This window comes from Choloepus didactylus, chromosome 7, assembly GCF_015220235.1.
Source record: "Choloepus didactylus isolate mChoDid1 chromosome 7, mChoDid1.pri, whole genome shotgun sequence".
Lineage (NCBI taxonomy): Eukaryota > Metazoa > Chordata > Mammalia > Pilosa > Megalonychidae > Choloepus > Choloepus didactylus.
The window spans coordinates 70,123,769-70,267,947 of record NC_051313.1 but is presented as its reverse complement, the minus strand read 5'-3'; positions in this window follow the sequence as shown (position 1 = coordinate 70,267,947).

Sequence of the window (144,179 nt, the reverse complement as noted above, 5' to 3'; positions counted from 1 at the left end):
TGCTCGTGTTCTTGTGGACATTGGGGACTGATGGCTTGGTGTGCTGAGCCCTCTGTTTTGGGGCTGCCCCCTATGAAGCTTGGTGCTGCAAGGAGAGGCTAAACCTGCTTATAATTGTGCCTAAGAGTCTCCCCTGCATGCCTCTTTGTTGCTCAGATGTGACCCTCTCTCTCTACCTAAGCCACTTTGGCAGGTGATCTCGCTGCCCTCCCCCCTACGTGGGACCTGACTCCCAGGGGTGTAAATCTCCCTGGCAATGCAGGATATGACTCCCAGGGATGAATCTGGACCTGGCATCTTGAGATTAAGGGCATCTTCTTGACTAAAGGGAGGATGAGAAGTGAGGTGAAGTAGAGCTTCAGTGACTGAGAGATTTCAAATGGAGTCAATAGGTCACTCTGGTGGGCATTCTTACACACTGTATAGATAACACTTTTTAGGTTTTGATATACTGGAATGGCTAGAAGTAAATACCTGAAACTACCAAACTCCAACCCAGTAGTCTTGGCTCTTGGGGACGATTGTATAACAATGTAACTTGCAAGAGGTGACAGTGTGATTGTGGAGACCCTGTGGATCGCATTCCCTTTGTCCAGTGTCTGGATGGATGGGTAGAAAAATGGGGACAAAGCCTAGATGAAAAATAGGGTGTGATGGGGGGGGTGATTTGGGTGTTCTTTTTAATTTTTATTTTTTTATTCTGATTCTGATTCTTTCTGGTGTAAGGAAAATGTTCAAGGGTAGATTGGGGTGATGAATGCACAACTAAAAAAAAAAAAAAAGAAGGTGGGGAAGTTGCAAACCAAGACAGTCATAACACTGTGGTGACTAATGAATACCTGATGAGGTCAAGTGTGGATCACAAGTTACAGAGAGCACAAGAAGAACAAGGACTGAGAAAAGGCCATCTGTAAGGAGGCTCTACACCCCTTACAGAGGTCAGACTGGAGGAGGGAAGGAAGGGAAGCTAGATTGCTGGGGCAAATGAAAGAGGAGATGAAAGTAGGAAGCATCTCGGCTGGGAAGCCTGGCAGGGAAAGGAGGATGGGTGGTTGGCAGTAGGGCCAAGCAGAAGTGTTTGTCCAAGATGGAGTGGGTATAAACACAATAAGAGAAGAAGACTCTAAGAGGCCATGGAAAGGAGTAGCTTGTGAGCTCAGAGCTTTAGAAGCACTGAGTAAATAGAATCAACTCACAAGTAAAGTTCTGAGAGGCTCCAAATGATGATGTACCTAGAGCAAATCCCAGTACTACAGTCTTGGAAAGTTACTTAACCTTTCTGGGCTTCACTTTCCTCATCTTCTAACTAGGTGTAATAATCCCTACCTTGGTACTGAGTCACTTGAATAAGATCACATTTTTAAACTGTAAAATGCCATGAAAATCTAAGGAATTTTATTACCATCACAATGATCTCCATCTTCTCAGATACCCAGTCTCCCAGCTGGTCATCTTCTCTGACTCCACCTGCACACCCATCAGTCGACATGACCCTATCCATGTCAGCTCCTTAACACACCTGCATGGCTCTCTTCTTTAGCATCCAACAGCTCCGAGGGTCAAGCCCTCCTTCCTTTTATTGGAATACTAAAATATCTTCCTGACTGGATTCTCAGGGCATTTTGTGATGCTATCTCAACTGATTCAAGGGTAGATTAGTTTTGATTCACATTAATTTGATAAAACAGATATTTAACTAAGATGAATTCATTTTTAAAAAAAGAAAAACATTGTCAATCCCCAGCATTTTGGAGGAATGGAGTCAAGATGGAGGGGAGAATCCTCTCACAGAAGGCTTTACTGCTTTTCAGATCCCAACAGTTTTCCCCATTCTCTCATTTGAACAGGTCTTGTAAAACATCACTTGAGGAAAAGGAATAATTCTGACACTGTATAACAATGGATTGGGCCACTTCATGAAATAGAGTTCCCAGTCAGTGGAGAAATATAAACATAGGCTGAAAAACACACTCACTCAACTTTTTGATCATTTTTTGTTATTTTAAACACTTTCTGTTCATGTTTAATACTTAAACTTGTTTTGAGTTTGTTATATCTGAATATGGTACAAAATTTAAAAGGCATGAAAGGGTACATGGTGAAAATTATCCCCCAACTCAAATACACTTTTGTTCCTGAGCCAAAAAAAAAAAAAAAAAAAATTAGTATCTTTAATTCTGCTATATATTTAATCAAGCCACAATACCAGAGATGATCCTTAATCAGCAAAGTTCTTATGCAGAGATATTCATGGCTACATGAGTTAGGGTAGGGTAACTGGTGAAACAAATAAACCTCAAAATATATAACATTTATAATTAAATTATTTATAATTAATTTATAATATAATATATATAATGGAGCAAACAATACAGAAGTCTATTTCTTATCTGTGTGAAGTCCACAGTAGGTTTTCCTGGTTGACAGTTGGCTTTCATCCAAGCAGTGCTTCGGGAACCCAAGTTCTTTCCATCTTGTGGCTCTACCTTCTTCAACACGTGGCTTGGAAGGTCTGCTTCAAGCCAGGGAAAGGAAAAAGAATATGAAAGATTGATTGCACATGGAAGACTTTTCTAGACATGAAAGTGGCACATATCACTTTCACTAACACTCCACTGGCTGGCGCTCAGTCACATGGGAAATGTAATCTGTCCAGAAAGATGAAGACATGAGTTTGGTGAACAATTAGCAGTTTTGTCCATGATGGTATAGCACCTGCATCAGTGTGAGAAATTCATGGGGCACCAAGCAACAACTGATCTGCTGTACCCAGCATGGTGATACAGGTGTACAAGAGGCTCCTGGGAGGAGGAATAGGTCATGCTTGTAAATGACGAAGAAACCGATGGTTACATTTAAGGGGAACTATCTCCACTAGGATATCTGATAAATTCTCTTCATTGTCTAAAATATACAAGAAGGAAGTAATTCTAAGTGGGCAAATTGGGCAAACTGACAGGTTGAGGTGTGGGCAGTAGCAGTTTGAATGAATTAGGCAAGAAGCCCAGACTGGAGAAGCAAAGCCCAGGCAAAAATCCAAGAACGCCAGGGCAATACCAGTGTGAGAAATCAGATAAATGAATAGAAATCCAGAAGCCACAGAAATCTAGGAGCAGAGTAAAATTAACGTCAAAACCCGGGCACCAGACCTGGCGCTATCGTTTACTAGCTGACACGGGAGAAGCCTCTTCTCTGAGTTTGTCTCCTCATTTGCAGATTTGGACAAATAATATCTACTTCATAACAATTGACTAAAGACTCAAATAAGATGAAGTGTGTAAAAACTAATGTAGGTTGGCAAAAGGAGAAAGAGGGCTAATTTTAAATGTGTTTCTGTTTTCATAAGTTTAGGGTTAAGCAGGGAAAAGTGCTATTTAGGAAGGAGAGATTATGGACCCCATTATATGCAAAAAAAAAGTCCCAGGTCCTGAAATAGAAGAAGGAGGTTGAGAAAAGAAAATTATTTTTAGCAAGTTCCTTCTTCCTTCCTTTCATCCTCTTCCCTCCCTCTTTTCCCTCCCTCCTCCCTTCCTTCATTTATCCTCCCCTCCTTTATTTTTTTTCCTTCCCCCCTCCATCTACTTTTCTTGTCAGATAAGCCTGGACAACGAGGAGAGTATAACCAATTTCATGTATAAGGATTCTAGGCCAGAGCCTGCTGAGATTGGGTTTCGGGGGTTGAATCGATAATAGAAACGGAAAGGATGCATTGCTCACAGATGTGTTATTTGGTGTAACTATCCAATAAAAATTGGTAGAATCTGGCCTTAAGATGACAGTTCCCATTGACCTGCATTAATTCTACTTCAGGGTTTCTATCTTAAGAAAACAATCAGAAAAATATGTGTCTTATGAACAAAGCTGTTCATCATAGTTTTATTTAGAGCAGTAAAAAATTGAAACAACCTAATTGCTCAACTTAGACAAATGGTAAATTGAACTGTACAGTATTCACATGATAAAGTATGTAATCATTAAAATGTGTTTATGAAGTGTTTTAGTAACATGGAATATATCATGATAAAATGGCAAATGAAATAAGCACATTACAAAATGATCACACTATCTCAACATTGCAGGGAGGGAAAGTCTAGAAGGAGAAGCATCAAAATGTTAATGGTGGTTGTCCATGGGTATGTGAGTATGGGTCCTTTTATTTTCTTCTTTCTACTTTTCTGTACTTTCTGTACATTTATAATGAACGTGTATTATTTTTATATTTGAAAATGATGTGTAAATTTTAGTTTCTGAAAAAGTTACTAATGCTAACTCCCCTCATCTTAGTATAGTGCCATTGAATGAAAGCTGGTGTTATTAAAAGCAAAACAAGTTCACTTTGTGCACTGCAATGTAAATTATGATTTTCAGAAGTGAATAGAAACATCTGTCTACCTGTCTATCTATCTATCTGTCTATCCAATACATATTATGTAATATGGTTTTTTTCTTCCTGTATTTCTTTTTGTTAAAATTCAGTTTTATTGAGGTATATGCACATACCATACAATCATCCACAGTGTACAGTCAACTGTTTACAGTACCATATCGTTCTGCATTCATCATCCCAATTTTTGAACATTTTCCTTACTCCAAAAAGAATAAAAATAAAAGTAAACAACACCCAAAGAATTCCATTCCCCCATCCCACCCTATTTTTCATTTAGTTTTTGTCCACATTTTTCTACTCATCTGTCCATACACTGGATAAAGGGAGTGTGAGCCCCAAGGTTTTCACAATCGCACAGTCACACCATGTAAGCTACATAGTTTTGCAATTGTCTTCAAGAATCAAAGCTACTGGGTTGCAGTTTGACAGTTTTAGGTATTTCCTTCTAGCTATTCCAATACACTAAAAACTAAAAAGGGGTATCTATATAGCACATAAGGATGCCCTCCAGAGTGACCTCTTGACTCCATTTGAAATCTTGCAGCCACTGAAACTTTACTTTGTTTCATTTCACTTCCCCCTTTTAGTCAAGAAGATTTTCTCAATCCCACGATGCCAGGTCCAGGCTCAAACCCAGGAGTCATGTCCCACATTGCCAGGGAGATTCACCTCCCTGGGAGTCATGTCCCATATAGGGGAGGAGGGTAGTGTGTAACATGGGTTTAGTATTAGTAATTTCCACTCTCTTAAGTCATATTTTTGCTTTACAGGATTTAATTGATAAGAGTTAACATTCAATTGTTGCTGCAAATTTTTTGGTACCTGTCATTATGATAGCACTGTTTGCATGTATCACAAGGTTTGCACTGAAGTCAATCAAAATGGGGGTGAACGTTTTCTTTGAGACACTTTAATGATTTCTTCTTCATTCTTTGGTCATTGATATCCATGGAACCTGTACTTTCTTTGCAGGAATATGGTGATAGAGATAGGGTAATGAAAATATCTGGAAAATCAGTTACAGACATTATTAAGCTAAATCAAAAAGCCATTTTCCCTTCCCCTGGGAGTGACTGGGTTCTTTGCAACCCATGGTGGGAGATGAAAGAAACTTAATGTAGCCTTGTGCAAATGTGCATTTAATTATAAAATGTAAGTTTAGAGGGATGCGTTCAGAAGTTTTAGGGAAGATGTAAATGCATTGATTATTTACTAATAGCTGATAACAGATAAATAAATTATCAGGCACACAAGTTATCAAAACCTGGTCCAGAGGGGGAAGATTGCAGAGTAGGGAGCTGCAGGACACATTCCTCCTCCAAAAGCAGCTAGTGGACAGTCAGGAACTATGTGAAACAAAGTTTTGGGGCATCTGGAGGCCAGGGGAGCACTGTACAGCATCCAGGAAAGAGCAGGACAGGGAGACTGAGAAGCTGCAGCAATAAAACTGAGTGAATCATGCTGCAGAAGTGGCTGGCACCCATCCTCCACCCTGGAGGCAAGCAGCCTCAGTATGGTGTGGCTGGCTTCTGCAGGTGAGAGGGACGTGGAGGTCTTCTTCCTTGGGAACAGGGGTGTGGGGCATAGCCAAATGCTAAATGTGGCTTCTAACTGGTGAGTCTGGACAGCTGGATCTCAGCTCTGAATTGTAGTTCTAGCCTGCCCCGGACAGCATTCCCCACAGACATGGTTTTATCGCAGCGCCTGCCAAGGATAGAGCCTGTGGAGGTTGAAAAAACACACTCCTTCCTTAGGGCTGAAGGGAATGGTTTGCCAAAGAGCTCCCTCTGCTGGGCAGGCCAGGAAAGTGCAGCTTCAGAGAGTAGAACAAAAGGATTTTTGGCACCATTCATGACCCTCTCCCAGGGCCCTTTGGAACTGGTCTGTGCTCCTTTCATGGGTCCCTGGCCGTGTTTTGATCAGTTAAACACAGGCAATTCTAAGGATCTAAAATAAGTTAGAAAATAAGTTGAACCAAGTGTCAAAGAAGAGCCTTAACTCAAAGCCAAACAAAAATAAAACCCTAGGCAAGGGAGAGAAATTGACCATCAGATCAAATTCCAGGAACCCCGACTTGACAGCACCATCTGCTGGTATCATTGGGAAACTGCACTGCAGCAAGTTGTTGCTTTACCAAATTATATATAAATGCTCAAATTATCCTACATTTCCCAAAATAACCTTCTCAAGACAAGCAAATGCTCCAAAGCCAACAGAAAATTACAAAGCACTTGAAGAATCTAGAAGATATGGACAAGCCAAATGAACAAATTAAAAAGCCAGAAGAGACATAAAATGTGGAGCAATTAATTAAAGAAGTACAAACAAATCTCCAAAACAACTTCAACAAGATGGCTAAAGACATAAAGGAAATCAAGAAGACTACAAGAGCATAAAGAACGACTTGAAAGAGTAAATAAAAAATATGGAAATAAAAGACACTGGTTCAAATTAAAAATATACTAGAGACACACAATAGCAGATTTGAAGAGGCAGAAGAAAGGATAAATGAAAATTTAGAGGAAATGGACAATTTACTGGAAACACAAGAACAACCTAGATTGACCCAAAAAGATATAGAAGACCTCAGCAAACCAATCACAAGCAAAGAGATACAATCAGTCATCAAAAATCTACCTACAAATGAAAGCCCAAGGCCAGATGACTTCGCAGGGGAATTTTACCAAACTTTCAAAAAAGAATTGACACCATTCCTAGTCCAACTCTTTAAAAAAAATTGAAGAAAAAGGAACACCACCTAACTCATTTTATGAAGCTAATGTCACCCTGATACCAAAACCAGATAAAGATACTACAAAAAAGGAAAACTATAGGCCAATCTCCCTAATGAATATAGATGCAAAAATCCTAAACAAATACTCACAAATCAAATTCAAAGGGACATTAAAAGAATTATACACCACGACCAAGTGGTGTTCATTCTTGGCATGCAAGGGTGGTTCAGCATAAGAAAATCAATTAATGTAATTCCACACATTAACAAATTGAAAGGGAAAAATCAAATGATCATCTCAATAGACACTGAAAAAGCATTTGACAAAATTCAACATCGCTTTTTGACAAAAACACTTCAAAAGTTAGGAATTGAGGGAAACTTCCTCAATATGATAAAGGGCATATATGAAGAACCCACAGCCAGCATAGTACTCAATGTTGAGAGGCTGAAAGCCTTCCCCCTAGATTGAGAATGAGATAAGGATGCCCACTCTCACCTCTATTATTCGACATTGTGCTAGAAGTTCTAGCCAGAGTAATTCACCAATACAAAGAAATAAAAGGTATCCAAATTGGAAAGGAAGAAGTAAAGCTGTCATTATTTGCAGAAGATATGATCTTATACTTGGAAAATCCTGAGGATTCAATGACAAAGCTACCTGAACTAATAAAAAAGTTCACTGGAGTGGCAGGATGTAAGATTAATGCACATAAGTCAGTAATGTTCCTATACACTAGTCATGACCTAACTGAAGAGGCAATCAAAAAAAAAAATTCCAGTCACAATAGCAACTAAAAAAGTCAAGTACCTAAGAATAAATGTAACCAAGGATATAAAAGACCTCTATGCAGAAAATTACAAAATTTTACTAAAAGAAATAAAAAGCAACCTAAATAGGTGGAGAAATATTCCATGCAAGTGGATAGGAAGACTAAACATTGTTAAGATATCAACTCTACCCAAACTGATCTACAGATTCAATGCAATTCCAATCAACATTCCAAAACCTACTTTGCAGACTTGGAAAAGTTAGTTATCAAATTTATTTGGAAGGGAAAGGGGCTTTGAATTGCAAAAACATCCTAAAAAGAAGAACAAAGTGGGAGGACTTACACTTCCAGACTTTGAAGCCTACTATAAAGCCACAGTGGCCAAACAGTATGGTATTGGCATAAAGATAGACATATTAATCAATGGAGTTGAATCGAGAGTTTGGAAATAGACTCCCAGATCTACAGGTGACTGGTTTTTTATAAGGCCCCCAAATCCACAGAACTGGGACAGAACAGTCTCTTCAACAAATGGGGCTGGGAGAACTGGATAACCATAACCAAAAGAATGAAAGATGACCCCTACTTCACACCCTATACTAAAATTCATTCAAAGTGGATCAAAGACCTCAATATAAGCAACAGCACAATAAAACTCTTAGAAGGTAAGATAGGGAAACATCTTCAAGATCTGGTAATAGGAGGTCACTTCTTAGCCCTTACACCCAAAGCACAAGCAATGAAAGAAAGGATAAGTGGTAACTCCTAAAAGTTAAAAGCTTCTGTGCCTCAAAAACTTTGTCAAAAAGGTGAAGAGGCAGCCATCTCAATGGGAGGACATATTTGGAAAACATATATCTGATAGGAGACTGATGTCCTGCATATACAAAGAAATCCTATAATTCAACAACAATAGTGCAAACAACCCAATTATAAAATGGGCAAAAGATATGAACAGGTATTTTTCTGAATAGGAAATACAAATAGCTAAAAAAACACATGAAAAAATGCTCATCTTCACTAGCTGTTAGGGAGATGCAAATCAAAACCATTATGAGATACCATCTCACACCAATAAGAATGGCTGCCATTAAACAAACAGGAAACAATAAATGCTGGAGAGGATGTGGAGAAATTGGAACTCTTTCATTGCTGGAGGGAACATATAATGGCACAACCACTCTACTTTATGGACACTTCATGGCCTTAAGATCGTAACCGTGTAACCAAATAAACCCCCTTTTATAAAAGCCAATCCATTTTGGCAGTTTCTCAGAAAACTAGATATTTAATTACCCTACAATCCAGCAATTCCACATCTTGGTATATACCCAGTAGATTTGAAAGCAGTGACATGAACAGAAATTTGTACACCAACATTCATAGCAGCATTGTTCACAATTGCCAAACAATGGAAACAATCCAAGTGTCCTTCAACAGATAAATAGATAAAATGTGGTATATACATGTAATGGAATACTATGCAACAGTAAGAAGGAAAAAGGTTCTGAAACATGTGGCAACATGGATGAACCTTGAAGATATAATGCTGAGTGAAACAAGACAGACACAAAAGGAGAGATATTGTATGTTATCTCTTCTGTGAACTCTCTGAACAATGTAAAATCAATGTTGTTCTGGTTTGCTAATGCTGCTGGAATGCAAAAACACCAGAAATGGATTGGTTTTTATAAAAGGGGGGTTATTGGGTTACACGGTTATGATCTTAAGGCCATAAAGTGTCTATCAACAAAGTTTATCTTCGCTGGAGAAAGGCCATTGGCATCTGGAAAACCTCTATTAGCTGGGAAGGCATGAGGCTGGCGTCTGCTTGCTCCCAGGTTGTGTTTCAAAATGGTGTTCCCCAAAATGTCTGCATCAGCTTCCAACAGCCATCTTCAAAATGTCTCTCTAAGTTGCAGCTCCTCTCTCAGCTCCTGTGCATTCTTCAAAGTGTCCCTCTTGGCTGTAGCAAGCTCACTCCTTCTGTCTGAGCTTATGTAGTGCTCTAGTAAACCAATCAAGGCCCACACTGAATGGGCAGGGCCACACCTCCATGGAAACCATCCAGCCAGAATTATCACCCACAGGTGGGGGTGTGCATCTCCATGGAAACAACCCAATCCAAATGTTCCAACCTAATCAACACCAATATTCTGCCCCCCAAGACTGCACCAAAGAACATGGCTTTTTCTGGGGGACACAATACATACAAACTGGCACAAATGTCTTATAGAATATTGGGGACCTAGTGATAGACAGAAGCTAGGGAGAGGCAATGATGATCTAATATGTTCAGATATGTTAATTATGGTCAATTCAAAGGTATGGGAATAGATGGGGTGCTGATTGTTTGTTAATGAGATATGTATCAGAGCTGTATTGAAGGTGAATACAATTGAAAAGGATTATTTAAAGGCATGTTTCCCACAGATCAGCACCACAAATATAGATAGGTGCTTGTGTGATATACTTCTAAGGTATGACACTAGCACAGAGGGTATATGGTAAAACTCATATACTCAACAGAAAGGTATATGGTAAAAATCTACCTATCACATACGAAGGACTATAATCAATAGGAATACCATACTAGTACTATACAAATACTAGGGACAAATAATTAAGGGCTGACAAGAGCTACAAGGTGTTTTGGGTCATGAGAACTGTTTCAAATGGAGGGTGATGAGGATTGTACAACTAAGTGATGATAATGTGAGATATGGATGGATTATCACATATGCTATTGAACTTAGGAACCACGTACTTGATAAGTCAAGCCCTCAATCTTGAGGCTTGCTCCAGTGAAACTTATGGTTGCAAAAGGGAGGCTAAGCCTACCTATAATTATGCCTAGGAGTCATCTCCAGAGAACCTTTTTTGTTGCTCAAGTGTGGACTTCCTGTCTCTAAGCCTAACTGTTCAAATAAATGCATCACCCTCCCCCAACATGGGACAGGACCCCCCAGATGAATGAATCTTCATGGCAACATAGGAAATGGATTCCAGGAATGAGCTTGACCCTGGCATTGAGGGATTGAGAATGCCTTTATGACCATAATGGGAAAAAGAAAGGCAACAAAATAAGGTTTCAGTGGCTAAGAGAATTCAAATAGAGTCAAGAGGCTATCCTGGAGGTTCATTCCATGCAAGCTTCACCTAGATATGCCAAATGAACACAGTGTGATAAGCCCAAGTCAACAGTAGTCCCCAAAACTTTAAAGAATACCCAGATCACTGTCTGAAACTCTATAAAATTTTCACTCACTAAGTTTATTCTTCAGCAACTTAAATCCTTCAGAGAACTCCTATGCCAACTAAGTCCCAAAACCCAGAGGCAATAGCCTCTTCAAGAACATTAGCTATACATGTCCCCTTTTCTCATAAAGTTGACACACATTTTAAACATGAACAAGTTAGGGTGGTCACTGCCTAGACATCCATGAAGACTGGGATAGTGATTAAACTAGACTATGGGGTAGCAACAGATAAGATGGAATTTAACAAAGGATTATGGATACTAAATCTCTATATAATATTCTTTTTCTTAGTTTCTAGGGTATTAGAATAGCTAGAAGGAAAGAATTCAAATGGTGGAACTGTAACCCATAGCATCCTTTGAAATTTGATCTATAGCTGTTTGTTAAATTGTAATTTGAAAGCCATCACCTTTTTGTATATATGTTATATTTCATAATGAGGAAAAAACTGAAACTATAGTACTGTGACTCATAACAACTTTGGAAATTTCCTATGTAACTGTTAAATCATAGTTTGAAAGACATTACCTTTTTGTATATATGTTGTATTTCACAATAAGGAAATAACTGAATTGTGGAACTGTAACCTATAATATTCTTTGAAATTTACTCTCTAACTACTTGTTAAGTTGCACTTGGAAAGTTATCACTCCTATGTATATATGTTATATTCTACAATTAAAAAGTGATTTAAAAAAAAGAAATACAGGAAACCTAAAAAAATGGAAAGACATTCCATGTTCATGGATTGAAAGACTAAATATCATTAAGATGTCAATTCTATGCAAATTGATTAACAGATTGAACACAATCCCAACCAAAAGTCCAAGAGCCTACTTTACAGAAATGGAAAATCCTACTATCCAATTACTTTGGAAATGTGAGGGGCCCCAAATAGCTTAAAACATCTTGAAAAAGCATATCAAGGTTGGAGGACTCACACTTCCTGACTTTAAAGCATATTAAAAAGCTACACTGGTCAAAATCGCATGGCATGGCAGAAAGATAGATATACCAACTGTTCTGGTTTGCTAAAGCTGCCATTATGCAAAATATCAGAAATGGATTGACTTTTATAAAGGGGACTTACTAAGTTACAAATTTACAGTTGAAGGCCATAGAGGTGTCCAAGCCAAGGCATCAACAAGAGGATACCTTCACTGAAGAACTGCTGATGGTGTCTGGAACACCTCTGTCAGCTGGGAAGGCACATGGCTGTTGTCTGCTGGTCCTTTGCTCCTGGGTTGCATTTCAAAATGGCTTTTTCCAAAATGTCTCTGGGCTTCTGTCGCTCTTAGCTTCTCTCAGCTCTCTGCTTGGTTCTCCTGGGGCATATCTCTCTAGGTGTCTGGGGTTCCTCTCTTAGCTTCTCTGGGGCAAACTCTGGGCTTCATCTCTTAGCTTAGCACCCCCAAGCATCTGGTTTCAATGGCTGTCTCCAAAATGTCTTTGGGTATTTTGTCTCCTAGTGTCTCTCTCTGTGTTGGCTCTTGTGGGTCCTCCTTGCTTCTCCCAGGGGCAAACTCTGGATTACGTATTTTAGCTCCTCTCCAAAATGTCTCTCTCAGCTTCTCTGAGCTCCTTTCTGTGAGCTCTCTTAAAGTACTCAAGTGAACTAATCAAGACCACCCTGAATGGGTGGGGTAACACCTCCATGGAAATGATCTAATCAAAAGGTCTCACCTAAAGTTGGGTGGGTCACATCTCCAAGGAAACAACCTAATCAAAAGGTACTACCCTAATCAAAAGAATAATAAATCTGTCCCCACAAGACTACATTAAAGAGCATGGCTTTTGTGAGGGACATAATAGATTGTAACCAGCACACCAACCAATGGAATCAAATTGAGAGTTCAGAAATAGACCCTCACATCTATGGCCAGTTGATATTTGACAAGGCTGCCAAGGCCATCGAATGGGACAGCATAGTCTCTTCAACAAATGGTGCTGAGAAAACTGGATATCCATATGCAAAAGAATGGAAGAGGACTCCTTTCTCACACCTTACCCACAAATTAACTCAAACTGCACCACAGACTTAAATATAAGAACCAGGATCATAAAATTCCTAGAAGAAAATATAAGGAGGCATCTTCAAGATTCTTGTGCTTAGACTTCACATCCAAAGCACAATCAATGAAAGAAAAAATAAAAGGGACCTCATTACAATTAAAAACTTTAGTGCTTTGAAGGACTTTGTCAAGAAAGTAAAAAAGCAACTTAATCAATGGGAGAATATATTCAGAAACCAGAGATCCAATAATGGTTTAATACCCAGAATATATAAAGAACTCCTACAACTCAGAAATAAAAAGACAACTGAGTTAAAAAATTTGCAAAACTTGAATAGTCATTTTTCCAAAGAAGAAATACAGATGGCCAAAAAACAATGAAAAGATGCTCAACATCACTTAGCTATTAGGGAAGTACAAATCAAAACCATAATGAGATATCATTTCAGACCTACTAGAATGGCCATTATTAAAAATACCAGAATCTACATGTGTTGGAGAGGATGTGGAGAAAGAGGAACACCCATTCACTGTTGGTGGGAACATAAATGGTACAGCTGCTGTGGAAGACAGTCTGGCAGTTCCTCAGGAAGCTAAGTACAGAAGTGACATATGATCCTGCAGTCCCACTATTAGTATACATACAGAAGAACTGAAAGCAGGGACACAAACAGACATTTGCACACAGAAGTTCATGTTCTAAAAGATGGAAGCAACCCAAGACTCCATTAACTGATGAATGGATAAGCAAAATGTGTTATGTAGATACAATGGAATATAATTCAGCAGTAAGAAGGAAAGAAGTCCCGATTCATGCAACAACATGGATGAACTTGGAGGGCCCTGTGTTGAGTGAAATAAGCCAAATACAAAAGGACAAATGTTGTATGATCTCACTAACATGAACTAAGTTTAATAAGTAACCTCATAAAGATAGAATCTGGAATATAGGTTACCAGGAGTTAGAATGGGGGAAGAGAATGGGGAGCTGATACATAATTTGTGCAGAACTTGTATTTAGGTTAATAATCAATGTTTGGAAATGGATATAGGTCATGGTAGCATTTCAGTGAGTGTAATTAATAGTGCTGAATTATGTGTGTGAATGTGGATGAAAGTAGTAGTTTTAGGTTGTGTATGTTACTAGAATGAAAGCTAGAGGAGAAAACGTGGGACAGTATAACATAGCGAACCCTATGGTGGACAATGTCTGTGGTGAATAGTGCAAATATAAGAATGTTCTTTCATGAACTATAACAAATGTATGTCACTAAAACAAGGTGTTAGTAATAGGATGGAATATGGGAAAAATACACCTAATGCAAACTGTGGAATGTAGTTAACAGTAATATTTTAGTATTCTTTAAATATAAACTAATCTCTAGGGATAGAATTAGATTAGTTGTTATGTAGGGCTGGGGAAGGACAGAGGGAGTGAGGTAACTGCTCAGGGGTGTGGAGTTTTCCTTTGGGAGTATGAAAATGTTCTAAAATTGATTGTGGTGATGAATGCACAACTCTGACATTATACTAAAACCCATTGATTGTACACCTTAGAAAGATTGTACCGTATGTGAATGTATCTTAATGAACCTGCTTAAAACAAAACCTACAAAAAAAACCGTTGGTCCAGAAAGACAAAAAGAATATTTTTGTATAGAATGAAGAGTGACCCCTAATGAAAACCATGGACTATAGTTAATAAGATGATCATAATAATATTGTTTCATCAGTTATAACAAAGGTACCATATTAATGAAAAATGTTAACAATTGGGGAAACTATATGGAAACTCTGTACTTTCTGCTGTGATTTTTCTGTAAACCTACAACTGCTCTAATAAAAAAAAAAAATCCTCCCCAAAAATGTTGGTCCTGAAAGTCAAAGAGAGTATTGACATCATTCTGGAAAAACTTATGGAATTAACAGATATTTCAGAAGAGAGAGGAAAAGATGGACAAAGCAAACCAAGAATATTATTTTCTTTATTCAGCCCAAAATAAAATTTTGTAAACTATAAAAAATGAATGTGGAGAGTTCCCATCTTAATGCTTACAGCTTTATTTGATTCTTTGAAAGGTGTTGGTAAATTGCTTTTATTATTAAAATTACAGTACAGTAAACCATAAAGTTTACCAGTGAGACTGAAAATGACAGATTTAGAGTGTGTAAGAAAAATATACCACTGCTGACAGGGAAATAAATATGACCCAAATTTGAATTTCCTGCCCATGCAAATGAAAGTGCACTCCAAATCCGTGCAGCATCATGATCTGTTTATGATAATAGAAATTTGTTGGTGTTTGGCTTCAGGTGAACCTGGCTGATGACTCCCCCTCTGATATCTGGCCACAACATTAGTTCAGGTACAGAGCTGTATTTTATTTCCTTGCAGCATTTTCATGATGAAATTGAAATTATTGATTAGTGATCACCACACTATAAATCGATCCAAAGATACGGATTTTGTGCTTGGTTTTATTTAAAGGGTCTGGAATGAAGCTTCCTATTTTGCTTTATATTCAAAACCTCAAGGCAGTGGTTCTCAAACTTCAATGTACATAAGAATCCCTTGGGGCAATCTTTAAAGTACAGATTCATTAACAAGCAAAACTAATCTTTCATGAAGGAAGTCAGAATATTGGTTACTTTTGCAGGGGTAGTGACTAGAAGGGGCCTGAGGGAACTATCTTGAGTGTATAAAATTAAACACTACATCTAGGAATTGTAAACCTTACTAAATGTGTATTATACCACACTTATAATTTTTAACAAAAAATAACAACAATTTAAAATGTGGATACTTGGGACATACCCCAGAAAAATGTGCCTTAAAGATTGAACCCATGGTAACAAGACTGGACCCATTGTTGGCTGGACTGAACTGGTGAACAGAAATGGGTAGGCATTTTTAACTTTACTTTTAACCATTTTGAATCTTGTGTTCCCCTTTTCAATAGCAAGCAAATTCCCTGTTGGTAGTTTCCACTATAATTCAGTAATTGTTGTCTCATGCCTCAGTATAGTTGAAAGCATGCAGATTAGTCAAATCTTGAAAGTTTTGTCTCTGTATAGATAATGGAACAATAATTGGGTTGAGTTATAATTCTTAGAATTATACAGATACTGTGCTCAGAAAGTGGCTTTTTAAAGATACTTTTTCTATTTTGTCCAAATACCTTTTTTTTTAAATTGAGATTGTTCACATACCATACAATTATCCAAAGATCCAAAGGGTACAATCAATTGCCCCTGGTACCACCATACAGCTGTGCGTTCATCACCACAATTAATTTTTTTCAATTTTTAGAACATTTTCTTTACTCCAGAAAAGAAATAAAGACAAAAAAAGGAAACTCAATCATCCTATACCCCTAACCACTCCCCCCTCAATTATTGATTCATAGTATTGGTACAGTACATTTGTTATTGTTGATGAAAGAATGTTAAAATACTACTAACTGTAGTATATAGTTTGCAATAGGTATATATTTTTTCCTATATGCCCCTCTATTATTAACTTCTAGTTATAGTATCATATATTTGTTCTAGTTTGTGAGAGAGATTTCTAATATTTGTACAGTTAATCATGAACATTGTTCACTAACAAGGTTCACTGTTTTATACATTCCCACCTTTTAACTTCCAACTTTCCTTCTGGTGACCTACATGACTCTGAGCTTACCCTTTCCACCACCTTCACACACCATTCAGCACTGTTAGTTATTCTCACAACATGCTACCATCACCCCTGTCCATTTCCAAATGTTTAAGTTAACCCTAGTTGAACATTCTGCTCATAAGCAACTGCTCCCCATTCTTTATCCTCGTTCTGTATCCTGGTAACTTATATTTCATGTCTATGAGTCTACATATTATAATTAGTTCATGTCAGTGAGACCCTGCAATATTTGTCCTTATGTGTCTGACTTATTTCACTCAATATAGTGCCCTCAAGTTTTCTTCATCAACCCATTTTTTAATATGGTTTTGTTCACACACATACATTCCGTCCTAAGTAAACAATCATTAGTTCCCTACATAGTCATGTATTTATGTATTCAGCACCATCACCACTATCTATGTAAGGACATCTCCATTTCTTCCACAAAGAAGGAGGAAGAGTCAAAGAAGGCAGAGAGACAAAAGAAAAAGAAAAGAAAAGAGAGAGAGAAAAAGAAAAAAGAAAAATCATGACAGCTAGAAAGCAACTAAAGGAACGATAGCATTAACCTAAAGTAGAATAAAGAGTCAGACAACATCAGCAATGCCAGGAGTCCCATACCCTTCCCTATTCCCAACCTCCCATATGCATTTAGCTTTGGTATATTGCTTTTGTTATATTAAAGGAAACATATACAATGTTTCTGTTAATTATAGTCTCTAGTATGCATTGATTGTATTTTCCCCCCAATCCCGCCCTTTTTTTAACACCTTGCAATGTTCACATTCATTTGTTCTACCTCATGTAAAAACATATTTGTACCTTTTATTACAATCATTGAGCACCCTATGTTTCCCTGAGTTACACAGACCCAGTCTTTATCCTTTGTCTTTGGTCTGGATCAGGGTGCTGGGAACTGAAAATGGCTGAGGCTTTCTCCACTGAGCTGAAAAAGGGACAGAAAGCTCCCTTCAGGGCAAGTCAACAGCCACCCTCTGGCTCTCCAAGGTCAGTTATCACCCAAAGCCTCTGTCTTCTTGTTGGGGATTTGTAGCTTGTATTGATCAGTCCACATTTGCTAATTAAACCCCAGTTGGAGCTCAGCTGAGCTATATTCACTTGTTCAGAGAGTGCTGCTCTCTAGCACTGTGAGGCTTTGCAGTTTGGGCCACGGGGGGAGGGGGCTCCCAGCTTGGGTTGCAGTTTTTACTTACAGATTTTATGCTGCAATCTCAGGCATTTCTCCCAATTCAAGTCGGTGTATGATGAATGGACAGTCACGTTTGTCCCCCTACATTTATTCCAGATTGTTTACTAATTGTTCCTGTTTGTTTATTATTTGTTCCAGGGGGATAAACTAGCTTCCACTCTTCTCTATGCTGCCATTTTCTTCCATCTCCCCAAATACCTTTTTAGAGCTTTCTGCAAAACTGAAACAGCTCCTGTTCACATTGTAACTGAAAGAATCTATCAGTACAGATTTAACCGCAGCAGAATAGAGGCATTTTCACACCAACTGTTATTTCACTCAGTCTCTTCAGTAGGCTTAATTACTCCAAGATTTTATTCTTTGCATACATTAGCTTATGTTCAGCTCCAGAGTATAGAGTTTGGGTAATTCTTGCTGGCAACACTATCCTCAAGCTTTTCAAACACTCTGTTGCCCCAACCACAGCATAAAATAATGGAAGAAAGCCACTGAAATTATTGCAAGTGATAAATATAACAGTCTACTAAGCTAAATGGAAACGTAATCAATCATATCCCCTTGATGCCAAATTATACACAGTAGGAATCATGTAATTTGTCAGATCTACCTTGATAAATACCACTTGTTAACTAACAAGAGCACCTCCAGCAATGAACAGGGAAGGTAAAGTAGAAAGAGCGACCTCAGAGCTAGCTTTTTATTTCCCCCGGTTATGATCTCCTGCCTTCAGATGTTAAATGATTGCTAATTTCTTCCAGTCTTTAACTTGGTTTGGCTCCTAGTTCTAAAACAAAAAGAGGTTTTATGACTGACGATAAAAATCCCTCTGTACACAAGGAACCCATACAGTTTTGAGTAAACTACAACCAGATTTCAGATGCCTGAGAAATAGCATGGGCTGACATGAGTCAGGGAGAAGTAAGCAGTTTTCAGTTGTCTAGCCAAGCTCATGTTTGTCTTAATTGTTTGCTTAGTCCTGGCTAAACAGAAACATAAAAGGAACAAGATACCAGAAACCAACACTACTTTAAAAGAAGTCATTGTGTCTTTAACGTGCTCATTTATTCAACAGGTAATTATCGAGTGCTTATCATAGGCCAGACACTGTTCTAGGCTCTTGTGATACAGTGGTCAGCAAAAGACAAAAAAGCCCTGGTCTCATACTATGTGAAATGTTTTATGATTCAAAATGTGAAATAATAGTAATGATGAGGAAATTGGTGATATATATCAGAATAAATGTTTTAATGGAAAAGAAAATATGACCAGAAAAACGTTTTCCTCAAGCTCCAAAATAGAGTTTTTTCCCCAAATTTTCAGCCAAATTAAAGAAATCTTAAGTATGCTAAACTGTGTTTTTATTATATTGTAATTGTTGTACTCAGAAGAAAATCGAGGTGACTTCTATATACATGAGATAATTGAATGTGCATATAGCTCTATTGTGTAGATAGCCACCTATAGGTTTCTCCACACCTTCACCAGGAGCACCTCTTGAACTTTTTCAAACCCATTAGATAAGCTGACCCCAAATTAGAAATCTGGAGGCTCTTTCCTTCCTAATTACCACAATACCAGCTCAGAGTTCTGTGACCAGGCAGAATTCTAAACCAGTGTCTATCACTTTTGTTCACAGACACAATACTCTACTCTCCATAGCACAATTTTCTCCATACATAAGTTTATCATGGAACAGAAAACAAAGGAATTCAATCTGTAAAGACAGTGGTTTCACTGCAGAGCCTCCAGTGTCTGGGTAGATGGAAGAACCCTATTTTCAGTCCCCCCAATCCATACAATAAACCAAGCTAAAAAGCCATTGTAATGTCTTACCAGGTTCACATCGTAATATCACCAGTTTTCATTTAACTTTAAGTAAATGGTAAGTCCAAATTCTCTTGAGAGAGACCAAATATATTTTTTACAATAGCATTTATTGTACAAGCTTTCTAGGGCTTTTAAACTAACAAAAATGGATAAAATTAAAAATTTAGTTCCTCAGTTGCACTATCCACATTTCAGATGCTCTGAAGGCATGTGTGGCTAGTGGCTCCACACTGGACAGCACAGGTATAGCAAATTTCCTTCATTGCTGAAAATTCTCTTGGATAGTACTGCTCTAAAGAGTTAGGTCTTCTTATAATTTGTCCATTTTTTAGAGAAAATTTGGAATAATTTTAATTGTGCACATTAAGTTACATTTGATGGTGTTAGACAAGGTTAGTCTCCAGAAATTTCTGGGGCAGGCTTCAGGGACTTTGCAGTGCCACTAGAAGGAAGGAGTAGAGTAAATCCTAAAGGGCCCCCTTAACTCATTATACTTTTGCTACCAGTGTCAGCCCTAACATGCAATAGTTAATGCATAATGTGGGCACCTTAGGAAAACATCTGACCTAGTTCACCAAGGACTGTTGTCTACATAGGGCCACAGAGATGTGGTAACTACAAAAGTTATAGCTTTCCCAAACCAAAGAAGCAAGGACCATTACCCAAAATCTGAGTCCCATAATGGCAAATGCATCTCAGGATCTGCTGTAGGAAGATTTGCAAGGACGCTTGGCAAACATGTTGAGTTTAAACATTGCTGAATGGAGAATGAAGGCATTTCAAGTTTGGTGAAGCCAAGAAGGTATTTAAGTGTACTAATAAAGAAGCTAATAAAGGATGCCTTTGGATCCAAACCAAACTACAGCAGAAAATTAATGACATCAGTCTACCTATATCAAAATTAAATGATTTAACATTCCAACACATTGTGGATAAGAAAACCAAATATTACCATCTTTGGTTCAGACAGGAAGACAAGTAGTTTAGTGTATCTAGAGTATATGGACTCTGTATCGGTCCATATACAACCATTCATATAATAAGCCCTCATTCAATATTTCTTGAACTGAACTAAATTTCGAACCACATTAGGATTAGGACACATTTTTTTCTGATCTCTAGTCCATTCATTTTTAAATCATGTCATGGTGTAGAAAATTTTTAACAACAATAATCATGAATTATTGAGCACTTACTATGCTGCTGACATTTTACTAAGGATTTCATCTGAATTATCTTCTTAATCTGTTGAACAACTCTGCAATTAGGTGCTATTATTAATCCCATTTTAAAGGGAGAAAATAAACTTTAAAGGGCATAAGTAACTTGTCCAAAGTCACATACCTGCTAAGTACCCGGGCAAAGGATAAATCTAAGTCTGACTGCAGAACCTGAGCTCGCCGCCATCAACCTGTGCTTTGTCTGGGCAGTTAGGTCTTGCAAGATGGAGAGAAACATTCCCATGTTTAGAATGATTAAAATACCATTTTTAAAATCATTAATGAAAATACCCTTCAAGCAAAGAAAAAAACCAGTGGGCAGAGTCTGTTTGCCACAGGCATTTTTTTATGTTTCAGTGTTGAGTAGAATGATGTTAGTAGAAGAAATACAAATGGCAATGATTAACTATTATTTTAATTCTTATCAAATAATAATTGTGTGCTTTATTCTATTTTCATCAAGACCAGAATACAATCTTGCCCTCAAAGTTAGGTGACAGGAATAAGCCTCTAACTTGTTCTTCCATAAGAAAATTTATTGTTTTATTTTTTTCTTTGCTTGAACAAAGGACAGCTCTGAGGAAAAAATGTCTCCTCCCACATCCTCTAAACATATTTAAACATAAAACATATGAATAAAACTCAGAAAATCTACACACAATAAATTGGACAAAGGATTTTTAATTTTTCTGAGAGTTTATTCCAAGATTATTCATTTACGTAATCTTCAGTTTGAACAAGCTGCACAGAATTACCACTTTTGGTAAATAATCCTCAACACATCTGCATGTAATTAGGTATATTTTGTTATTGATTATATGGCAGGCATATAAATAAAATCACTGAACTTCTAATTCCCATTTATAAATATCTGAATCAAAAAGTAAACAGAAGAGATACATGAATCCAACGGGATGGAATGCAGGACAAGGAATTGAAATTATCTATTGATGATTATGTACTCTTGATTGCTTCTTATTCTAAATGGTAGGACCAGGCACATTTAATACATTTCAACAGAAATGTACGTTAAATTCTTAACAGATGATTTGTCACACAATAGTTTTTTCCTCTTATAAACTTTTCTATGTTTTTCAAATTAACAAAGTTTTTAAAAACATCAAATAGCGTCAAGGTGCTTATAATGATGGAATTATAAACTTCTGTGCTGCATTCTCCTTTCTTTCCAGCCCGTCTTCCAAGAGGCAATCACTTGTTACTCTTTTATTTGCTTCTTTTGGCAGCTATTCCCACATCTCTAAATAATATACTTACTCTATTACATCTTGAGTCATCAATTTTAGACATCATCTATTAAATTCTTTATGTTAGATGAGGGTGTGGTTCTCTTAACAATCACTGTTTGCACCTCTCCTACTCCTTTCCTTCCAATAGAATCATATCACCATTTAAAAAATTAAATTGATTATATATAATTTGCTATATATATAATTTACTATATATAACTTATTATATATATATAATTTACTATAAGGCCAAGAAGTATAATTTGATTACATTTACCTTCTATACCTTCAATTTTTTGCTGTAGAATCTCTATTGCTTTCCTCTCTCAGTATTTTCCCATGTTCATATGTTCAGATTTTTAAATGCTGAATCATAGGCTGTGCTGAGCTCCTAATATTTGTTGCCAAAAAGCCCCCTTTCCTCCTACTTCAACCTGGATTGGTTGTGCTCTCAGCTTGCTGTGCAGCTGTCTTCTTGAGACTCCCCTGTTTGAATTTACTTTTTCCTCTATTCCATGTTTTCCTTTTTTTAGTTTATATCCTTTTCTGTTCGACCATCCTCCAATAACTTCCTAAGAAAGGGTATTAAGAGATTAATTTTTTGCGTTCTTGCATGACTAAAACTGAAAAATGTTACACTCAACTTGATTAATAGTTTGGCTAAAGATAGAATTTTAAGATTTAAAAAAAAAAAAAACAAAAAACAAAAAAACTCTTTCTCTCAAAAATTTGAGCATTCAGTAATGCTGTTGGGAAGTTCATTGCCATCCCGATTTTCACTTGTTTGCAAGAGATCTATGCTTTCTCTATAGAAACATTTAGAATCTTCTCTTTATTCCAGAGTTTTTGAAATTCAAAATAATGTGTGTTGGTGTGGGTCTCTGCCCATTCAAAGGCTGAAAAATCAGTGGGCCTTTTGAATCTGGACACTCATGTAGTTCTTGATTCTGGGAAACTTTATTTTATTAACTGTTTAATTATTTCTTCCTCTCTGGATTTATTTGAACTGATCTTTGATCTTTTAACTTTTCTTTCATATTCTGTCTCTTTTTCATTTGGTTGTATATTATGAGAGATTTCCTGACTTTATTTTATGAATGCAATGTCTTTTCTTGTACCTCAAAGAACGCTAACTGGAGTACTGTTCCCCACCCCTCCTTCTCCTTCTTGGATCTTTTAATTCCTGTTTTTTCTTTCTTTTCCCCTTGTTTGCTCCCACCCCTGCCAACATTTGTTCACATCAGAGGCTTTTTTCAAATGTCTAAGTTTTGGTTAACTCTTCATATTTAAAGTATGAAATCACTAAAATCTGATTCGGCTTGTTAACAGTCAGGCTTTGCTTTAGGTGGATTGGGTAGAGATCTTGCCCTTTCATCAGGGATTGCTAGAATGTCTTATTTCTGGAGTTGTTCAGCTCCTTCAAAACAAAGCAAAACAAAGCAAAACAAAATGAAACACAAAACAAAAAGACATCCAGTCTTATGTTTGGGAGCTCATTTCTTGATTATAGATGATCTCCTTATCAGAGAGGTTTTGGCCAATTGTTCCAAAATAAATACTTATAATCCACCTCATTATTTCCAGTTCTGTGTCCCACTTTCCCCTTCCCACACTCACTCCCACTCCAATATTAAGCCTTTCTTAAGTTCTAAGAGGCAAATCTACTCTTTCACTAGTCATTCTATTCCACATTCAACATAGGTTTCAGCTTCCTTTACCCTGCTCCATCAGCTACCATTACTTCTCCTTTTGTTCTCCAGAAACCCATTGAAATCCAAAGTTCACTGATGGCCCCTCCACCATTTTTTAATTGATGATTTTTTCCCCCTTTGCTAACATTTTAATACAGTCCCTGGAAAGAAAGGACACAAATGTGTGTGGTCAGTCCACTATCTTTAACCATAAGTCAGTGTAATGTTTTCCAATGATAACTCCCATGTTTTAAATAATTTGAAGAGTTAGTCCATTTTAAAGTTTCCCCCATATTCTATCTAATAGTTTTCTTCTATATAACTCAGAATTTTAGAAATATCACGAGTTTTAAAGTCAAACAGAATGGTGTTGGAGTCCTGTTTTTGCTACTTATTAGCCATATGACATTGGGAAATTCACTTAATCTCTCTAAGCCTCATCTTTTCTTTTAAAAAATTCAGTTTTACTCAGGTACATTCACATACCCTATAATCATTCACAGTGTACAATCAGTTGTTCACAGTACCATCATATAGTTGTGCATTCATCACTACAATCAATTTCTAAACATTTTCATTGCTCCAAAAAAAGATAAAAATAAGAATAAAGATAAAAGTATAAAAGAACACCCAAAACATTCCATCCCCCATCCCACCCCATTTTTTATTTAATTTTCCCCATTTTTCTACTCATCTGTCCATACATTGGATAAAGAGAGAGTGAGCCACAAGGTTTTCACAATCACACAGTCACACCATATAAGCTACATAGTTATACAATCCCCTTCTAGAATCAAGGTTACTGGGTTGCAGTTTGACAGTTTTGGGCATTTCCTTCTGCCTATTCCATTACACTAAAGACTAAAAAGAAATATCTATATAGTGCATAAGAATATCCACCAGAGTGTCCTCTTGACTCCATTTGAAATCCCTCAGCCACTGAAACTTTATTTTGTTTCATTGCTCTTCCCCTTTTGGTCAAGAAGATTTTCTCAGTTCCACAATTCTGGGTCCAGGCTGATCCCTGGAGTCATGTGCCACATTGCCAGGGAGATTTACACTCTTGGGAATTGTGTCCCATGTAGTGGGGGAGGGCAGTGTGTTTACCTACAGAGTTGGCTTAGAGACAAAGGCCACATCTGAGCAACAAAAGAGATTCTCTGGAGGAGACTCTTAGTCACAGTTACAAGTAGGCTAAGCCTCATCTTAATATTAAGAATTATAGTAATTATCTTGAAGACTATTACAAGGATGAAATTAAATAAGGCACGTAAAAGAGTACCTAGAACAGTGCCTACAACACAGGAGGCACTCACAATCTTTATTATGTTTACGTGTGAAGTCTCTGCTATTAAAAACAAATTATTTTAACTCAAATCCCAAATAATCAGACTTCTCAAATTAGATATCACTTCTTTAGGGATACCTCTCTGGCTTAAGGTTGGGATACAGGCTCCTCTTTGTGCTCCTGTAGTACATGTTCATTGCCTATTATAATGCTTAATATACTTTGGTGGTATTGCATCTTTGTCTGTCTTCTTTATTAGACTAAATTCCACCACATCAGGAACATTGTCCTTCTTGTTTACCTATAACTCCAAAGGTTAGCACCATGCTTGTTAAAGAGTTGGTGCTCAATAAGTACTTGTTGAATGAATTAGTTAAATACCATTCCACATTTAGAAAACTGGTTATATTAGAGGATTTTTTTTAAATGTAAAATGCATTCTAGGCTTTAATTTTCTTCTGTAATAGTGCAAGATGACTTTGCTTGTGGTAATATTTAGAAAGAAAACCACTGAACAACCAATATTAGAAGGATATCTAAAAACTTAGGGGAATACGAATATTGGGTAACAAACCAGTACCTTATATGAAAATCAAATCTAGTTAAAGCAATCAACTGCCACCACCCCCTACCCATGATGGAGTGAGCAGTGAGGCTTTGTAGTTCAAGGAAATTCAATAATTCATTTAGAAATTGATATTGGTTTTGATTTTGTTACTGCTTCAAAGTCAAGCTTCTAGTTAATTGCTCTGAATTTTAAATAATTCCTCAGTTGAAAAAACCCTGTCTCTGTATGGCTCCAATTTGGGAGGAATGCCTGAGGCTATAAGTAGAGCACTTCTAACACAACAAATGTGTTTCCATTTCTCTTTTTGGAATGTTTTGCTCCATAACCTGCTACTTGAATAGGGCAGCCATCATCAATAAAAGAGCTATAGTCTTACCAAGAGTAATCTTTTTTTTTGGAATGTAATCTTCCTGTTTTAGTATACTTATTGAATTGTCCTGGACATCCTTTTCTGTTTGAGGAGTAACTGGGAGAACTGGTTTCCCTTTGCTGTTCCTACTACTGAGAAGGAGGGAGGATTCTTCTGGGCTTGGATTAGTTCCTAAAATGAGCCAGAACATGTAAAATCTTGGATCATCAAGCTATTTCAAAACTATTATTAATCACTGGGCTACTGAAAGTGCAAAAAAGTGGCCTAGCAAAACAGAAGGCCGATCTTTGTTCATTCTATCACATATTTAGTAGAATCGTGGAGCAGGAGGTTTTGTTGTTGATGCTATTGTTGTTACTTATGTAGTTTTAAATTGAAAGTAACTTTAGTGATCATCATTCTAAACATTTCAGTGTACAGACTTCATCTGAAGGCCAAAAAGTTTAATACTTATCCAAGGTCAATTTCAAATCCATTGTTAAGTAAAATAAAATGGGCAATAAAATGGGCACCTGCATTGAGTGTTGCCAGGAGGGGACTCTTTACTGAGAAGAGTTTTTCCAGAAAACAAAAATTGTTGACCTGCTGCGGTTTTCTGAGAAAATGGAACATACCCTACAGGGTTGATGATAAGCAACATCTGTGATAAAACTAATTTGGTCCAGTAGAGATAGCTTATCAGAATGGACAAATATACTACACAAAACTGTGCCAGTTTGGATATATTATGTTCCCCCAAAAGCCATATTTTAATCCAATATTGTGAGATATTTGGATTAGGTGGATTCCATGGAGATGTGACACATCCAACTGTAGGTGACACTTTTGATTAGATTATTTCCCTGGCCCCACCCATTCACTGTGGGTCTTGATTAGTTTACTGGAGTGCTTTGAAAAAGCCGGACTAGACCCAGACACTTGCTGACCCTGATGCTTGGAGATGCTTGGAGATAGAGACAGAAGGAGCTCAGAGCAGCTGAGAGAGACTTTGGAGAGACACTTGGGAGCTGACAGAAGTGCTGAGAGATGCTTGGAGACACTTGGAGATGCTAGCCGAGAGTTTTTCCCCAGAGAAGCTAAAAGGGGCCCAGAGACATTTAGGAGAAAGCCATTTTGAAATGCAATCTGGGAGCAAAGGAACAGCAGACACCAGCCACGTGCCTTCCCAGCTGACAGAGGTTTTCCGTACACCATCGGCCGCTCTTCAGTGAAGGTTTCCTCCTGTTGATGCCTTAGTTTGGACACTTTCATGGCTTCAGACTGTAAATTTGCAACTTAACGAATCCCCTTTATAAAAGCCATTCCATTTCTGGTATATTGCATAATGGCAGCATTAGCAAACTGAAAGACTCCCCACTTTGTAAGATATCCCTATGTAAAATGGAAAATTAATGCCAGCCAATCAGAACATTTCCTCACTTGTTTCCACATTCACCCTATATAAGATTCCTCTTTCTACTCCCTCAGCAGAGCTCCTTTCTACTTTCTGGATGGGCTTCCTGCTTCATGAATCACTCAATAAAGCTGTGAGATCCTAACCTGCATGAAAAGTTTTTCTTTTATCACCATATGATAACTGAAACAAACAAAAATCTCACCAGATAGAAACCTTGATATACTGAAAATAGACAAAACACAACTGTATTTGGGGACCTTATCTTTTAATACATATACGTCAGGTACCAACAACTTAATGTATTAGCTTAGGCCACAGTCACAATATTTATCAATTGGTTTATATATACTCGTGGGAATTATCTATATACAGAATTTGTTGCCTAGATTTGCAGTGTATGTTAAGATATATTTTTCAGAGGGAGAGAATATCAACAATAAAGTGTCGTAGCAGAACAACTTTTCTTCAGAGGATGTCTCTTTTCTTATGTCTCTCTTCCTCAAGATCTGTTTCTGCATCTGTGGTACATAAAGCTAGTCCACTTCTGAATTGATAACTTGGTGAGGGTGTGCTGTTGAGAACTGTGTTTTTCCTATAGCTGAGTTATTCACAGCTTGTAGAGATATTTTGGGTAGACAATGGCCTAGTGATCCTCATAAATCAATCATATGACTTGTCAGGTCATCAAAGAACAATTTGCAACATAATCACAAATAGAGCCACTGTTTGGACTTCTCTTATGAAGTGAAAAAAAAAAAAGGCCTTGGATTAAATTTAGATCTCCTTAGATCATTAGAATCATTTCTACTTTATCAATATAGTGAGCTTGAATATCTGTATGTACATTTCTTGAATTTTTAATCAAGGGCCTACTCATGATCAAAAATTTTTATATAATGATAGTTTTTAGGAAAATAATAATTCTTATGTAACTAATGAGTGATTCTCTTCACAAGGAAGCTAAACATTTATGCAAGGACATTAGTTAGTGAATAGCTATTGCAGAATATTATCCCTAAGGTGGCAGAAAATCAATCACTTCATAAGTACACCAATTTGTTCAGTGATTAGACTACTGAGATGGACCTAAACATTCATTTTTCAGCTGAGCAATAAAACCTCCTACTGGGTAGAATCTTGTTATCTTAAGAGATGATCTTCCTTTTGGTTTTTAAGGGAGCTGAGACTAGTTAAAATTCTCTTAAAGCTTTCACTTTTGTAGATCCATAAATAATTTCTATTTCTTTTTTATTTAAAATGAATATACAGGAACATTTTATCTTGCCCTAGATGAGTTAAAATTTGTAAGTGATATTCTGCTCAGACATTCTTCATTTCTAACTACATGTTCTGAATGGATTGTTTCAACGAGGATACTTTTGGTTTCAAACATCAAAACGCAATAATAAGAGCTTAAATAATTAGATCAATTTATTGATTTAGAAACAGAAAGTTCCAAAGGTAGGGTGGGCTTCAGGCATAGTCCAGCCAGGACACAGGGCCCCATTTTCTGCAGTTTGTTCAGATCTGCTCTGCTCCCTGTGTTGGCTTCAGCCTTACATTGGCTTCCTTCATAGTTTCAACACAGCTGCCAACACCAATGTCATTCATGCGTCCTCATTCATATCAACTGTGGGTTGGGGGACAGGGAACTGAAGAAGTAAAATCTCTCCATAAGCAATCAAGTTAGAGTCCTGATCTTTGATTTAATTGAATCATCATTTATCAGTCATACTGGCCAAGGGAATGCTATTCTCTGGCTGGAGTAGGCTATCAGAGCCCACCTTTGCAGGAGTGAGTGGAGAGATCAATCCCCCCCTCAACTCGCCTTGGGCACACAATGAGCAAAAAGCAGAATGGATGTTGTTGAGACAATCTCAATTTTCTCTACAATGAGCAAGTAGGGGACTGATTCATTTTATATCATTTGCATTCTAAAATTTCAGAACTGTAATGAGGGAATTATCAGTTAATTTGATGAGTCTTAATGCTCATTCTGCTACACTACAAATGAGAGAGGATGTTTTCATTTATCTCCCACATATCCAGGTAGTTTTATATGAAGTTTTCTATCATTTTGCTGCAACTGCATCTATTTTTCTCACTACAGAGAGAATGTTGAAATAATGAGATATATTGTAGAGAAAACCTAGGATTTGCTCCATTTTATTATTATAATTTTATTGGGACCAATTCAACTGACCAGAATATAATAGGGAGAAATGGCATGTGATTGAGATACTCCAGATTTTAGGAATGGTAGCAACTACCAGCTACATGTGGAATCACATGACTGCTCCATTAGACATGGACAAAACTAAAAGAGAAATACAAAGTTCTATAAACAAAACAAAACAAATAAAAAAGTTTCCTAGGTATGGCATATGGTAGTGAAAAGAGCACAGGATTCAAACCAGCATGCTTCATTGAGGACATGGTGTGATGTGACTGGGCAAGTGACTTCACTTCTCTCAGGTTTAGAGTTATAAAAGTACCTAACCTACCTACTATGTAAAAGGTTACTGAAAGCTCAAAAGAGATGATTTATATGAATTCATTTTGTAAACTGTAAAGTGCTATACAGATATTAGTAGTAACTGGAAGTTAGATATAATTATCAGAGACTGAAAGTAACTCTCTAGCTGGAAGCTTCTGGAGCTAGGATACTATTCCTTCATCTAGGTTACTCCAGTGTCCAGCAGCCTCTGGCTCATGTAGGTCTACCAGTTACTCTTTGTAGAATAAATAAAGAATGACATGAAAAGGATGACAATAAGGTTGGTGATGATAACTAGGAAAAATATCTGTGATCTTGGAGAAGATGAATTGAGTTGAAGGAAGAAATTATGATATGGGGTAAAAATAGGAAAAGTCAAGGAAAATTGAGTTCCTGAAGTGGAGCTAAGTTTCTATCAACAAAATATTATAGTGTACCTCAAATTCCATCATGCCACTGGGATCCCACTGTTTCAACTAAAAGTTTGCAGCTCAGATTGTTAGACAATTTTGCCCCTTTGGGAAATCATCTCTAACTTTTAAAGGACATCAAAGGGAAATGGGATTAGCTTTAAAGTTGAATTTGCTGGAAGTCATCTATACCATTTAGCAAAAATATTCTTGTATTTCCACACTCTGTATGTGGCCAGTGGCTCTACACAATTGGTGAAGTTCTTATAAATCTCCAAAAAAGAAATAAAAATCTTTGCTACTTTAAGTATTCTCTGTAGTTCTATAAAAATCAATGATACTCTTCACAGGAAACATGGAGCTTTAGGCACATGTGTTTTCATTCTAAAACTTCTTTCTATAACTAAATGCAATTAGTTGTCACATACCCTTGATTTATTGCCATTTACCAACACTAAAAATTTTGCTAGGATGTGCACAGAATGCACAATTAGAAACAATTCCTGCTGAGTGGGGAGAGGAGTTTCTTCCCACAAAACTCTCAGTAAAGCATCTTCTGTGAACTGCAATAGACAACTCACAAATTCTAGCTACAAATCCTGCAAACTATACCATTGGGAAGCAGCACTTTAACTGATGGTCTGGTATTTCCAAAAGATAATGTCACCATGACATTTTCAGTCTTTTAATATCCTTTTATTGAGTCTCCTTCATATCTTCCTAAAGCTGAACCCACTTAAGCTAGAGGAGCTGAAATGCATTTTCATTGTTTGCCAGGCTCTGTTTTGCCTAGCTGGCTAGGCCTTTACAGCGTAACACCCCCACCCCACCCCACCCAGGTTCTTAGCAGGAGGCATCTTGCTGTCCCCAACCATTAGAACACAGATGCTGTTTGTTGTGAAATAAGAAAATGTTCCCTCTGCAATGGCTCTGTCTGCAGTAAAACAATCTCTATCCATTGAGAGTCCTCCTGAGTCGAGCTGCCATCCTCATTCTATGTCACTCTAGAACTAACAGGATACAATAATGTCTCTCAAGTCTACATCTCCCTTACAAACTCAAATGAGTATTCTTGCCCAAGATTATGTATGTGTGTGTTGGGGGCTGGGGGTGTGTGGGCGTGGGAATGTGTGTCTGTCAGGGGCAAATCTGTTTGAAGAATACACATATCATATATAAGGTAATCTAACCATGTATCATACTGAGGACTACATTCAAAAGTTCAAATCATCTATGTCCAGGAAAGAACGTTGCCACAGGAAAGAACACTGTTACAGAAAAGATAAACATTTAATAGGTCATTTTTCTTTCATTCTTTATTACAGCAGTTTTTCCACAGCTGGTGGCCTGTAATCTCAATGTTGCAATCATCTCTTCCTCATAGTTCTTTCAATTGCTCATTTTTCTCTCTGTATATCTGTCTCTTTCTCTCATCTCCATCTTATTCTCTCTCTCACTCTCTTTCTTTCTCTCTTTCTTTCTTGTTCCTCATTAGCTCCTTCTTCTTTTCTCCCAATGTAGCTTGGTGTCAAACAGTTCTGAATCCAAATTCCTAGTTCCCCAAGTTATGGATGACTTTTGACATGTTACTGAACCTCCATTAAGGTCAGACTCCTCATTTATAATAGATATCAGATTTGAGGATGAAGGAAGTCATCTACGTAAGGCACCTGGTACTACATCTGAAATAGTAAATACACAAAAAATGGAAAACATTATCCGTTCATTCAAAAATTTGCAGACCTTAATTCTCTCTACTTCTCCAACTCTTCTGCTACCACCTTAGTCAGGCGGCCCAGATCTAACTTACCTGAATTAGTTAGTCTCCTAAATTATCTTCTCACTTCATCCTGGTTTGGTCAGGGAAAACCTCACTGATAAATCGGTATTTGAATGAAGCTGAGTTTATCTGGAAGAAAAGTGTTTTAGGAAGCATGTTCAGGGAACAAAGAGCAAGGAGGACAGCATGGCTGGAGCACAGTGAACAAGGGAGAAAGTAATAAAAAGGAAGTCAGAAAGGTAATGGGGTTCCGATCATGCAGGACTTTATAAGCCATTGTACAGACTTATTTTTATATAGCTCACTTTAGCTGCTGTGCTAAGAAGAGACTCTGGGGCAGGAGGAGAAGAATCAGAAAGACCAGTTAGAGGAGACACCTGCAGTGGTTCTGGTGCTGCAGGGTGGCCGTAGTGGAGGTGGTGAGAAGTGGCCAGATCCTGGGTGTATTCTGAAGACACAAACAGCAGGACTTTCTAAGAGATTGGATATGGGCTTTGAGAGAAGGTGAGAAATTAAGGGTAAGTCTAGGGTTTCTGACCTGAGAAACTCAAAAGATCAGGTTGTCATCAACTGTGATGGAGAATGCTACAGGTGGAACAGTACTGGGGTGAAATCAGGGAATGAGTTTTGACATGTTAAGTTTGAGATTCCTGTTCAAGTGGAGGAGTGAACTGTAGGCTGGAATCTTCCTTATAAATGAAATTTAATGTGGTGAGGCTGGAGGTGATGGATAAGGAAGTCAGTGGAGATACCATGGCAATGAGGAAGAGAAAAGGACCAAGGACCTATTATTAGTTTACTTGTTCCTTGTTTATTTCTGTCTGACTCCCTGCACTGGAACATAAGTGCTGGGCTGGAACTATGTCTTGTCCTTTTCACTATCATGTACCAGTGCCTAATTCAGGCCCTGGCAAATAGTATAAACTCTATAAGTTCCTCTGAACGACTGAGTGACCCCACTGTGCTAATTCTTTAGTAATGGCTCTAGTTGGAGGAGCTCTTTCTCGGAGGGAGACAAAGGCATTAGCATAGACAAATTACTTTTGGAGACAATTGCTTTGCAGATGTATTAAGGTAAGAAGCCAAGGGAGGACATGTCTAGAGCCTAGCTGTGAGAGATACTACAAGTCTTATATATGGAAAACAGCACTTGGAACCTCTCTCTCAGCATTATTCTTAGTTGTCCCAAGTTCATAATTATTTCCATATTTTTTCTACTCCCTTACTAAATTGTAATTCCCTGGAATAATGGACATATACATTCTCCAACTAAGAAGATCCCTTGAGTTCATCTAACTCAATCCCTTTATTTTACATTTGAGGAAACTGAGGCCCAGAAATTTTAAGTAATGAGGTTGCTTTTTAGTTAACATTACAGCCTCCAAAAGGAGAAACAAAGAACCTGACACTTGGTAAGTATTCAATAAGCAAGTGCGCAATAAGTAGAAATCATATTATTGTGGTGGGATGGGAGGTAGAAAGGTCAGAGAAGACAAAACGCACCCAACAGCTAGGATGTTCAGAATGAAAATCCAGTTCCCTAAGTTTTGAAAAAATGGTATCCCTTTTACTCTGCTTGATAACACAAAAACTCTCTTAAGATTTTTAACACCATGAAAGTGTTATTTTTTTCTTCCTTGATAACTGCCTAAAGCAGAACATGTGGAGATCAGTCACAAGCAGAAGCACACCCAGGTGAGAGAGCAAGCCAGGTTCTAGCTCATTTATTCTATCAAAATCAAATGTTGACTTTTTAAATAATAAAGACCAATTTTGCTATTGAATCAATATTAAAGCAGGTGGGACACCAGGACAAGGTCTCTACCATAACACACATTTCAAAGTTTAGTCTAAATAGTATTTGATCTTTCCTACACAAACCTTTGGACTCCTTGGTTAATGAAACAGGTATACCAAGGCCTAGTAACTCCAAATTGGGCATTTTAACATCTTGATGTAAAAAGACAACAAGGGTGAATCAAATAGAGACTTGTAACTCAAATCCACAAAACCAAGAAAACCAGGACGGATGTTCACCTGTGAGTTGTAAATGGAAATGCTAAATCCATAGCCTGCACATTTGCCTGCACAAAACCAAATGGTTTAGCTCCATTTTCAGTAACATGTCTATTTTTTTCTTAAAATAATCTGTTGGTTTGGGTATTTCATAGACTCAAACTCTGACAAAATGCAAAAATTAGAATTTTGCTGTTTTGACAGAATATAAATAAACTGCCTTAATATGGCCATTAGCTGTTTTGTTTTTCTTCCATTTCTTAACTGCTTTTAAAGTGTCTGATGTTTAATTTCTTTGCCCTCTGTGAGAACAGATATAGATTTTGATTGATTAAAATTCTGGGTTCAGTGGTAAGAAGGATTTTTTCTTGCGTATGCCTAAAGAAAAGGGATTTGTATCTAGACTAAGTGTTTTTCAAAAGCAGACACAAGTACACCAATGTACAAAGCAGCATTATTCACAATAGCCAAGAAGTGGCTATTAACTGATGAATGGCTAAACAAAATGTGATACATACACATAGTGGAATATTATTCAGCCACAAAAGGGAAAGAAGTTCTGATACATGCTACAACCTGGATGGACCCTGAACACATGCTGAGTGAAATAAGCCAGACACAAAAGGACAAAATATGGAATGATTCCACTTATTTGAACTATCTAGAATAAGAATATCCACAGAGACAAATAGTTGATTAGAGATAACTAGGGTCTGGGGAGGAAGAGAATGGGGAGTAATAAGTACAGAGTTTCTGTTGGGGCTGATAGAAAAGTTTTAGTAATAGGTGGTGGTAAAAGTAGCACAACATCATGAATGTAATTAATACCAATGAAATGTACCCTTAAAATGGGAAATTTTGTTACATATTTGTTACCACAATAAAAATTTTTTAAAAATAATAAAAAGTAGACAATAAAAGAGGAGAGTATCTTCCAGGCTTGAAAAATATTCAAGGCTAGGGTGAAGCCGGGGTGGAAGGATGGAGGTGTGGAGAGAAGTGGGGATTTGTGACACCCTAGAAAAGAAAGGTCTGTCAGAAACATCTAGGTAGAAGGCCTCATGGGCAATGTTGTCAGGACTTCTGCACCCCAAGTATGGCATGAAAGCCACAGAGGACACTGTGGGGGGCACGTTTCAAATGTTTTGTAATGGCGAGGGAGCTGAGTCAGCATCTTTAGCACCACCCCTCATTCTTGCAAGCATGGCCCAAGAAATCCTGTTTGCTGCCCTTTCATTGGTGGTGTCATCATCCAGTACCAGACAGAAACTGCTACCAGGCTGGATGCTCATCTGTGTCCCTTGACTTCACTCGGCCCTGCTCTGAAGCCTTCCTCTCAGCATTCCAGGATACCAACACACCCAAGGAATGGGATTGGCGGGACTGCTCCAGACACACTGAGTGAGGGCAGAGATTGGTGATGCCTCCTTCGTACAACTTATTTAGGAACTTTGTTTGGTCCTTTGTAAAGAAATGTAAATTGTTTAACACACCTTATTGGTCATCACTCAGCAAAAAGTGGAAACTTCTTCACCTTACTCCCCACACAGGGAAGAGTTTAATAATTATTCTCACCGAACCCTTAAATATAACTTTTCAATTTTTAACATCCAGAGTCTTGAAAAGACCAAAGCACTTAATTTGACTTTCGAAATGCTTTCATTAAAGGAAACACAGCTTCTGCCTTCAACTCTTTTAAGTTCCCCTTTTTCAATTAGCGAGGAACCCCTACTGTGGAAAGTGGCTATCCTGAACTGTTATAGATTATAAATCAGTGTCACTATTTTGATGATTTCTAGGAGAAATGACTAAGGGAAATTGCTTCATGATACTGGGGAGGAGAAAACTACTGCCTGCCCAAGTTTATTTCAGACACATTCACAGCTCTGACACTGTCTTCCCTTCAACCAGTTCCTAACGGAAAGGCAGCAGTACCTCCCAAGCCCTGGGCTCTTCACTAACTGATTAATTACCCAGAGACAGTCACACTCACCCAGTCCCCTAACACCCACGCTGGAGATATTTTTAGGCAACCGGCTAGATTCTGCACCATATTTTCTTCTCCTTTGGAAATCCAATACATTTCTTGCTGCTTTGGAAATGCCGTATAATTAGCATTCTCACTGGACTCAAAAGAATTAGACAGTGTTTACCCTTCCCCTCTTCATGTCCCCATTGCCCACCTACATCATCATCATCCCCTAATCTACATTCACACACAAATACACTTCCACCCTTTTATAAAAACCTTGAACAAGTTAGGATCTTCCCATTTCCTGCTAAATTCAGAGTAAATAATCCCATAAAGCCTTTCTTCATTTAAATTATTTTAGTCATATGCATTTAAAAAAAACAAAAAAAAACAAAGCCTCTGAGTCTACAATAGGTTTGCTACACTTTAGCATTTAATCTAAATGATACAGATATTATAAGTTTCCTTCAAATTCCTCAGTGAACTTTTCCACCTCTCATGAGTCCCACCAATACCACCTTTCCACTTTCTGTAGAGATCCCTGTTCCTGGCAGGGACATAAAACCCACAGAGAGTTGTGTATCATTGGCTATAAGACACATCCCTCTCCTGATTTTTTGAGCCTATGCCAAACTGGTTGCATCTACTCTTACTCCTCCTTGGAAATTACTCTTGCCAAGGATATTCATATCTTGGAGAATTAATCCAATGAACACATTTTGGTTTTTATTTTATTTAGCATCTCCCTTATCCTCTTCTTTCCCTCCTCTTCTCATGTGGCACACTCTCCCTGGGCAATCTCAGCCACACCCTGGGCTTCTCCTCTCACTGACAGGATGATGATCTCTCAATTTGTATTTCCATCTCCATAGGAGTCCCACAGGCATCTCCAACTCAACATGGTCCAACCATAATTGTATATCATTCAGCCTTCTTTTATAACACTGCTCCTCTTGGATTCCCTGACTTGGGCTCAAAGGCAGATAGTCTGAGTGCCAGAGAGAATGAAAGCAAGACCAGAATCTGAGAAAACTGCTTGGAGACGGCATTATGGTTGACAGGCCATATGTACTAGAAGAGTGGGCAGGTAGAGAAGGGACAGTCAGTACTTTACAAAATACTTTCACATACTTCATTTCTTTTGAGCAACAACGTTGTTACAGAGATGAGAAATTCAGTAAAATACACAATGTCACAGAGTTGGAAAGGGAGGGCCGGATGTCAAACCCAGGCTGCAGACTCTGGGACATAAGTTATCTCTGCATCTGCTCATGTCAACTCTATCCAAGTTTAGGGCAATCTAAATGAAGGTGGCAAGAATTGTAACCCCTAAAGTGACATTGATATTTCAACTATAGTTGCACTACCTATTGCAATTTTCTCATTTTCTACTCTTTCCCATCTCTATCTGTGACCCTGGGGTCAAGAGAACAAACATTTTTCTTCTGTAGGCTCTTACTATTTCCCAATAACACATTTACATGAAAAACAACCAAAAAGGAAGAGAAAGGAAAAGCTGATATATTACTTATAGGGCTGAGATTGATTCATTTTGCCCTGGGCTCACTACTTTCATGACTCAGGTTATTTTTTTAATCCCTGATAAAAAACCAAAAATGTTCAACAACAAAGCACATCATCACAAAAGAAGAGACAGAATTTTCTTTTGTCTTTTAATGTGAGTCTTAAAAATGGTCGACTTTGTTATGAGGTATTCTTTGCAATTCATTTAGATTTAGAACATTGTAGGCCATGAGTATAAAGTGTTTGCAAAGTGGTAGCTTAACAAAACAGAACAAAAAACAAAAATTGAGTGAAGAACAAGTTTCAAAATCAAATTACAAATTAAGTACAAATTAATTACAAATATTTTCCCTGATGGATACTTAAGAAGGCAAACATAGTCTCACTGTTATACTGCATTTCATAAATTACAATAATTTATGGTTTACAATGTGCTTATTAAACCAGTGATCTTTAAAAGAACCAACCACTACACTGCTTAGATTGTCTGAAATTTCAGGAGAGTGGTATGAGTCTATGTACCTTACAATTATGATTGAATTAGCAAATGTTTAAATTTAAATTATATTTCTCTCATGTGCAAAATACATTTTAAATTATTTTATTTACTTTTTAAAAAATTATAAACATTAAAGTGAGATTACAAACCATGAAAAGTAGTGTGCAGGTTCGGATATATTGTGTCCCTCAAAAGGCCATATTCTTTACTGCAATCTTGTGGGATATTTGGATTAGGTTGTTTCCATGGAGATGTGACTCACCCAACTGTAGGTGATAACTCTGATGATTGAATTACTTCCATGGAGGTGTGGCCCTGCCCATTCAGCGTGGGTCTTAATTAAATAACTGGAGCCCTTTAAAGGGAGCTCACACAGCAGAGAGATGAAAACACCCAGGATACGCTAAACCAAGACCCAGATGCTTGCTGAGGCTTGGAGATGCTTGGAGGTGCAGACAGAAGGACATTTGGAGAAGCTAAGTGAAGACAGAAGCCCAGAGATATTTTGGAGAAAGCCATTATGAACCACAATCTGGGAGTAAAGGACCAGCAGTTGCCAGCCACGTGCCTTCCTAGCTGGCAGAGATGTTCTGGATGCCATTGGCCATTCTTCAGTGAAGGTATCATCTTGTTGATGCCTTAGTTTGGACACTTAGGACTGTAAATTTGTAGCCAAATAAACCCCCTTTATAAAAGCCAATCCAGTTCTGGAATTTTGCATAATGGCAGCATTAGCAAACCAGAACAAGTAGAAACAAAAAATTAAATCATATACAATAATACTACAACCCTAATATAAAATGGTTATCATTTTTGTGTATTCTCGTCCAGTCTCTTATCATATGCATGTATTTTACATGGTGGTAACATAGAATTCTGTTGGATATACCATAGCTTATTAAACTGTTCTCTTGATTTGTATTTAAATTCCTTCTGATTTTCCATTATAAAAATTGGCTTTTAAAAATGCTTGATGGATATAGAACATTTCCCCAGAGGAGAAAGTGTCACCTTTATATATCCTATATAAGTATAAGCCCAGATTCACTGCATTTTGGATGCATACATTGATTTCCTCTGATCTCCAGGGTGTTTAAATATATGTTTCCACCACTGAGTGTCACTAAGCCTGAAAAGGTTCTGTTCCAATAGACATGGAATCCTTTTTGTTAAGTGTTGCACACAGAAAATGGCAAACACCTGCAATCGCAATACAATGCATACACATTTATCCTTTTAATCACTTGATAAAAGGAAATATCATATTTCTAAAACCTGAGTGTTTATCTCAGTATAGTTTAGTGGTGATGAGCCTGGGTTTTGAAGTCAAGCCGATCTACCTTCAAGCTCTGATTGTGCTCCTAGCTGCTGTGGGCAGGGCAGCTGCCTTGTCCAACCCCAAGGACACATTCGCATTGTAGTCTATATAAAGGGCGTCCCCTGGAGTAGGGTGATGCACAGCCACCTATATAGACCTCCGTAGGAACACACTCCTGGAGTCGTGAAAGGGCTGGAGCTGTACCCAGCCTGTGGGTAAGTTACTTAACCAATCATAAAAATGGAGGGTGATAATAGTACCTAACATATAGGATTGTTGTGAGAGTTACATCGAGAATATTGTAATATTTAGCATAGTGCCTGAATGTAGTAAGCCCTCAATATATGCTAATTCTTATTATTGTTCTTCCCCAAATTATACTTTTCAGAGGAAGCATTTAAAAGATTAAATTCTTTTGCATGCTTTTCCATCGTATGGTTGGGTTTTATTCTCAGTCACTGCATCAGTCTAACCAATACAGAACAGAAGAACAGCATTAAAAAACATAGACTGGAATAACCATTTGCTCATATTCTCTATCCCTGAGCCTGAATTTTATCCTAAACCTATCTATTACAAATCTGTCCCTGAAATAAATTGCTGGTAACACAAAGACTATTGAGAAATCAGCTGTGGCAATCTCTTTTAGTGTGGATTTTAGTTTCAGTTTTTAGTAAGCCCATGAGCTACAGCAGGGACTCCTTAGTTTAGGAGATGAGAGTAGTTGGGACTAGGGACTGTGTAAAGCTGGAAACCACGCAAGGCCGGTGAAGTTCAGAATGCTGTGAGAGGTGTCTGACAGGTGGCCACATACAGGAGGCATCAAAATTAGGAAACAACCAAGGGTGTGATCAGAGAAATAGGGAGTATAGTCACAGGCATCTAATGAAAAATCATTTTAAAACCTAATAAACACTACTGAGTGCTGATTCTTGGGAATAAAGAAATGAATAAACATGAGGGATACCATTTCCTCTCCTCTGGAGATTATCTGCTTTCATTTGTATCTTGGGCATGGGGTGGAGGAAGAAGGAGTCAGAGTGAAGTTTCCAGTATGATCACAGATCTTGGAACCAATTCAGATGCTTCCTAAAGCAATTATGGATGTTTGGGGTTACCTAGCTTAAACCCTCTAGTGGCTTATAGATCAGGAGGGAATCAGAACCACTGTGGAGCAACCAAAATTTCTTCCCTTGCCGCCTCTGCTGGTTTGAATCTGTTATGCTCCCCATAAAAAACTAAGTTCTTTTAATCCACTCTTGTACAGGAAAACCTATTGTGGGTGGGATCATTTGATTAGGTTGTTTCCATGGAGATGTGGCCCCACCCATTCAAGGTGGGTCTTAATTAGTTTACTGGAGTCCTTAAAAGAGCTCAGGGAGAGAAAAAGAGCTCAGAACTGACACAGACCCCGATGTTTGGAGATGCAAATAGAAAGACGTTTGGAGATGCTAAGCTAAGAGATGAAGCCCAGAGTTTCCCCCGGAGAAGCGAAGTAAGAACCCACAAATGCTTAAAGAGAAGGCCACTGGAGTCAGAAGCTGAAAGCAATGCAACCCGGGAACAAAGGACCAGAAGATGCCAGCCATGTACCTTCCCAGCTGAAAGAGGTGTTCTGGACACCATCAGCCTTTCTTCAATGAAGGTATCCTCTCATTGATGCCTTAGTTTGGATATTTTTATGGCCTTAGAACTGTAAATTTGTAACCTAATATATCCCCTTTATAAAAGCCAATCCATTTCTGGTGTATTGTATTTTGGCAGCTTTAGCAACTGGAACACCACCTCTTACATCCAACCCCACAGGAATTGGGAGTAGATCCAACTATTTGAGGACTGAACTGAGAAAGTAGGGTGATAGATGGAACATGTAGAAGAGCTGACCAATGGGATGCAGCCTAACCTATGGTGGACTCCCTCAAAGACCCAGTCTGTAATGAATCAAACTGGGTTTTTAGATCTGCAAATAGAGACATGAATGTTCAAGAAGGGAAAAAAAAGGAATCTGGAAATGGACAACATACTGCAAATTAAGAGATATTTTGAACCTGGACTCTTCACAGGCTGACAGTTTAATCACATTGACTCCTCAGTGTAAAATGTAGTTTTGTCAGGTAGATTTTAACCATAATTTACTTTAACCACTCTATTGCAGTTCTGAGACAGAATTCAGCCAACTCTGACAGAGTGAATTCAATTTGTCCTTTACATCATCAAAATGTTCTTGTCTCAGATGAGAAACCCCAATAACCATGCAAAAATTTCTTTAAAAATTACTTCCTTTAGATGCTGTATATATACTACTTTACCATGTTTCCTTTTAGGTTTAAGTTTGTAGGAAATGACTCATGTCATATTTCTAGAAGGCCAAAGATAAGTGAAGAAGCTTCAATATAGTAACTTTCAAGGTTGCAATTAATCTTGCAGGCTTCATTAAAGGAAGGTATAAACTAGGCCAATAATTCACTCTAAAGTCATTGGTTTAGGCCCTTGAAGTCATTTCTCATCTTAACAATAAAGGTCCATTGTTTTCTGTGAAGAAATTAAAGTATATGCATGTACTTGTAATACTAATAAAATATGCTTGACTCTCCTATGGAAACCTTTGTGCAACTGGAAAATTTTTGCTTCCAAGCCAGGTAGAATGCTCTTCCAAGGGAGTTAATATTTCCACACAATGGTGAAGAGGCGATAGGCATGGAAAAGAAAGCTTAATGGGCAGGGGCTGAGGAGGGTTGACTCCTGGAAGAGAAAGAAGAGAACTGGAGGACAGCTGAGGATTTCCAGATTTAGGAGCCTATTCAGAGCCAGTTTTACACAGTTAGATAAAGAGGTTAAGGATTGTTTTAGTCAAGGATTGGTTCATTACAAGAGACAGAAACTCACTCCTGTGAGCTTCAGGAAAAAAGGGAGAGGAGTGTTTCTTAAAGAATAAAAGTCAGGAAGAACAGTCTGGTCTCACAAAAGAATGGAACCACATCTAGAAAAGATCTTTGTCTCTCCAAGACTGCATGGTCTCTCATTTTTGTTCCTCACCGAGTTTCCACTTCATTTTACTCTCTACATTCTGGCTTTCTGTGTTTTGAAATGCATAGGCCAACCATGGCTGCTAGCCTTGGCTTTGCAGTACTTCCCGATTCTAAGGCTATTATAGATTCACTAGAGCCTCTGAGTCCCAAATCCAAAATCTTATAAGAGAGACTATAATCGGCTCAGCTTGGGTCAGGCAGACACTGGACTGACTCCAAAGGCAGCTGCCCACTTAGCAGTTGGGAGATATGATTGTGTGAGGAAATGATTTAAGAAATATAATGGCAAATTCTTAGCTAAATTTCTTCCCATTTGTCTGTAATTTAATTACAACCACTCTTTTAGTTCCACAAAACAAATCAGAAAGTACTGCTAAAAGATACTTGCATTAACTCACGGGGAAAAACACATTAATTTGCTAACATTCATTTTAAGAACCCATCACAAAATAATCAGGTTATGCAGTCAATAACCTATCTAGCCAATACCAATAGTCTATAGAGTCTCTAAAAGGAAAATGCAATTGCATTTATGGAGAAAGGTAAAAAATTAGAGTCAAGTCAATACCTAGAGTGTATGACAGATGGAGGTTCCTGGTGCCCACAAGCCTGACCTGTTTCAGCTTGTTACTTGTCTTTGCATATACGTGGACATATTCATCCCCTTCTTTACCTTGCTGACTCCTACTCTCCTGGCAGTACTATGCTCAAGTGTTGCCTCCTCAAGGTATGTTTCCCAGATAGCATTCTCAGTTGGTATTGTTGTCTTTTCTCTGTACCCTACACTGAGCTTCTCAATATCATTATAGAGATGACATTGTTCTATACTGTGTTCTTTTCTGTTTCTGAATTGTAAACATTTTGACGTACCAAAAACTATTCCTTATTTTTTAGGTCTCCAGTGCCTAGTATATAGTAGGGAATTTAATAAGTGCTTAATGAAATGAAATGAAGTTTATTTCTGTATGTATTAAATTTACAAAGCTCATATTGTTGAATTTCACCATGTACATTAAAATATACTACAGAAGACTAACATGCTTCTCCCTACATGCACAACAGTATGATATTTTTCAGAGGAAAGGACAAAAAAAAATAGGATTTCTTTCCTTCCAGACGTGGACATTTTGTTGCCCAAAGAGCAACAAAAGGACACAGAAAATGAATCTGAGATCAGAAGACACAAAACACACCATGTCACTAAGGAGCATGTGTGGGAATGAGAAAAAATGAAGGGATTCAATAAGAGCTTCTAATGGCAGATCTGCAACTGGAACTGAGAATGGATCAGATCCACATATGCAAATCCTATTAAGGAAAACCAGCTGCTGTGTTGTGAGGCAGCTCTGTTGAGAATGGAAGTGAGTCCTTCACCAGTTGAGCCTTGAGATGACTGCAGCCCCCACTGACACCTTGAATACAGCCTTGTGAGAGACCTTGAGTCAGAACCACACAGTTAAGCCTCATTTTTAAGGAAACTTTCCCCATGATGTGGCAAAATGGCTGCTGGCATACTCAGATTGAAATCCTCACAGCTGAACAGATCCGGAAGAAGAAAAGCATCTTCCGGGAAGAGAAAAAAGAGGACATTAACATGTGGTGGGACAATCAAGGAACCCCAAGGATGGCTAGCAGCCAGACCAGAATGTTACAGACTTTGGAGAGAATGCATTGCCTTGCTGATGCCTTGAGTTTGGATTTCTCGTAGCCCCCAAATCCCACCCCATGAAGTGGTGCTGAAAGATCACATTAGCCCAGCTCCATGATGTGAAAAACTACTAGTCTGCAATTTTTTGGTCTTTAGAGCATTGCTGGGCTGAAAGGATGGATATCTTTTGATGACTATATCAAAACATAGGAGACAGATCTGAGTTAGAATCCCTGCTCAACTGAGTGACTCTGGACTTCACTCTAGGAGAAAGTTGAATGGCTTACTAGAAGGGAAAATGAGATAATTCCTTTCCTGAAGAGCATTTACCAACTCACAATGTCTATCATGGAAGTGCTTAATTGTTTTAGAGGCCCTGACCCAATCAAGATAGCAGAGTGAGACACTTTAGGACTCTGTTCACCCCACAGAAACCTTGAACAATCAGCAAGAACTAGAAGAAACATCTTTCTAAAAGCCCCAGAAAATAATTAAATGACAGCAAGCATCAAATCAAGAAAACGTCTACCTAAAGGCAGCAGAATCTTGTGAAAATGTGGCTGGCCCCTCCCCAACCCCTCACTGACTCTGCAGGGAACCATCCCAGTGTGGGTTCTTGGTCCCAGTTCTGGAGAGAGTGGAATAACCCTTGTGCACATACTGTAAGCATGCATGTTTGGCTCAATCTGCCTGGTGTGACCTGAAAGACTCACTGTCTCAGAACTTGCCCTGTGTGTGGAAGGCAGCTCACTGAGCTCTTCTGCAGAATGCTGTGGGAAAGAAATTAAGTGGGTGTCTGGGGCAAGGGATTGTGGGCTGCAGGACCTATAGTGCAGTGTCTGGGACCATGAGGAAACTGTTTCCTAGGGAAGAAGGGCCATTCCTATCTGTGTAAACAGGGGAATTCCCAGGGCCACATGAACATGCTGCAGACAAGATACATTCTCAAGAAGGATCAGGGATGCCCCCTACACTTTGTCCGTGAGCTATTCTCTAAACCATTATATGGGTGAGCCCTGAAGGAGAACACTTGCATGGGTCAATCTACAAAGTTAGGAAAAGTGTTTTCCTTTTTCTTTCTTTCTTTCTTTTTTTTTTTTTTTTTGTTAGCTCCTGGCTTATAAGGAAAGCTCTGTCATAACGCCAGCTGGATACAAGTTTAAGTAACAGACACAGTAGAGTCTAAATTCCAACGATAACATGTTAAAATATCAAAATGTCCAGGTTTCATAAAAGATTACAAAACATACCAAAACAAACAAACAAAAAAGCAAAAAAAAAAAAAACTAAAACAAAAACAAAACAAAACAAAAAAAAACCATGAAGCAATGACCCAGGCAAATAAGAAAATTAAGCATTAGAAATCATCAGTGAGGAGGACCAGACATGGGACATAGCAGGCAAACACTTTTTTAAAATGGTACTAAATATGCTAAATAAGCTCAAAGAGTTAAAGGAAAACATGGACAAAGAACTAAAGGAAATCCAGAAAATGATAGATGAACACAGAGAGAGTATCAATAGAGAGATGAAAATTATGAAAAGGAAACAGAGCTGAAGACCACAGTAACAGAAATTTAAATTTCCCTAAGGGAGTTTTCAGCATATTAGAGCTGGTAGAAGAAAGAATCTGTGAACTTGAAGATACGACAACTGAGATCATCCAGTCTGAGGAGCAGAAGGAAGAAAGAATGAAGAAAAGTGAACAGAGCCTGAGGAGCCTGTGGGAGCATATCAATATACACATTGTGGGAGTCTCAGAAAGAGAAGAAAGAGAGAAAGAGGCAAAGAGAATATTGAAAAAAGATAATGGCTGAAAACTTTCCAAAATTAACAAATGGCATGAGTATACACATCTAAGATGCTCAACAAATTCCAAAAGGACAAACCCAAATTGACCCACACTGCGGCAAATTATAATCAAACTGTCAAGTGCCAAAGATAAAGAATTCTGAAAGCTGCAAAAGAGAAGCATACAAGGGAGCCTCAATAAGTACTGATTATTGATGAAGTGCTGATTTCTCATCAGAAACCATGGAGGCAAGAGGGCAGTGGGATGACATAGTTAAAAGGCTAAAAGCAAAAAACAGCCAATCAAGATTTCTATATCCAGCAAAATTATCTCTCAAAAAGAGGGAGAGATTAAGACATTCTCAGATAAACAAAAGCTGAGGAAGTTCATCATACTAGGCCATCCCTACAAGAGATGCTAACAAGAGTTCTGCAGGTTGAATGGGAAGGACAATAAGCAATAGATTGAAGCTGCATGAAGAAATAAAGATCGCTGGTAAGGATAATGATGAGGTAAATATAAATGCAAGTACTATTGTATTTTTGCTTGTAACTCCACTTTTTACTTCTTACAGAATATTAAAGGAAAATGCATAAAATGTAATGAGAAATCAGTGGTTTGGTACTCATAATTTATAGACATGTAATTTGTGACAAGAACTTCATAAAGATGAGGGTGCAGAGGAGTATAGGAACATAGTTTTGTGTACTATCGAAGTTAAATTGGTATAAAAACAAAGAGATATTTACAGATTTAGGGTGTTAAATTTAAGTCCCATGGTAAACTCAGAATATACAACCTCCTAGAGGCAGAAATTAGAGTACAGGTTGCCAGGGGAGCAGGAGCAGGGAGAATGGGAAATTAATGAGAAATGGGTATAGGGTTTCTGTTAGGTGATATTGGAAAATTTTTGTAATGGAAGGTGGTGAGGATACTGCAACACAGCGAATGTAATTTATCCCATTGAATGGTTTGCTTGGGAGTGGTTGAGATGGGAAAGTTTATGTCTTATGCATGTTCCCATTATAATAAAAAAAAGAGCAGGTAAAGAGAGAATGGCAAGTAAAGGCAATACATGATCCTGGATGGGATCTAACAAGGAAGGAGAGAAGGCTCAAAAGGGCATTATTGAAACATATGAAAACATTGGAATATAGACTATATGCTTTATATCAATATTAAATTTCTTGAACTTGATAACTGCACATAAGGTGGATACATAAGTGAATATCCTTGCTCTAAGGAAATGTTCGTAGCATTATGCTTACAATCTACACTCAAGTGTTCAGAAAATGAATTGACATAGATAGATAGATAGATGGATAGATAGATTGATATATGATGAATACGTAGAATGATACGGCAAATGTGGCAACACATTAAAGTTAGTGAATCTGGGTATCTTGGAGGGGGGCAGGGGTGTGTTGGAGTTCTTTGTATGGGGTTTTTATTATTTTTATAAGTGTCCTGTAAGTTCAAAAGTATTTCAAAATAAAAGGTTTAAAAATGAAAAAAAAAAAAAAAAAAAAAAAAAGCTTCAGGAAGCAATTAGGGAGCCAGATAATTGATTAACTTCAATTTGGTTGCCCCTGGCCCTGGATAAAATTAGGAAAAAGTGTTTTGATTTTAAAATGTTTACTTCTTTGAGGAAAAAAGAGGCCTCAGGCTGATTTCACGAATTTAACTCTCCATAGAATCCATTTTCCATTCAAATAAAGTAATTGTAATTCATGAATTCAGAAATATGGTACAAATGTAAAAGAAGATAAATAGCACATGATCTATTAGAGGCAGGTAGATTCATGGGGGAAATTAGAAGCTCTTGTCAGGAGAGTTAGTGGGAAGTCCACTAATCCTAATTTTCAAACAGGATAAATGGAGTTGCGGGCTTCCTATCCAATTCACCCTCACATTAGGTCTGATTCTCCAGAGAGGATGGGGATGATGGCTCCACTTTCCTCCCAAGTACATATTAGCTGCCTCAATGCCATTTTTAGATGTCTGCAATAAATTTTGGACATGTTTTCATTTTTCTAAATAAATAATTAAGAGATCTATTTTTGTTGTGTTACATAGAGATATTAGTTCTCTCTAGGGCGACTAATCACTACTTGATGTCAGATTGTTCTTTGATAAGTGGCAGAAATTGTCTGCTGGGTGGCACATAGCTCAGGGGGTGCTGGACAAAACAGTCTCATCAACACATTAATGGAATAATTATACATTCTGTAATGCATGCAACTATGGTACTTGGATGATCAGAGTCTAATTTTGCCAATTTTTTTTTTTTTACACTCCAAAGGTCTTCAATTTGTGGAACAAGATTCCAAGCAGAGTCTCTGAGAGTCAGTCATTCATCCATTGTATTTATGATACTTTATTCTACTCACTTAACCAAGTTTCTAAAACTTGTTTCTTAATCCAGTTCCTTGTGTGGTAAACACTAGAGTTCCTTTTCCAACTGTCACTCTGTTTTTGATGATCATCTGAATCCTCTTGTAGGAAAAAAGTCCTTGCTCCTAACAGGGAGCCACAGGAAGAGATGGCCTCTCTTCTGCAACCAGGCCCAGGCTGGTTTGGATGTCAGCCCTGAAACTGCTGCAGTTTCATCTTGCCATTTGGGGAAAAATGCCTTACCAAGATGATGACACAAAGAAAAGGAAAGATCTCAGGCTTTTGATGACATCTTTAAGCTATGAATCAAAAAGCAAATAATTTTCAAGTCTCTTCTACTTGGAGTCCTACTATAATACTAAACAATAAATTTCCTTATTATTTACACCAGATTTTTATGATAGTTGCATCTGAGCGCATTCAAACTGCTATACACTGCTTAAATTCCATCGTAAAAATGGTAAGCCGAAGATAAAATTGCAAATCTACTAGTAACTGTCAGCTACCTTTAGTGGATATGTCTTTTTCTGACCAAACACCCCTTGATGTGCCCTCTTTCCCAATTCTTATTCCATGTAGTTTCAGGGGCTGACCTCAACCTCCAACTGCAGATGGGTCTATAGCCCAGGATCTGGCCACTGAGATTACCCCAGCACTCTGGCTACAGTGACTGGTTCCAGGAAGGGCTCGTGACCCAAGCTGGGCCAATGGGCAACATCACTGGGAATTTTACTATTACTATTGGGAAAGGAAATCTGCTGGAGTTGCTAAACTGGTAGGTTATAACCTTGAGCTGCCAATGGCCATTTTTGCCATCACATGGAAAGAGCCTGAATGAGAACTGAGCCAACATAGAGGAGAACAACAGAGACAAAGAAGAGAGAGTACATGTGCTGTGATGACACGGATCTCAGCTCTGCCAGAGCGAGCTCTCCCCTTGGACTTTTCAGCTACATAAGCCCAGAAAGACCCTTGGACTTAAATCACTTTAAACTGGTTTCTTTACTTGCAACTAAAAGAATCCTAATTAATACAGAAGTATATCGATAGCTACCATTTTCTGAGCACCAATTATGTTCCAGGTACTTTGCATGCATTACCTCTAGAAATTATTACAGGTCCATTTTATAGATAGAAAAGCTGAGTCTCAGAATTTGAGTGGTATGCTCCAGGTCACACACTACTGACAGTGAGACTTGAGATTCATACCCAGTTCCGTCACTCTCCAAAAATAGTGATGGATTCAAATTTCTGTTACTACATCTCCCCTCATTTTTTTTTTTTTCATACAAATGGATGGAATAGTTTGCAATTTCCTATGTTCTTGCTATTCTCTTCTCCTGGAATTTCCTTTTGTTTCTACATGATTAAATCTTACACATTCTTGATGACCCAACTAAAATATCACCCCCCCACACACCTTATAATACTTCAAGGTGAAAACTACCTCTTCTTTGAACTCTTCCTTCAACGCATTTGGCCTTTCTAATGGCAATCACTTTTTAACTCCTAATAAAGTTATTTGGTTGAGGCTTTTATCCCTTACTAGGGGATAAAATGAGGAATCTGTATCTGATTCAACTTTGCATTCTTATATTACTTAGCATGATAGGAGTCTATAAAGAATGAATGAATGATTGAATGAATGTAAGGCATTTGCAGTCCCATATTCACAACTCTAGGATCATATGGGTAGTATGCAGGTAAGCATTTCATCATTTTTGAACACCATGTAGCAAGCACCTTAAAAAATGTAGGCATCCAGTAATAAAATGACTTGAACTTACCATAATATTTAGGCACTTACAAAATGAAAACAGCTTTATTATGAAGTATACTCAACATCTTATTTTCCATTAGTAGCATGTATTACTTGAGTTGTATATTGGCCAAACAACTTGCCCATTTGAATTTTTCTCATTTATGTGTATTGAACAGCTATTATGGTGAAACATGGCTTTGAGATCCTACTTAATGCCTTTTGAGAATCCATTCCCTCAATGACTTTATCTCAGGCTGTTTCCCTATTCACAGGAGACTAAGCCCTTTATTCTAAGTTTATGCTGTCTACCAACATTAGGAGTTCTAAATAAATGTCAATTCTATTCTTGATTGATGCTGGCCTATGCATAAACTGTTTCTGTAAAAAAGATGACTTCCTGTTACTTTCCTAACATCTGCTCCTCTATGATTACAGAAGTAGAACTCATATCAATATACCTGCCCATTTTTAGTAGACTTTTATTGATTAGTTCCCTCATATATATCTCTGCCTCTAAACCACCTTTACAAACTTAAGTCAAATAAATGCTCTTAACTCCCAGATTCCCAAAGGGGGTGGGGAGGGGGCTTCATTTTGCCCAAATGTAATTTCTAGAAAACAATTTCCTTATCAAATGTGTCATGATAAGGTAAATTTAAAATAGCATGCAATACTATATTTAAATATGTTTAATATCAAAAATTATATTTTGATTATTGTATTGGGAGATTTAAAAAATGAATTGTGAAGACTCAGAGAAGCCATGTTGCCTCATGTTTTCTTATGTATAGTACTGCTACAATTTTAGATAACAATATTTGACTCACTTGACCTAAAATTTTTATATATCTGAGTTAGTTTATGGGGGGGGGGGTAACTTTACAAAATTGTATTAAAATGGATAGAAAAATTGGTGTGGAAAGATACAGTAATTAGAAAATAAATCCAAAGCCTACATTATAACTAGATTCATGTAGTCAAGGAAAAGATTAGTTTTTATGTATATGAACTGCATTTCACATCTTTTTAGATTGGAACAGTAGGGAATTTCTAACCAGGTGTTGATAATCAAATTCCTCCTCACAACATATGTATGACCCTCTTCTTAAAACATGTTTTTGGATAAAACCTATTTTTAAAAGATTTCTCTCAAAATTGATGTCTACTGAATTTAAGTACACTTACTTTCTCTCTCTCTTTCTCTCTCTCTCTCTCTCTCTCTCTCTCTCTCTCTCTTTAAAAATGGCCCTTGACTTTTCCAGTGTTGCTTTGACCAGAAAAGAAAAAGTATATCCCACAGATATTTTTTATTCTTTTCCTCTTCTTTCTCTCTCCTTCTTTACTACTGGTACCCCAGGATTAATTTGCTTTTAAAACTCATCACTCATCACAGTTTAAGCTATTGGAAACTGAGGCCATGTAAGTCTTTGTACCTGGGTGGTGATGTTTAAATATTAGGTGATTGGGGATATCTGAAACATTTTGGAGTGTTTAAGTAATTTGTTCTTCATACCCAAAGTTAACATAAAAACTTTTCTTAGAGTAAATCCTTGCATTGGCTTCTCAGAATAGCTCAATTTCAGATTCCCTAGGAAGAAGACTCTAGAGTCCAGAAAAAGAATTACCTTAATTCATGAGAGTAGGAAGCCATTATCAAGGCTCTAGGTTCTCTTTCCCATACTTAACCAGTCATATACACCCAGACAAGTCACTGCACTTCTCCAGGTCTCAGTTATTTCTCCCACTGGTCCTGAAAGCTCCAACTTCATGATTCCCACAGTCTAACTCAAGACTCCCACAAATTGTTGGAGCAGCAGATTTTGAAGTCCCCTTTAGGAGTGAGCAATGTCAGATGGTTGAGTCTCCATTTCAAGGAGCTTATGATCTTGTTGTGCACTACCATCTCCTAAAGAAAAGTACAGTTACCACTTCCCATCTTCTAGTCGCATTTCCTATAAAATGTTCAGTTCTCATTGCCTCTCAACAGCTGTTCTCTACACATCTCCACAGGCAGAGCAATTTTTCCCCAATTTTGTTTTCTTTATCAACATCAATTTAACAAATATTTCAAGTTTGCTATTGTAAAAGTTACATAAAATCACATTTCACACCGTGGTTATTTGCACATCCACAATTGTGCAACTATTAGAGTTTTTCATAGTTTGGATGTGATGTTAAGCATTTATGATCTAATATCCCCTAGATAAATGGTTGACAACTTGTTCTTTCCTTTTTAGCTTTAGCTGATGCTTATAGTTTCTGTTAATTCAGCTGCAGGACTAGAGCTTCTAGTAAATAAACATCCTCAGTTATTGATGGCAGCTCATTTGTGTGACCTACCACATAGAATGGGATCCACAGAGACATATGTCTACACCAACATGGCCACATGTATCTGATGTGTACAAACTCTGTTTGAAAATGTTTTTCATGACAGAATGATCTTACTACTCGACTTACTACTCGTGACTATCTGGGATGCCATTACCTATTAGGGAAAAGAAGAAATGCACATTAAAGTTTTAACACAGCTACATTTAAAAAATAATTCTTGAAGTACTAAAAGACAAAACAAAAATTTCTACATTTTTAGAGGATTCATAAGGGTAAGGGACTCTGATAAAATTTGATCTCAGGTGATATGCCCTTCAAAAATTTTAAATCTTCAGACTATCAAGGAAACATTTTCTCCATGCAAGTGTCCCTTGCTCTTTTATTTTATATATAATAATTATGAATATCATTGTCTTACTTTAAAAAAATAGAAAATCATCATGGTCATTTATACTTTTTCTGCCTGACTGTAAGTAATATATGAAAGTTTATATTTATTGATGAAGTGCAGACCTTCTTCTTTGGAAAAGACATGCATGCAATTATGATTGGATGTTACCATGATTTTTAGCAGATTATATAAATTTCACAAGGTAGTTGTCTCTTGTTTATATATAACCAAGACAAAAACCTAGTAAAGTTATTCAGAACCTAATTTTTATAATTAATGCTTGCTATTATTTTTATTCTCTTACACATTATCAAAGTACTCCTATGCTTATCCTTATTATGACACTCATCAAACTATATTATAATTGCCTTGTTCTTTTTTTTCTAGTCCCCGCTAGACTGAAACATCTCAGAGATAAGGACTTTATAGTACTTATTTATTATTCTAATCTCTATGCATTATCTGATTAGATCACTTAGATATGTAGATGGCTAGGTAGGTATGCAGTGAGCTAGCTATAGATAGATAGATAGATAGATAGATAGATAGATAATAGGGATGGATGGATGGATGGATGGATGGAGAGTTAGAGAGAAATCAGTTCTGCCCCATGACTTTAATCTCCCAAAGTTAGATGCATGATAATTAAGTTTGATACTTTTGATAATCATTCTTATAATAATAACATCTTAAAAAAGAAAAAGAAGTTGGAAACTGGAAAGTATCTAGGGAAAAGAGTAACAAACTTCTTAAATACTACAATAGATTCCTCAAGGGTGGGGATTCTGCCTAATTCACATTAACATGTTAAAATAAGGGATTATTGAGCAGCTGAATTTAAGAGGTTATGCAAGTAAGGAAGAAAGGAAGGGAAAACTATTCCCTAATGACTGTTAAATCTTGTTAATAAAGTAAAGACCACTGAAAACAAATGTGAAAATGCTACTACGCTTTTGAAATAGGTTAAAACACACTGAAAGTCAGACAAAATAACTAGAAGTTACCATAAACACTATAAAATATTAAAATGTGATTGGTAAACTTGGAACATAGAACTGAAAGACAATTTCAGAGCACTCTTAAACAATCTGCCAAATTTAAAGATACTATCACTCTCTGTGTTATTTTGACTGTGAAGAGACAGACTTTAAAGACATCAGGACACTAAAAGGAACAGCCCTTGATCAAAGGGTTTTTTACATGCCTTTCATTCCTTCCCTATCTAATTCATTGCCCTTATAAGAACTAGATATTTCCAGCCCTGCTCTGAAGCCCTCTGCCTAAATGTGCAAACCTTCCTTGGTGGTTGGGAGTACACCACCACAACTCTGCTGACTTGATTCTTCCAACAAACAGGAGGGATTTTTAAAAAATTATTATTTATTATTCCTTTTGCATTTTACTATTCTTCCAGGTAGAAATTATGGGCCCCAACATACAGTCACAAATGTCTTTTTCCTTATTTAAGATACAACGGAACACTTTTTCCTAATTTGTTTATGAAGACATATTTTTCAAAAAAGAAAGCAAGCAGTATTCTTGAACACAAGGATTTTCTGCCAGGGCAACATCAGATGTTGCTGTGTTCCAGATATGTAGCATATCTTTGTGCAAAGGGCACAATGACCTTCATCTACTTTGCTTAAGAGAAATGGTCATAAATTTCATTCCCTTCAGTTTCCATGAGACGGCAAAAGCATTTCATGGTGGTGTGCCAGGAGATCTCAGCCTCCTTTGATGATTTTCCTAAGGATCTCATCTAAACAAGGTGTAGTGCAAATTGGGACACTTTGAAAGTGAAAGAACCTGCCATTAGCAATTATGCCAGCAAATACGTAATAGGCAAAAGCCAGCACTGTCTCAGGCAAAGCAGAATGTTGGGTCACTTTGCCTGTAACAAATATTGATGGAAAAAAGTGCTTAAGTGATAAAACAAAACTATTAAGATGTGCTAAGAACAAGCCCAAATGAAAATCAATCTTATAAAGTTAAAATTAGTTTGAGGTAAAGATACGTTACGGAAGATCAAATCAGTACTTAAAGTCTGGGCTAGGAGGGACTGAGAGCTTTGCTTATTTTAGGGTAGCTTATGACCTAGAAAGCTAGTTCATTTGGGCGTAATGGGAGGAGAAAACAGGGCACTAGGCTGATACAGGTAACTATTATAGATTCCTGAGGCTGAGAGATACAGCCAGAGAAACCTCTTAGCTTTCTCTGAAGGCAACTTCTCTGGCAAGGAGTTTTCTCCTTTGAGACTGGCAGGGTTAGAAGTGGGGATGGGAAATCACGTCACAAGACCAGAGAGGACCCCAAGGACCTTTCCCTAGGAAGATCCTGTTTTGAAAGAATTAATTGATATTGGTATTTAAATTGTTTCATTAATTGGTTTCAATGACTTTATTTTCCTTTTAAAATTAATAATATTTTTCAGATGGTAACTATTAAAGAACATAATGGAAACTTGCTTTAATACAGAGGGTCTAGGCTTTGGATTAGTGTTATACCTAAGTGTTGAAATGCCAATATAAAGATTGTTATTAGCAATAAAAAAAATTTTTTTGGCAAGTACTTCACAAATTCATTAATTCATGAGTGCTTTCTATGCTACAGGCAGGTGCCATAAAGATAGTAATGAGTACTAAATCTTTTTGGTAGGGTTCAAGATAAAAATCAAGGCAAAAAAGACCAAAAACTTGGTAGAAAATGGGCAAAGGACATAGTGAATTCACACAGGAAAGTATACAAATTGTCCTTAAACATACAGACAGTCAACTTTACTCATAATTAGAAAAAAGGCAAATTAAAACCACACAGAGATGCTGTCTATGACCTATCAGACTGACAAAATGAAAAAGTATGACAATACATTCTGTTAGCAGGGCCGTGAGAAAACAGATACACTCATACATTTCTGGTGGGTAAATACATGCATACAATCCTTTTGGAAGGGAATGTGGAAATATATTACAAAACAACACACACGTTTACTTCTGACCCAACAATCCCACTTCTGTTTATACTTAGGACATGCCTCAAATAATAAAAAAACACACTGCAGCATTGTACTTTCTCCCTTTCCACTCCACACCCACCTGCCTGGCACATGTCTGCCTCAGTATTTAGGCTCATCCTGCAGCGAGTGGCTACAATGGTGCATCATGGGAGCAAAAGTTCAGGGTACAACAGAAACTTGCAGCAAATCATCCCTTCACTGCATAGAATAGACTCCAGAAAGGGCAAATAATCTCCCTGCACTTACATAGCACCAAGAATCCAAAAGAGCAGGGGAAGAGGTCCCATTACTGCTCTGGGTTGGGGTGGATAGATGGGCATTACATATGGCCCACTTCGAGTCAGAGAAGAGAGATCAGTATGCACTGTTTGAGTGTGGTTTGTTTTTATCCACCTGGGAGAAGGGGCCATGCCACCAAGAGAAGGAGGTGGGAGTAGGTGAGGGCTGGGTGATGGCTGCTTAACTGGTGTCTGTGATTTCCCTAGCACTCATTCCGTCTTCTCAGCCCATAACTTCCACCACGTGCTCTCCAGATATTGAATTCCTACCATTCATCCAGTCCCAGCTGACTCCCAGCTTCTCTGTGAAGCTTTCTGGCATACCCCAGGCCCAGGAATCACTCTTTCCTCTGAACTGTTACAGCATTTACTGTCAGCAAGCCTGACATTTTCAAACACTACTTTCATTGCCAGTTAACTTTTAATGTATGCCTTATTTTAGATAAGGGCCATATGTGAATTTCTTTTTTTTTTTTTTTTTTTTTTTTGGTGTCCTAAGTGTATGTATCCATATAGATTTTACAATCAGTGCTGAAGAAATATTTGTGACTATTCAATCAGACTAAAGAAGGTATGATTAGGAATAAACCTAAGTATTGAAATCTGAACTCAGGTGCAACATGAATATTTCTGCTTCGAATTTGAGATAGTGTGTATATTTATATCATACTAGAAAGGCAAAACTTTTGCTTTTAAGAATATTTTATCTGATATTAGCATACCTACAGTAATTTGGTAGGGGGGGTTGTATTTTCATGGTGTCTTTTTCTATCCTCTTACTTGAAAATTTTCTGTGTCTTACATTTAAGCTTCATCGCTTATAAAAAGCATAATTTTAGGATCCAGTCTGTCAATTTCTGTCTATAGTATTTATTCTATTGGCATTATTGCTCATACTGATATATTTAGGTATATTCTATGTATCTTATTATTTGGTTTCTGTTTAATCATGTTCTTTATTATTCCCTCTGTCCCTCTCCTCCCCACCCCCACTCAATTAGTTCATTGTTCATATGTCAACATCATAGACAAAAGTAAAAGCAGCATTGGTAACTGAGAAAACAAATATCCAAGAGGCAGCAATCCTCAATCCCCTCTATCTCTCTCATTTTGCCAGACATTTTGATGGCAAAAAAGAGATTAGTAGAGCTGGAATGGGTTTAGCATTCGGCAAGTGCTTTCCATGTACGGGTAAGACAATAGGAGCAGGGACAGGTGGGAAGGTGAGACTGCACCAACCACAGCTTCCCAGGGATCCTAGCAGCAGCCAGAGAGGAGGGAAGCAGGTAAGCCTTCCTGGAGTCAAATGTTGAATTTTCAACTTTAATCAGTCTGGCCTTCTTTGACAACTATTTTTAAAAATGCTGCAGTGTGCTCTTGTATTATTTGAGGTGTGTCCTAAGGATTAATAGAAGTGGGATTGTTGGGTCAAAAGTAAATGTGTATGTTTTTCTGTAATATATTTCCATATTCCCTTCCAAAAGGATTGTACTCATGTATAACCCACCAGAAATGTATGGGTATGCCTGTTATCTGTTTTCTCACAGTCAAGCAAACGGAATGTATTGTCATACTTTTTCATTTTGTCAATCTGATAGGCCATGGACAGCATCTCTATGTAGTTTTAATTTGCCTTTTTTCTAATTATGAGTAAGGTTGACTGTCTTTCCATATATTTAGGGACAATTTGCATATACTTTCTGGTGTGAATTCACTATGTCCTTTGCCCATTTTCTACCAAGTTTTTTGGTCTTTTTTGCCTTAATTTTTAATGGTTCTTTATATTTAGGTATGTCACCTTTTTGTATGTGTTATGTTACATATATTTTCTCCCAGTTTGTCAGATCTTTTAACTTTGCTTACAGGATTTATTTTTTTGTCATGTAATTTTAAAAACTTTTTTGAAATCAAATTTATTAATCTCTTCTTTTATTGCAACTAGATTTTAAGTAATATTTAGAAAACTTTTCCTATTTCTATACGATGAAGACATTCACCCATGTTTTTTGGTAGTATTTATATGGCTTCATAATTGTTACATTTAGATCTCTGATCCATTTTGAGTTTATTCTCATATATGGGATGATATAAGGATATAATTTTATCTTTTTCTCAGCATCATTTATTAAAAAGTCCATCTCTGCCCTAATGATTTGAGCTCTACCTTTACATACAAATTTCCATATATACATGGAAAACAGAATTGTTTTGAAAAAATAAATGCCTATAAAGATACCTTTATAAGAACATTTTGATAAACCTAGTCCTGTCTCCTTTAGATAACCATCTGGTTGTCCGGCCCAGAGAATGAAGCAAGTTTGGTGTACTGGAATGAACTAAAGAAACCCTGAATCTCTTCTAATTTGGCTTAAAAAGAAATTAATGGAACAGAAATGTTCATCAACTTAAATCTTTTAAGGCTGAAACAAAGGAAATGGTAGGAAAAGAAGCGGAAGAAATATTAAGAAATGTGAGAGGGATCTAATGTAAATTGGGCTGGTAGGCAAAGTGAGTTCTTGAGATCTTTGAGTTTAATAACCACTTTAAGCTGCTCTCAAATGCACAATTTAGATGCATCAATATTATTTAGTGATAATGGTCTGCAATATTAAAGTTACCACTGGATACACTGAAAACATTTACTTTTTCTGCACTGTGTAATTTGCCTCACAGAAAGCACCTTCTCAACACAATGGATACTTCTCTGGTTTTACTTACATATTGGAATTTCCGTATCTACCTGGAGTCTATATTTGGACTTTCTATTCTAGCATTAGTGTGTTTGTGCCTGTACCATGAGTTTTAATGATAGAGGTTAATAGTATATTTTAATCATTAACTTATTTTTGATATTCAAATTAGTCACTGGATTAATTTGTGGCCACTTTCCCTAAATTATCCAAGTATTTGATTCTAGGGAAGTGGGGCCAGATGTATGGTTAATGAAACCTAAATGATCTCCTGCTTCCAAACACCAGGAGAAGAGAAATCTAGGAAATCTGATCATGTCCCAGATTTCTCCTACTATTTTTCAGACAAATGGCAGATGATGCTGCTGCCAAACTGTGGCCTCCCCAGTTCTAGTGTCCTTGTACCCAGCTGCAGAGATGCTGACAACCGTCTACAGCCTGTGTAAGCTGCAGGGTTTCCTTGAGAGAATGCGTTTTATACTGTTGGAGGTATACCTTCAGGCATAATTCACAGAACTAGCAAAGTGAGAATGCTGGTTCAAGGGTAAATGAGTATGGTGTTTTGTTAGATATTGCCAAATTCTCTTCCACATGGGTTGTATTAGTTTGTATTCCCATCAGCAATGGGTGAGAGTCCCTGTTTTCCCACTGCCTTGCCAACAGAACATGCAGTCATACCCTTTTCAATTTTAGCCAGTCTGACAGGTGAGTAATGGTAGCTTTTCCCTATAGTCTTATGCCCTCATCTGGGGATTGGGTGGTTGGGTATTATACTAGATTCCTCTCACTGCCTTTAGAGTCCCCTCAGGAAGTCCTCTGTGTCCTCTCCTGCTAACAGACCTCAGGTAAGAATATTCCAGCTCAACAGAGAGGATCTTAATCACAATGAACCTCAAAAGGTAAGTGGTCATAGTCTCCACCCTATTCCTCCCAACGAGTTGACATTTTTTGCAGATTTGCCTAACTCCTACTCATAAACTAAGAAATACCAAGAGGGGTAGACTCATAAACTGCACAGCTCATAATACACTTTCTCTCAGGAAATGACTTGCCTTCCATTGATAGAAACAAGAGGGTTAATCTGGATTTTTCTTGAACAAAGACATCTTCTCTGAGGTGACTCACCATGTCCATTAGGAAAGAGAAACAGCAACCAATATTAAAATGATAGCTTCTTAAAGTTCCAGTTTACTGACCATTCTGCTGGTCCATAAGTCCCCATCTGTAAGAATGCTTCTCTAGCATCAAGTGTCAGAGAATATCCCAGACAGGGGGTGCCTCTAGATGAATTATTTCAATTCAAAAAGCAGGATGGACATCTCCTAAGCAGTCCAGGAATGGAGGGTCTAATTATGAAATCACTAGGTAGGGTGAGAGGTATGATGGCATGTATGAGGAATTGGGAGGATCACAGAAACATACAGGAAGTCTTTCTGCCCTCAGGACATCTGACACCTTTAATGTAGAGATTTGCCAGTTGGTGCAAACACTAAGCTTTTTCTCCACCCTACCTCAGGGCTCAGGTGTTACACAATTTAATGAAGGAGCAGGTTGGGCTCTTTTTTTACCTGCCAGGTGTGGCACCTTCTCTTGGCTCTCTCCCACCCTACTCAGGCAGCTACAGATTCCCTAGCAGCACTGTGGGAGCTGACCTGTTTTTAACATTCTCATGCCCTGGTATTGTGTTCCCTACTCTCAAAAAGGGATCAGAACAGTACACTCTTACTTCTAAAAACAGACAATCACAGAATGGACACTCCTACCTGCCAGGTGAATTGCTTCCCAGGAAACTTTTTTTAATGCAATTTTACTGAGATATATGCACATATCATACAATCATCCAAAGTGTACAATCAGTTGTTCAGAGTATCATATAGTTGTGCATTCATCACCACAATCAATTTTTGAACATTTTCAATACTCCAAAAATTAAAATAAGAATAGAAATAAAAGTAAAAAAGAATACCCAAAACATCCCCTACTCCTTATCCCCTCCCCCCATTATTCATTTACTTTTTGTCCCTATTTTTCTACTCATCTGTCCATACACTGGATAAAGGAAGTGTGAGCCACAAGGTCTTCACAATCACATGGTCACACCGTATAAGCTATATAGTTATAGGACCATCTTCAAGAATCAAGGATATTGGATTACAATTCAACAGTTTCTAGCTATTCTAATGCACTAAAAACTAACAAGGGATATTTCTATATAATGCATAAGAATAACCTCCAGAATGACCTCCTGATTCCATTTGAAATCTCTCAGCCACTGAAACTTTATTTTGTTTCATTTCTCTTCCCTCTTTTGGTCAAGAAGACTTTCTCAATTCTATGGTGCTGGGTCCAGGCTCATTCCTGGGAGTCATGTCCCATGTTGCCAGGGAGATTTACATCCCTGGGACCCATGTCCCACGTAGCGGGGAAGGCAGTGAGTCCACCTGCCAAGTTGGCTTAGAGAGAGAGGTCACATCTGAGTAACAAAAGAGGTTTTCTGTGGGTGATCCTTAGGCATAATTATGAATAGGCTTAGCCTCCCCTTTGCAGTAACATGCTTCATAAGGCCAAGCCCTAAGATCAAGGGCTCAGCCTACTAAACTGGTAGTCCCCAATGCTTACGAGAATATCCGGAATTCCCCAGGTGGGGAGCTTTAATATTTCCACATTTTTCCCAAAGGCCCTCAAGGGGCCTTTGCAAATACTTTTTATTCTCTGCTCAAATTACTCTGATATGTATTGGAGTGTTACCCTAACCTGTACAAATCAACCAGATCTCATTCCCTATTCAAAGTTTCATGTAATGATGGTGTTTGAATAAACTGACCATAAAAGTTAAGTTATATAGTGTCTACAGAAAGTATAGATTTTGCACCAAATAAACATCTCTTCCTTTAGTTTCACAAAGAAGTTGAAGTTTTAAAACATCTATCCATACACTAGATAAAGGGAGCCATAATCACAGAGTCACACCATGTAAGCTACATAATTATTTTTGCCCATTTTTTTTTAATTGGACTGTTTGTCTTTTTATTTTGAATTGTAGGGTTTCTTTATATATTCTGGATTTTAAACCCATATCAGATGTGTGGCTTCCAAATATTTTCTCCCATTGTCCTTTCAATGGGTTGTCTTTTCACTTTCATGATAAAGCCCTTTGTTGCCCAAAAGTTTTTATTTATTTTTTAAATTCATTTTTATTGAGATATATTCACATACCATGCAGTTATACAAAATGAAGTGTACATTCAATTGTTTACAGCACCATTATATAGTTGTGCATTCATCACCAAAATTAATTTTTGACATTTTCATTACCGCACACACAAAAATAAGAATAAAAATTAAAGTGAAAAAGAACAATTAAAGTAAAAAAGAACACTGGGTGTTTTTTTGTTTTTTGTTTTTTCTTCCTCCATTTTTCTACTCATCCATCCATAAACTGGACAAAGGGGAGTGTGGTCCATATGGCTTTCCCAATCACATTGTCACCCCTCATAAGCTACATTTTTATACAATCGTCTTCAAGATTCATGGGTTCTGGGTTGTAGTTTGATAGTTTCAGGTATTTACTGCTAGCTATTCCAATTCATTAGAACTTAAAAAGGGTTGTCTATATTGTGCTAAGATTGCCCACCACAGTGACCTCTCAGCTCCTTTTGGAATCTCTCTGCCACTGAAGCTTATTTCATTTCCTTTCACATCCCTTTTTTGGTCAAGAAGATGTTCTCCATCCCACGATGCCAGGTCTAGATTCCTCCCTGGGAGTCATATTCCATGTTGCCAGGGAGAGTCACTCCCCTGGGTGTCAGATCCCACGTAGGTGGGAGGGCAGTGATCTCACCTGCCAAGTTGGCTTAGCTAGAGAGAGAGGGCCACATCTAAGCAACAAAGAGGCATTTGGGAGGATGCTCTTAGGCACAATTATAGGCAGGCCTAGCCTCTCCTTTGCAGCCACAGTCTTGCTAAGGGCAAGTCCCATGGTAGAGGGCTCAGCCCATCAAACCACCAGTCCCCTATGTCTGTGAGCACATCAGCAACCATCGAGGTGGGAAGTCCAACATCCCTGCATTCTCCACCAGCACCTTAAAATATTTTAACACACTAATCATAGAACTACTACAAAGGATAAACTGGAGTACATTCAAGTTAAGAAGTTATAGTTACAAAAATTCCATTAAGAAACTGAAAAGCAATATTAGTTTGGGAAACAACATCTGCAACACATATAATTCACTAAAAAAACTTATATACAGAAATATAAAAATAAGTCTTTCATGTCAATAACAGGAAGACAGAAAACCTAATAGAAAAATGGGCACTTCATAAAGCAGGATATTCAAATTGTTAACAAATATGTATATAAGGGTGTTCAACCTTGCTGTTTTAATCTCCATTTCTGTGAACTTGTTCCTACCATACCCATCAGAAATTAACAAACCATAGTCATTCCTGGGGATTCCCAGAATGTTAAATTTACCTACAGTAGCTTATCTGTTCTTATTGGGTTATCGTTCTTATTGGGTTATCATTCCCCCTTCATTAATTGCTCTCTATCACTAGTTCCCCTACAAGTCTCTGATGGATATTGACTTCTAATTATATTCCATTGTGGTCATAGAATGTGCCTTGAATAATTTCAATTTTTTTAAAATTTATTGATGCTTGTTTTATGTCCCAGCATATGGTCTACTCAGGAGAAAGTTCCATGATCACTAGAGAAGAATATGTATCCTGGTGATTTGGGATATAACGTTCTATATATGTCTGTTAAATAAAATTCATTTCTCAGATTGTTTAGGTTTTCAATTTCCTTATTGGTCTTCTGTCTGGTTGATCTATCTATAGGAGAGAGTGATGTGTTGAAGTCTCCCAGAATTGTTGTGGAAGCATCCACTGCTTCCTTTAGTTTTGCCAGTGTTTGACTCATGTATTTTGTGGCACCATGATTTGGTGCATAAACATTTATGATTGTTATTTCTTCTTGTTGAATTGCCCCTTTGATTAGTATGTAGTGGCCTTCTTTGTCTCTCATTACATCCTTGCATTTAAAGTCTGTTTTATCTGAGATTAATATTGCTCCTCCTGCTTTCTTTTGGCTATAGTTTGAATGAAATATTTTTTCCCATCCTTTCACTTTCAATTTCTTTGTGTCTCTGTGTCGAAGATGAGTCTCTTGTATGCAACATATTGATGGTTCATAGTTTTTGATCCATTCTGCCAGTCTATATCTTTCAATTGGAGAGTTTAATCCATTTACATTCAATGTTATTACTGTGAAGGCATTTCTTGAATCAGCCATCATATCCTTTGGTTTGTGTTTATCAGACATAATTTTTCCCTCTCTCTCTTATTGTCCCTTAATGAACCAATATTGAATCTCTTTAGTACTGAACCTTTCTCCATATCTCTCTCCTTTCTTTGTTTCTCTGTCAGTAGGGCTCCCTTTAGTATCTGAAGTAGGGCAGGTCTTTTATTAGCAAAATCTCTCAGCATTTGTTTGTCTGTGAAAAATTTAACCTCTCCCTCAAATTTGAAGGAGAACTTTGTTGGATAAAGTATTCTTGGTTGGAAATTTTTCTCTCTCAGAATTTTAAATATGTCATGCCACTGCCTTCTCGCCTCCATGGTGGCCGCTGAGTAGTCACTACTTAGTCTTATGTTGTTTCCTTTGTATGTGGTGAATTGCTTTTCTCTTGCTGCTTTCAGAACTTGCTCTTTCTCTTCAGTATTTGACAGTCTGATCAGAATATGTCTTGGAGTGGGTTTATTTGGATTTATTCTATTTGGAGTTTAGTGGGCATTTATGCTTTGTGTATTTATATTGTGTAGAAGGTTTGGGAAGTTTTCCCCCAAAATTTTTTTGAATACTCTTTCTAGAACTTTACCCTTACCCTACTCTTCTCCTTCTGGAACACCAATGAGTCTTATATTTGGACGTTTTATTTTATCTATCATATCTCTGAGGTCCATTTCAATTTTTTCAATTTTTTCCCCATTCTTTCTTTCATTCTTTCATTTTCCATTCTGTGGTCCTTGAGGTCACTGATTCGTTGTTCAGCTTCCTCTAGTCTCATACTATGAGTATCCAGAATCTTTTTAATTTGGTCAACAGTTTCTTTTATTTTCATAAGATCATCTATTTTTTTTTATTTACTCATGCAGTTTCTTCTTTATTCTTTTCAAGGGTCTTCTTCATGTCCTTTATAGCCTGTGCCATGCTCTCATTGTTTGTCTTTAGTTCTTTGATTAATTGCTCCAAGTACTGTGTCTCCTCTGATCTTTTTTTTTAATAAATTTTATTTTGAAATAAATTCAAACTTACAGGAACAGTTGCAAAAACAGTACAAACCCCATACACAGAACTCCAGCATACCCCGACCCCCCTCCCCCAATACCCCCATCCACTACCTTTAACATCCTGTCAGACCATCATTTCTTTCTTTCCCTCCCTCTCTCCCTCCCTATCTATCATCCATCATCTATTGTTTTGTCCTCTGAACATATGAGAGCAAGTTGCACATATCTTTGAACAAAAAATATAATTCATGTATACCTTTCCCATGGACAAGAACATTCTTTTATGTAACCCCATTAAGTACAGCTAAGAAGTTCAAGAAATTCAACATTGATACAAAGCTTACAGTCTATATTTCCTTTTTTTTTTTTCCCTTATGTTCCATCTGTGTCCCTTTCAGCCTCTTCTCCTCCATCCTCAGATCCCATCCAGGATCATCCTTGGCATTCAATTGTCATCTATTTAGACTTTTTTTTTTTCAATTGTGGAAACATATACACAGCCTAAATCTTCCCATTCCACCCCCCTCCAGCATTCCATTAGTGGGATTAATCACATTTAGAATGTTGCAGTGCTATTACCTTCCCACCATCCATTTCTAGACATTTCCCTTCACCCCAAACAGAAACCCTACACTCATTTCTTAACTCCCCATTGCCCCTTCCCCCACTTCTTGTAACCCATACTCTACTTTTCATCTCTATGGTCATATTCTCTGAAACTTTCTTTGCGTTTACCGTGGGGTTTAAATTTAACATCTTAAATCTATAACAATCTTGTTTTTCTTTGATACCAACTTAACTTCAGCATGACACATAAACTATGTTCCTTTACTCCATCATTCCCCCACCTTTATGTAGCTCTTGTCAAAAATTACATATTTTACATTGAGTCCAAAACCACTGATTTATCATTACAGTTTATGTATTTTTAGATCCTGTAGGATGTAAATAGTGGAGTTACAAATCAAAAATGCAGTAGTATTGGTATTTATATTTACCATGTGATCTTTACTGGAAATCTTTATTTCTTCATGTAGTTTCAGTCAATTGTTTAGTGTCCCTTCCTTTCAGCCTGCTCAACTCCCTTTAGCATTTCTTATAGGACTGATCTACTGGTGGTGAAGTTCCTCAGCTTTTGACTATCTGGGAATGTTTTCATCTCCCCTTCATTTTTACCCTCCAAGTGTTTGTGAATTCTCCAAGTTTCTGATGGTTATTGACTTCTATTTGTATTCCTCTGTGGTCAGAGAATGTGTTTTGAACAAATTCATTTTTTTTTTTTAATTTATTGAGGCTTGTTTTTATGTCCCAGCATTCGGTCCATTCTGGAGAAATATCCGTGATCACTAGAGAAGAATGTGTGTCCCAGTGACTTGGGATGTAATATTCTATAAAATTCTCTATATCTCTCTCTCCTTTTTTTGTTTCTCTGTTGGTAGGGCTCCCTTTAGTATCTGAAGTAGGGCAGGTCTTTTATTAGCAAAATCTCTCAGAATTTGTTTGTCTGTGAAAAATTTAAGCTCTCCCTCAAATTTGAAGGAGAGTTTTGCTGGATAAAGTATTCTTGGTTGGAAATTTTTCTCTCTCAGAATTTTAAATATGTCATGCCACTGCCTTCTCGCCTCCATGGTGGCCACTGAGTAGTCACTACTTAGTCTTATGTTGTTTCCTTTGTATGTGGTGAATTGCTTTTCTCTTGTTGCTTTCAGAACTTGCTCTTTCTCTTCAATATTTGACAGTCTGATCAGAATATATCTTGGAGTGGATTTATCTGGATTTATTCTATTTGGAGTTCTCTGGGCATTTATGCTTTGTGTATTTATATTGTGTAGAAGGTTTGGGACATTTTCCCCAACAATTTCTTTGAATACTCTTTCTAGACCTTTACCCTTCTCTTCCCCTTCAGGGACACCAATGAGTCTTAAATTTGGACGTTTTATTTTATCTATCATATCCCTGAGATCCATTTTGATTTTTTTGATATTTTTCCCCATTCTTTTTTTTTGTTCTTTCATTTTCTGTTCTGTGGTCTTTGAGGAGGCTGAGTTGTTGTTCAGCTTCCTCTAATCTTGTATTATGAGTATCCAGAACCTTTTTAATTTTGCCTACAGTATCTTTAATTTCCATAAGATCTTCTATTTTTTTATTTACTCTTGCAATGTCTTCTTTATGCTCTTCTAGGGTCTTCTTTATGTCCTTATATCCTGTGCCATGCTCTTCATGTCATTTATATCCTGTGCCATGCTCTTGTTGCCTGTCTGTAGTTCTTTGGTTAATTGTGCCAAATACTGTGTGTCTTCTGATCTTTTGATATCAGAACATCTCCATAACATCTGGTTTTATCATATGCTTTAAGATTTTCTGTTGTTTTTGGCCTCTTGGCATTTGCTTTACTTGATCTGTAATTTGTCAGAACTGCAGCTTGGTGGCGTACACTTTCTCTAACTAACCAGCAGATGGCGTCTGTGAGTCACCTATTCCCTCAAGTCAGTTTTCCCTAACCTTGTCCCTGCGGTGCGCAGGGATCCTATTCCTCTGGGGTTCAACTGGTGCACTAAATTTGGGTGTGTTGGTGCTGTCTGCCCTGAATGAGGGCCATGTGTCTGAGTGGTTAGGGAGGGGGAGCAGCTTTAATAATCAAACCTCTCAGGTGTTCCTGGAGATTCTAGGCTGTTGCAAGAGTCTAAGCCCTCATTTCAGTCTCATCACAGACTGTCTCTGCCACTGACCCACAAGTCCTTGGTACTGGTGTAGTTCCCTGGGATTTCCAAGCAGTTCCCCTTCCCTGCTGTGCTCTTCCAGACTTCTACTGAGGGAGGGCTGTGCCACATCACAAGTGTGCGCCAGCCTCCAGGGAAGCCCTGGGCCACTGGGCCATGCAGGGGCGTTCCCAGCCCGCTTGAAAGATGGCTGAATGGGAAGCGTTAACTTTCCCCTTTGCACACAGCTCCGCCCTCCCAGATCTGGGACAATCAGCCATGGGTGTATTAAAGGCCACTGTCCACGGCTGATAATGTGGCATGTGCACAGTGCTGCGGGAAAGATTCCCTGTCACACTGGGTTTCCCAGCACAGCTCTGGGCTGTGGGCCTGGCCCTGGGCAGGGGTGTCCCCCACCCGCTGGGGAGATGGCTGCAAGACATGTGTTTTTTTCTCCTTTTGGCTCCCCTTTGCTCCCCTGGCCCTAAGACAACCAGTAGTGGATATGGGAAGGGGTACCCTCCACGCCAGACACTGAGGTGTTAGCCCAGCCTGCTCCCACCATGTTTCACTGCACGGCTCTCCCATTTGTATCTGCAGCTGCTCCTGGGCTTTTTTTTTTTTAAAGAACTAGTCCATCTCCAAACGCCAACCCACCATTTCCCCACACCGCAGCATGGCCGAGGGACTTTCAGCTGACTCACTCACTCGTTTCAGAATGCAGACTCCCGGTTTCACAAATCCACAGTCCCTGTGGATTCAGCAGACCTTGTCTGGCTGGTGCATCACTGGGACTGGTGTTCTGGGTCACTTTCTGGTTTTTATCTAGTATTTTTCACAGAGGTGTCTTTTTGCCCTGTCTCACCTAGCCACCATGTTAGGTTCTCTCTGATCTTTTGATTTGGGTGTTTGGGTTTGGGTTATCCATATCATCTGTTTTTTCATATGCTTTAAAATTTTCTGTTGTTTTTGGCCTCTTGGCATTTGCTTTACTTGACAGGGTTCTTTTAGGATATGTAGGATTAGTCAAAGACTAATCTCTAATTTGTCAGATCTACAGCTTGATGGCGTACACTTTCTCTAAGTAACCAGCCAATGGCATCCACGAGTCACCTATTCCCCTCAAGTCAGTTCTCCCCAACTTTGTCTTTGTGGTGTGTGGGGGTTTGATTCTTGTGGGGTCCAATTGATGCACCAAGTTTGGGTGTGTTGTTGGTGCTGCCTGACCTGAATGTGGGGCATGTATCTGAGAAGTTAGGGAGGGAGGGCAGCTTTAATAATCAAACCTCCCAGGTGTTCCTGGAGCATTAAGGCTGTTGCAAGAGTCTAAACCTTCATTTCAGTCTCACCACAGATTGTCTCTGCCACTGACCCACAAGTCCTTGGTATTGGCATATGGTCCCTGGGATTTCCAAGTGGGTCCCTCTTCCAAGCTGTGCCCTTCTAGGGCCTCTGCTGAGGGAAGGTTGTGCTACGTCACAAGCATGCGCCATCCCTCAAGGGAAGTTCTGGGCCACTGGGCAGTGTAGGTGCATTCCCAGCCTGCTGTAAGGATGGCTGTATGGGGCATGTTAATTTCCCCCTTTTCGCACAGCTCCACGTTCCCAGCTCTGGGACAATTATCTGTGGGTGCGTGAAATGCTCTTGTCCATGTCCGATATTGTGGCATGTGGCATTGCTGGAAACACTTCCTCTCACACTGGGATTTTGGTGCGGCTCTGGGCTGTGGCACTGGCACTGGGCAGGAGTGTTCCCAGTCCGCCGGGAAGATGGCTGCAAGGGGCGTGGTTATTTTCCCCTTTTGGCTCACCTCTGCCTTCCTCGCTCCGAGACAATTAGTAGCGGGTGTGCAAAAGGCCATCTTCCATGCCAGATATTGAGGTGTTTGTACAGCCCATTCCTGCCATGCTTCAATGTGCGGTTCTCACTGCTGTATCTGAAGCTGCTTTTGGGTTGTTTAAAAAAGAACTAGTCTGCCTCCGAACACCAACCCATGGTTTCCCCATACTGCAGCATGGCTGCCAGATATTCAGCAGGCTTACTCACTTGTTTCAGAACGCAGACTCCCGATATCTTGTTTCAGAACGCAGACTCCCGATTTCACCCAGTGCACGGTCCCTTTGGATTTAGCAGAACTTGTCCAGCTGGTGCATCACTGGAACTGGTGTTCTGGGTCACTTTCTGGCTTTTATCTGGCATTTTTGCCCTGTCTCTCCTAGCCACCATCTTAGGTTCTCACTTGCTCAAAAGTTTTTTAATTTTGATGAAATCCAATTTATCTATTTTTCTTTTGTTGTTTGTGCTTTGGGTGTAAAGTCTAAGAAAACATTGCCTAACTCAAGATCCTAATGATGCATCCCTACATTTTCTTCTAGGAGTTTTACAGTCCTGGTTCTTTTATTTAAGTCTTTGCTCTGTTTTGAGCTAATTTTTGTATATGGTGTGAGATAGGGGTCCCTTTTCATTCTTTTGCATATGGAGATCCAGTTCTCCCAGCACCATTTGTTGAAGATACTATTCTGTCCCAGTTGAGTAGACTTGGAAATCTTGCCAAAAATCAATTGCGCATAGATGTGAGGGTCTATTTCTGGACTCTCAATTTGATTCCACTGTTTTGACCACTGTAGCTTTGTAGTATGCTTTAAAGTAAAGAAGAATGAGTCCTCCAGCTTTGTTTTTCTTTTTTTCTTTTTCAAGATGATTTTGGCTATTTGGCGCCTCTTAACCCTTCCAAACAAACTTGATAATTGGCTTTTCCATTCCTGCACAGTAGGCTGTTGGAATTTTGATCGTGACTGCATTGAATCTGTAAATCATTTTTAACCAGACTTTTTTTGTATGCAGTTTGAAACACAGATTAATAGGCTAACTTCTCAAATAATGAAAAATGAACAAACATAAATGCAGTATTTGGCACGAAGTAATCACTTGTGGTGGTTTGGAGTTGTATATACCCCAGAAAACATGTTCTTACACTTAATCCATTCCTGTGGGTGTGAATTCATTGTAAGTAGGAAATTTTGTTGGGGATACTTCAGTTAGGGTATGCCCCAACTCAATCCTTTATAAGTTGAATGAAATTCAGACACACAGAGAGAAAGCCATGGGAAGCAAAACTGAAGATCAACAGAACCCAGAAGAGAAGGGAGAGGCCAGGAGAGGCCACCATGTGCATTGCCATGTGACAAGGAGCCCGGGACCAAGGATCACCAGCAATAAGCTCTAGAACGCCAGTCTTTGGAAAGAAAGCATTGCCTTGGTGACATCTCGATTTGGACTTTTTCTTAGCCTCAAAACCAGGAGCTAATAAATTCCCATTGCTTAAGCCAATCCATTGCATGGTAAATGTTTGAGCAGCCAAGAAAAAAAAATCCCACTCAAATGATTTTTGAGGGGTCTAGAATTTTGTGGAAAATTTTGCATGTAATTTTATAAGTATCTTTTCTGGAGAGAGAGTCTATCCTCATTTTCAAAAACTTATCACTCCCAAAGAGGTTAAGAACAACCAGATTAATGTATGCCATTGACTTTAATCAGTATTAAATATTACATACTGTTCTAGTTTGCCAATGCTGCCAGAATGCAAAACACCAGAAATGGATTGGCTTTTATAAAAGGTGGTTATTTGGTTACACAGTTACAGTCTTAAGGCCATAAAGTGTCAATGCATCAATAATCAGGTACTTTCACTGGAGGATGGCCAATGGTATCTGGAAAACCTCTGTTAGCTGGGAAGGCATGTGGCTGGCATCTCCTCTGGAGTTCTGGTTTCAAAATGGCTTTCTCCCAGGATGTTCCTCCCTAGGCTTTAGCTTCTCTCCAATATGTCACTCTTAGTTTCTCTTGAAGTGTTTGTCCTCTCTTAGCTTCTCTGGAGCAAAAGTCTGCTTTCAAAGGCCATCTCCAAAATGTCTCTGTAAACTGCAGTTCCTCTCTCAGCTCCTGTGCATTCTTCAAAATGTCCCTCTTGGCTGTAGCAAGCTCGCTCCTTCTGTCTGAGCTTTTATAGGGCTCCAGTGACCTAATCGAGGCCCATGCTGAATGGGTGGGGCCATGCCTCCATGGAAATTATCTAATCAGAGTTATCACCTACAGTTGCATGGGTCACATCTCCATGGAAACACTCAATCAAAGAATTACAATCTAATCAACACTAATATGTCTGCCCACACAAGATGGCATTAAAGATAATGGCATTTTGGGGGACATAATACATTCAAACTGGCATACATACATATTAAAACAATAGCCCTTCCATTATGCAATCTCATACACTTCCTAAATAAATAAATAGCACAATGTTTGCCATAATTATGAATGGCTACTTAAAGCAATGGAAACAAAATATATGCAAATGCTAATATAGTATATTAACAACATCCTGCAGCATTAATATCTATTTTGCTTGAAAAAGATTCTTGTTTGTTTTTCTTAACAATAAATAGATTTATTTTTTCTCCCAATGGTTTCTCTTCTAAGGGTATTCAGTTTAGGAAAAATATAAAATTTGACAAATATAAACTGGAGGAGATTTTTAACTTTTTTTGTTTCTAACAATCATCACACTATTTGGGGGAAATACTAAGCCAACTACCAGAAAATCTTCTTCTGCATCAAGTATATATTTATTTGAAAAATAGCCTATTAAAGTAATAGATGAGTGTGGAGATGATTTATGAGATATCTGTAGATCTTTTTTGAAGAAAATATGGATGCAGTCAGGATAGAGAGAAAAAATGATACAAATTTAAAGAATGAGTGAATGTTTGACATTTAAACAGCTCAAGGCCATATAAATTACTTCCACCCAACATTATTAATTTTAATTCTAGGCCCTCAAGCAAAAATGTCATAAAATAAGAGAAGTCAGGAAGAAGTGCCTCTCTGGACTTAAATTAGATCAACAAAGGATTTGGTGGCAATGCAGAGGTGACAGAAATAGGGAAAAGTGATCGTGTCATCTTGGAGTTGACTAAAGTAAGGGAATGAAGTGCTGGACATTTCTGGACATGTATTCTGGACTGACTCCAAAAATTGTCTTCAGAAGGTTCCAGGAAGAATAAATATAGGTCCACAACCATAGATACCGAAAGAAAAAGTAACTCATGAAGATCAAATTCCAAGAGAAATGAAATTTTCACTGTACATTCAAACAATTCAAACAAGAGGAGGGGTGGTAAACATCAAAAGAAACCCAAAAAAGATGCCTAAATTATTTGAAAAAAGTCAAGTTTCCAGATGCAGACAAATGATAGTGCACTGTGATCAAACAGCTTAGGTAACCTCAGAGCCACTCTCAGTCCTATTTGAGAAGTCATGGAGTATGAAATAGTGTCTCCAGAAGACTAGAGATGAGCAAATGTTGTCCCCAGTTTTCAAAAGATTTAAAAAAAAAATGGTAAATTTTCAGGAATTACAGCCAGTAGGTTGACATCACCCCTAGGAAAATTATAGAACAAATGTGTGAGAAATTAATGTTAAGGAAAACTATAGTAAAAATGGGTACACTAAAAACATGTCTATTATTCCAAACTCATTCCTTTGACATTTCATATAATTTTATTCATATGTTTATCAGGAAATGCTAGAAAATAGAGCACATCTTTGTTTCAGGCAAACAATGGACAAGGACATTAACAATATACTTAATACGATGGAAAAGGAGATGGATTGGTATAGTGTTAAACAGTCAAACCGTATCTTGAGTGTTGCATGAGATTCTGGTTTTCACATCTTAAGAGACACTGACAAACTGGAGCAAATTCAGAAAACATGGTCAACTAAAAAAAGTTGTGTTGCAGGAGCTTAGGGGTTCAGTCTGGAGCAAAGACAATGGGAAACATGAAGACTGGCTTGCTAGTCATTTAGCTGTTTTCTTGTTTAAAATGAAGGGGCGTGAAATTGATGAGGTTTTTATGACACTTATCTTTCAAATTACATGCTTTCTCTATCCACACATTTGAAATGTTATAGTAAAGGGGTAAAGAATTTGATCTGCCTTACTGTAGAAGACAGAGTTAGAGTCAATGGGTGGCTGTTACAAAGAGGTAAATTTGCAACTAAACATGAAATAACATTCTAACAATTAGATGTATCTTAAAAAAATTGGCTGCTGGGAGCTAGTTAGTAGGCTGACAATGGCAGTATTTTAGAAACAGTGGGTAGATGATGATGGTAAACATGAGAACGATGATATTTATTATATTGCTATTTAATTGTTTTTATCATTACAATGCATCAAATGTCTACTATATGCCAGGCTCCCATCTGGACACTTTACACATGTTATGTGTGTGAATAAGCTTCTGACAGAACTGGTTGACATTTCTTCAGTGGTTGGAAGGATGGTCTAGACCAGCAGTTCTCCAACTTTAGTATGGAGGGCTTGTTAAAACCCAATTACTGCCCCCCTCCCCAATTTCTGATTCAGTTGGTCTGGAGAGTGGCCCCAGAATTTTCAGTTTAACAAGTTTTTAGGTGATGTTGATGCTGCTTGTTCAGAGGCCACACTGTGAGAACTACTGGCCTGGATTATTTCCAGTTTTCATTCTAACTCTAAGATTCTAAATTTCAATTATTTTCTTAACATTTCTTTATTAGAAACAAAGAGATCCTGTCTCCCCTGGACAAGGCCCCCATGTGTTCCTCTGTAACAATGAGAAGGCAAAGGAGGTACTTAAACTCATAGTTTTCTTGTTATGAGAAACTGAAAATAGCAAAATATTTCTTAAAAAGTCAGACCACTTAGAAATAGCAATTAGTATAACCTCCTAGGCAACTGTGCCCTGCCTTTCACTCACTTTTTTCTGAAAATGCTTTGTTTTCCTCTTTTTCTTTTTCTTTTCTTTTTTTAAGTAGAGCTAATGGGCTGTGCTTTCTAAATGGGCAGAGGGAAAAATGAGCTTCTCTTTCTTTGCCTTGGTTTCTTGTCTTTATGTAATTTCAGGCACTTTTATTATTATTATATCCCAGGACCTGAGGATTAATGAAATCACATATGAAAAAATGCTTAATGTCATAAATAAATTATTACCAGTAGTATGTAATGAGAATATTCTTAAAGTGTTTCAAAAACTCTCAAAAGAAAAACTTTTTGGCTGAAAGTGTGCATGGAAGTGTGTGTTTAAAGACGATAAGATGATGATGATGTGTGTGTTTGCATGTATCTGTATTTATGTACATATACTTAATAGAAAAGTAAAGTGTCACCCCTAGTTGTTGCCGTGACTTTTCCCTGCTATTTTTAATGCTTTCATTATTTGGATTTGTAGCACCCCAGGGGTCTTTAGCTATTTCAAGAGGTGCTGTGAAATTCTGAAACGTTTCCCCAAATAACATTTTAAATCACTTCAATTGAAAAATACATATTTGCTGTACAGAAATTTTCCAGAGTGGCAAAAGAGACAAAGAGGGATATTTAGAATTGAAATAAGCAAAATCACTGGAAATTGTTGATTTTGTATTTAAAGTTCCATTCTGTGCTAGTTCCCAAATGAATTGCAAAGTGGTTGTGTTCTATGCCCACAGAGACTTGGCAACTAAATCAGACATAAAATGCCCTACATATTTTGAACACCCCACATTTTCAGGCAATTCTCAATTATCCCATTAACAGATTATCTGATATAGCTGAAAGCCCCCATGATTATTTCTGTTCAATCTGAGACTTTTTTTTTTTTTTTTTTTTTTTTAATTACAGGTGAAGAGCTGTTTTTCTGATGTTGCAAGAATTTCATCCAAATAATGTTAAAGGTCCAACTAAGAGGAGCTGGAAGGCAGTTCATAGCCCTTTTGCAAAAGAAAGCTTTCTTCTCAAACCAGCGCAGAATCTCTTTTCTCTTACACTGTTCCTAGGGCACTGTTTGGATTTCAAAGGGCCTCTGGACCTCTAGGTAAAAAGAGAGAGCTGAGATATTAACATTAACATTATAATTATAATTATAGAGATATTAACATTAACATTATAAATATAACCATGTTAATGATACTAATATTAACATTATAATATTAACATCATAATTACATCAGTTAGGTGCTTTCACAACAGTATTTGATTTTTGTCAAACAGTAAACCCTCTGATAATTGTCTACATATGGGAAACAATTGAGGGCTTACATTCTTTTTAAACACCAAGCACACTTTTTTGTTCTTCTCCATAAATAAGTAGCAGAGGAGCATGTGGAAGATCTCAGATATAGGGGGACCAGGTGTTTGCTCTGATTAAATAGAGCCTTAGGATAGAATTTAGCACCATCTTTTTAGCTTCCTCTGCTCCTGCGGTCCACTTCCTGTAACTCTGGCTTTCACTGGCCTCATCCTGGCTGCCCATTCTCTCCCTTCAACCCTTTTAAACCAATGCCAAATTTTCATAAATATAAACATCTCATTCACACTTCCCCCAGAAATTCTAACATGTACCTTAGGATGAGGGGAGGGGAGACTCCAGTTAGGAATCTCTATTTTCTGTGTAACTCAGCAACAAGAACGGTGTGGTTGTGTTTTGTTTCCTGAAGTTTGCAATATTAAAATAATAGTTTTTGTTATATTTTCATAAAATAAAATTGGATTATAAGATTGAATATGTTTTCTCAAATTATTCACTTTCCTCCCCCCACCCCACTCCCCACCTCCCAGAGATTTTGGTATTTCTCTTGGTGTCCATTCCCCCAAGCTGAGAATGTAGGAAGTTAGGATTTAAGAAATGATGATGATTACTGCATCATTATACAGATATTCCTTTTTAATTTCTCGTATATTAGAGTAGACAGAGGGAAACACCTGAAATCTATGCACTGTAATCCAGCTGCCTTGATCTTTGACTATGATTGTATAGCCTTTAGCTTGTGCCCTTGTGGTTGTACAAACCTTGTGACTGACCCTCATTAGTACCCATTTTGTCCTATTTTCTACTTTAGAGCCTTATGATCCCTAAATACAGCCCTTAATGTTTATTAATAAAGGGCCTTGGGTCAGCTCAGAGCTAACCCTCCCGTTTCCAAAGCTATCATGATAAACAAAGCTGGATCTAATCAAAATGGGCCTGCCTGACATGCACAGTAGCTTAAACTTTAATCGATAAGTGACCTATACCTCATTATAAATACTAAAAATCACACCCATCATCATATTAAGCCTGCCATTTTCTTACATATGTTCTATGACTAAGCATGTAATAAATCTGAGCATGGTCAATAATTGGATCACCTTTAATTATATCATGTAGAGCCATGGTGCTCATTATGCTAAAAGTTCCCATCTTTTGACACTATAAAACTGTGAGAATTACTGCAGTTCAGGGAGACAGATTTTTAGGTCAATAGGCCATCTGCTCTCCTGCTTCACACTTAGCAATAAAATCTGTCTCTCTTTGAAATCCCAGTGTCTCAGAAATTGATCATTTGAGTGCATCAGGAAGAGAATGCAATGCTTTTGATTGGTATTAATTTCTACATCATGACCAGGACTGGCTACATACTCTGCAGGGCCCAGTACAAAATAAATATTCAGAGTTGTTCAAAAATTGTTAAGAATTTCAAGATGGCAGGAGTAGAGCATTAAACCAAGGGTGGGGTCCTTTTAGGCTCGGGGCTCTGGATGACTACCCAGATGGCACCCCATGATGATGGAGCCTCTGCTCCTCCTGTGCCTGACTCTAGCTCCCAGTGTTTTTAAGTTCCAGTTCTTAAATGGCAAGAATCTGATTGGTTAAGATGAATTTTCTTTCCAGGGCATGTCACCAGTGGTGGCAAGCCTATGCATTGGTGATCCCTTGGTCAATTAACTGTCAGGACCAAGCAGCGGTGTGTAACCAGGATGAGAGGGCTGTGATGGGAGTAGAAAGTGGGTCTCCTGGAATAGGTGATGACCACCAATGCAACAGGAACAGTGGGCAGAGCAGTTTTCCTTAGGAGAGGCAGGTAATCATTGAAATTTTAGCACAAAATCTAAAAATATGCACTACTAATTTGAGCCTTAATGTCTGTGTATGTAAAATGGGAGTAATAATATTTCAGAGGATAGTTTGAGGGGAGAGGGATCAAATGGGAGAGTGGCCTAAACAAATGAGATCGAAAGCTCTAACAAATCATTGTTATCATCATTGTAACTAAGGGAGTGCCTGCATGGTGAAATCTTATTTAATGTATTAAACAGCCCGACACTCAAAACTTCAGAGATGTGTAACATGTAGGCTGTCAGGTCATTGCTTTTGTGGTGTATGCTCAGGATGACCATTACTGTGACCTAAACAACACAGATTTCATGTTCCAAGGGCATGTCACGCCTGGGACTGTGTCTTTCTTCAGACAGACACAGGAAATTGATACTAAAACTGAATGAGGGCCGAGGGACAATCTGTCTAATAGGCTGTGGTGATGTTTCTAATCTGTTGATAGAAAGAGCATGTTTCCTCTAGAAGAAAATAATTTTCTAAGGTTCTCCTGAGAAAGACTGAAGATGCGCTGGATTCTGTCAGTGATTAGGAGTGATGGTCTCGCCTTGTATTACTGTCACTGGGATCACAGCAGCTCCTCTTCTGGGGCTCAAAAACTCATTCTCCTTTTTCTTTCTGAGGATTTTGGTCTAATTAGTGATCTCCTTCTAATATAACTGGATGTAGTCATGAGTTTCTGATCCCAGGCCCTATCCTTTTTTTTTTTTTTTTTTAATCTTAATTTTCACTCTTTTGTCCCATTAAAGTTAAATTTCATAATCTGCACAAGAATTCAATGTGGTCCCATTAAGGATTCTGAATTCCAACAATGATATTAGTAGCTTTTAAAGTGTAAGAATTCCCTTCTATGTATGCCGTTGTGTGTGTTTAAAGAATACTTTGATTTACAATGGTATAAGGAAAAGTTCAAATTGCAAATATGAACAAATATGAAGAGTTATGCCAAACAGAAACTTCCAAAACATTTCTATGTGATAAACCATGCCCACCAAATTTATTATTAAAAAGAACCTTTCACATCATTCAATTCCTAAAAGGAATCATGTATATAAAAGTTTAAAATGAAATGGTTTGGGAGGGGGAGGGGATATAAGCCCACCAGGGAGCATTTCAAGAGGGTGAAGGACATTGATTAAGCTGGGGATGTCTGCTTTTTCTGCCAAAGCAAGTCATAGTCAGAGTGGGGTGATGCATAAGCCCATTACATACAGTGGGCTGCACTTGGCCTTCCTGATAACTTACCTTTGCTAGAAACTCTACACTTTGGACACATATTCATATTAGCAGTTATGACAGGTTTCCGAAATGGGGTGGCAGCCCCCAAACATAAAAGTTTTTACGAAATATTTATTTGAAGAATGTGTGTTTGCATGTGTGTGTCACTATGTGTTTGTATACTTACTCAGTCAGCATGATCCAGAAAACTGGTTTCTTGACATTTGTTTCTTGGCAGAGCAATTTCAAAACCCCTCAGTCTTCTATAAAGTCAGCTGCTGCTGTGGTACAAAATCACATACTTAGAGAAAAAGGAATTATAAACATCCTTGGGATATTACTCTTTCCCATCCTTTAAAAATCAATTTGGGTCTTAATTTAACTTTCCATTTGGATGTGACATTCTACAACAGGGAAACACTGCATAAGAAAAGTAGAATTTCAGCCCTTTGTGCTGTGTAAATAACAAAGTGGTTACTTGCTGAAAGTTTCTGTTGTGCCTGAGCCTCTGTCCCTTGATGTGCATGTAGCAACTAGTTCCCCAGCATGCACACAGAAAGGCGGGATTCTTTGGGGGCTGTTATTATAATGATATACCACAGCTTCCTTTAAAGGATAGCACACATGACTCTTGTTGATAAAATGAAGTATGTTTGGACATAAGTAGTTAGGGCTACCCAATTCCTTCATTCTCTGGTAGTGGATGAAAATGGATTTGATACTGCTTCCCAATTGGCCACTTGATGCACAAGCTAGTTGTGCCTTGGCCTATATTAAGGCCCGTGAGATGCACAAAACTCCCAGGCCACTAGCCAGCAAGGTTGCTGGGAAACATGGGCAATAATAGATTAGGCAAGCATGAAGTATGTGTGAAAAATAGAGACTGAGCAGTTCTATAAATATTTATTTAATTTTTTGGTAACGCTTTTCTCTTTTATAATAAATCATTTAAGAAACAATGAGCTTTTAAAAAGTTCATGACCATGATGAATGTGTAACTTGCATGAAATACTTTTTAACCTTAACCACCCCCCCATCGACGCCACAGTGACATGACTGACTAGAAATCAGAAGATACAAATCTGATGAAGAAGCATCAGTGTCTATCCAAAAAATTAGTGGGGAACCTAAAGTGGCAGCTAGGTGAGACAGGGCAAAAAAATACCTCAGTGAAAAATACTAGATAAAAACCAGAAAGTGACCCAGAACACCACTTCCAGCATAGCACAAGCCAGACAACGTCTGTTAAATCCACAGGGAACGTGCATTTGGTGAAACCAGGAGCCTGCGTTCTGAAATGAGTGAGTAAGCCAGCTGAAAGTCCAGCAGCCGTGCTGCGGTGTGGGAAAATGGTGGGCTGGTGTTTGGAGATGGACTAGTTCTTTAAAAAAAAAAAGCCCAGGAGTGGCTGCAGATACAACAGGGAGAGCCGCGCATTGAAGCACAACAGGAGCGGGCTGGGCTAACACCACGGTGTCTGGCGTGGAAGATTCCCCTTCCCACACCCACTGCTGATTGTCTCGAGACCAGGGGAGCAGAGGGGAGCCGAAAGGAGAAAAAAACTGCATTCCTTGCAGCCATCCCCTCAGCAGGCAAGGGACACTCCTGCCCAGGACCAGACCCACAGCCCAGAGCCACGCCAAGAAACCCAGTTTGACAGAGAGTCTTTCCCGCAGCACTGCACACGCGCCACAATATCGGCTGTGTAGAGTGGCCTTTAGTGCACCCATAGCTGATTGTTCCAGAGCCAGGAGGGCAGAGCTGTGTGAGAAGGGGGAAGTTAACCCATCCCATTCAACCATCTTTGAAGTGGGCTGGGAATGCCCCTGCACGGCCCGGCAACCCAGGGCTTCCCTGGAGGCCGATGCACACTTGTGACGTGGTGCAGCCTTCCCTCAGCAGAGGTCCTGGAAGAGCACAGCTGAGAAGGGGGACCCGCTCAGAAACCCCAGGGACCCTATGCAAATACCAAGGACTTGTGGGTCAGGGCAGAGACAATCTGCGAAAAGACTGAAATGAAGGCTTAGGCTCCTGCAACAGCCTTAAATCTCTGGGAACACCTGGGAAGTTTGATTATTAAAGCTGCCCTGTCTCCCTAACCACCCCACATTCAGGGCAGACAGCACCAAAAACACACCCAAACTTGGTGCACCAATTGGACCCTGCAAGAATCAGACCCCCACATACCACAAAGACAGAGTTGGGGAGAACTGACTTGAGGGGAATAGGTGACTCACAGATGCCATCTGCTGGTTAGTTAGAGAAAGTGTACGCCACCAAGCTGCAGTTCTGATAAATTAGGGATCAAGTAAAGCAAATGCCAAGAGGCCAAAAACAACAGAAAATCTTAAAGCATATGATAAAACCAGATGTTATGGAGATGTTCTGATATCAAAAGATCAGAAGACACACAGTATTTGGCACAATTAATCAAAGAACTACACACAGGCAACAAGAGCATGGCACAGGATATAAAGAACATGAAGAAGAGCATGGAACAGGATATAAAGGACATAAAGAAGACCCTAGAAGAGCACAAAGAAGAAATTGCAAGAGTAAATAAAAAAATAGAAGATCTTATGGAAATAAAGGAAACTGTAGGCCAAATTAAAAAGACTCTGGATACTCATAATACAAGATTAGAGGAAGTTGAACAACAACTCAGCCTCCTCGAAGACCACAGAACAGAAAATGAAAGAACAAAAGAAAGAATGGGGAAAAAATTGAAAATCAAACTGGATCTCAGGGATATGACAGATAAAATAAAATGTCCAAATTTAAGACTCATTGGTGTCCCAGAAGAGGAAGAGAAGGATAAAGGTCTACAAAGAGTTCTCAAAGAAATTATTGGGGAAAACTTTCCAAATCTTCCATGCAATATGAATACACAAAGCATAAATGCCCAGCAAACTCCAAATAGAATAAATCCAAATAAACCCACTCCAAGACATATTCTGATCAGACTGTCAAATACTGAAGAGAAGGAGCAAGTTCTGAAAGCAGCAAGAGGAAAGCAATTCACACATACAAAGGAAACAACATAAGACTAAGTTGTGACTACTCAGCGGCCACCATGGAGGCGAGAAGGCAGTGGCATGACATATTTAAAATTCTGAGAGAGAAAAATTTCCAACCAAGAATACTTTATCCAGCAAAACTCTCCTTCAAATTTGAGGGAGAGCTTAAATTTTTCAGACAAACAAATGCTGAGAGATTCTGCTAATAAAAGACCTGCCCTACTTCAGATACTAAAGGGAGCCCTACCAACAGAGAAATAAAGAAAGGATAAAGAGATATAGAGAATTTTAACAGACATATATAGAACATTACATCCCAGGTCACTGGGACACACATTCTTCTCTAGTGATCATGGCTCTTTCTCCAGAATGGACCATATGCTGGGACATAAAAACAAGCTTCAATAAATTAAAAAAACAACAACAACAATAAAAAAAAAAACGAATTTGTTCAAAGCACATTCTCTGACCACAATGGAATACAAATAGAAGTCAATAAACATCAGAGACTTGGAGAATTCACAAACACCTAGAGGGTAAAAATGAGGGGGAGATGAAAACATTCCTGGATAATCAAAAGCTGAGGGACTTCACCACCAGTAGATCAGTCCTATAAGAAAAGCTAAAGGGAGTTGAGCAGGCTGAAAGGAAGGGACACTAAACAATTGACTGAAACTACATGAAGAAATAAAGATTTCCAGTAAAGATCACATGGTAAATATGAATTCCAACACTACTGTATTTTTTATTTATAACTCCACTATTTACTTCCTATAGGATCTAAAATACATAAACTGTAATGCTTAATCAGTGGTTTTGGACTCAATGTAAAATATGCAATTTTTGACAAGAACTACATAAAGGTGGGGGAATGATGGAGTAAAGGAACATAGTTTATGTGTCATGTTGAAGTTAAGTTGGTATCAAAGAAAAACAAGATGGTTATAGATTTAAGATGTTAAATTTAAGCCCCACGGTAAACACAAAGAAAGTTTCAGAGAATATGACCATAGAGATGAAAAGTAGAGTAGGGGTTCTGAGAAGTGGGGGAAGGGGCAATGGGGAGTTAAGAAATGAGTGTAGGGTTTCTGTTTGGGGTGAAGGGAAACTTCTAGAAATTGATGGTGGGAATGTGATAGCACTGCAACATTCTAAATGTGATTAATCCCACTAATGGAATGCTAGGGAGGGGTGGAATGGGAAGATTTAGGCTGTGTATATGTTTCCACAACTGAAAAAAAAAAAGACAGTCTAAATAGATGACAATTAAATGCCAAGGATGATCCTAGATGGGATCTGAGGATGGAGGAGAGGAGGCTGAAAGGGACACAGATGGGACATAAGGAAAAAAAAAAGGAAATATAGACTGTAAGCTTTGTATCAATGTTGAATTTCTTGAACTTCTTAGCTGCGCTTAATGGAATTGCATAAAAGAATATTCTTGTCCATGGGAAAGGTATATGTGAATTATAGTGTTTATTCAAAGATGTGTGAAGCTCGTTCTCATATGTTCAGAAGACAGAGCAATAGATGATGGATGATAGGTAGGGAGGGAGGGAAAGAAAGAAATGGTGGTGTGATAGGATGTTAAAGGTGGTAGATTGGGGTATCAGGGGAGGGGGGTCGGGGTATGCTGGAGTTCTATATATGGGGTTTGTACTGTTTTGCAACCATTCCTGTAAGTTTGAATTTATTTCAAAATAAAATTTCTTAAAAAAAAATTAGTAATATTATAGAAAGACTGTGCCCCAAAGATGATGATTCAACATATGCAGATGTTGGGTTTACATATCACTTTGTAAAGCATGACTTTTCATTTAGATTAAATAACTGCTTCATTCATATTAAATTCTAAGTTTTCTGTGTAAATATGAGAAATGAGGCATTAACAGTTAATATGTTGGCTCCATTACTAGAAAAAGAACTTTGTAAATAGCTAAATGATGCCAGTTTCACATCAGAGTCATTGGATGCTTCAATATAAAGTCAGTTAATTCTGCTAATAATTTTTATGTTTTTTAATCTAATTCATAGAATCAAAGTATTTTGGAGTTTCATTCTGTCAAAGATTAAAATATATCCCATTATGTGAATGGAAAATCAGTTTAAAAGTTCATCAATGAAGATAAAATTAGTTGCTTTTGCAGTAAAAATACAAATATGAATTCTGGTGAGTCATAATGGAAAAAACAATATTCTTCCCAAATTAAGAAACATATAAAGATCAGAAATGTGCTTGGAATTGTTGTATACACACAATTACTAATTGCTTCCAAATGAGCTGCAATATTCCACCACATGTAAGCTATAATTGACAAAGTTTACAAGTGTAAAAATACATACAGTACTTGAACTATAAATTTTTTTCCATAAAAGTAATGCTGAAAAAAATATTTTAGCATGGTAGCATACAATTTGTCTCTTGGCTGATATTATCAGTTGGACTTGAAATGTTTGCTCTTTTAAAGAAGTGATTTTTTAAGTACTTAATGTTATATCATGGTACTAAATCTTTTTGAAAATGTTTTCTATTTTAAAGTTGCATTCTGTTCAAAATCAGTTGGGCATCTTTTATCAAATAACCAACAGAGTGAATAAACCTTCAGCTTTGGAAGCTTTTAGCAAATTGCAGCTAACGAAACAAAATTTGTAAATAGGAAGACATTGTAATATATTGTACAAAAGCAAGAGAAAAAACGAACAAATTAAACCCCAAGAGAGATCAGTGTACAAGATATAATTTTGAACTTTTATAATTGTACTTTGGAATATCTTGACTTTGGGTAAGAATCTTTAGCTGCAGCTTATGTTTTAATTTTATAAATGTGTATTTTGTACCAGAATGAAATAAAATTGAAAAGACCTATGATGTCATATTGTTCTAATTTGGCAAAATATTCAAATGAATGAGTAAAAGCAACCTACTGACAAGATTTGCCTTATAAAACTATTTGTTGAAAATACTCTAAATGGAGGCAAAAAAAACATTATCTGTGAAAATATTTTGGCTGAAATACTTATACATTTTAACATTAAAAAATTAGAATTGATTTATAAATTTATTTATTAACAAAAAGGAATGTTTCATAAATTTATTTTATATATAAAGTATATTTCATACATTTCATGTATGTATATTTATATATAAATGAAATAAATATAAATTTGTTTAAAGATATATTTTAAATATATCTATTTTACAGATCCACCTATTTAATGAAGCCAATTTGTTGTCAAAGAAGTATTACAAATATTATATAGTTTTAATTGTTACTCCCTTTTTAATGTAAAACATGTTCTTGGTTTATCTAAGGTTCTTTTCCCATTTTGGTCCTGGTCATATCGAATTTACCTCTCTCCCTCTATATCCTCTAAAAATGAATTCATACTTCAGGAAACTAGATTGTTTCTTTTGGGATTCCACCAGAATTCATATTTATGGTCTGACAAACACAAATCTCTTCCTTCAAGTGGTGTTGGAAAGCATCAAATTGTCTCCAAGCAAAAATGTAATGTATTGACAATTATGCTTATGAAAGCAGTAACCATTTTTTGTAATTCTCTGTATCATTGTTTTTAAGTTCTTTGGATAAAAGAAATGATATTTTTGGAGTAGAGGCATCAGTGTAATATATCATTACATTAGTGTTTATAGTATAGTCAATTCATTTAGCAGTTTCTAAAGAGTTCAAAGTGATGTCAAACACCTTATGCTATTTATCCTCATCATTATCCTAAAGAAGCAGATTTTAAAGCCCAGTGTGTCTATTCGATTAGAATTAAGCCTCATGCTCTTGCACTTCTCCAGAGAATCATGTCTAGTTACCTAAAACATTTTTACACATTTTGATCATTTACCCTGGAAAAACATTAATTCCTTTGCCCAAATTATCCTGGTATTTCAGGCTACAAAATGGCAGGTATACATATAACCTTTCCTCAAAACATCTCTAATTGTCTGAATAACCCACTAATATTGCCTAAATAGAGCATTTATTTTTGACATTTGGGACAGTCTACCTTCTAAGTGCCTTATTTAATTTAATTCAATATATTCTTTGATTGAAGAAATATTTATTTAGGACTGCCATTGTATAAGCAATGGTCTTTGTGCTGCAAAGATTACAACATGAATCTGATACTGAATTTAATCTAGAAGGGCTTACAATTTCATGGGAGACACAGGATGCCTACTTTAATAGCTTTAGTATTATTTAGAATTGGAAAACAAACAGATGAGAGGTACAGAAGAAGGGCTATGGAAGTTTAGAGGAACAAGCCCATACTCCAGTTTGAGATATTAATCAAAACTCAAACTCATTTCTTCCCTGTCTACTCCATCCCTGCACTTACCTCTATATCACTTAGGAAGATTTGGGGTACAATAATAGAAGATACAATCCAAATGCTCTACACAGTAAGGGGATTTGTCACCTCACAAACAAGGAGTCCTGAGGTAGAGAAGCTCCAGAAATGATTCATTCAGCAGTATCTTAGTATCATTGGCATCTCTTTATTTTATCACTCCGACATTCTCAGCACATCACTAGACAAGTTCTCATAGTCCCAAGATTTTGATACCCATGTCTAAAGGTAGGAAAGAGACTCCTTCTCTCCCTTAGGTTTCTTTATAAGTGCTAATGAATCTTTCCCACATGGCTCTCCTCCATTACTTTCCCTCACATCTCTTTGCCTGGAGGTAGGTCTCATGATCCTACCTAAGCCAATCACTGGTAATGATGAAAACATTACCATGATTAGCTTAGTTTAATCTAGATTCATTTTTCTTGGGCACATCATTATGTGGCAAAAGGTGAATAACTGAAAAATTTGGGACTTACCTAGCAAGGAAGAAGCAGGGGTGAGGGATGGCTTGGGGTAGACCACCATCAGTGCTTGCTACATTACCTCTAAATGTGCTCCTTCTCCTCCTAACTTTCCCATTTGGTTTCCTGGTACCAGCAATCTCTTCCCCACATAATGGATTCAAAATATTAAATTAGTTCTTTGACTCAACCTTTTCTGTCACTTCCACATCTTATTAACAAGCATCATAAAGGTTAACTCTCAGAGTCTTGAAAATGCTTCCCAAGTTTCCATTCTGACTCTCATTGGCCTTGAATGTTGTAAAAGTCTCCTAACTAGGGGAACACATTAACTTATCATTCAAACCAGGACAGTTTCGAGATTCAAATAATGTGCTATTAATAATTTTATAAGGAAAACAGGTATAAACTACAACCAACCCAGGAAAACTGGAATATTCACCCTACTGCTAACACATCTCTTTTGAATTGTTTGTACATTCTCCATTTTAAGTTTACACTGCCACTAAATTACTCTTTCTGGAGCCCTGCGCTGATCATGTCACAGGTCTGTGCAAAAACTTTCAATAGCTTCCTAATACATGCTGAATTAAAAATGCTTAGCCCGGGATTTAAGGATTTCCCACAGTATAGTCTTAACTTAAACCTCTACAAGTTTGCTAAGGTGGTTTCTTCCAATTATAATGACTTTTCCTTCAATGTCAACATCAGACCCATCATTTAAAGCCATGGCAAATTTCTTACATAACAGGACAGATGTAATTTTGTGTTCTTTTATTCCTACAATTCTTACGGTTATGGTTATGGTGATCATGTTTTTAGAACAAAACTTAGAACTTGGATTCTGATGATAGGATTGCAGATAACTTCTACCAGCCGCAGTGCAATTCTGTCTCTAACTACCTGGAGGTAGGCCAAACTCCACAGATTATGGGTAATCCTCCATAAGACTGCCCTTACTTTAGACACCAGCTGCAATTTCAGGGGTTCCCAGGCCATCAGCACTTCTGAACAATGGGGTACAAATTCAGGGGTTCCCTTCCCCCCAATATTCACTAGGAAGACTCACAGAACTCAGGAATGATTATAGTTTTATTGTAGCATAAAGGGATACAAATGAAAAGAAGCCAAAAGAAGAGAAGCATACGGTGAGTTCTGGGAGGGTCTCAAATACAAGCTTCCATGTCCTCTCTGTGTAGAGTACAAGTGTATCACTCTCTCAGCACATAGATGTGTATTGTCACTCATGGAAGCTTACCTGAGCTTCAGGCATCCAGAGTTTTTATGGGGGTTTCATTTAAATAGGCATGATTGATGGAATCAAAGCCCATGAAGCTGAACTCAGTCTCCAGCCCCCTTCCCTTCTTGAAGATTGAAGTGATATGACATGGCCGAAAGCCCCAACCCCTAATTACATGGTGGGCCCCACCCTGAGTCATCTTGTTAGCATCAGTTATCAGACATGGATGGGGGCGGGGCTAACATGAATAAGAAAAGACACCCCTATCATAGGCAATTCCAAAGATTTAGAGCCAGGAGCCAGGAAAAAGGTCAGACTTTTTGGAGGCCAAATTCCTTAACGTACAAGGGATGAACCAAAGACTGATTTTATTAAGGCTTTTTTTATGGTTGAATTTCCTAATTTTCCTTACTAGATGAGATGTTCTGCAGTGGAAGAAAACGCATCTCATCTATCTTGGAATGGCAAATTGCTTTATGTATACCAGCTTCTCCATAAATATTTTAATTAATTTCCTAATAAATAAATTATTATGACTACGTAGCTATCACACATCTCTCCAATTGGCTTAAAACTCCATTATACCACAAAAATAATAACAGTATTTATCTGTTGGAGGGATAAGAGCTGAGCGGACAGGAGACAATTTTAATATTTGAGTTATTTATGTGTATTACTTATTGAAAGTTAACTTAAAAGTTTAAAAACCTAATTGGAAAATGTGCCTTTAAATAAGGGGTTTACATTTCATTTTTCTTTTCAGATACAAAAAGGAGATGCAATCCAATTCCACATCCTGGGAATTCTGCACATAGGATTTATCAGAGTTGGCAGTGTTACCAACAGATAACAGTGAGAAAGAGATTCCAATGACTCTAATAAACAACTATCATGTTTACTTTACTGTAGGAGGATTCATGAATAATATATAATCCAAGGCTTAAGAATGCAAGAAATTTTGTTGAAAAAATCTTTATCTTGCTTTGATTAGGGTGACAAAACCACTGGAAAACAGGCACCAAAAATTGCTCTTGCTCTTGTCTTCTTTGGATTTTCTCCACATTATGTTTTTGAGATTTAATGATTCTTATAGATCTAGTTTTTTTACTTTAACTACAGCCAGATATCCCATTTAACGAATAAACCAGTCTGTCCATTATTCTACTGAGAGACAGCAAGCTTGTTTCTTCTGTTCTGTGTTGTAAAGAATGAACAACCTTGTTTACATCCTTTTGTGCAAGTGCGGGTCTGCAGGATCTAAGGGCAAGTCCATGGTTAACTGACAGCAAGAAGTAAAGAATGCAAGTTTCGGTGCCAACTATCTTTTCTTTTCAGGTCCGTCACTGATCTACAGAAATACATGTTTTCACTCATACTGGGCTGTTCTCGGAAGGCAGGGAGGCTCTTCCCCCTACTGTGCCTTGAGAGACCATAGACTCAAATATAATGTCAAATGAACACCCCTGAGCCTTCTATTGACCTTGCAGGAGTTAGGGCTGTCCACACATAGTCCGCCATCTGCTCACATCTGGCTTCATTGCCCAACCTTAACACTTCAGTAAGTGTTTTCACACTTTTTTTTTTGAAAAAGAAAAAAAAATTATTTGAGCAAATCCCAGAATTTGTTGTGCTTTAGCTGGTTAAATGGAGCATAGCATAGTGAGAAAGATGGATCCAATATATATTGGAAACGTGCCACTGACTTCCTTTGTGGCTATAGAAAGTCACTTTGCCCTTTCTGTTTCCATTTCTTCATTCATGAATTTAAAGGACTATTGTCCATCTTCCTCTTAATTTAACAAATGAAATACCTATCAGTTTTAACTAAACATATTCAGCACTTTTAATCATTATTTAGAATTTTAAAAAAAGTCATGTGCACACATAATAATTTTGACCTTTGATCAAAGGTCATTTTTGATAATGCAAAAATCTGGAGGCAATGGTGTTATTTTGTATGCGAGTAAATCCATCGCTCCCTAATTCGAGCAGTCTTGAAAAGTACTTGAAAAAATTTTCTATTTTATTCAATGCCACTCATGCTATCCTCAAAATCTTTCTTAGGACCATATTTTTGGTCACAATTGTAAATTTTTCATATGCTTGTTGAAGAGTAAAGACTCAATCAGTACTTTATATTTCAGACTAAGAACTGTATGGACTAAGATTATTTTCAATTGTAGAAATACAATCCCAAAATACTTATTTTAAAACAGGAAAAATAAATCATCATGCATTTCTGATACTGAAAATCACAGAAATAGTTTCTTTTCACTGGATTAGATTTTAAAAATTGCTCTTGATTAAGGTAAGTAGTACATTTCTAGTCTTAGTTTCTCAGAAGACTAAGTGTCCATAAGTGCTTAAGAACAAGAAACTGGACATTTAATACTGTTTTTTCAACATCCAAAAAAGTTTTAGATTGGTCCCTTCTCTAGAAGTTGAGTACTAATCAATGAGACAACACCTAAATCATTTTGTGTATTAACACTTTAAACAAACTAGCTTATCAGATCCGCTACAAAGGATCAGGACCTTTCTGGAAATGGGACATCAAAGGAGATTCAGAACCCTAGAAATTATTTGAGAACAGCTGTTGTTGAAAGGGGTGTTGTCGAAAGGAGAACTTCAGCAGATAGGGGATGGCAGTTTAGGGGTTAGGTCCATGGGAAGAAGAGGGAGCTGGAGACTTAAAGGGTGACAGATGGTGCTAAAATAGACTACCTACTTTGAAATTTTGCCACTTCTGAGAAGAGAAGACTGGAAGCCCCCAGGAAGGTTTTACAGCCCAAGTTCCAGGGTACCTAAACGGATTAGGTCTTCCTTGAAGAGCAGCTGATAAAATCTGGAAGAATGGCCCAGTCAAACTGGCTATTCCATTTTCAAATCTGTGAATTCCCTAGAATAAGAATAACTTTAATAAAAGGATAACAGACCAACACACACCCCAGAAAAACAGAAAATCACCACCTATGATTTATCCTTTTTATTATAAATCTCTTTGACCATAACCTTTCATTTATTCTGGCCATTTTTCCTGACACCAATTCTCTATTCATTTGTGCCTAACTTTCTATCAGTTATATTCATTAGGTTTTAGTTTCAATTATTTAATTTTTTTCTATAAATTCTATTAGATACTTTTTCAAAATTCTTAGATTATTTTATATAGTTTTCTTTTCCCTGTCAATGTTTACAAGCCTGCCTTTTGTTTGTTTAATGGTGCACATTTTAAAAAGTAATTATCTGCTAAGTCTAACATGAGGTATCTAGTTTTTTTCCTCCTGTGTGCTATTATTTTGTAGTTTCACTCAAACTGATTTGTTTCCTTGCATACTTTGTCATTTTTTACTGTGAGCTCCATATAATTTTCTGGAAAATCACTTGTGGAAAGTCTTTAAGACCTACAATGAAGTATTTCTTTAATGGGGATTTTCCTTTGCATTTACCATTTGTATTTACCAGTCCAGGACCACTTTAGACTAAATTTGGACTTGAGGTTTTTTGGACTATTCAGTTGATATAAATTTGGGCTGCAAATCTTCAGGAAGGCTACATTAGAGCTGTGAATTCTCATATACTTTCCCCCCTCCTGTTCTGCCCTATGCCAAGGCAACTTTCCTGTGCAATCTTTTATGGTGGTAGTGATGGTGAGAGGGTAGGTCAGAATTACTTCAAGTAAATTGAGGTGTTAATCCCTGATAGTCCCTTGGGCCCCACATTTATGGGGAAGGGTCTCCTATTAAACCCTCCAACTTGAATGGACCCTGGGATTGGATTTCTGCCCCCTGCACAGCTGATTTAATCAAAACAGAAACTTACATTCTCGGTTTTGCAAATCCATGATGGGCTTAATGCAGCTTTGGATTTTAATTTATAACCCTTTTATCACATTTTTCACTTAGATTTTAACCCTACTATCTTGTCAACTCTTCAATGATTTTAGGAAGAACAAAACTTATTTTACAGCATTTTAATTTATTTTTCCATGTTAAGATTGATCCAAATAACCTAGCCTGCCATATGACTCCAAATGGAAGTCCTCAGCCTCATTTGCTTAGCCTGACCTTCCCACAGAGCAAGGGACATAGCTGTCAGCAGGTCTTGATCATGCAAGAGCACAAAAGAGCTACCCTTACCTTAGCTCCAGTCAGAAAAATATCCCTGGTGTTCTAGTTTGCTAATGCTGCTGGAATGCAAAACACCAGAAATGGATTGGCTTTTATAAAAGGGGGTTTATTTGGTTACACAGTCACAGTTTTAAGGCCATAAAGTGTCCAAGGTAACACATCAACAACCAGGTGCCTTCACTGGAGGATGGCCAACAGTGTCCAGAAAATCTCTGATAGCTGGGAAGGCACATGGCTGACGTCTGCTCTAAAGTTCTGGTTTCAAAATGGCTTTCTCCCAGGACGTTAGTCTCTAGGCTGCAGTTCCTCAAAAGTGTCACTCTTAGTTGCTCTTGGGATGTTTGTCCTCTCTTAGCTTCTCCAGAGCAAGAGTCTGCTTTCAATGGCCGTCTTCAAACGTCTCTCATCTGCAGCTACTCTCTCAGCTTCCATGCATTCTTCAAAGTGTCCCTCTTGGCTGTAGCTCCTCTTCAAAATGTCACTCTCAGCTGCACTGAGTTCCTTCTGTTTGTCAGCTCATTTATATGGCTCCAGTGATTTAATTTAAACCCACCCTGAATAGGTAGGGTAACACCTCCATGGAAATTATCCAATTGGAGTCATCACCCACAGTTGGGTGGGTCGCATTTTGATGCAAACAACCTAATCCAAATATTCCAACTTAATCCCCACTAATATGTCTGCCCCACAAGATTGCATCAAATAATATGGCTTTTTCTGGGGGCAATAATACATTCAAGCCAGCACACCTAGGATAAATGCTTGTTGGCCCAACTCTGATGAAATGAAATGCGCTGAACCTGGTGCAAAATTATCACCAAAACAAGTTAATAAGGAGTGCTAGGGAGACCAAAACAGTATCTGCTCTGCACACATTGTTTTATTTAATTCTTAAATAATCACCACTAGATAAGTATTCACTCTCTTTTACCTAAAGAAATGGCATGGCAAGGCTAAACAGCTTGCCCAAATTTGCATAAGTAGGACCAGAGCCAATTCAAACCTGGAATTGTTTGAGTCCAGATCCCATGTTAACTGCTACACTCTCCTACTAGCTACCTATCCTTTAACAGGCCACCCACTCACTGTGTCTCTCATGGAAAAGGACTCAGGACATGGCACTTCTGATAGACAGAAAGGAAAATGTAAGAACATGGTTCAGTCTAAGTGGGCAGCTTGGGAAGTGGTAGCACCTCAGTGGACTTGTTGGAAATAGAGTGAGGGAGAGGTCATTGGGCAAACTTAAGCACATTTTGCATACTTTGCCTTTCTGCCAAGATGGCCTGCAATAATGCTGGCTCTTGGGAGGATAAGTTAAGTGTGACCCAAATAGAGCTAGAGTATTTGAGCTGCCTTGTATCCACCCATTGGCCAATCTCAATATATCATCACATCCAAAAAGAATAAAAGCATAAATTTAGCTGCAAAAAGCATTAAAAGGATTGTTATAGGCTTTTACTAAAATTCAAAGAGGCAGAAGCAGCATACAGGTAAGTGCGTAGCAGGTAAACTAAGCAAGGCTTCTAAAAGTGTCCTTTAAGATGCTCTCTCTTCCCAAAGTTCTACTTCTCCTGGAAACCATTCAACTCTGTCAAATTCCAATTCATTTTCTTTTTTCTTTCTAAGGATCTTTAGCTTGCTCCTTGATTGTGGATCTCCCCTCCCAGGTAGCTTAAGCCTGTTCTTAGACATAAACTTATATTCAATTTGTTTTGGCTTTAAATTCCCACAGTATAGTATACTGATCAATCCAATAAAGGCCTGGAAGTCAAGGAGCCCCAACAAATAATGCAGAGGCAGGAGAAAAAGGAAGTTTACACATGCTTGGTACTTAAGTTTCTTTTTTGATTTCTCCCACATTTCAATGTATATAATATAGGGCTTTCAGAAATGGGAGATGAACCTAAATAATATTGTGTAAGATGAGGGCTAAGTTTAAACAAATCTCTACAGCAAATTATCTGCCTTATAAGAAAAGACATTTTATTTTCTCTGTCGACACTGAAAATACTTCTTATTGGATAGGAATACAATGTGAAGCCTAGGGTGGAATTGTTTTTTGTCCTTCAATGTCTTTGTTGTTTCCCATTGATAATGTCCCTGTAAAACACTATTGCTAATCTAACATTGCATGGTTTCTTAAGCTCTGGATCCTTTATGAGCAGCTGCCATGTAAGGTGATTCAGTAACTATGTACAAGTAATTTCAGGAGAAATCTCTGATGATACAATGACTCGCAGACATGCAGAGTTTAAGTCAACTGCCTCTCAGCAATAAATCAAACTCTCTGATAAGTGACCTGGCAGTTTTTCATCTTAGATTTCCATTTTATTCACCAGAAATATTCCTTTGAGAAAACTTCAAATGCTTTTGAAATGACAGAAAATTAGATTGGTTTTTTGCAAAAAAATGATAACACCAGTTTTTTTTATTTGTGTGAAAAGAAATTGGCTAGATTAATTTGCAAATTGTCTTGATCTTTGTTTTTCATAGTATTTTTATCACCTATGTTTATCCCTAAAGAAGCAGGCATCCTTCAAGAGGCACAAAATGAGGAAAAAAAAAATCAAAGGCAAAAGATACATCCACAGAAACAGTGAAAGGGAGACTCATTTAGATCCAAACCACTTTCACCTTAGCATTCAGCATACCAAGCACTCAGATGGTCCCTATGGCTAATCTCCTTTTTGGATCAATACCACTTATCATGACTCTTGTTAAAGTGAGTCACTTTATCTTGCACATGCACCTGTCTCTCCCCTCATTAGCCTCTGTACCCCTCGATGTAGGGACCAGGGCACAATGTCTGCCACTTGGAAGATGCTTAATACTGTATTTAATTAAATCTAAGATACATGTACTTTTTCACATTTTAAGAACTCAAAGATGTATCTTAAAATAAATATAATGCCGTACCTTAAATGGCAGCATATTTTTTCTTAGTGGCATCTTATATAATGGTGCGTCTTACATTGATGGCATCTTAAATTCAATGAAATATATGCTGAGATGCACCTAATGAGAGGTAGTCATACAGGGTTTGGGGAAATCTGTTAACGTATTTGGGTTTAAAAACTAAGAGTAAATGATAAAATACTAGAAATTCAGAACAGGGAATGAGAAATAAATTTCCTAAAAACTAAGGAAAGAAATCAGTTACAATACAAATTGTGCATATTTATTGAGCATTCACTATTCACCAAGCACTGTTCTTGTTTTAAAAAATTCAATTTTATTGAGATATATTCACATACCATACAATCATCCAAAGTGTACAACAGTTGTTCACAGTGCCATTACACAGTTGTGCATTCATCACCACAATCAATTTTTGAACATTACCATTATAGGAAAAAACCCCAAAAAATAAGAATAAAAATTAAAGTAAAAAAGAAGACCTAAAGCATCTCATCACCCCCATGCCTCCCTATTATTCATTTACTTTTTATCCCCATTTTTCTACTCATCTGTCCATATACTGGATAAAGGGAGTGGGAGCCATGGTGATCACATGGTCACACTGTATAAGATGTATAGTTATAGGATCATCTTCAAGAATCAAGGCTACTGGATTGCAGTTCAACAGTTTCAGGTATTTCTTTCTAGCTATTTCAATATACTAAAAACAAAAAAAGGATATCACATAATGCAAAAGAATGCCCTCCAGAATGTCCTCTTGACTCCATTTGAAATATCTCAGCCACTGAAACTTTATTCTGTTTCATTTCTCTTCCCCCTTTGGGCAAGAAGGCTTTTTCAATTCCTCGATGCTTGGTTCAGGTTCATCCCTGGGAGTCACATCCCACTTTGCCAGGGAGATTTACACCACTGGGAGTCATGTCCCATGTAGTGGGAAGGGCAGTGAGTTTACCTGCAGAGTTGGCTTAGAGAGAGAGGCCACATCTGAGCAACAAAAGAGGTCCTCTGGGGGTAACTCTGAGGCACAATTATGAGGCTTTACAGTAACAAACTTCATAAAGGCAAACCCCAAGATCGAGGGCTCGGCCTTCTAAAGTGATAGCCCCAATGTTTGTGAGAATATTGGTAATTCCCCAGGTGGGGAAGTTTAATATTTCTACATTTTCCCCTAGTCCCTCAAGGGTGCTTTGCAAATACATTTTTATTCTCTGCCCAAATTACTCTGGGATGTATTGGCGCTTCACACTAACCTGTACAAGCCAAGAAGATCTCACTCCCTATTCAAAGTTCCATGTAATTATGGTGTTTGAGTAAACTGACCATACAAGTTCAATTATATAGTGCAGGCACTGTTCTTAATGCTGTGAATACAACAGTGAACAAAACAGTCCCCATGGAGCTTTATATCATAGTGGAGGAAACAGACAATAAATAAATAAACAAATGTATGTCAGTTGATAATAGTGCTATGAAGAAAAACAAAGTGGTTAGGAATAAGGGGGAATGAAAAGATTGCTATTTTAGATGAGGTTGTTTGGGTGGTCCTCTCTGAGAAGGTGAAAAGGTCCTACTCTGAAAAGGAAGCAAGATTATTAGTTAGGTGCCACCTAGGAGTAGAATATTCTGGAAAGGGGAAGAGCAAGGGAGTAGAACATTCCAGAAATGGAGTACACATTCTGCGAGTATTTGAGAACAGCATGCTGCAGCCAGTTTGCATGCGTAAGAGTTCTGGTAGATGAGGCCAAAGAGGAAGCAGGGATCTGAGAAGTTACTGTAAAGATTTAGATTTTATTTTGACCCACATAGGAGGGTATTAAGGGTTTGAGCAGAGGAGTGCTGTGGCCTCACTTGTGTGTGGGTTTGTGTGCCTATGTGTGTGTGTGCATGTGCGTGGAGGGGGTGGTCTTGGCATGGATGGAAACAGAGAGAAGAAAAAGGCCACAACAATAATCTAGGTGAAATGTGGAAGTGGCTGGGATTAGGGTGGTAGCAATGGAGATGGCAGAATTTTGGACAGATTTCAAGGCAGAGCTAATAGTATTAGCTAATAAATTGGATATGGAGTATGGAAGAAAGCAGTCAAGGATGATGGCAAGATTTTTGACCTAACAACTGGTAGAACACAGTTACCATATTTTGAGATGGGGAAGACTGTAGGAGCATTAGTTTGGATGAGAAAAAAAAAAAAAGTTCATTTTGTATGTATTAAATTAGAGATATCCATTAATATCCAAGGGGAGATGTTGGGAAAGGAGTCTATACTTTGGAGAAGAGGTAAAAGATGGAAATATAAGTGGGAGTCAACAACATATATGTAGAATTTCAGGCTATATGAAATCTCTTAGGTTCTAGAGCAAGGATACCTAGAGAGAAAGGGAAGCAGGATGGAGTTCTGGGGCAATCCAACATGAAAATGAGGATGCACCAGTTAAAGGAAACTAAGTGGCATAGTCAGGAAGGTGGGATGAGAATCAAGACAAAGTAGTGTCCCACATGCCAAGTGAAGTAAATATTTCAGATCAAAAGAGTACTAACTGTGTCGAATTCCATTGATGAGATGAGTACAACAAGGACCAAGGTGTGACCATTGCATTTCGAAGGAAGGACGCCATTAGTGAGCTTTACAAGAGAAGATTCAGTGGAGTGTAAGGATAAAAAATAACCCTGGTTCGAATGGTTAGAGAAAGAATAGGAGAAGAAATGAATGTGAAAGAGCAATTGTAAGCAACTCTTTCTATCTAAAGGGATATAGAAAGGGATAGTACCTGGAAAAGGGTATAGGATCGAGGAAAGTTTCTTTTTCATTAAGATAGAAGATATAGCATATTTGCACTAATTAAAGAAGGCTATTCAATCACCTTTCTCAGGTGCCTTCTGTCCTAGTCTTTCAATTAATTAATTAATACAATTGGAGGAGAAGCATGCAATTGAGGTCCAAATTTGACAGCCTAAGTTAAATCTGAAAGGAATGTTATCTACACTTTTGCTAATGACTCAGTCTTACATTTCTCAAAGGGATCTAGAGAATCCGTTTTCCAAAATAATCGGATCTGCTTTGCTTTTTAACAATAAATGTTTGGGGAAAATCGTATTTTCACATACTTTTAATTAGAAGTATAATATGAGTGCCTTGTGCCAGCAAAGTTCACTTACTTCAATATTAAGTCATATTAGCCAACTGCAGAATAAAGTCTTATGCTAAAAGGAAGTAATCTCATCATGATGCTCCTTTTTTTTCTTTAATATCAGGGATGACAGATAAGTGAGCCTCAGAAACAGATAAGTATATCCTGACATGTTACAGTAGATGGCTGGTAGTAACACTAAATGCAATGACTGTATTTATTATAGAAGAGCTAATCTGCATTAATCGGAATTCTAGCCCAGTGGCTCATCACCCTGGCTGCACATTTGGCTTACCAATGCCCATGACCCACCCCTAGATTCTGATTCATTTGGTTGGAATTGGGAAGCAGAAGTGGGTATTTTTAAAAACATCCCCTGGATGATTTTAATGTGCCACTAGAGTTGAGAACCACTACTGCTTGGCATTTCAGCTTTTTCACTTCAAGGCAAAGAATTCAGCTGTGATTTAAAAGTTTGAAATTTGATCTAATCTCAAAAGCAGAACACAGGATATAGCCACCTCCACTTGAAATAATGTCATACCATGGAATTCATATCCACCACAGAGATGGGATCTCTCTCCCGAAAGTTTGCTTGTGGCAGCTCCATGGGCTGCCACAGGGAATGTGGGAGAAAGGGCGATTCGGCATCTGTGGGTGGGCTCAGATGCTTTCTTTTCTCCCCTGTGTGACTGAAATGACTATGGAAAGTTTCAGAGGAGTCAGAAACAGATTGTTTTTTCTTTATTCTTGTTACTACATTTAACAGCAGGATATGAGGAAAAGTTAGTCGCGTAGCTTATTGTAGGTGCTTGTTGGCGGGAAGGTATATACAAAGGGAGAGGCAACTGCGAACAAGGAAGCACAGAGAGAACATGAATGAAAAAGCCAAAATCAGCTGAAGCCAGGTAGACATTGGCAAACTCACTTTTGGTTTCAATTACCCACATAATTCAGGTACTGGTAGGGTTTTTGCTTGAATTTCTAGGTCATTCATCAACTTTTTGTTTTGTTGATAAAGGCAGTGAGGCATTTTTTCCTCTAGAGAGAACAGAGTACCATAATGAAGAGCTTGGACGAAAGACAATCTTTCAGCACCCCTTACCCTCTTCCGCTCCCCCTCACCCCCCCAGAAATTTGATTTATAGGGGGAAAAATCCCACATCAAAACAAAAATTAAGAAGTTTACAGAACAAAAATACACACACTTCCAACACCATTTCCTATCTATTTTTTGTTGTTGTTGTGACTTCAGTACATGTTCATACACATAAATACTTATAGATAGCTGTAACCATAGAATAGATGTACTTTTGCATTACAGCCTTTAACCACAAATTTGTTTCTGGTTAGACTGAAGCGGCATAGAATTGCACAGACGTGTGCCCCCCAACCCATGATATTTAGCTGATTGGTTAGTTCCTTTCCTTGCTGATCCCAACCCCTTGTTACCCCAGATACCAATCCTAATACATTTTATGTTTCCTTCCAGTACATATTACCTACCTTTATGTGCATATCTATGAACAATAAACAATTTAGTATAAATTTCATTCCTTATTTTTTATCACTCAACAGTATATTTTGGAGAAATCTGCATGTGAATATATGTAGCTTTATTTCATTTCTTTTGACTGTTAAATAGTGTTCTATTGTTTGCTTATTTCCTATTATAATAATCTATTTTCAATATAGTCATCATAATTTTCATCTTAATGTTATAGTCCAACACATTAGCACATCAATTAAAATTTAAATATTTTCCTACCTTGCTTATTTAGACATTTTAAGCATTGTAATTAGTCTGTACACATACTCATATATTTATTTGTGTGTGTGTGTGTGTGTGTGTGTGTGTGTAGCATTTTAAAATTTTCTAGATAAATTTTGAAGATAAATACCTAGGAGTGGGAATATAGATTTAAAAAACAAACTTATTTTGGATATTGATATTTATTGCTAAATTGCTTTCAGAAATATTCAGGCCACATAAACTGCCAACATCTCTAGGTGTGTGCCGTTTTTACCAAACATTGTTGGCTTTGGGACAGAATTTAAAAACTTTTTCTTTTTCAACAAGTGCAAACTAATACCTCATTAACACATTTTTTCCTGAGTTGCTGGAAGTCTCTACAGCAGTAACTTCTGATCTCTATCAGCAGAAGTTGATACCAATTCAAGACTATATCTTAGACACCAACAGCACAACAGTTGATACTTAGCAAAATGTGAGGAGAGATGTCATAATGACACATTTATTTCCTTATAAAGCATTTAATAACTTTGATAGCTTCTGGTTGTTCTGTTTTTCTTTACTTTGTAACAACTTTATTGAGATATAATTCATTATTTTACAATTCAACCATTTAAAGAGTACAATTCTGTGGATTTTAGAATATTCAGAATTGTGCAACCATCACTACAATCAATCTTAGGGCATTTTCATCACTTCAAAACAAAACTTCATATCCTTTAGCTGCCACACCCCCTCCAATTTCTCCATTGTCCCCGGACCTAAGTAGCCACTAATTTACTTTCTGTATCTATGGCTGTGTCTATTTTGGACATTTCATATAAATGGAATATGTGGTCTTTTGTTACTGGATTATTTCACTTAACATAATTTTATAAATGTTCATGCATGTTGTAACACATATCAGTACTTCAGTCCCTTTTATGACTGAATAATATTCCATTGTATGTATCGTATTTTGTTTATCCATTCCACAATTGATGGACACTGAGTTGGTTCCACTGTTTGGCTATTGCATTCTGCTGCTATGAACAAGTGCAAGATTTCTTGTGGACGTATGTTTTCCATTCTCTAGGTAATATGCTTAGGTTTGGAATTGCCAGATCAAATAGTAACTCTGTATTTAGATTTTTGAAGAACTACCAGACTGCTTTCCAAAATGGCTGCACCATTTTACATTGTATGGGGGTTCCAATTTCTCCACATTCCCACCAACACTTGTTATTATTTAACTTTTAGATTATAGCCATCCTACCTACTGCTAAGTGGTATCTCATTTTGATTTTAATTTGCATTTTCCTGGTGACTAATGATGCTGAGTATCTTTACATGTGCCTATTGGCCATTTCTATGTCTACCTTGCACAAAGGTCGATTCAGACTTTTTTTGCCATTTTCAAATTTGGGTCATTTATCTTCTTATTATTGAGTTGTAAGAGTTCTTTATATATTCTAGATGTAAGCTCCTTACCAGATAAATGATTTGCAAATATTTTCTCCTACTCTATGGGTTTTCTTTTCACTTCTTTTATAGTGAACTTTGGAGCACAAAAGTTTTAAATTTGGGGGAAGCCCAATTTATCTATTTTTTTGTTTGTTATTTGTGCTTTTGGTGTCATATCTAAGAATCCATTGCCAAATTCAAGGTCATAAAGACTTACCCCTTTGTTTTCTTCCCAGAGTTTTACAGTTTTTGCTCTTACATTTAGGTCTTTGATCCATTTTGAGCTAACAGTTGTATATAGTATGAGGTCAGGATCCAACTTCATTCTTTTTTTTAAATTTAATTTTATTGAGATTGTTCACATATCGTGTAATTTTCCAAAGATCCAAAGTGTACAATCAATTGCCCATGGTACCATCATACAGGTGTGCATCCATCACCACAATTAATTTTTTTTTTCAATTTTTAGAACATTTTCATTACTCCAGAAAAGAAATTAGGACAAAAAAAGAAAACTCAACTCCTTCATACCCCTAACCACCACCCCTCCATTATTGATTCATAGTATTGGTATAGTACATTTGTTACTGTTGATGAAAGAATGTTAAAATACTACTAACTGTAGTATATAGTTTGCAATAGGCTTACATTTTCCCCTATATACCCCTCTATTATTAACTTCTGGTTATAGTGTCATACATTTGTTCTAGTTCATAAAAGAGATTTCTAATATTTGTACAATTAATCACGGACATTGTCCACCACAAGATTCACTGTTTTATACATTCCCATCTTTTAACCTCCAACTTTCCTTCTGGTGACCTACATGACTCTAAACTTCCCCTTTCCACCACATTCACACACCATTCAGCACTGTTAGTTATTCCCACAATAACGTGCTACCATCACCTCTGTCCATTTCCAAACATTTAAGTTCAACCTAGTTGAATGTTCTGCTCATAATAAGCAACCATTCCCCATTCTTTAGCCTCATTCTATATCCTGGTAACTTAAATTTCATGTCTATGAGTTTACATATTATAATTAGTTCATATCAGTGAGACAATGCAATATTTGTCCTTATGTGTCTGACTTATTTCACTCAATATAGTGCCCTCAATGTTTCTTCATTAACCTGTTTTTGTTTTTAAGATGGTTTTGTTCACCCACCATACATTCTGTCCTATGTAAACAATCGATGGTTCCCGGTATAATCATGTATTTATGTATTCACCACCATCACCATTATCTACATAAGGACATCTCCATTTCTTCCACAAAGAAGGAGGAAGAATCAAAGAAGGTAGAGAGACAAAAGAAAAAGAAAAAGAAAGAAAAAAAACATGACAGCTAAAAAGCAACAAAAGGAAAGAGAGCATTAAACTAAAGTGGGATAAAAGAGTCAGACAACATCACCAATGCCAGGAGTCCCATATCCCTCCCTGATGTCCCCCACTTACAAGCATTTAGCTTTGGTATATTGCCTTTGTTACATTAAATGAACCATGATACAATGTTTCTGTTAACTACAGTCTCTAGTTTGCATTGATTGTATTTTTTTTCCCAATACCACCCTATTTTTAACACCTTGCAAGGTTGACATTCATTTGTTCTCCCTCCTGTAAAAACATATTTGCACATTTCATCACAATTGTTGAGCACTTTAGGTTTCAGTGAACTATACAGTCCCAGTCTTTACCTTTCCTCTTTCCTTCTGTTGTCTCACATGCTCCTAACCTTCCTCTTTCAACCATAATCACAGTCACCTTTGTTCAGTGTACTTACATTGCTGTGCTACCATCACCCATAATTGTGCTCCAAACTTCTCACTCCTGTCTTTTCCTATCTGTCTGTAGTTCTCCCTTCAGTATTTCCTGTAGAGCAAGTATCTTGTTCACAAACTCTCTCATTGTCTGTTTGTTAGAGAATATTTTAAACTCTCCCTCTTATTTGAAGGACAGTTTTGCTGGATATAGGATTCTTAGTTGGTGGTTTTTCTCTTTCAGTATATCACACCACTTCCTTCTTGCCTCCGTGGTTTCTACTGAGAAATTCACACATAGTCTTATCAAGCTTCCTTTGTATGTGATGGATCACTTTTCTCTTGCTACTTTCAGGATTCTCTCTTTATCTTTGACATTTGATAATGTGATTATTAAGTGTCTTGGCATAGGCCTATTCATATCTATTCTGTTTGGTGTATGCTGCTCTTCTTGTATCCATAATTTTATGTCTTTCATAAGAGATGGGAAATTTTCATTGATTATTTCCTCTATTATTCCTTCTGTCCCTTTTCCCTTCTCTTCTCCTTCTGTGACAACCATGACATATACATTCATGCATTTCATGTTGTCATTCAATTCCCTGAGATGTTGGTCATATTTTTCCATTCTTTTCCCTATCAGTTTGTTTGCATGCAGGATTTCAGGTGTCTTGTTCTGCAGTTCCTGAGTGTTTCCTTCTGCCTCTTGCAATATGCTGTTGTATGTCTTCATTGTGTTTTTCATCTCTTGTGTTGCACCTTTCATTCCATAGATTCTGCCAGGTGTTTTTTGAAACTTCCTGTTTCACCCAGTGTTTCCTTTAGAGCCTTCATCTCTTTTGCCATATCTTCTCTGAACTCATTGATTTGGTTTTTGATTTGATTTAGCATATTTATTTGAAAGTCTTTAATAATTGTTCCATTACAGTGAAACAATACCTCAACTGTATCTTGATTGAGGTGTAAGTTTGTTCCTTTGACTGGGCCATATCTTCATTTTTCTTAGTGTAGATTGTAGTTTTCCATTGTCTAGGTGTCTAGTTTCCTTGGTTACCCCAATCAGATTTTCCCACACCAGAATGGGGTTATATTCAGTTTCAAGTGTCCCTGTGGGTGTGTCTCAGAGATTGACAGATTTTCCTTTGAGGTCTCTAGCTATGCTTTTCCTAAGCTGTCCAGCAGGTGGCACCTGTCAGCCTGTCACTCCCAACTGGTGTAAGGAGGTGTGGCCCCTGTTAGTTTCTGTTTTGACTGTTTTCCCCCAGGCTCTGGTTCTGAAGGGAAGGTGGATAGTAGAGCTGGGTCCCACCTCCTTCCTTTTAGGGATCATACACCCCCTATGGAGTTATCATCTGCATTTGAATAGCTCCTGTGTCTCTCTTACTCTGTTATCTCCACCCCTGTGTGGGTCAGAGTGCTGTAAACTGAAAATGGCTGAGGCTTTCTCCACTGAGCCACTCAGGCTGAGAGACAGAAAAAGGAACAGAGAGCCCCCTTTCAGAGCAAGATCACAGCCCCCTAGTTTCACCTCTCAGCCAGAGGTAACACCTGGTCTTCTGGGCTCCCACTCCTGGGTCAGAGGAGTCTTTGGCTCTTTAAGGTCAGTCATCACTAAAAGCCTCTGTCTGCTTTTTAGGGGTTTGTAGCATGTATTCAGCAGTCCACATTTGTTAATTAAAACCCCAGTTGGAGTTGGGCTGAGCTATATTCGCTTGGTCAGAGAGTGCTCCTTTCTACCACAGAGAGGTTTTGCAGCTCAGCCTGCCATGGGGGAAGGGGGCTTCTAGTGCAGTTCTGCAGTTTTTACTTAGAGATTTTATGCTGTGATCTCAGCCACTCCACTTAATCCAGGTTGGTGTGTACGATGTGTGGACAGTCACAGTTGTCCTCCAGCAGTTGTTCCATATTATTGACTAGCTGTTCCTGGTTGTTTATTAGTTGCTCCAGGGGACTAACTAAATTCCACTCCTCTCTTTGCCACCATCTTGACCCCTCTCCCCATTCTTTTATTTCATTCTTTTACTATGGTTATCCAGTTGTCCTAGCACCATTTGTTGGAAAGACTATTCTTTTCCTATTGAATGGTCTTGGCACCTTGTTGAAAATTGACTGACCATAAATACTGGACTCTCAATTCTATTCCATTGATTGACATCCTTTGGAGTTTTCTTGCATGTGAGGATTCAAATTTCACTTCCTTTTGTCAAGATTTTTCCTTGTATTTGGCTTTCATTATTTTTGCTATGATGTATTTATGTTATCTTTGTGTTTATCCTACTTGGAGTTCACTGAGCTTCTTTAAAGTATAGATTAAAGTTATTTTTTCAAATCTGTGAAGATTTCAGCCCTCATTTCTTTGAATATATATATGTGTATATATGTGTGGGTGTATATATACATATATATATATATATATATATATATATATTCTCTCTTCTCTTTCTGGCTCTCTCATTGCATATATGTTGGTGTGCTTAATGGTGTCCCACATCTCTATGAAGCTTTATTCATTTTTCTTCATTCATTTTTATTTTGTTCTTTGGATTGCATAGTTTCTATCAAATTTTCTTCAAGTTCTTTAATTCTTTCTTCTGCCAGTTCAAATCTACTGTTGAATCTCTCTAGTGAATTTTTCACTTCAGCTATTATACTTTCCATTTGGTTCTTTTTTTATTGATTTTTTTTTTGTTGCTGTTCTCTTAAGAAATTAGGAAAATGGTAGAAAAGTCTCAAAGAAAGTGGAAGCAAAATTGTCATAAAGTTAAGAACTGAAATCATTGGAATTGAAAAACAGGTATAATTGAAAGGATCAGAAAGATAAAAGTTGGATCTTTGCAAAGACTAACACAGTCAACAAATCCTGACATGAATTATCAAGAAATAATACTATTTTTAAGAAATTCATTTCAGGAATGACAACATGGATGAAGCTAGATAAGCAACCAAGATATAAAAGAAAGGAAGTGTTACGAGGAATTTTGTGCTAAATAATTTGAAAACTTAGAATAAATGGATATATTCCTGGAGAAATATAAATTATCATCAGTGATTCAAGAAGAAATTTTTTAAAAACTAAAGAAGGCTATAACCATTAAGGAAATTCAATCAGTATTCAAATACCTTTCCATAAGGAAAACAACAGGTCCAGATGGTTTCATATGTGAATTCCATCAAATATTTAAGGAATAAATGATTTCTATTTAGACACATTCCTCCAAAGTTTAGAAAATGAGGGAACTTTCTGCTATACATTTTTAACTTTCTATTTTGAACTAATTTTAGACTTAAAGAAAAGTTGTAAAAATAGTACAATTTCCTATATACCCCTCAGTCAGCCTCCCCTAATGTTAACATCTTACAAAATCATAGTATAATTATTAAAACCAAGAAAACTGTTTTTCTACAAATGTTCACTTTCTGCTCCAGGATCCTATTCCACATTGCATTTAACCGTTTCACCTTTGGCTCTTCTATCCTGTAATCAGTTGTTGTTTTAGTTTGCTAAGCTGTTCAAAGTAGATACCAAAAACTGAGTTGGCTTTTAACAATGGGGATTTATTCACTTACAAGCTTACAGTGTTGAGGCTGAGAAAAATGTTCAAATCAAGGCATCATCAAGACAATGTGTTCTTCCCAAAGACTGGCTGCTGGAGATCCTCTGCTCCTCTGCCACACGGCAAGGCACATGGCAGTGTCTGCTGGTCTCTCCCTTCTCTTCCACATTTCCTTGCTTTCAGCTTCTTGCTTCTGCTATTTCTTTCTCTCCATATTCATCTGTTTATAAAGGACTCCAGTAAGAGGATTAAGACCCACCTTGGGCCAGCCTTAGCTGAAGTAACTTAAACAAAAGGCCCTACTTACAATAGGTTTACATCCACAGGAATGGATTAGCTTTAAGAACATGATTTTCTGGAGGTACATACAGTTTCAAACCATCACATTCCTCAAGCTTTTCTTTCATAACCTTGATACTTTTGAAGAATACTGTCATATTAGTTTGTAGGATATCCCTGAATTTGGGGGAGTATGATATTGTCTCATTATGGGAATGAGGTTATGCATTTTTGGCAAGAACACCAGAAATGATGTGTCCTTCTCAGCACAGCATATAATGGGGTTCATGATGTCTACATGTCTTGTTACTGGTGATGTTACCCTTAATCACTGGGTTAAGGTATTATCTGTTGAATTTCTACACATTTTTAAGTACACTATATCCCTAATCTAAAAAACAATAAGGACATTGCAAGGGAAATTTACAAGCCAGTCTATATAGATGCAAAATCCCTAAACAAAATATTAGCAAATTAAATCCAGAAATATATAGAAGAGAAAGTATACCATGACCAAGCTAGTATCATCCCAGGCTTGCAAAGTTGATTTATCTTTAGAAAATCTATCAGTATTCACTACATTAACCAATTACCAAGAAAACTATATGATTATATCAATTTATACAAAAAAACATTTTATAAAATTCAATGTTGATTTATAAAAACCATTCCCTTTATAATCTAGAAAAAGACAAGGATGACTGCGGTTGTCACTTCTATTTAATATTGTTTTAGAGGTCTAGAACAATAAGCAAAACACAAAAGCAAAACAGATAAATTTTGGAAGGAAAAAATTTAAACAGTTATTCTCAAATGATATAATTTTCTAAGAATAAAACCCCAATACACCCACAAGGATTGCTATTATTAAGAAGTGGAAAATGACAAGTGTTGAAAAGGATGCAGACAAATTGGAATGTTAGTGCTTTGTTGGTGGGAATATAAGATGGGGCAGCCACTGTGGAAAGAAATATAGCAGTTCCTCAAAAAGTTAAATATAAAATTGCTATATGACCTGACAATTCCACTTCTAAATATACACCCAAAGAAGGTGAAAATGTGGTCTCAAGAAGATACTTTTATACCAATGTGTATAGCAGCATTATTCAAAATAACCAAAAGGTGGAAACAATCCAAGTCTGCATTAACAAATGAATTGGAAAAACAAAATGTGGTACATACACACAATAGTATATTATTTGGTGATAAGAAATAGTGAAGCTCTGAGACATATTGCAACACAGAAGAACCTCAAAAACATTATGCTCAGTGATATAAGCAGACACTTAAGGACAAATATTGTAGATTGTCACTTTTAAGAGATGTCTAGTAATAGCAAATCCAGGCCAAACATAGGTTAAAGGTTACCCGGGGGAGGCAGAAACAGGGAGAGTACTTTGGTGGATATGGAGTTCGTGTGTGTGCCAGTTTGGATATATTATGTCCCCCCAAAAGCCATATTTTAATTCAGTCTTGTGGGATATTTGGATTAGGTTGTTTCCATGGAGATGTGACCCATCCAACTGCAGGTGATACCTCTTGATTGACTGTTTCCACAGAGATTTGACCCTGCCCATTCAGGGTAGGTTTTGATTAGTTCAGTGGACTACTTCAGAGAGCTCCAGGCATAGATGCTGCTGATACTTAGAGATACTGAGAGATGCTTGGAGTTGTGGACAGAAGGATGTTTGGAGATGCTAAGCTAAGGACACACAGTTGCTGAGAGGAGCTGAAACACAACCCAGGACTAGCAGATGCCAGCCACGTGCCTTTCCAGCTGACAGAGATGTTCCAGATGCCATCAGCTATTCTTCAGTTAAGGTATCCTTTTGATGATGCCTTAGTTTGGACACTTTTATGGCCTCAGGACTGTAAATTTGTAACCAAATATACCCCCTTTATAAAAGCCCATCCATTTCTGGTATTTTGCGTAGCGACAGCATTAGCAAACTGGAACAATGTGTGAATAAAATATTTATAAACCCAAATAATCTAGAAACTAATTATTAGAATTAATAGACTTTTGAAAGTTTTCTAGATATAAGATTAAAATGCCAATCATATTTCTAAACGCAAGGATTTTTAAAACGTAATTTTAAAAAAGATGCCGTCACAAAAGTAACAAGAAATGTTACCTGGGAATAACTTTAGTAGAAGTTATTATTTACATTTAATGTAATAATAACATAATAATAATTACCTGTATATAACTATTTGGCAAAATATGTATATGAGTAAATCATAGAATTTATTGAAAGAAAAATGGAGAAAGAAATGCAATGCTCAGAGATGGGAAGATGCAATGTCATGAAGATGCTAATTTTCCCCAAATTTATCTATATTTTAATTCAATTACATTCAAAATCTCAATAGGGTTTGTTGGAACTTGGTTAGAATCTAAAAAGCTCTTTTTAAGAAAAGCAAAAATCCATGAATACCCAATACCTCTCTCCCCCAAAAAATAAAATGGGGAGATTTAGCCTACCAAATACTTATTATTCATCTGTAGAAATTAAGATAGGATTAGATAAGTGGACCAATGAAACAAATCAGAGAGACCAATGTAAGGGTAACTGATAATTGATAGAGGCAATGATGTGCTGGAAATAGCTTCTACCAGCTCCTAAAAGCCAATTGTTACACCATTGGAAGCTTAAAATCAGCATTTGTTTTTATGAGGCCTGGTACATAGATTTAATCTGAAGCTAATGCTTGTCATCATATCTGAAATCCTTATTTTTGTCACTCAATAACTTTTGAGAAGGCAGAAGGCTTACCTCATATTTACTATGTATCATGTAACACATAGTTACCGGATTAAATGAATTAATGGCTATATTAACTGCCTCTAAATTTAAAGGACTTAGAATTTCTTCCTTCTTGAATTTTATTTGCTTGGATTTGGGATTCAAAATATTTCACAAAATAAAACTCACTTTAAACCTCAGCCTGAAGCAAACTTTTTAAGGAATCCTGGTTTGAAAGTGTGAGCTAAGGCTAGATACTTATAAAATAGAGTAAGTTTATTTCCTGCTTACACTTTCTGTTCAATCTGCCATGAACTATGGAGCATGATAAGGTTATAGGGGCATACCCTTAACCAGGGGAAAGAGAGGAGGAGTGAGGACAGGAGGCTTCACAGTTTCCATGTTTCTACCCTATTTGGGGCAAAGGAAACTCCTTTTAGCTCAAACCCCAACTACAAAGACACTCTCAACCAAAAGGTGTTTCAAAACATCTTCCAGTCCCCAAGGATAGCAAAGAGGACAGAAGAAAGACTGATGGAAAATACTCAACTCAGTGATATGTCATAAACTACAGCTTCCAGCAAATAGAGAGAAAATCCTTTGGGAACTTGGGGTAGCAGGCATTTTTTAAGAGAGAGAAACAACTCCTTAGAAATAATTAAAAGAGAATTTGCACAAGTGCATCAGTAAAACGTGAAAGTTAGGTCCTGAATATGAAAATGTGTAACCCAGTGTGGTGATGGTTGGAATACACTGAACAAGATCAGCAGAACCTGCTACAGCCTGAGGGACTGTGGATTCCGGGCTCCATGAGGGCAGACGGTTTCCTAGACTCACCGAGTCCTACTGAGAAGGAAAAGTAAAGCTTGTGGCAAACACCACTTGCCATTCATTTGAGGTTCGTTGTTAGATTAACAATTCAGTAAAATTTACAGCACCTTTCACAGTATGAAGGGGCTCAGCTATTCTCTATTAATCCTTCATAAAGTCTAGGGTAAGCAAAAGATCAGTGTATAGGGGTCTGTGCCCCTAAGGTTCTTTACAAAATCTCCATGTGTTCATATTCCTAGTCAGAGTCCACAGCTTTCTTCAGACCTTTAAAGAGGTCTGTGATCCTAAAGAGCTTAGAATCAATATTGTGGATAAATATTTGAAAGGGGCAGTTCTACTTTGCTCTTTTCCTTATAGTTTTATTGAGATATATTCACATATCATACATTCCATCTGAAGTGTACATGCAATAGCTTTTATTATAATCACAGTGTGCATTCAACACCACAGTCAATTTTAGAACATTTTCATTACTCCAAAAAGAAACATCATACTCCTCAGCACTCATCTCTCAATCCATCTATGTTACTCCAGCCCTACATAATCACTAATCTTATTCTGTCTCTGCAGATGTATGTATATTTACATTTTATATAAATGGAATCATATAATATGTAGCACTTTGTGTCTGGTTTCTTCCACTTAGCTTAATGTTTTTTAAAAATTATTTTTATTTTTTTTAATTTGAGAAGTTGTAGGTTTACAAAGAAAGTCACATAAAAAATACAGTGTTTCCATATGCTCCCATATTGTTGACAATTTGCATTAGTGTAGCATATCTGTTAAAATTGATGAAAGAATATTGGAATATTACTGTTAATGACAGTCCATTGTTTACATTAGGTGTATTTTTTCCCATATGCCACCTATTATTAACATGTTGTATTAGTGTTGTACATTTGTTATAATTCATGAAAGGCATTCTTATATTTGTACTATTAACCACAGTCCATCTTCCACAACATGGTTCACTTTGTTATACAGTCCCATGTTTTATCTTCTAACTTTCCTTCTAGTAACATACATGACCTCAAACTTCCCCATTCAATCACAGTCACAAACATAGTTCAACACTGGTAATTACACTCACAATAATGTGCTATGATCACCATCATCCATTTCCAAAAATTTACACTCAAACTAAATAGAAATTCTGCACAAATTAAGAATCAGCTCCCCATTTTCTGCCTCCATTCTGTCCCCTGGTTACCTATATTCTAGATTCTAACTCTATGAGGTTACTTATTATAATTAATTCATATCACTGAGATTATAGAATATTTGTCCTTTTGTTTCTGGTTTATTTCACTCAACATAATGTCCTCAAGGTTCATCCATGTTGCTGCATTCATCAGACTTCATTCCTTTCTACTGCTGGAATAATATTCCGTCATATATATATACCACATTTTGTTTATGCATTCATCAGTTGATGGACACTTGGTTTGTTTCCATCTTTTGGCAATTGTGAATAATGCTGCTAAGAAAATCAGTGTGTAATTATTTTTGTTTTTTTTAATAGTTGCCATTCGAGTACATGTGAAATGATATCTTGTTGTGCTTTTATTTGCATTTCCCTAATAGCTAATGATGTTGAACATCTTTTTATATGTTTTTTAGCTATTTGTATTTCCTCTTTGGAAAATGTTTATTCAAATTTTTATCCATATTTTAATTGGGCTGTTTGTCTTTTTATTGTTGAATTGTAGGACTTCTTTATATATTCTGGATATTAAACCCTTATTGGATATGTGATTTCCAGATATTTTCTCCCATTGAATAAGATGCCTTTTCACTTTCTTGCCAGAGTCCTTTGAAGCACAAAAGTTTTTAATTTTGAGAAGGTCCTATTTATCTATTTTTTCTTTCATTGCTTGTGCTTTGGGTGTAAAGTCTAAGAAACCATTGCTTACCACAGTATCTTGATGATGCCTCCCTATATTTTCTTCTAAGAGTTTTAAGGTGCTGTTTCTTATGTTTAGGTCTTTGATCCATTTTGAATTAATTTCTGTATAAAGTCTGAGAGAGGGGTCCTCTTTCATTCTTTTGCATATGGATATCCAGTTCTCTCAGCACCACTTGTTGAAGAGACTATTCTGTACTAGTTGGGTGGCCTTGGCAGCTTTGTCAAATGTCAACTGGAGGGAGTCAGAAGAAGATGGTGGCATGGAGAGGAGCAGAAGCTAGTTAGTATCCCTGGAACAACTAATAAACAACCAGGGACAACTAGTAAATAATCTAGAATAACTGCTGGGGGACAAAAGTGACTGTCCACACATCACACACCAACCTGGATTGACAGGAGTGCATGAGATCACAGCATAAAATCTGTGAGTAAAATCTGTGGACCTGAGCCAACAGCCCCTCCCTGATGGCAACCCAAACTGCAAAGTGTCACTGTGCTAGAGAGCACCACTCTCTGAAAAAGTGAATATACCTCAGGCCAGCTCCAACTGAGATTTTAATTAACAAATGTTGACTGCTTGATACAAGCTGTGAATCCCCAACAAGCAGACAGAGGCTTTTGGTGATGAATGACCTTGTAGAGCCAGAGGACCTCTCTGGGAGGGAGTGGGAGCCCAGAGGACCGGGTGCTATCTCCAGCTAATGAGTGAAACTGAGAGTGGCCATGGACTGGCCCTGAAGGAGGGCTTTTTGTCCCTTTTTTGGCTCAGTGGAGAAAGCCTCAGCCATTTTCAGTTTGCAGTGCTCTGATCCAGACAAGGGTGGAGATAGCAGAGTCAGAGAGATTACTTGAATGCAAACGATATCTCCCCAGGGGGTGTATCTTCCCTAAGAAGAAGAAGGTGGTGCAAAGCTCCACTACCACCTTCCATTCATAACCAGACCCCAGATCCTGGGGGAAAACAGCCACAGGCCACACTTCCTTACACCAGTGTGGAGGGATAGGCTGACAGGCACCATCTGCTGGGCAGAAAAGCACAGTGGCTTGGGGCCTCAAAGGGTGTATCAATCTTCTAAGACATGCCCTCAGGGAGACCTGATACCGAATATTGCCCCCTTCTGAGATCTGAGTCCATTCTGGCCTGGGAAAACCTGATTGGGGTAACCAAGGAAACCAGATGCCTAGGCAACAGAAAATTACAACCTGCACTAAGAAAAATGAAGTTATGGCTCAGTAAAAGGAACAAATTTACACTTCAACTGAGATGCAAGAATTGAAACAGCTAATGCTGAATCAAGTCAAAAAGTTTAGGGAAGATATGGCAAAAGAGATAAACTGTATAATGAAAACACTGGGTGTACATAAGGTAGAAATTGAAAGTTTGAAAAAACAATGGACTGAATCTATGGAAATGAAAGGCACAACACAAAAGATGAAAGACACAATGGAGACATATAACAGCAGATCTCAAGAGGCAGAAGAAAGCACTCAGGAACTGGAGAACAAGGCACCTGAAAGCCTACACACAAAAGAACAGATAGAGAAAAGAATGGAAAAATATGAGCAATGTCTCTAGGAATTGAATGACAACATGAAACACAGGAAAGTATGTGTCATGGGTGTTCCAGAAGGAAAATAGAAGGGAAAAGGGGCAGAAGCAATAATAGAGGAAATGATCAATGAGAATTTCCCGTCTCTTATGAAAGACATAAAATTACAGATCAAAGAAGCACAGTGTACCCCAAACAGAATAGATCTAATAGGACTATGCCAAGACAGATTATCAAATGTCAAAGATAAAGAGAGAATCCTGAAAGTAGCAAGAGAAAAGTGATCCATCACATACAAAGGAAGCTTGATAAGACTATGTGTGAATTCTCAGTAGAAACCATGGAGGTAAGAAGGAAGTGGTGTGATATATTTAAGATACTGAAAGAGAAAAACTGCCAACCAAGAATCCTATATCCAGCAAACTTGTCCTTCAAATATGAGGGAGAGTTTAAAATATTCTCTGACACAATGAGAGAGTTTGTGAATAAGATACCTGCTCCACAGGAAATACTAAAGGGAGAACTACAGACAGATAGGGAAAGACAGGAGTGAGAAGTTTGGAGCACAATTATGGGTGATGGTAGCACAGCAGTGTAAGTACACTGAACAAAGATGACTGTGATAATGGCTGAAAGAGGAAGGTTAGGAGCATATGGGACAACAGAAGGAAAGAGGAAAGATAAAGACTGGGACTATATAATTCACTGAAACCTGAAGTGCTCAACAGTTGTGATAAAATGTACAAATATGTTTTTACAGGAAGGAGAATAAATGAATGTCAACCTTGCAAGGTGTTAAAAATAGGGTGGTATTGGGGAAAAAATACAATCAATGCAAACTAGAGAGTATAGTTAACAGAAACATTGTATTATGCTTCCTTTATTGTAACAAAGGCAATATACCAAAGCTAAATGCATATGGGGAGGGGACTTAGGGGAAGGGTATGGGACTCTTGGCATTGGTGATGTTGTCTGACTCTTTATTCTACTTTGGTTTAATGTTGTCTTTCCTTTTGTTGCTTCCTAACTGTCATGTTTTATTTTATTCTCTTTCTTTTTTTTCTTTTGCCTCTCTATTTTCTTTGACTCTTCCTCCTTCTTTGTGGAAGAAATGGAGATGTCCTTATATGGATAGTGGTGATGGTGCTGAATACATAAATATGTGACTATACAAGGAACCATTGATTGTTTACTTAGGATGGAATGTATAGTGTGTGAACAAAACCATCTTAAAAAAAAATGGGTTGATGAAGAAACCTTGAGGGCACTATATTGAGCAAAATAAGACCGACACATAAGGACAAATATTGCAGAGTCTCACTGATATGAGCTAGTTATATGTAAACTCATAGACATGAAATATAAGTTACAAGGATATAGAATAAGGCTAAAGAATGAGGAGTGGTTGCTTGTTATGAGCAGAATGCTCAACTAAGGTGAACTTAAATGTTTGGAAGTGGGCAGAGGTGATGGCAGCATGTTGTGAGAATGACTAGCAGTGCTGAATGGTGTGTGAGTGTGGTGGAAAGGGGGAAGCTCAGAGTCATGTAGGTCACCAGAAGGAAAGTTGGAGGTTAAAAGATAGGAATGTATAAAACAGTGAATCTTGTGGTGGACAATGTCTGTGATTAACTGTACAAATATTAGAAATATGTCTCATGAACTAGAGCAAATGTATGACAGTATAACTAGAAGTTAGTAATAGAGGGGCATATAGGAAAAATATATACCTGTTGAAAACTGTATACTACAGTTAGTATTTTAACATTCTTCATCAACAGTAACAAATGTACCATATCAATATTATGAATCAATAATGGAGGGGGGTGGGTAGAGGTATAGGAGGATTTGAGGTTCCTTTTTTTTTCTTTATTTCTTTTCTAGAGTAATGAAAATGTTCTAAAACTGAAAAAAAAATTAATTGTGGTGATAGATGCACTGTATGATGGTACCGTGGGCAATTGATTGTACACTTTGGATCTTTGGATAATTGTATGGTTTGTGAACAATCTCAATAAAAAAAAATCTATAGGAGTGTACAATACAAGCAGTGAACCCTAAATCAACCCATGTGCTACAGTTAGTATTATAATTGTAAGAATATTCTTCCATCAATTTCAACAAATGTACCACACTGATGCAAGGTATTAATAAAGGTAGTATATGGGGAAAAAAAAACTACCATTGTCAATTTTTGGTGTAGGATCAAAGAAGAATATTTACAATTATATGAAAATGCTGTTAAAATACTCCTTTTCAAACTGTAAAAAAAATGTCAGTTGGCTTTGTCAAATATCAGTTGGCCTTAGATGTCTATTTTGGAACCCTCAATTCTATTCCATTGGTTAGTATATCTATCTTTATGCTAGTACCATGCTGCTTTTGACCACTATAGTTTTGCAATATGCTTTAAAGTAAGGAAGTGTGGGTACTGCAACTTCACTCTTCTTTTCCAAGATGTTTCCACCTATTTGGGGTCCCCTGCCCTGCCAAATAAATTTATAATTGGCTTTTCCATTTCCGAAAAGTAGGCTGTTGGAATTTTGGTTGGGACTGAATTGAATCTGGATATCAATTGGGGTAGAATTGTCATCTTAATGATATTTAAGCTTCCAAACAACAAACACATAATGTCCTTACATTTATTTAGTTCTTTGATTTCTTTCAGAAATGTTTTTTAGTTTTCTATGTACAAGTCCTTTACATCCTTGGTTAAATTTATTTCTAGATATTTGATTGTTTTAGTTGCTATCGTAAAAGGAATTTTTTTCTTGATTTCCTCCTCAGATTCTCAGCAGCAATTATATAGAAACACTACTGATTTTTGCATGTTGACCTTGTATACCACCACATGCTGAACTTATTAGCTCTAGTGGCTTTGTTGTAGATCTTTGGGATATTCTAAATATAAGATCATGTCATCTGCAAATGGTGAAAGTTTTCTTTCTGTCTTTCCAATTTGGATGCCTTTTATTTGTTTTTCTTTTCTAACTACTCTTGTTAGAACTTCTAGCACAATGTTGAATAACAGTGGTGACAGTGTGCATCCTTGTCTTGTTCCAGATACTAGAGGAAAAACTTTCAGTCTTTCATCATTGAGTATGATGTTAGCTGTGAGTTTTTCATGCCCTTAATCATGTTGAAGAAGTTCCATTTTAGTCCTATATTTTGAAATGTTTTTATCAAAATGGATTTTGTCAAAAGCCTTTTCTGCACGCATTGATATGATTGTGTGGTTTCTCCCCTTTGATTTGTTAATGTGGTGTAGTACGTTAATTGATTTTTTGGTATTGAATCACTCTTGCATTCCTGGGATAAAACCCACTTGAACATGGTGTATAATTCTTTTGATGTGTTGCTGGATTCAATTTGTATTTTGTTGAGGATTTTTGCGTCTATATTCATTAGAGAAATTGGTAATTTTCTTTTCTTATAGTATCTTTATCTGGCTTTGGTATTAGGGTTATGTCATCCTCATAGAATGAGTTAGGGACTGTTCCCTCCTCTTCGATTTTTGGGAAGGTTTTGAGGCAGATTGGTATTAATTCTTCTTGGAATGATAGCTAGAATTCATCTATGAAGCCCACTGTTTCTAGGCTTTTATTTTGGGGGAGGTTTTTGATGACTGATTCAGTCTCTTTACTTGTTATTGGTCTGTTGAGGTCTTCTATTTCTTCTAGAGTCAGTGTAGGTTATTTATGTATTTCTAGGAATTTGCCTATTTCATCTAAATTGTCTAATTTATTGGCATATAGTTGTTTATACTATCTTCTTATCATTCTTTTTATTTCTTTGGGGTCAGTAGTAATGTCCCCTCTCTCATTTCTAATTTTATTTATTTGCAACTTCTCTCTTTTGTCTTTTTCAGTCTTGCTAAGAGTTTGTCAATCTTACTGATCTTCTCAAAGAGCCAACTTCTGGTTTTGTTGGTTCTCTGTTTTTTTATTCTCAATGTCATTTATTTCTGCTCTAATCTTTGTTATTTCTTCCCTTCTGTTTGTGTGGGATTGTTTTGCTGTTCTTTTTCTAGTTCTTCCAGGTGTGCAATTAGATCTTTGATTTTAACTCTTTCTTCTTTTTTAATATAAGCATTAAGGGGCTATAAATTTCCCTCTCAGCATTGCCTTCACTGCATCCCATACATTTTGATGTGTTGTGTTCTCATTTCCCTTCATCTCTAGATATTTATTAATTTCTCTTGCAGTTTCTTCTTTGACCCATTTCTTCTTGGTGGATTGCTCCTTTTATTAATATATAGAGTCATTCTTTGCCTCTAGCAGTTTTGCATTTAAAGTCTATTTTGTCCAATATTGATATAACTATCCTAGCTCTTTTTTGGTTACTGTTTGTGTGGGATATCTTTTTCCAACCTTTCCCTTTCAACCTATTTGTGTCTTTAGTTATAAGGTGAGTCTCTTATAGACAGCATATAGTTGGATCATACTTTTTTTTAATCCATTCTGCCAATCTGTATCTTTTTCTTTGGGGCATTTAATCCATTAACATTCTGTTACTACTGTAAAGGCAGTACTTACTCCAACCACTTTATCTTTTGGTTTTTATATGTGATATCTCATTTTCATCTCTGTTTTTCACCCTTTTAGTTGCCCTTACTGATAATATTCATTTATGCACTCTACCCAAAGCCTCTTTCTCTCCTGTCTTTTCCTTTCAGCCTGCTGTACTCTCTTTAGTATTTCTTATAGTGCAGATCTCTTGATGAACTCTCTCAGTTTCTATTTATCTTTAAATATTTTAAACTTTCCCTCATTTTGCTGGATGAAGAATTCTTGTCTGTCTTTCAGTACTTAAATATATCATAACAGTGCCTTCTTGCCTCCATGATTTCTGATGAGAAATCACAATTTCTGATAACTATCCCTTGCATGTGATGAATCACTTTTCTCTTGCTGCTTTCAGAATTCTCTCTTTATCTTTGCATTTGACTTTCTTATTAGTTTGTGTCTCAGAATGGGTCTATAAGGACTTATTCTCTTTGGAATATGCTGTGCTTCTTGGACATGTATATTTATATCTTTCATAAGAGTTGGGAAATTTGGGGCCTTCATTTCCCCAAGTATTTTTTTGTCCCTGTTCCAGTTTGCTAATGCTGCCATTTTGCAAAATACTGGAAATGGATTGCCTTTTATAAAAAGGGTTTATTTGGTTACAAAGTTACAGTCTTAAGTCCATTAAGTGTCCAAGGTAAGGCATCAACAATAAGGTACCTTCACTGGAGAAAGGCCACTGGCATCTGGAAAACCTCTGTTAGCTGGGAAGGCATGTAGCTGGCATATGCTTGCTCTCAGGTTGCATTTCAAAATGGCGTTCTCAAAATGTCTCTGTGTCAGCTTCTCGGGGCAGACTCTGGGCTAGTACCTCCAAAGCATCAGCAAAACTCTGCTTTCAATGGCTGTCTTCAAAATGTCTCTGTAAGCTGCAGCTCTTTTTCAAAATGTCACTCTTAGTTGCTCTGAGGTCCTTCTGTCTGTGAACTCCTTTATATGACTCCAGTGATCCAATTAACACCCACTCTGAATGGGTGGCATAACACTTCCATGGAAATTATCCAATCAAACATTTCACTTGCATTTGATCGACTCACATCTCCATGGAAACACTCAATCAAAGAATTCCAATCTAATCAACACTAATACATCTGCCCACACAAGACTGCATCAAAGAACATGGAGTTTTGGGGGACATAATACATCCAAACCTGCACAGCCCCTTTTCCCTTCTCATTTCTTTCTGGGACACTCATGATGCATATATTTGTGCACTTTATGCTGTCACTCAAATCCCTGAGAGACTGCTCAATTTTTCCCATTCTTTTCTCTATCTTTTCTTCTGACTGTATGATTCCAAATGTCTGGGCTTCCAGTTCACTGATTCTTTCTTCTGCCTGTTGAAATCTGCTGCTGTATGCTTCTAGGGTATCTTTAATCACTTCTATTGTGCCTTTAATTCCCATAATTTCTGTTTTGTTTCCTTTTAGACTTTCAAATTCTTCCCTATGCTCACCCAGTGTCTTCATATCCTTTATCTTTTTAGCCATATTTTCCTTCATCTCCTTGAATTGATATAGATTTGTTCGAACATCTTTAATTAGTTGTTACAAATTCTGTGTCTCCTCCAAAGTTTTAATTTGCTCCTGTAACTGAGCCATATCTTCCTGCTTCTTAGTATGGCTTATAGTTTTTTGTTGATGTTTAGGCATCTGATTATCTTGATGAGTTTATACTGAAGGTCAGTTTCTCTCTCTTTACTAGAGTTTTGTGTTGGCTGGTTTTGTGTTAAGGCTCTTCTTTCATACTTGATTCAACTTATTCTAGACTTTAGAATTGCCTGTGTTTAACTGGTCAGATTTTTCTGGCTCTTCTTCATCTGATTTTGACCTGCATAAGTGGTATAATTTTTAAGATACCACTATTTGTGGAATTGTTTCACCCCTGGGAGAGCATTCCTTCCCTCTGTTCCTTCTCTGGGAATCTTGATCTTTTCTATTTGTTTTTGTTTTGCCTCTATAGTTATTTTTACACTTCTTTACTTGCCTCTAGCTGCTTCTGCCTGGATGGCAAATTCTTGAGGAAGGTCAACCTGGAGAGACTTTACCCTATCAGTATTTCCTAGTCCAAACAGGGCTAGGGACCATGAAGGCGGCACAGAGCATCTCCAAAGAGCCCGGGGGAGAGGATTAGGAAAGGCACCAGAATTCTTTTTGATGACTTCCCAAAGCTATGACTTCCTAGCCTTCCCAGCAGATGGTGTTCTTCAGCAAACTATTCCCCGCAGCCCTAAGGAGTACTGTCTTTAAACCTCCCCCAGTTCTACCCCTGTCCAGGGCAGGTTGAAACAATTCAGAGCAGGGACCCAGTGATTTGAATTCACTCACCAATATCCATGATCTGTGCTTGGCCATACTTGAGGAAGAGGACTTCCACAACCCTCTCCATTCGCAGCAGCCAGCCAGGGACCAGATCTGAAACAACCCATATTAAGAGTGGAGGATGTATGTTGGCAGCCACCCTGGAGTGAGTTCCTCACAGTTCTTTACCACAGTTTCTCATCCTCTTCATCCTGCTCTTCCCTGGATGCTGTACAGTGTTCCTCTGGCCTCCGGAGCTCCAGAACAGTTGTTTCAGACAGTTCCTGCCTGTCTACTAGCTGTTTTCAAGGAGGAGCAAATCCCAGAGCTCTCTGCTTCTGCTGTTCAGAGTAAGTAAATCAAGTTAATAGCTCACATATAAAAGTATCCATTAACAGCCTTGTTTCTGTCTGAGTGTCCTACATGTTAAATTATTTTAATGGGGAAGAAAATATATAACAGGGTGCAGTATAGAGAAATTTAGACTTAAACATTTTCCAAAATCATTAGATTCAAAAAGTGTCCATCAATTATGAATCTTTTCTTTGTAGTCATTTCTACCCATTCACTGATCAAGAACTAAACAACCTGATTGGCACATTTCTATTTCATCTATAAATACAGGCCTGATTAAAACTAACTAAAAAAGAGGCAGTCAGGACAAGGCACGTTAAGTGTCTTCTAGGTCTACAGCCTAGTTTCACTTAGGTCCTGGGCACAAATCCCAGTGTTTATTTTCACAGCTACATAAGCATCATGACTACTTCCAGCCCAATTGTGGCTCCAATACCTGTAATTATGAGCAGTGCTGTGAGTTACGCCCTAGGGAAGAAGTAACAGGAAAGGTTAGAGACAGAAAGGGAAACTGACAGTACTCACTGAAGACAAGAGAACTTCACAAAAAGCTGTTCTAATCCTAGAATTAACATTGTTTCCATGCCACACTCAGGAAAATTACTAAGGGAGAGAGATGTTCGGCAAAAAAAGGAGAATAGAGAAAAAGGGGGCCATGTTTGCGTTTGTGTGTAAAGGGCAAGTGACAAGGGCAGGAACTAGAAGAAACAAGGGATCAAAAAGCCATTATGTGTTTGGGGACATAGAGGCCACCTTACCAAGTAATGAATGCAGACAATTTAGGGTAACATTATCTGGCCAATGTCATGATTAGAAATCAGTTTGTTTATCTATAGCATATTTAGGACGATCCAGTTTCAATATATGCCCTTATGGCCTATGGGTAAGAGAAACATAGTGTGTATATGTTGGAGATGTAAAAAGAGTAATTGGAGCTTTTGTCAAGTCAGATGCTGCCTAAAGATGCCACTGGGAGTGGAGAAAGGAGAGGGGATAATACTAGAAATATGCAATCATTCATCCATTGAACTGTGTACTGGGGATACAATAATGAATAAATTACTGAGGGTCTCTGCCCTTGGGTAGATTGAGCTCACATTGAGCCAAGGGATAAAATAAAATAAAACAAAATAATAAATAAAAATAAAGCAATTATGACGTTTCACTTCTGATGTTATGTAGGAGAATTTACACATTTTCAGTTACTCTTCTAGCAGAAGCCAGACAGCCCTGTAGTTGCCACTCTTAGGGTTCAACAGGGAGACTTCCAAGAGCTACTCTCTAATGAGGGTGTTCAAATAGCAACAGTAGACCACCCATCTACCAAAGGATTGTTGAGTTATGTCAGGAGGTAGAGGCATGTTTTAGGGGAATTACTTCTCCAGCTGTACTATACAGCTTTGAAAACAAGGGGTTTACTTAAAGTGAGGTTAATTTTATGTGTTTGACTAGGTTGTGGTATCTGGTTCTTTGGTCAAATGCTGGCCTAGTTGTTACTATGGAGGCATTTCATTGACGGGATTAGCCTCTGTAATAAGTAAAGGAGATTATTCTCCATAATCCAATCAGTTGGAGGCCTTAAAGCAGGGACCAAAGGTTCTAGAGGTCAGAAGAATTTCTGCCTCAAGACTTCAACATCAACTCCTACCATAATTTCCAGCCTATCAGCTTTCCCTGGGGAGTTTAGATTCAGGACTTCAACATCACCGGTCCCAGAGTTTGCAACTTGCAGCCTGCCCTACAGGGTTCAGACTTGCCAACCCCCGTGGCCACATGAACCAATTCCTTATAATAAATAACTTTATAAGTTTATATATAATAATGTAACACACATGCATTGACACACCTAAAATAAATTTTTATTATTATTTTTTAAAGATTATTACACATTTCATTAGAGAGAGTAACACTTTGAGATTTGAGAAGCTAGCAATTGTGATGAGAAAGAAAGTTATAGCTAGAAATTCAGAGAATTAACATTGTCAAGTGTTCTCTTTAATTAATGAGGGCCAACTTCATAGCAGATACTGTACAAAGTGCTGACAAAAAAATACAAAGGATGCAGTGTTCAAGGAGCATAAAACCTTCTTAAAGAAGAAAATGTGTGAACACTCAAATGTTATTATATGCTTCAAAAGTTTAAAAATTATACAACAGAGCAATACAAGGCAATATACTTAGCAGCATATGATGCTCAGGTGAATAATTTAGAAAAGAAGGTCAATGCAAGGTCAGGAAAAACTTCCTCTGGGTTTTTAGAGAAAGCAGTCCTTGACCAGAGCCTTAGATGGAATCTGTAGTATCACGAGCTGACCTTTACCTGGAGGTGGATATATAGGATAGCCTTTCAATTTACTATGACTTGAAAGAGCCAAATTGTATATATTTCCATGTGGATGTGAAAATGTGGTAGAAATAGAAGAGAGGAAATTTGTCTTATTTCCTGGCTTGAATAAGAACAAAATTACAAATTTTAAAAATTATTTTAATATATTCTTAGTATTTTTTTCTCCTTTCTCTGACACTCTTATGATTGAGAATGAATGGACCATTGGTAATATTTTGTATTTTTTTTGTAAATTGCCATGGGATATTAACCAAGTTTTTGTCTTTGGCCATAAATTATTACTTTACATAACAATATTCTCAGGTCATCATTGCAGATGATGTGCAATTTGTAGGAAATCTAAATATTTCCAAACAATGATACTACTAATCTTTAATCACTTTCTTCAAATCTCACAGGCTCTACTACAGGGAAAACCCTGTCGTAAGTCTTCCCATTTTTACATGTGCCTAGTGGAAGAGAAGATAATAGCTTCTTAAAATTAAAACAATAAATAAAATAAAAAGGAGACAAAACAAAAGTCATGAAAACAGAATTTAGTCTGTAAATTGAATTTTGATATTTAATGCCTTTTGTTAGCAAACCACTAAGTATCCTAAGACCCTTAGAGACAGTTGGAGACAGCAATTACAATGATTGCTAAATCTCCTTACCAATGCATCTCTATTGGAAGCTACTCTAAAACTAACAGAGTTTTATCTCTATTTTTAAAAGCTCTTCTAATGACTAAATTACTTTTTCCTGTAAGACACTAAGAAAGGATGTTTGTTGAGTTTATGTCATTTCCATAGAAGGCATTGACTATATTCAATAAACAAATTATCTTGTGAAAGAGTAGCATGGTTCTTCTTAGCATGGTTGATGTAACAAATCACAGATTATGTTTTTGTATCGACAGCAACCTTCACTCCTTTCCTGTCCTAATAATGTATATACCTCCCAAATATTCTGTTTTCTCTTGTATTCTAAGCTTACTCAACAGAGTATTTATCATTGTACACTGTTTTTTATTTCCTCCTTGGCTATTTCTGGTTGAATTATTTAAGCTGTTTGGAACTATGAAATTCCCGTAGGAAATAACTATTGATCTCCTGTTAGAGCATGAAGGTGACTCTCAAGCACCTTTTCCTAGAACTTTCGAAAAGCACTGCATAGGAAAGCAAGGTTATAAACCCTGCTCAAATTGGAAACCACATGAACAGTGGACCATATCCTAACAAGAATAAGTTAAGACATTATTTTTTTCCACTGTAGATATATAGTTCATCGACCATGTGTTCTAATTTTATGTTTTATATGCCCAAAGCATGAATTTTTAGTCACTGAGCCTGTGAGTCAGTATTAAAGCATTTGAGGTCTATTCTTAATTAACACATTTTTTTTTCTCTCATACCCTACAGACCTGGAAGGATTCTCATGCATTCTAAAATGCCCTTGATCTTTCAGCTCTGTCTTGCTTCATCTAAACTAAGTTGAAGGGTTATCATTTCATCAAAAGATGACACCCCTTTCTAGAACTTGTTTTCCATTATGCGGAGATGGTGTATATTCTGTGTGTTACAAGGTCTAGTTTTGATTTAAACAAACAAACAAAAAAATAATCTTCAAATTTAGAACTCAGAAAAAAAAGGTGTGTACCTCCCAGGATTTTTTATTATGAAATGTAAAAGGAAAGGATACTTTGAGGGATAACCATGGTACTTTTTGTAGGTCTGGTGAAGAAAAGCTGTTTGATCACAGGTTTCCTAAGGGCGTTGGAAAAGGCAAGAGAAACATTTAGTTTATCAAGATGGCTACAAAGTGAACCTCAAATAAGTATTGACGTATAAAATAAGGAGTTTGGACTTTAGGCCACTTTAAGGATTTCTATTAGCTATCTAAATATTGGAATTCTAATAGTCTGGCTTTTTACACTCTCTGATCTTGTGACACTGAGCCTTTAATATTCCTAAGTTTATTCATCCTCTTTCTCTATATTTCCCCTCTACCATCTCATGTGGAAAATGAAATCATAAATGATGTCTCCCCAGGAAATTTCATTATTAATTTTTTTTCTACTTTGAAACAGAAGCCATTGATACCACAGAAATTCTCTGTGGACTTTATGAATTTTCCTCAATGTCTTGTGTCCTTGCCAGGGCATATTAATGTTGAAAAAAAGTAGTTTATACCTGTGCTTCCAGTTAGGATGTAGAAGGATACAAAAGCCCTTTGCTGTCATGATAGATACAAGAAAAGATCTAGACAAAATGAAACCACACTGTCCTGTGAAGCTAGTGGAGAGCAGTGGTACCAAGGAAGCCTCGATACACTAAATTCCAGAAAGAAATTAGCCCTGAGAGCAAAGAAGAGCAGGAGCCTCCATACCTGGGCCCAATGCCTCTCTGGACACAAGTGAGCTGCCAGAGATGGGGAAACTTTGAGGGGATGAGGAAAAATAGCCAGGCCTTCCTTGGATGACTGGGCTGGTGGGCTGGTGGGATGAATGGAAGCTGAACTCAGCCCAGCAAGTCTGTTCCCCCAGCCCTTTCCCCCAGCGGGAAAGCAGCAGTGGAGGAGGGGCTGGTGAGCAGACAGAAATCACACAGTCCTGGGCATCTTTACAGTCACCGGACTCCAGAACTTGACTGCAATTGAATCCAAAACTGAATCTAATATATCTGAAACTGCAATCAACATTTCCCAGGTCAAATACTAGTAAGATAAAGAAGTCTTCAATGTCTTTCATTCACAATGACTGGAATACAAAAAGTCTATATAAGAAACCCTGAAGAAGCAGGAAATGTGATAATTAAGAGAAAATTATAGGAAATAGAACAGAACCAGTGATAACCTAGTTACTAAAATTAGCAGACAGAAACTTTAAAGCATTACTATAATTATCAAAGAATATACAGGAAAAATGGATATCATGGGATCAAGAGATTTTTTTCCTTGATTTTCTCATGAAATGGAAAACTATTAAAAACCCAATGGAAATTCCAAAACTGAAAAATGCAATAACAGAAGTCAAAATTCATTGGATGAGCTTTACAGCATACTGGATGTTACAGAAAAAAGAATGAATGAACTTGAAGACAAGTCAGTAAGAATTAACCAAACTGAAACAAAAAAAAAATTTTAATGAACCAAATATCCATAACATGAAGATAATATCAAGAGTCTAATATAATTGAAATCCCAGGAGAGGAGATGGTGGGTCAGAAGAAAATATTAGAAATAATTTTTTAATAGCAAATGTGTTCATTTCACAATAGTGTCTCTCTCTTCCTGCCTTCTAACTTCTTTTCTCCCTTCTACCTTAATCTTATACAATTATAATTGCCTCTAGGCAAGAACTGCTATGGGTATGTGGAAAGTGCTGTCAGTTTGAAGTATAGCTGTTCATAAGTTACAATAATTTAGTCAGAGTAAGCTTGCTCTAAGACTAAATGTGAAATGACCTTCAATTTCATGGAAGACAATGAACCAGGGAGTCCTCACAGGCAGTTACAAAGTTCTATCTTTGATACACATATCATAAAGTCCAAATTCTGAAATCCTGAAGAAGAAAAGCAATCCTAAATGTAAACATTCCATTATTTGGTTTAATTGGTTTACAAACAATCTTTCCCTTTCCTCTACATGGCATTTTTAAAATACAAAATTGAAAGAAAAGAAGGAAAAGAAGCAGTGATGTCACATGTAAATCTGGAAGTGATGCTCCTTTTAATAGTTTATTCTGTCATTTCTTAATTTGTAATGAAATAGAAGCAATCAGGTATGCATGGGCTGTTAAGGTACAGAAATGCATCTATGAAGTACATTAATGGATTTGGTTGTATAGGATGAGGTCTAAACGATCCTACTAGGTCAGTGAAGAGACCCAGAAACAGTGGTGAGAAGCTCCTCTTTTACTTTCTAAAATATTCACATGGGGAGAGGAAAGGGGAACATTTGTAACTGGGAGGCTACTATGCCATGCCTCCATCTTCTACTGGCACTTTGTCAAACATTTTGACAAAATGAAAACAAGACTACAAGAAGGAAAAAAATATCAAAGATTTTTAATCTTATACAATTATAATAAGGTAAAATGAGAAATTTTCCTATTTCAATCCATATTTCATGTTTTCCGGCTTGTCAGTCAGTATTTAATAATTCTTTGGCACAGAAGCCTCACTTTCTTATTTTTTTTTTTTTGACAATTTTGATTATAAATTTTGATTATATGCATTAGCTATGATTTTGGAGTGAATTCTGTTGTTTAATGGAAGAAAACTGATAATGCTAATTGATATGACTGGGAATTCTAAGTGATCTTTGGATATAAAACTGTTCTTGGGTAATGGTGATGAGAAGCTAAAATAACAGTTTTGAAGATTGTTGAGGATGGTGACAAACCACAAACCTTAGAAAGTATATAATTCTCTTGTAATGCCACTTTCTAATGAAAATAAAAGAAGAAAATAAGTGGGAGTTGGGGGTGGAGAAAGGGGTTGGCAACTGTGGGTTGGGATGTGGAGGACTGGAATGAATGGAGTTAATTGAATGACTACAATCCTGTGCAGAAAAGAGGGAGTATAGAATTAACAAGAAAGAAAAGCAGGAAAGAAGCCACTAGTAAATTCTTGGAGTTGCTCTGAGCAAGTTCCAAGTAAGGTTACTTGCAGCTTATGTTTGAGTAACAGTTGCATGCTTCTCATTCTAAAAGTCTTCTAAGACCACAGTCTACCATGTTCCCTGTTTAGATTCGTAGGCTCTCTGAAGAAAGTCTTTCCTTTTTGAAAGATGCAGTGAACAAGTCTCATTTTAGTTCCAAGATGAGATGAGATAAAAAGGAAGAGAATAGGATTCCTTCCCTTCTCCCACTCCATCACCTTTCCCTAGCAGAAGCAATCACTGACTCTAATTGTGAAGTTAGAAGCATGAATTCATATTTATACCTTATCATTATCTTAGTTCCATTTTGAAATCTAGAATTGTTTCCTAAGGATAGAATGCAAAACTGGAAATTTTATAATAGACATTGGCCAGAGAAAACTCAGAATTACACTCTTTTTTTTTCTTCTAGGAAAATTGATAATCCTGAAAGGGTTAATTAATTTCTCACAGGATCACATTTTACTCAGGACACTACTTAACTCTCTCTGGGGCCAAAATAAGATGAAACTTAAGCACTTGAACTTGAAACTGTCACACTTAAAAACTTTTTAAGTGATTATTAGCTATATATTTTTAAAAATGTAAAAATGATACCGAGCACCACCACCACACACACACACACAAAGTGCTAGACACATGTTAAATCACAAGAGTTGGCAGAAAAATTTGAAAAGAGCAATAAAAGTCTTCAAGAATTTGTTTTCTTTTTAGGCACATTATTAATGGCCCTGGAAAAGTAAAGTGATTTGAGAAGAGAAGCTTGCTGCGTACCAACTGCTGCTGTAGTCAATTAATTACAACATCCCACTTCATATCTCACTTGATACACATGGATGAATAAGAAGGGCTTCAAAACTTTACAATTAGACTTTTAAATTATCTTCTGTAAGACTCAGTTGTAGACAAAGGCTATAGCAGACATCAAGAAACAAATATCCAGCTATGTTTCATGCAATTAATCTCAACATTCTCCTGATGTCTCACAAATGCTGAGTCGAGTTTTCCTCCTCTGAAAATCCTGGCCTGTCCTTAAAATGGGTTAATAACTGCAGCTGTCAATTTAATAACCTGTCTCTGCCACTATACTGTGAGCATCTCCTGAGTAGGGAGCAGGTGGTTTACTTTTGTATACACAGGACTTAACATAGAGCCTCCCATCTGGTGGGTAGATGCTCAATAACTATTAGTTATAAGGATAACAGGGAGGATGCAACCACCAGCATGTTATGTTTTAAGGTGGTGCTCAGTGACTCCTTGGGTCCTGAGCTTCTTGTTATTAGTTTCTTCTTTGGACTAAAACATTAATGGCACTCTCCTGAAAGACACAAAAGTAGACTTGAACAAATGGAAAGATCTCTGTTCTTGTACAGGATGGGTCAACAGTATAAAAATGTCAGTTCTCCCTAAGTTAACTTAAATTCACCACATTTCCGAGAAAATACCAACAAGTTTTTTAGGGAGTTAGACAAATTGATACTAAATTTCATGTGGACAACAAACATGCAAGAATAATCAGGAAAGCACTGAAAAAGAAAAAACTGTGAGAGGGGGAATAGCCTTACCCAAAACATATTATAAAGCTCTATGATTTAAACAGTGTAGTATTGACACATAAACAGAAAAATAGACCAGTGAAAAAGAATAGAAAATCTAGAAATAGACCCGAGCACATATGGAAATTTAGTATATGATAAAGGTGCATCTCAAATTGCTGGGGCAAGGATGGATTTTTAAATAAATGGTACCACTTGGCAAAAATTAAAATTATGTCTATATCACACACTATACAAAAGAATAAACTCCAAATAGCTCAAAAAGCTTAATGTAATAAATGAAACCCTACAATTTTAGGAAAAAAACATGGACTTAGGGCTCTTTGAAGAAATTGCTGATTCCAAGCTAGGGCAGGAAAATTACAAAATGAGCCTAGAACACCTTGTGGTGCCAGAAAGTAAGAAAGCGCTCACAAAACAATGGAGGCATCTTGAAAAGATCCAGAAGCATTCTTGAGGGAGCTTCCAATAGTCAAATTTGGGGCAATTTGTAAAAATAAATAATAGTAGTAATGGCTTATAGCCCATAGAATAAGATAAATATCCATGAGTCCATACTGTTGTAGTAAATAACTTAATATGTAAATAAATGGAAAGAAGGGACAGCTCTTCCTTATAGTAACATTCCAATTAATAACAATGAAAGGAATAAGTGAAATAGAAACAATAGAAACACCAAGTCGTAATTGGCAAACACAATATTAACAACAGTAGGCAAAACCGTTATTGGATGCTAAAATTAGTGGGCAAAAGTCAGATGAGAAACAGGATATTTTCATAGTCTTGAAGTCTCTCTCTACAAGACAATTACTAATTACAAAAAGAAAAATAGTAACTTGGCAGTGGAGAGACTTGGCAGACATCACCTTGACCAAGTGATCAAGACAACATCACCAATAATTAGATTACATTGACATAATGTAACACCTGATATGATGATTGAGTAGGATACAACATGACCTCTGTGATATTCTTGACAAAAATGCATAACCTGAATTTAATCATGAGGAAATATCAGAAAAACCTAAACTGAGGGACATTCCACAAAATAACCAGCCAGTACTCTTCAAAGTCGTCATCACGATCATGAAGGATACAGAAAGTCTAAGGAACTACCTCACTGTGGAGATACTAAATGCAATGTGGGAATTGGATTGGATCTTGTTCCAGAAAATGGATGTAAGTGGGACAAACCGTGAAATTTGCATAAGTCTTTAGATTAATTAATAGTATTGTATCCATATTAATTTCCAGGTTTTGAAATTGTTCTGCGGTTATATGAGATGTTAACATTTAGGTAAGCTCACTAAAAGGTATATGGAAACTTTATGTGCTATTTTTGCGTAAATCTACCATTATGTCCAAATAAAAAGTTTTTAAAAAGGAATAAGAAAGACCACAATTTAAATTTTTAAAATTGTTAAGGGCAGCTCTGAAAACACAAATGTTATCTGGGAGATATAATATACAATCTAGTTACTCGAAAATACATTTTGACTTGGGGTGAGGAGAGGAAGAGTTGAAAATTTCAGCCTGTGCTTGTATTAATAGGGCTATGAAAAGAGATCCTCTGTGGCCTTAAGCGGGCAGCAGGGGGGCCCTGAGGCAGGCGGCTCAAAGTGGAAAGAGGAAAGCAAAGATAGGAAGGAGAGGCCTCAATACACATGGTGACAGTTTGGATATATTCTGTCCCCCAAAACCCAGTTCTTAATGCAATCTTGTGAGGGCAGACATTAATCTTTTGATTAGGTTGGAAACTTTTGATTGAGTGTCTCCATGGAGAGGTGACACACCCAATGGTGGGTGATACCTTTGATTAAATTATTTCCATGGAAGTGTGGCTCTGCCCATTCAGGGTGGGTCTTGATTAAATCACTGGATTCCTATAAGAGAAGAAAAAGCTGGCACTGATGCTGACACTTGGAGATGCTTGGAGACATTTTGAGATGCTAGCCCAGAGTTTGCTTGAGAGAAGCCAAGAGAGACATGCCAGAGACATTTTGGAGAAAGCCATTTTGAAACCAGAATCCCAGAGCAAAGGATCATCAGATGCCAGACACATGCCTTCCCAGCTAACAGAGGTTTTCTTGGACGCCACTGGCCATTCTTCAATCAAGGTATCCTCTTGTTGATGGCTTACTTTGGACATTTTCATGGCCTTCAGACCATGTTAATTGTAACTGAATAAGCCCCCTTTATAAAAGCCAATACATTTCTGGTATTTTGCATAACGGCAGCATTAGCAAACTGGAACACACACTTGGCCCATTACCCGTTTAGGGCATGCTTAACACACTGGGCTGCTCTACGTAATAGCTCAACCCTGCAGTTTTTTACAACAAATTAGAAAATTAGTCAAAAACTATGGAATAATGAACACCTTCCCATCCAAAAGGAGGTGGCCCTCACTTATTAGTTATAGGACTCTAAGGGAACAGTTTTCCCCAACTTTCTAGGTACTTTTCAATCAGCAAATATCTTTAAGGGTCTGGTATGACTGAAGCTTGTACTACATCTGCATTGCTTTTAATATATTCCATAGTTCAGAAATATTAATTATTATAATTGTCCTTCCAGCAAATCATTGTAAATTAGAAAGGCTTTAGATGTGAATGAATGGCACCTTCCCTCTAAGGAAAGTAAAAATATTACTAGCATTATTATTTCTAATGTAGTTTTGAAATTCAGGCACAGAAAAGGGGCATCTTGCATTATCAAACAGGTTGAACAATTACAGACAATAATAGCTAATAATTACTTGAGCACCTCCCATGTGCTGGACACTCAACCACATGCTTTACAATCAGTATCCCATTTAACCTTAAAATAATCCTGTTCATAAATTAAGAAATGGATGTAGAGAGAGGTGAAGTAACTGCCCAACAAAACATAGCCTCAAATCTGTTTTACATCACAGCCCTCAAATAGAGCCATTATGCCCTATCTTTTTTTGATGCAATTTCATTGAGGTATATGCATACACCATGTCATCCATCCAAAGTATACAGCCAATGGCTCACAGTATCATCATATAGTTACGCATTCATCACCACAATCCATTTTAGAACATTTTCATTACTTCAAAATAAAGAAAAAAATAAAAATAATAAAGAATACCCAAACTATCCCATACCCCTTACCCCCCTCCCTGCATTATTTATATATATTTTTGTCATTATTTTATTACTCATTTGCCCATACAGTGGGTGAAGGCAATGTCAGTCACGAGGTTTTCACAATCACATGGTCACACAATAAAAGCTCTGTAGTTATACGGTTGTCGTCAAGAATCAAGTCTACTGGATTACAGTCCAACCAGATTCAGCTATTCCCTTCTAGCCATTCTAATACACTAGAAACTAAAAAGAAATATCTATATAATGAGTAAGAATAAACTCCAGAATGACCTTTCAACTCTATTTGGAATCTCTCAGCCACTGAAACTTAATTTTGTTCCATTTCTTTTCCCCCTTTGGGTCAAGATGGTTTTCTTAATCCCACGATGCCAGGGCCAGGCTCATCCCTGGGAGTTGTCCCACGTTGCCAGGGAGATTTACACCCCTGGGAGTCATGTCCTATGTAGGGGGGTGGGTAGTAAGGTTATTTGCAGAGTTGTATGCCATATCTTTTGAGCCCACCAACAGAGTTCCCTGATTTCTGCGTCTTGCCTTATTTCCCTATACTTGGCTATCTTACGACCACCATGTAACTAGAGAGTTAACTGTAGGCTCTCAGTATCCCATCAGGAGAGGAGTAGGATACAGCTATTTATTTTTCTTATCTGGTTAGAGCCTTGAGTTATTTCTTTTTGTGATCTTACTTGGCACTTTATGTTCCAGGTCTCAGTACATTTAAAGTATTCTTTAAAGGTAAAGACAGAACATAACATGCAAAAGTACTTCTAAGATTCTGCCAAAAGATTACAGAAACTGGAAAAGATGACGTCTTTTAGCAAAATGCTTATATTATAGTTTTGATGTCATCAACCTTTCACCAGTTTCCAAACTTATAATTGTTTTAACTATAATCTAAGGACTGGCTTCTTAAGTGGTAAAAGTTCTTCCATCACCCAGAGACCTGGGATGACAAACTGCAAGGAACCTGTTTCTTTGCTAAGTTCAGCCTCTTGGGCAATTTACTTCACCTCTCTACCCTCCCTTTCCCTTGTCACCTTCTAGGATTGTGTGAGACCTGCCACAGAGAAGCCAGGTGACTATGTAGAGGAGAAATTCAAAGTTGGAAATTGCTCAGGCTCAAGAAAAATACATAAATAAGCTGCCAAAGGATAGCAGAGAAAAAAGTGCTATGCTACCACGTTCACTAAAAGTCTCCTCTCCTCACAAATTACTCCTTTAAAACAAATAAACCCACTTGTTCCTAAATGGCAGTAAGCCTGAACCATGGCTTTCAACTCAGAGCTGTGTGGCAGACTCTACTCTAGCATGCCTTTAGTATATTCTCCAGGTGATTGTTCAGACTTTCTAGAAAAACAGCAGAGGACAGCTCTTCCAGAAATATCAATAAGGCAATGTAAGTGCTACCAAAAAGGCTTCTTCAATGACCAAGATCCATGAGTAAATATTTAAGATCTTACATATGGCTCCCAGATTTTTCAGACCATTCAGAACTAAAATCCTAAGAGATGGAAAAACTTGGGATTTTCTTGCAAATCCTGTATATCTACTCAAAGATGATGTCTAACCATGCATACCCATAGGCGTGACATAAATCTGGACTTGGAAAACATGTTTTTAATTTAAGAGCCTGTCATTGCTATGGATTTAAGTGGCAGGGAGCTATGCAGGAACTTATGCAGGTTGGTGCAGTTTATTTTAAATCAGATCGAATAGATGAACTCTTTCTGAAACTCACCCATTTTTCAAAGCTGCTGCTTTCCTCCTAAATTTCAGGTCCCAAGATTATACAATTAGAAAACTATCAATGTTATTTATTTAATGTCCTGCCTCGGTACAAAGCAGAGCTGAAGTAGCCAATGGAATTACATGTAGCACAATGATATTTTTTTTACCTAAAGGTAAAAAAAATCAGAGCAAAGAGAAAAGGAGGGATAAGAAAAGCCTGGGAGACATAGTTCACAGAAATGCATGTCTCAACTTTCTGCATGGAAATAAGGGACACCACACAGTAGGCTCTGGGGTCCTTGGGAACCAAAACAAGAAGGGGAACACATTCAGCCATGGAATTTACATCACCCAAAACCAGGGTTGGTACGAAAAATGCTTAACAACTAGTAAAGCTCAAGCCCCAATCAACCTGATGCTTGCCATAAAAATGTAGCACAGCATCTTGATATGTAGAATTTTTCTAATAATAAATGCCACCCCCCTTGACTTTGGCACCTTTAGACTAAAATTACCTGAATTCAAGATCAGAGCAAGATTCCTCTAAAAGTCAAATTCTTTGCTTAGGAGAAATGCATAATCTTTTTGTTTGATTTTTTTTCTGATTGTTTAAAACAGAAACGTGTTCAAGACTTCAAGCTAGCATTGAAATCTTTTACTACATTTTGGTGGTGTTTTTAAGTTGAATGTGGGAGAAAATCTTCCAATTAATGTCTGTCAGTCTTATTTTCCCTTTATGTTTTTCATACATGAATATTCAAACTTGCAAAGAATTTATTTTATGGCAAGATTTTCTTTAACTGAATTCCACTGAAGACATCTTTGGCCTGGAAACACTAGAATGCTACAAAAGTGGTCAGATGAGTTCCATGAATGGGGTTCTAATTAAGTATTAAATTAATGTGTTGCTCTTGAATCCCTGGGAAATGGCTTCCATAACAGCTCCTCAAAGAGAAACCAACAAAACAGAAAGGGCTGCACAGAAGTGGAAATTCTGCAAAGTAACACAAGGAAGCACATTTATTCCTCATATAAACAATTTGTCCTTTAGAAGGGGCAGGAAAAAGGGGATAAAGTAAAGGCAGCACCCTAAGCCTTCCCTTTGACTTCTCATGAAATCTTCTAAGGAGAAACTGATTCCAAGCATGCAGAGAGGCTTGAGGAAATTTTCTTCCCCCAAGGGCCTCTTACCCCAACCAAAGGAGAAGACCTCCCAGGTTTTCCTAAATGAAGAATTCCAGGAACATAATTATTTCTAGATTTTACTTTCTGTGCTTACAACTAGCCCTTACTCCAAAAGTGATTATAAATATGAATGACCTTAAGGACTTTGACCAGTTGGATTCAGATGGATTTATATGATTTTTGTTCAATATACATGTTAACTTTAAACTGACTCTGGGCTAGAAACAGGCAATCTTTTGAAGCAGTCTCCTGGGGACCACTAACAGCTCTGACAGAAAGGAAGGACCAAGTGAGAAGAAAAGGAATGGTTGTGAGAGAGTCAGAAGGAGGGAAAAAATCAAGTGGGAGAACAAAAGAGAAGAAAAAGAGAAAGAAAAGATATGTATTAGCTATATATGAGCTCCAAAAAGATTTCAGAAGAAATTTTCTATAAAGATAAACATAAGATTGACCACTGGTGGACTAGGAATGAATTCCTTCTAGAGAGGGGACCGTGGATCCTGAAAGTATTCCTTGTATGGCTTTGGGGGATTTCACAAATCTCCTGAAATTGTATGCAAAATGTCATGTATGTGTGAGCATGTGTAGGGGCAGTATATGGTTTTATCAGTTTCTTAAAGAGATCTTTTGTTCAAAAGAAGTTAAGACCAGTGCACAAAAAGGAATTTCTTTGTAATTTAACTTGGTTCACTACTTGAAGTTCTTGGTTCACTCAACTGTGGAAGGATTCATTACCCTTATTCCTGAGAAAGTTAATCCATGAATCTGAGATCTGGGGAAAAAAATGGAAATGCTATGTGGTCCATTTCCCTGCCTTAAGAGAGGACTATAGCCTATAATAAGTGAAAATACATTCATTTTTCAAACTCTGCAGGAAAGATTTCCAAGTATTTTTTGGAAGCCTATTTACCTCTCAGATGTCTCCCCATAAGAAAGTTCTGTATGTCAAACCTAACTCCCTTGTGCTGCAAAATAAGGTGGTCTCTTAAGTTTAACAATCCAGTATTTGGGGGACACTATTATTAAATCCACCTTCAGCTTTCTCTCCCTCAGTACTTTTGACCTTTCCATGAGGCATTTTCAAACCCTTTAATAATTTTCATGACTTTCCTTTGAACCCTTTCCAATTCTTCATGTCTCTCTATAAATTCAAAGGTGATTGAACTGGAAAGAGATTGGTAAAACCCTAAATTGATTGGTAGACTTCCCGGTGGTCTCTATAGTTGGTATATAAGTGGACAATGCCAGTAAATAATAATTATAGGATGACCCTCAGAGGGTGAAATTGTAACATCAATAAAAATGGCCCAGATTCAGAAAGACTTGTTGGGGGAAAACATCCAGAAAAAACAGTGATCACGTGATTAAACGTTGTATATTAAAAAAAAAAACTGTCACTCAGAAGAGGTATTGGTCAGCCATGAACTCTTAAAAAAGGAGAACCGCAGAGATCTTGGCAGTGCCCACCCAACAGTATTCAGGAAGGAAGAGGCTGGCCAGGTTATTCTGATTCCCTGGTCATCTGGCAGAGACCCTCTTAAGGAGATGGCTGCAATGACTCTGAGATCCTGCTGTCATTATCCATTTGAATCACTCACTACGTACCCCAATCATGATTCAGCTGTCCAAGTCACTTTTCTACAGGAAGCAAAAGTGCTGTTCAGAATAACATGACTTTCTGTTCTGTCAGTTATATTTCTCATAGAAAGTTAATAAATTGGCATTCTTTTGGTATTGAATGTGTGTCAGCCTCTCTGGATTTGATCAACTCTACCATATCAAAGAAAAATTTCTGAGTCTACAGAGGGAGGGCTAGACCCTGGGCAAAAGTGAATACCACCCAATATAGTCTTATCCTCAAGGAATAATTATCTCATTGAATGCTTTCTTTCTCCCCAAACTTCAGGTCTCCTACAGCCTATACTCTTATTTAGGTACCCCAAGAGAGGCAGAATGAGGTTTCTGGTTCACCATTGTTTCAACATGGCTAATTAGTTTATTTTTTGAACACAATAAGCTAGCCCATTTGTACTTTTATTTGTGCAACTCTGCTTCTCCCCCACCCCCAATGTGATTGTGTTTTCTGAAACACAATTTTATGTGTTTCATTTTATATAGGCCAGAGTTTACAATTCTAATCCTAATTCTAACTCACCATGCTGGCCACTCAGTCTCTCACTTTATCCTGTAGTTCGGTGTCACAGTAAAATTGAATGAGGATGGGCTCTGTTCTCCAGCCATCAGTAATCAGGTTCTTTGGTGTGCTCAATGTGGGGGAAGCCAAAGTCTGATCTGTTGGAGGTGACAGTAGTAGCCACTCTTTGGAGCCTGGCTAGTAATTCCTTTGTCAACCCAGCATCACCCAGCTCCTCTGCTTGCAGAGAACACATAGGGAAATCCCTTTCACAACATCCTCTTTTCTGTGTGGTTCCAGGTTAGAGTTTGCCAATGAGAGCAACCGATGGGAAGGATTGGGGAGGCCAAAGAGAGGGGAGAATTTTATTCCTGGAGGACTCGGGGACCGGATGCATGGGGACCAGACGAGGTTTCTCTGGCTCCTCAGGCTTTGCTGCTTCAAACTGATCCAGCTGGTGGAAGCTTTTCTAGAGAGTCTTTGGAAATTCAGAAGTTTTCCAACACACTTTTGAGAACTACTCACATCAATGCCTGTGATTAAGCTTATCAGTAACTATTTTCCCAACTTTCTAGTAACAGCCTTCCTGACCTCACTGCCCAGCTCTCCCAATATTCCTGTTGGCCTGTTTCCTATATTAAGTCTCCTTATTCCCATCATATTTGCCAACACTAACTGATTCAGATACCAGGTAATGATGTACCAACATTTTCCTAGTTTATTGAAGTAGCTGTGTGCAACACATTCAGAAGTCTTGCAAATTCAGGAAAGTTTATACCAATTACTTTTCATTATTACTAGGGCTGATATTTTGTTAAAAGACTGAATTAATCTGACAGGATTTATTCTTTATAAATCAATGATGCTGATTCCTTATATTTCAATCTTCTTCACGGTCGTTATTAATTGATTTGGTGATAGTTTCTTGGTGTCTCTTTGAATCACATGCTTTGCATTATCATCTTTATTAACTTTACTTTATTCCACAATAATGTATAAGAAAATTTATCCAGAAGTTTAAATCTTGGAGGGAAGGTAAATAGGTGATCCTACTAACTATGTCAATGTCAACCCACATAAAGAAAAACTTTTTTCTTTATTATAGCTCAGCATTTTCTTCCTAGTGGGAAGTGTAGATAATTAACAAGTATATTATTAGCTTTCAACAGGTGTCTAATTCAAAAATCTGTACTGCTGGCCTATCCCTAGCAAGGTGTCCCTAACTCATCGGCTCTGAAGAATGAAAAGGACTATACTGCTAGCAGGTATCAAGTCCATTTGAACAAAGTCATTTTAAATGAAATGCCACAAGTCATATCTAAAACCTAAGCGGATTCACCAAATTGTCTTAAGTGGATAAACATTAAGATTTTCATGGGACGTAGAGCTAGGTCCATGGAAGAGGCCGTCACTGCTCTTCTTCCCTCTCTGTTAAGGGGAACGTTAACAAGCAGAGAGGATGAGCATAACTGGTGGCATTTCCCTTACACAGGGTCTCATGGGCTTCATTCGCAATAACAATTTGGAGAGAGGTTTGTCAAGTGCTCACCACAGTCCTCATACTTCTGTCTGGTGGCATCCCAAGTGTATATGACATGCAGAGCAAATCATTTTTCAACAACCTCCTCCTCTATACAACAAAATCATTTTGGGTAATAATCATGACATGAAACAAATAAAAATAATGGCCAGGAAAGAAATTCAGACTGTGGAAATTTTTTCTACTGAAATTCATATATAGAATCATACCAGTAGCAAGCAAACAAATAAATATTACAGTACTAAAAAGGATAAAAGTAAAGGCTTACTTTCTTAACGTTCTCCTCAATTTATCTAAGGTACATTTGAAAAAAAAAAAAAAGGAAAAACATTTTCTCTCTTTCTCTGTCTGTCACAATAATTGTTAACATTACAGTTTCTATTTTTGGGACTAAGCTTCTGAAATCTTTTTAGTTTTAAAGACAAGTAAAAACTTCCAGTGGCCACATAAAATGATAGAATTAAAGTAACTCAAGGTCTGTTTCATTGCACTTGCAATTGTTACTTAAAATCTACAGTTTAAACATAAAGATATGTGAAGATACAAACTATGGCCTTAGGAAACTTCAATGATTCTGAATCATTACAAATTTACTCTTAAAACAGATATGGGGAAGTTGGGCAAGATGGCGGCATAGAGAAGAGTGGAAGCTAAGTAGTCCCCCTGGAGCAACTACAAAAAACCAGAAACAACTAGTAAATAATCCAGAATAACTGCGGGGGGACAAACGAGACCGTCCACTCATCATACACCAACCTGAATTGGGAGGAATGCCTGAGAACACAGCATAAAATCTGTAAGTAAAACCTGCGGATCCAAATCGCGAGACCCCCTCCCCCATAGCCCAAGCTGCAAAGCCTCGTGGTGCCAGAGAGAAGCTCTCTCCCAGCAAGCGAATGTAGCTCAGCTGAGCTCCAACTGGGGTTTTAAGTAGTGAGTGTGAACTGCTCACTACAGGTACGAATCCCCAAAAAATAGACAGAGACTTTCGGTGACTACTGACCTTGGAGAGCCAGAGGGTCACCTTGGACTAGGTCGGAAGGGGACTATCTGTTTCTTTTTTGGCTCAGTGGAGAAAGCCCCAGTCATTTTCAGTTTCCAGGGCTGTGACTCCAGGAAGGGTGGAGACAGCACAAGCAGAGAGAGAGAGAACATTGAAATGCTAATGACCCCCCAGGGGGTCTATCTTCTCTAAGAGGAAAGGGGTGGGGCCCTTTCCATTCAGAACCAGACCCCAGAGCCTGGGGGAACACAGCCATACCTCCTCACACCAGTCAAGAATTATAGGCTAACAGGCATCACCTGCTGGGCAGAAAAGCACAGTGACCTGAGACATCACAGGGTGGAGCAATTTTCTAAAACACACCCTCAGGGAAACTAGATACTGAATATTTCTTCCCTCTGGAGCCTGAGCCTGTTCTGGTCTGGGAAAACCTGATTTGGATAACCAAGGAAACCATACCTAGACAACAGAAAATTACAACCTACACTAAGAAAAACGAAGTTATGGCCCAGTCAAAGGAACAAACGTACACTTCAACTGAGATACAGGAATTTAAACAACTAATGCTAAATCAATTCAAAAAGTTTAGAGAAGATATTGCAAAAGAGATAGAGGCTGTAAAGGAAACACTGGGCATACATAAGGCAGAAATTGAAAGTTCAAAAAAACAACTAGTAGAATCTATGGAAATGAAAGGCACAACACAGGAGATGAAAGACACAATGGAAACATCCAACAGCAGATCTCAAGAGGCAGAAGAAAACACTCAGGAACTGGAGAACAAAATACCTGAAAGCCTACACACAAAGGAGCAGATGGAGAAAAGAATGAAAAAATATGAGCAATGTCTCCGGGAACTCAAGGATGAAACAAAGTACAATAATGTATGTATCATTGGTGTCCCAGAAGGAGAAGAGAAGGGAAAAGGGGAAGAAGCATTAATAGAGGAAATAATTCATGAAAATTTCCCATCTGTTATGAAAGACATAAAATTACAGATCCAAGAAGCTCAGTGTACTCCAAACAGAAGAGATCTGAATAGGCCTACGCCAAGACACTTAATAATCAGATTATCAAATGTCAAAGACAAAGAGAGAATCCTGAAAGCAGCAAGTGAAAAGCGATCCATTACATACAAAGGAAGCTTAATAAGACTATGTGCGGCTCTCTCAGCAGAAACCATGGAGGCAAGAAGGAAGTCGTGTGATATACTTAAGATACTGAAAGAGAAAAACTGCCAACCAAGAATCCTATATCCAGCAAAGCTGTCCTTCAAATATGAGAGGGAGCTCAAAATATTTTCTGACAAACAGACAAAGAGACTTTGTGAACAAGACACCTGCCCTACAGGAAATACTAAAGGGAGCACTACAGAGTGATAGAAGACAGGAGTGGGTGGTTTGGAACACAATTTTGGGAGATGGTAGCACAACAATGTAAGTACACTGAACAAAGATAACTATGAATACAGTTGAGAGAGGAAGGTGGGGAGCATGTGAGACACCACAAGAAAGGAGGAAAGATAAAGACTGGGACTGTGTAACTTGGTGAAATCTAGAGTATTCAACAATTGTGATAAAATGTACAAATACGTTCTTTTACGAGGGAGGACAAGCAAATGTCAACCTTGCAAGGTGTTAAAAATGGGGAAGCACTGGGGGAGGGATGCAATCAGCATAAACTAGAGACTGTAACTAATAAAATCATTGTATTATGCTTCCTTTAATGTAACAAAGGTGATATACCAAGGTAAATGCAGATAAGGGGGGGAATAGGGGAGGCATGTTAGGCACTTGACATTGGTAGTATTGTCTGATTCTTTACTCTACTTTGATTTAAGGTTATTTTTCCTTTTGCTGCTTCCTAGATGTCATTTTTTTTTCCTCTTTCTTTTGCCTCTCTACCTTCTTTGACTCTCCCTCCTGCCTTGTGGAAGAAATGTAGATGCCCTTATATAGATAGTGGTGAAGGTGGTGAACACATAAATATATGACCATACAGAGAACCATCGATTATTTACTTGGGATGGAATGTATGGTGAGTGAACAAAACCATATTAAAAAAAAAAAATAGGTTGATGACAAAACCTCGAGGGCAATATACTGAGTGAAATAAACCAGACACACAAGGACAATTATTGCAGGGTCTCACTGATAGGAACTAATTATAATATGTAAACTCATAGACATGAAATATAAGGTACCTAGGACGAGGTTTAAGAATGGGGAGCGGTTGCTTAGGATGAGCAGAATGTTCAACTAGGATGAACTTAAATGTTTGGAAATGAACAAGGGTGTTGGTAGCAAGATGTGAGAATAACTAACAGTGACAAATGGTGTGTGAATGAAGTTGAAAGGGGAAGCTCAAAGTCATATATGTCACCAGAAGGAAAGTTGGAGGTCAAAAGATGGGAATATGTAAAACTGAATCCTATGGTGGGCAATGTCCATGATCAACTGTACAAATACTAGAAATCACTTCCATGAACCAGAACAAATGTATGACAATACAATTAGAAGTTAATAATAGAGGGGCATATAGGAAAGAAATATATACCTATTTCAAACTATATACTACAGTTAGTAGTATTTCAACATTTTTTAATAACAGTAACAAATGTACTATACCAATACTACGAGTCAACAATTGAGGGGGGTTGGTTAGGGATAGGGGAGGATTCGAGTTTCCTTTTCTTTTTTTCTTTTTTCATCTTTCACTTTATTTCTTGTCTGGAGTAATGAAAAGTTTCTAAAAATTGAACAAAAATTAAGTGTGGTGATGGATGCACAGCTGTATGAGGGTACCCAGGGGCAAGTGATTGTAAACTGTGGATCTTTGGATAATTGTATGGTATCTGAACAATCTCAATAAAAATGAAAAAAAAAAAAACTGGGTGGGGAACATAGTAGGCACTCAATAAATGTTTCTAAATGAAAAAAAACAGATATGGGTAGCTGAGTTCACTTTGGTCCAACTTTACGTCTGGTAATTCTCTAAATTAACTTCTCTAAATTTAAAAAAATGAGCTCATTCAAAGCACACATACACATTATTAAAACACAGTAGTAACTGTTGCCATTGTTTTGATCTTAGAGCAACAAGAGATATTTTTCAGGGAAGAGTATTTTTCAACTGAGACTGTTTAGACTTTCATGTCTTTTGTGATAATAGAAAGCAGATAATAGAAAGCTTTTAATTGGTTTTATTATTGTTTTTATCTTCTCTCAGACAATGTACCCCCTTATTCCCTATACCTGGGTGAACTGATCCTACTGGTCTAACCTCAATATGCTATTTCTTCCAACTTAATAAAGTTGAATTGCACAGTGTTCTGGTTTGCTAATGCTGCCATTACACAAAATACCAGAAATGGATTGGCTTTTATAAAAGGGGTTTATTTGGTTACAAAGTCACAGTCTTAAGGCCAGAAAGCATCCAAGGTAAGGCGT